The sequence below is a fragment of the Ambystoma mexicanum genome, chromosome 2q, assembly GCF_040938575.1.
Source record: "Ambystoma mexicanum isolate Mex_15411 chromosome 2q, UKY_AmexF1_1, whole genome shotgun sequence".
Lineage (NCBI taxonomy): Eukaryota > Metazoa > Chordata > Amphibia > Caudata > Ambystomatidae > Ambystoma > Ambystoma mexicanum.
Window position 1 is genome coordinate 449743477 of NC_090924.1, and position 144179 is coordinate 449887655.

General features: G+C 43.5%; 1 protein-coding gene across 2 annotated transcripts; it reads left to right on the plus strand.

Annotated features, from left to right (window-relative positions):
- The first annotated feature begins 23469 nt into the window (after positions 1 to 23469).
- LOC138569505 (myosin-4-like) lies at positions 23470 to 96623 on the plus strand. Of its 2 annotated transcripts, none has more exons than XM_069647539.1 (40): positions 23470 to 23602; positions 33764 to 33979; positions 34090 to 34233; positions 39739 to 39895; positions 39989 to 40016; positions 40102 to 40219; positions 40311 to 40403; positions 40575 to 40638; positions 40722 to 40820; positions 41959 to 42062; positions 42156 to 42294; positions 45535 to 45653; positions 45775 to 45924; positions 46009 to 46179; positions 46261 to 46567; positions 46666 to 46742; positions 47100 to 47187; positions 47284 to 47401; positions 49212 to 49335; positions 49420 to 49556; positions 49641 to 49896; positions 49983 to 50225; positions 53425 to 53601; positions 56310 to 56455; positions 57262 to 57352; positions 57454 to 57843; positions 57930 to 58056; positions 61903 to 62021; positions 63996 to 64192; positions 64285 to 64468; positions 65311 to 65476; positions 66751 to 66875; positions 66972 to 67280; positions 67382 to 67585; positions 67681 to 67806; positions 82005 to 82175; positions 82271 to 82375; positions 82612 to 82707; positions 83500 to 83634; positions 96481 to 96623. In XM_069647539.1, the coding sequence occupies exons 2-40, from the start codon at positions 33779 to 33781 to the stop codon at positions 96499 to 96501; spliced, it is 5826 nt and encodes a 1941-aa protein (XP_069503640.1). In that variant the 5' UTR covers positions 23470 to 23602; positions 33764 to 33778; the 3' UTR covers positions 96502 to 96623. The 2 variants fall into 2 exon arrangements, with proteins under 2 accessions (XP_069503640.1, XP_069503639.1); XM_069647538.1 differs by lacking the exon at positions 96481 to 96623 and adding an exon at positions 87591 to 87677.
- Positions 96624 to 144179: the final 47556 nt, after the last annotated feature.

A 144179-nucleotide genomic window follows, 5' to 3' on the forward strand; every position in this document is an offset into this window, starting at 1 on the left:
GATGTGTGGAGAGAGCTACATCCCACATACAAAGGTTACTCATACTTCTCATCGCCAAACTCTCTACACACGAGAATTGACTACTTGTTTGTGGCCAAGGGCTACCAAACACAAATAGAGTCGGCACAGGTAGGTCAATATCAGACCACTCACCACTGCTAATGAATTGGAAAACACGGGGGCCTAGACCGCCCCTACCGCTGTGGCGCATGGCACCAGACGCCCAAACAGATCCGGCCTTTACGGAAGAGCTGCGAGATAAAATAGAGGAATATGTGGAAAAGAACGTAGATAGTGTTGAAAGATGGGGCACAATTTGGGAGGAAATGAAAGTAGTGTTGAGGGGTGAGGCCTTTGCGGGGGCGGGGGGCATATGGAAAACACTGAGAGCTAAACTGGAGAAATTGGAAGAGGAGATAAAACACAAAGAGTCAGACACAAGGGGGACAGGTGAGGATGAGATGGAGCTAGCACGGTTGCAAGGGAACTCTCAAGAAGCATGGGGAAGGCTCTCCAAGTTTGATTACTCAGTGAAAACTGCAAAAGCACACGCCGAGGGTGATAAGCCAGGCAGACTGTTAGCATGGCTATGTAGGAGAGAACACACACGATCTCAAACCATGGAGATCAAAGACACAACAGGCACAACACATACGACACAGCAGGAAATCAATGATACTTTCAGAGAGTTCTACTCCCATCTCTAGAGCCATGACCACCAGGTGCCACAAATCGACATACTAAACACACTGGATGAAATAGGCCTTCCCAAAATAGACTCGTCACAACAGGAATTCTTAGAGGCGGAAATAACAGGGGATGATATCACAGAGGCAATATGGTCACTTGACACTAGTAAAACACCAGGAAGCGATGGACTCCCCCCAGAGTTCTATAAAACATACAAAGCAACCCTGACACCGGTGTTGCTTGAGGTTTTCCGGGAGGCATACACCAAAGGGGAGCTGCCGGAATCCATGAGGGAAACCCTAGTTATACCAATACCCAAACACGGGAAGCCAATGGATGAATGCGACTCTTACCGCCCGCTAGCGATGCTGAACTATGACTTCAAGATTCTGACCACGATACTGGCCAGGCGCCTGAACAGGATAATGGGGGACCTGATACATAGTGACCAAAATGGTTTTATACCAGGGCGCAGCACTGCGTTGAACTTACGCAGACTACAACACATTCTTGCGCAAACAGCAGCATCCCAAGAACAGTATGCCATACTCCCCCTGGACGCCACAAAGGCGTTTGACTCAATATACTGGGAATGGCTGGTGGCAACACTAAGAATTTGGATTTGGGGAGGGATTCATCCGATGGGTGCGAATACTATACACGAATCCAAAGGCTAGGGTCAAAACAGGGAGGTTAGTGTCAGCAATCTAGGACATAAATAGCAATATATCTCAGGAAGCAACACCTGGATGCTGGCATCTCGGATGGAGGAACAGGACACCTGCTGTTTTTTTACGCGGACGACGTGCTGCTGTACGTGAGAGATCCGCACCTGAATGTCCCGGTGATCCTGGACATACTTGATAACTATGCCAAAGTGACCGGGATCCATTTTAGCAAGACCAAATCCTGCATATTCCCGTAAGAGGGAGGAATGTCAGCGAACTGCCAGCGGTGGGACTCAATTGGGAGGTGGACTTGTTCAAATACTTGGGGGGTGAGCATTAGACATACACCGGAACAAATGCATGAACACAACACGGCAAAGGTGGTGCAGGGCTTCAGGAAGTCCATGAAATTCTGGTTGAAGCTGCCACTATCACTATTAGGTAGGGTATCCATTACCAAAATGATTATTCTCCCGAGGTTCTTCTACTTCTTCAACAACATGCACTGGTATGTAAGGGCATCCTTTTTCCATTCCTTGGAGGTGCTATTCCGAGAATTCTTGTGGGGCGCTAACCACCACAGACTCTCACTAGCAACCGTATATCTACCATACGACAAGGGCGGGGTGAAATTGCCAAACCTCGAGAGGTACTACCTGGCAGCTCAGCTCAGTCACGTAATTAAATGGCTGGCAAATGAGACTACCTAGGAAACAAACTTACTGCAACACCTGGTGGCTCCCATCAAACTAAAAGAAATACTGTGGGTAACACACGAGGGCCCGAAACACATTCCTCTTATGGTGACACTGGGTAGGAAGGTATGGAGGAGGACGCAAACGTTTCTGAAACTAATAAACCCCCACTCACCGGAAGTGCCAATAGCAGCAGACACATGCAAAGACAGCACAGACATGGCAGTGATGAGAAAATGGGAAGGGAAAGGGTTATAAACATGGGGAGATGTATATGAAGACGGGGTCTTCAGGGAATTCAATTCAATGCAAGAAAAAGTGGAGCTACCGAGTGGGCAATTTCTTTGGTACCGCAGAGTCTGGGAAGTAGCCAAAGAAAGATAGGAGGGATGGCCAGAGGATCCACAGGCAAACCCACTGCTGACCCTGATTTACAATTTAAACGATGGCTGGAGCCCGATTTCTCGGCTGTACAGCATGCTGATAGACACACCCAACCCTATGGGCACAGCACTGAAAGAGCAATGGGAGAAAGAACTGACTGCAGACATAACGGAGAAAGAATGGGTGAGAATACTGGGCTTTCCTAAGGCAGTGTTGAGGAACCAGCGCTTCAAGCTAATACAACTGAATGTGCTGTATCGTATATACATGACCCCGCACAGAATAGTTACGTTTAACAAGGAAGTGAGTTCACAATGCCCGTGGTGTAAAGGTGAGGACACTGACCTGCTTCACATGTTCTGGGTGTGTGTGCGTGTGCAAAGTTTCTGGGCACACATAGAGCAAGCTTGCAGGGAGGCTGGGGTAGAGAGGTATGAGTGGTCACTGAAAGAATGCCTGCTTGGTGCCTACCCCAGAATCAGCAAACACAAACATGTGGTTAGGTTTATGGATCTGGCATTCATACTAGCCAATAGAACCATTGCCATGTCCTGAAAAACTGCTGCGGGGGGCACAATATGGAAAATGCCATAAGGAATTTGAAAGGTGCGCAGAGGCAGAGACCAAGGTGTGGGTGGATGTAGCAAACAGATCGGAACATGATGGTAATGATAAGTGTGTAGCATGGAAAGCGTTGATCTGGGACATGTTTCACCCATCTGATGACAAACCCCCATGAGTGCACCAATTAAGGCAGGAATCACCCACTACGTGCCCGGTTAATCATTCCACAGAACCCAATTGACATTGGCCAACTGGAGGGCATGAAGAGTACAAAAAGGGCTAAACTCCAGACATCGAAGCGTTTGCCCCCAACCGATGTTATAAAGTAATACATGGCACGTGTAGGAAGTTGTTTGTTAGTTGTTATTTGTTGTTAACCTAAATGTACGCATGAAAAGTGGAAGTTGAATTGCACGACTGTAACTATATAAATGGCAATAAAAACATGTAAAAGAACAAGTTACTTACCAACTGGGAACGTTCTTTAGATTGGATGTTCCTCCAACGTATTCCTCATCTTAGATGTATTCCATCCAGCTTTGTTGCTTTTCGGAAATTTTTTCGGCAGAGGGCGCCGTGCGTCGATGTCGTCGAGTCGATGGTCCCTCGAAGGCCTCCGTCGAGGGTGATGTCATCGGGTGTATAAGTAGCATGCGCGGCACCCGTTGGCCTCAGTTCTGTTTTTCCCCCTTTTTTTCTTTGATCTTGTACTGTGTAGATTGTGCCGGCAGACAGGTATGAGCCTTGCGAGATTTGAGATGGAAATAACCCGGAAAGTCTACAGAGGGGTAGGCTGGGAGGGCGATGAGGAATACTTTGGAGGAACATCCAATCCAAAGAACGTTACCAGTTGGTAAGTAACTTGTTCTTCGAGTGGATTGTGTCCTCAAACGTATTCCTTATCTTAGATAGACTCCCAAAGCAGTATGGATAATTCCTCTGGAGGAGGGGGTAGATTTTTCGATACTCTTAGATGGCTGAGTATAGTACTGCTTTTCCAAAAGTTAGCTCCCTAGACTGGGAAGCATCCAGGTTATAGAATTTTGAGAAGGTGTGTAGCGAAGACCAAGTTGCTGCTTCGCAAATGGATCTTATTGGAACACCTCTTTGAAGGGCCGTGGAGGAGGCGATGCCTCTGGTGGAATGAGCCCTTAACCCTTCCAGAGGGTCTTTTTGAGCTAGTCTGTAGCATTCTGAAATGCAAAGTACGATCCAGCGTGATATTGTCTGTTTTGTCACCGATTGACCCAGTTTCCTTCCTGTGTAACCTATAAACAGCTGGTTGTCCACTCTAAGTCTGGAAAGTCTAGAGATGTAAAAGCTTACAGCTCTTTTTGGATCCAACCTGTGTAATCGTTCCTCCTCCTTTGAAGGATGGGGTGGAGGATAGAATGCGGGTAAGACAGTTTTCTGATTTAAATGAAAATCAGATATTACTTTCGGTAGAAATGATGGTTTTACCATCAACACAACTCTGTCCTTATGGAACACAGTATAGGGTGGCCCAGAAGACAGTGCCTGCGATTCGCTCACTCTTCTTGCTGATGTTAGAGCAACCAAGAAGGCTGTTTTCAACGTTAGTAATCTTAATGGACACGTGTGCATAGGCTCAAAAGGAGCACACATTAAGAATTTTAGGACTAAATTTAGATACCAGATCGGTACTTGAAATGGGTGAGGAGGAAACACATTAGTGAGTCCTTTTAAGAATTGTATTATCAAAGGAATTTTGAAGTAGGAGCATTCTTCCGATGAGCGCTTGAAAATGGAAAGCGCTGCAAGGTAACCTTTTATTGTTCCGATATTCAGACCTCTATGTGCTAGGGTCAGAATCAAAGATAATACTTCCGGAATAGAACATAGAAAAGGATCGACATTCTTTTCTCTGCACCAGTTGCAAAACTTTTTCCAACGGCAACGGTATAGAGACTTTGTTGCTGGCCTTCTTGCCGAAAGCAACACCTCCATAACGTCATCTGGAAGGTTCCAATCCCTGTATCTCAGCCTTTCAGATACCAAGCATGAAGGTTGAGCGTTTTGACCTCTGGATGGAGAACCTGACCCTCCATTTGAGAGAGAAGGTTCTCTCTCTGAAGAAGACGTACTGGAGGACAGATGGACATGTCTAGAAGGTCTGGGTATCACGTTCTTCTGGCCCAATCCGGGGCAATTAGGATCATGCGGCTCCGAAACCTTCTCAGCCTCCTGATGACCTGAGGAATGACGGGAATCGGAGGGAACGCGTACAATCGTGGGAAATTCCACTCCATCACGAACGCGTCCCCCAGGGCTCCTCTCGGGGAAAATTCCCTTGAGCAATACCTTTCGCATTTTCGGTTGATTTCGGTTGCAAACAGGTCTACTTGAGGGGTTCCCCAAAGGGCGAAGATCTCTTGAATGACTTCCTGAGCCAGTTCCCATTCATGGGATACCGTGCTCTGCCTGCTCAGAGCATCTGCCGTCATATTCTCTTCCCCGACTGGATGAATTGCCGTTAAAGAGATTCCCTCCTGAATTGCCCAATACCAGAGCTGCATTGCCTCTCTGCACAGAGGTAGTGACCCCACACCTCCTCTTTTGTTTAGGTAATGCATGGCCACTGTATTGTCCGTCATTATCATTCTTTCCCCTGACAGATGGCAGGCGCTAGTCTGATCGCCCTCAGCTCTAAAAGGTTGATATGTAGTTTGGACTCCGATGGAGACCAACGACCGTTGATTGTCAAATCGTTGGCATAAGCTCCCCACCCCATGAGCGAGGCATACATCACTACTGTGATCTCCGGCCATGGTTGCCAAAAAGGTTCTCCTTTTAGGATGTTCTCTGTACAGGTCCACCATAAAAGGTCTTGTGGGACCCTGTTCGGAATCTGAAGAAGATCCGTCATTTGACCCAAAAATTGAGACCACTGAGTCTTTAGAGCCCATTGGAGGGATCTCATCCTCAAGCATGCCTCTGTCACCAGGAAGATGCAGGATGCCATGAGGCCGAGCAACCTTAAAAAGTCGCAAGCCTGGAGATTTTGGGCATTTTGAAATTTGTAAACCATCTGAAGAATGTCTTGAGCCCTCGACTTGGGCAGCGAGCTCTTTCCCAAGGACGTGTCTAATACAGCTCCTATGCACTGAAGCTGTTGGGAAGGTGTCATCTGTGACTTCTTGAAATTGAGGGAGAAGGGCAGGTGATTTTCAGATGATCCAGTGCTCGCTCGGCAGAGCGCGCTCTGGTCAACCAATCGTCCAGGTAGGGGTAGACATGAATCCCCCCTCTCTTGAGGTGTGCTGCCACCACTACCATTAACTTGGTGAGGACCCTCGGGCAGAGGTCAACCCGAATGGCAGGGCTCGAAACTGATAATGTGAGTCGCCAACTACGAACCTCAGGTATTTTCTGTGTTTGAGATGAATCAGCACATGAAAATAAGCATCCTGGAGGTCCAATGACACCAACCAGTCCTGAAGTTGAAGGGCCTGAAGGATCTGAGAAAGGGTAACCATCTTGAACTTGTCCTTTCTGAGGAACTTGTTCAAGTTTCTTAAGTCCAAGATGGGTCTCAATCCTCCGTCCTTTTTGGGGATCAAAAAATACAGGGAGTACCATCCCTTGTTCCTCTCCGCTGCAGGTACTGGTTCTATAGCACCTTTCTCCAGCAGGGTTAAACCTTCCTGCTGTAGGAGCGGGTTTGAAGACTTCAACGGGTGTCTCCCTGGTGGATTGCTTTGAGGTTGCGTTATAAAAGGAAGGCAGTAACCATGGGCTATTATTTCTAGAGCCCAAACATCTGAAGTAATGGCTTACCATTCTTGCAGATGCTGTAACAGCCTGCCCCCTACAGGTGTTTTGTGATGCAAGTCCTCAAAGCGGTTTTGTGGCGGATGTTGCAGCCGCTGATGGCAGAGAGGCTGCAGCTGGAGCTGGTTTAGCACGTTTTCCTCGTCCACCATGAATGGCCTTTTTCTGGCCCCTTTGACTGACCATTCCTCTCGCCTTTCCATACGAGGTGTAGTAACGATAGGATCATCCCCTCCATGACTGTCCTTGCGCACTAAAAGGCTGAGGTTGCCTAATAGCAGCTCCTAAGGATTTGGCAGCTGCTTTTGAGGTCTGCAACCTTTCAAGGCTCTCGTCAGCCTTGTTGCCAAAAAGGTGAGACCCGTCAAAAGGCATGTTCAGAAGGCGGTTCTGTACGTCCGGTGCAAAACCCGACTTCCGTAACCACGCAAATCTGCGCATTACTGTGCTAGTGCTCATGGACCTGCTTACACTATCCGCAGTGTCCAATCCAGATTGAAGGGATTCCTGCATGGCTTTCTTTCCATCTCTAACGATGGCTAGGAACCGTTCCCTTTCTTCCCCTTCTGGTTTGTGCTCCGCCGCCATTGCAATGCACTCCCAAAGAGTGTACGAAAATTTTGCCAAGGCACATGTGGAGTTGGCAGATTTTAATGCCATGCTCCCGGCTGAAAATACCTTCTGTGTCCAACCATCCACACGCTTATCGTCCCTGTCTGGAGGGATAGACGGGTATGCAAGTTTGTTAGAAGCTGTGGCTGCCTGTATGACCAGACTCTCGGGAGTTGGGTGTTTGGACAGATAGCCGGGGTCGCTACTGGCCGGGCGGTATTTTGAGGTGAGGGATTTATTTACCGGAGGAATAGAATCCGGAGTTTCCCAATTCTTGGCCACCCTATTTTGCAGGGCTACATGAAAGGGTAGTACTGGGTCTTCGGTGGGACCATGGTCCAATATATCTTATAATCATCCTGAATGGATTGGGCTGATGGTCTAGCCCATCCTAAGTAATCTACTACCTTTGTCATTAATTGACATTATGATGGACTGGCATGCTCTCCTGGTTCTGGTCTGCCAAAGTCGTTTTCAGGAGATGTGTTAATGCCACTTGCATTGTGTAATTATTCCACCAAGTCCCTCATTCTGCTTTCTTCTGAAATCAAGCATTCTGGGACATTTGGGGTGCCATATTCCAGCCCAAAAGGTACATTCTCCTCATCAGATCTCTCCTGTTCCTCAAAAATTGAGGTCAGGGATTTGAAAAACTCCTTTCTGGGGAGAGGCTTGAAAACCTTCTCTGGAAGAGGAGGAGGAAGAGGTCTAGCACCTGGCTCTGAGGACAATACCGGTTTTGTAACCTTATCCTTGTCTTTTTCTGGCTTCCCTGGCTTGGCTGGAGCCTTTGGCGCCGTGGTCGTCGACAGGCTCTGCTTCGAGGGCGTCGAGGCGACCTTCGAAGATTTTTCCTTCGAGGTATGATGGGTCTCGGACGGGGTCGATGACCTCGAGCGGTCGACTCGACTCGAGCGTTTTTCACTCGGCGTCCTGGAAGGTTCCCTATCCTTCCTTTTTCGATCACCCGGGCTCGAGGACGCGCGAGTGTTGGAGAGATGATGCTCCTGGCTGGCTTCCGAAGAAGGCACGGACCGAGGCTTCGCTTTACAAACACCTCCATCATTTTGACCCTGAATGCTTCCCACTCTTCGGTAGATGAATGTTTCGTGGGGCATTTCATCTTTTTTGGAGACTCGTCTGACGACGAGGTGGAGGGAAACCTGTGGCATCGTTTCTTCGATCATTTTGAAGAAGACGACGAGTGATGGGAATCGCTACGGGACCTCGATCGATGCCTTTCGCGTCGAGGAGAATTCTCCTCACAGGATCTCGACTTGACGCTAGAGGTTTTTCGATCGGTTTTCCGACCTACCTGTAGCTTTCCTCTCCTCTCTCGCAAGGCCTTGCCCGTCATCGCCTGACACTTCGTACAGGCCTCCATGTCGTGGCCTTCTCTGAGGCACCACAAACACTCTTGATGCGGGTCCGTGATCGACATTTTTGACCCACACGATTTGCACTTTTTGAATCCCGATTTCGGGGTCGTGGTCGGCGTCGATGACGAGGACATATTTCGTTATTATATATTCTCACAGATCTCAAAGCGCTGAATGTCCGAAGCAACGTATACTGCGGAAAAACGGAACTGAGGCCAACGGGCGCCGCGCGTGCTACTTATACACCCGATGACGTCACCCTCGACAAAGGCCTTCGAGGGACCATCGACTCGACGACATCGACGCACGGTGCGCTCTGCCGAAAAAATTTCCAAAGAGCAGCAAAGCTGGATGGAATACATCTAAGATGAGGAATACGTTGGAGGACACAATCCACTCGAAATAAATCTACTGTTGCGAAGGGCGCTGCACCTTCCCTAGGATGGCCGTTACCCTCTCCTCCGAGGTGGTCACAGGCATGTGACCGTGTTGAGGCAGGCACCTAGGAACAGAGCATTCTGCGATGGCTCCATGCAGGATTTAGGATAACTAGTGGAGAATCTGAGCTCTGTCAGCAGGCGTATGGTCTCCGCTGTGTGCTGGTTCACCAGTGCATGAGAGCGGGAGCGTATGAGCCAGTCGTCCAGATAAGGGTAGACATGGATGCCCTTGTGGTGTAGATTTGCTGGTATCGGGGCCAAGCACTTTGTGAACACTCTTGGTGCCGATTTTAGGCCGAAGGGCAGGGCCTTGAACTGGTATTACCTTCCCTGGACCACAAAATGCAGGAACTTCTGATGTTTCTGCTGAATGGGGATGTGAAGGTATTCGTACTTGAGGTCCATAGTTGCCAGAAAATCCCCTTCCTCCAGCTGGTTGAGCACATGCTGCAATAAGACCATCCTGAATCTTTGGGACTTCAAGTAATTGTTGAGCCGTCTCAAGTCCAGGATTGGCCGCCAACCTCCTGTCTTCTTTCTAACCAGAAAGTATCTGGAGTCCACCCCGGAGCCCCAGAGTAGCTTAAGGACAGGTTCTATTGCTCCTTTCCATAACATGGCTTGAACCTCCTGCAACAGTTGAGGCATGTGCAGTTCTTGGCGCGCCACAGGAGGAATGCAATGTCAACTGTGGTGAAACTCCAAGGTGCGCCCGTGCTTCAGAGTGTCCAGCACCCATTTGTCCGTGGTAATGTGCTTATACTGGTCGATAAAATCTGATAGCTATCCTCCCACTGGGTGCAAAAGTGGGGGCTCAGGTTCACGGCCGGTTCAGGCCTGCTTGGGCATCTGCGTCCTAGCATGCGGACGACGACAATGCTGGCCTCTCCTGCCATAGGCCTGTGAGTGGCCCCTGTAGGCATCCTGGGTGGTGGAGTGGGAGAGCTGACAATATGAGGCAGTGCACCCCTTGGAGGACCTGGAGACCCTTCCTCTTGGGGAATGAAAGGACAATCTCCTCTGCTGCAGGGTCCGCAGGGAGCATGCCGTCTCTGTGTCAGTTTTGATAGTCTGGAGCGTCTCATCCATCGCCTTCCCAAACAGGTTATCTCTGTCAAAAGGCATGTCCACTATATTGGACTGCATGTCTGCCCGGGCCAGAAATGATCATGTTCCTCAGCCATCCTGGTGCCAAAGGGTCACAACATTACCCATCTGGAGTAACCCGAAGTCCGCTCTCTCCAGTGTCATAAAGGCCAATCCTTCCTCCCAGACATGAAGGCCTTCCTCAAGGGCTCACCTTGCTTGAAAAGAAACCCCTCTTTCTTCTTCTCCTCTGGTACCAGACTAAAGAGCTTGGATGGCCGTGTGATCATGGTGTGGAAGGAGCCAATCTTGTCCGGTGGTGACGCCCTGGTGGACTCGTCGGTCCCCAGATGCTCCCCGTCAGCAGGGACATAATCTTCAAAATCATCAGTTTGAGTAGCCGTAATGTCAGTGCCAGTGTCTATATGCAGTTGCTCTTCCTCCACTGGGTTAAGGCCCTATGGAGCGGCATAAACTGACACTTTGGCTGATGCTTCGGCCTTGATGTGCTTGGCTGACGCCTCGGGCTGGGAAGGCTTGGTCTGGTGCGACTCCTGGTCAGAGGCCTGGGAGGGGTGCAGGCCGGCCCAGTTGCAGGAGCAGCAGGCAGCCTCTGCTGAATTTCCGCAACCAAGGTGTGCAGGGTGGTCAGGATGTCAGCGACATATGTCTGGGTGCTGATAGTGGTGCAAAAGGGGCAGCTGGGAATGAAGGTGGGCTGAAACCCCTTTGAGGGACAAACAGGTGGTTAGGTTCCTTTTGCAGAGATACCTCCTGGGACATGGGGCTTTGGCCCGCCTCATGGTCAGAGTAGAAATCCTCCGTCAGCTGTTCACCCTCAGAACTACTATAGATGTAAGGAGATTTCCTCAGAGACCCCGCAGGTGCTGGGGGAGATACCCTCACAGGTCTCGGCAGGAAGTCTAAAGGAGGCAGCAACTCCCACCCCCACCCCGAGTCCTTCGGGAAGGAGGCGATGATAGGGATTTGTAAAATTGACACCGTTGCTGATGAAATAGTGGTTGGTACAGCAGACTGAGGCCGTAGAGGCAAAGCCACACCTGGTGTTGTTGTTGTCACAACTGTGGAAACAACAGTCGTCAACGAACCTTTCGACAACGAAGTATTGGTTGTCATTGACAGGGTAGTTGACGGGGTCGTCGACAAGGTGCTCACTGATGTGGTGGTCGTCGATGGAGTGGCCGTCGACGAGGAGGCCATCAATCAGGAGGTGGTCTTGGCAGACAAAGTCGTTGTCGATGAGGCTGTGGTCCTGGTAAACAAAGGCATTGTCGACGGGGTCCTTGGGACCGAAGGTGTCGAAGATGAGGGAGCCGTTGATGGGCCTCCCGCATGTCTCTCCTTCAAAGACTTGAGTTTAGAAGAGGACTTGTGTTTTGAAGGGGTGAGGAACTTCCTCGCAGAAGGCAACCCACCAGCCAGGTTTACCGCTGATGGTGCCGATGAGGGGGAGTGGCCCCTTCCCGAACTAGATCCTGCAGTAGCAGTGATCTTCGTGGGAGCAGATGCATGATGTTTCGCCTTCTTTTGGATCCTCTCAGAAGGAGCATCCTCAAAGGACCTCAACCTCTTCTTCTCAGAGGGAGAATGCTCATCAGGTCTGTCGGCCCATGATGAGGCATGACTGCGCCCAGAAGCCACATGATCCTGGTGGAGACAGTACAGGCACTTGAGGTGCCGATCTTCGACATAGACGTTCTTCAGGCCCCAAGATGCGTAGGATCTGAAGAGACTTCTCTTGCCCATGTTGGACATCGTCAAGGTGAGATATAGGCCCAATCCTGGGCCCGCTGAAACTCGCAGAGAGAGGTCCAATGATGGAAACTCGATCTTCGCTGACAACAGGTCCCTACTGTCAGTAGTTAACACGTGATGGTTGATGATGAAAAGGTCGAAGAAGACTATCATAAACTATCAAAAAAGTCACAATTCTCAAGGAGCAAATTGAAAGGACTCCCAACACTGAAAAGTGCAATAAAAATATGAAGATGGCAATCAGGGGTGGATCTTAGGAGGACGGGTGTCATTGGCTAGGAGCAGTATGACCCAAAGGACAGCGATTGGTTATAGAGGAGACAAGCAGTTTTAAAACGAAACTGCTTTCTTTTTACCGTGGATTCCCAGCCTAACGACAGGGAATAGTCATGAGAATGTGAATCCATGCAAGACCCCATGCTGGAGAAAGGTCGGGAATTATCAGTTCACGGTTAAGCCATTTGGATTAAAGAATGCCCGTGCCACGTTCCGGAGGATGGTGAACCAGGTCCTAACAGGACTGAAAGACTTTAGCGTCGCCTACTTAGAAGACGTGGCAGTATTTTCATGTTTTTATTGTTTGAAGCACCGACCAAGCACCAGGGGTGCAGTGCGCTGTACAGAGTGAGGGTAGCTGGGGAATTAGTCCTTGGTCAGGTGTTGTTGAAAGAGCCATGTTTTGAGATATTTGCAAAATTGGAGACTTTTTGGAGCATTCCGAGCTAACACCTTGTTCCAGAGGGTGGGTGCATGACAAGAGAAGGATTGTTGGCGGGTCCTCTCTTTGTGGACGAGTTGTTATTCAAGCCGCTTTGTCGATTTGCTGCGCAACAAGTATGTGCCACCAGATATGTGGAGCTTAGCCACCAGGTGCGTTGGTGCGCTACTCGTGACTGCTTTGTAGATGATACATGCAGTCTTGAACAGTATCCTGGCTTGGAGTGGAAGCCAATATAGTTTGCGTAGGATGGGGGTAATTAGGTCAAATGTTTGTGCTCCTGTTATATGTGCTGCAACATGGTGGACTGATTTTAGCCAAGTGAGCAGATGGGAGCACTGTCAGGAGTGCATTTCCCCTATCGATGTGTGAGACCACAAGGGCCTGTAAAACAGTCTGGAAGTCCTGCGGAGGGATGAAAGATTTGATTTTTCAAAGAGCAGACATTCTGAGCTAGGCTATTTGGGCTTTCTTGGCTATGTTTTTCTTAAAGGACAGATTGCTGTCAATGGAGAGGCCTAAGGATTTTGCTGAGTCTGAGAGTTGTGGATCAAATCCTTTTAGGCACATATCATTGAGCCATAGTTGGACAAGTTGTTTTTTAACAAGCGGACAGATGAGGATGAATTCAGTCTTGGATGGGTTTAGTTTGAGGTTGGTAGTTGATGTCCAGGATGGATGGTGGGTAGGTAATCGTGGAGATGAATGATGTCCTGCATGCTATTTACTCTCATGTACAACTGAATATCATCTGCGTATTGGTGGATGGCTATATTGGGATCTTTGAAGAGAGGCTCCATATAAAAGTTAAAATAGATTGGTGAGAGGATGGAGCCTTGGGGGACTCCACAGTAGACATGGAGTCAGTTAGAATGCAACGAGTTCCTCTGGACAGCCTGGTGTCTGCCTGAGAGGTAGGAGGTAAACCAATTCAGGACAGTGCCAGAGAATCCCATCCTGTCAGAGCCCTAGAGAGTATTCAGCAACACCTGGGAAGACCATATATCCCATCTGGAACAGGTGCTTCAAGCCATGGGGAAGGCTTGCTTGACTATCAAGGCGTCCAAATGCCAGATAGCGCAGGGTACTGTGACTTACTTAGGACACCAAGTGGGTGGTGGTAAGAAGCAGCCTCTCCATGCCAAAATCCAGGCGGTGAAGGATTTGTCCCCACCGCCCAGACTCAAGTGGGAGCCTTCCTAGGCATCACAAGTTATTACCAGCCTTTTTTAAGGGGTATGGGACCCTTGCCCTTCCCTTGAACGAAGTCACGCCAATGAAACTGCCAACAAAATCTACTTGGACCCCTGCCTGTCAGTCATTCCTCCAGAGCGCGAAGGATGCCTTGTGCCGGGCCCAAGTTCTAAAGATCCCGGATTCTAGGCAAGAGTTTATAATCCCGTCTGAAGGGGCAGAACAACCTTGTGCATGCCTAGTATGCGCTTCACCAAGCGAGAGTGCAACTGGACCTCCATGGAGAAGGAGGCATTTGCTGTAGTTTGGGTGGTATGCAAGTTGACACCCTACATTGTTGGGTCTCACTTCACTGTCCAAATTGATCCCAGACATCAGAGGTGGCTTATGGCCATGAAGGGAGAGAACCCTACTTTACTGCATTGGGCCATATCCCTACAGGGATTGGACATGAACATCCAGCACAAACCCGGGTGGCAGCACTCCAATGCAGATGGCCTTAGTTGATACTTTCACCAGGAGGATGAGCTAGACCCTAAGAAGTGTGAGTCTCAACCCTTCAATATTCAATAATAAAATGGTGCAGCTAATTCCATCTCTGAAAGGATAATCTGCTGCTCAGATTCCCCTTTCTTAGGGTCCATGCCAAAAGCATAGTATGTATCTGTGACCTGCTGCATCAGTATCCTGATTGGCAGCACCTGCTCTAACCGTAGCACAGAGCAGGTTCAGATGTCACTGCCCAATTCACAGCTGCACTGACAGCCACGTCTCTGCTGTGCAGGGGCTGCATTTAAGATGTGCATCCCTGTACCAAAACTACGATGATGTTAAGTAACCCATGATGGTGGCAGGATAATCTCTAGAATAAAGCTATGCCTGAGTTTATGCATGGTGCATGGTACAACTTATGATAATGACCGCGACAGCCACAGCCACAGCCACATCCTCTAGAGAGGTTTTCATAGATATCCTTTTCTCTGTCCACTCTCATGATCTCTGGACCCCCCATCTCATCTCCACTCTTTCGCCTTCCTCACACTCCTCTATTAACAGTGGCACCAAGTTGGAGTCCCCTTGGCTGGCTTTGCATCCTCTCGTTGCTTTGTTAATGTCTATCACACTGGCATCATTCTGGTTCAGGGTCCACAACCAAACCTCCTTCTCTTTAATCGCATCTTGCCTTCTTTCATTAACTTCCTTCTTTAGCCTGCATCTCCCCCTTCTACTCTCTCTCTCACCCTCATCTGAATGATGTATCACGCCCCTGTACCCCGCCTCAGAAAACCTTGAAAAGCACTGACCACCTCCACCTCGAGACTCTTAACGCCCGTTCAGCCAATAAACACTCCTCTGACATCTGTCTCCTTCTTGAAGACATTGACCTGGACATTCTCACTCTTACTGAGACTTGGTTCAATGCCAGCTCAGTCCATGCCTTTGACTCCCTCCTTCCTGATGGCTTCAAGACATCTCCAAGCCTCAACTTCACAGCACTGGTGGGGGGGTTGCCTTAATCTTCCCTGAGTGGGTTGCTGCTTCCATTTTACCTACCCAGACCTATTCCTGTTTTGGAAGCCTGGTTTGCAAGTTGGTCTCCTGCCCCGCCTCTAGCGTGACCATTACTACCATCTACCGGCCTCCAGGCGCAACCTCCCTATTCCTCTCTGAATGAGCTGACATCTGCTCTTCTTTACTTTCTTCCACCTCTAACCTCCTCCTCCTGGGTGATTTCAACATTCAGATGTACTCCCCTGGCTCTGAATCCACTCTATTCACTGACCTCTGCTCCTCGCTTTCCCTCTCCATTCTCCCTTCTGGGCCACGCAGCTGGACACACTCTAGATGCCCTCATACATTCTGACCTCTCTCTCCCCCACCATTCGTCACCCCTCTCTCCTGGGCAGACCCCTCTCTTGGCTCCTCCCATCTGGGTCCCATTGGCCCCCTGACCGCCTCCCAACAGTCACTCCAACTTCATTCACTAACACCCGCTCGATCAAACGAGTGACTGCGGCTGCATTCGCCTCCACCTTCACCCCTCCTCATCCCCCTACCTCTAACTCTACCTTTGACTCTGCCCTCAGCAACCTCCATCATTTCATCACCAACACTCTTGACATTCTTGCCCCTGTCATGAGGATCCATCTGAAACCTGCCTCAAAGTGCAACACTTGATACGACACCAAACTTGCAGCCCTGAAACAAAAGTGCCGGGCAGCAAAATGGAAGTGGCTAACCTCAGGCTCATCTTCTGACAAACTGGCCTGCTGCCTGCTGCATAGATAATATAGGCTTGCCAGCCCTGCAAAGAAGAGAGCCCACATTCAGACACGGGTCTCATGCGCATCCAATAACTCGGCTGAACTTTTCAAAATCTGCAGGGATCTAGCCAACCCCTCCGCAGTCTCCTCCTCCTCCCCTTCTCCTTCCCAGGCCCTCTGCAATGCACTAGACACTTTGCCACCAAAACTCAGGATATTCTGTCCACCCTTTCTACACTCCCTCATAACCCATCCCACCCCCCTCAACCTCTCCTTCCTCTTTCTCCTCCTTCTCTCCTGTCACACCTAAGGAAGATACTTGTCTGTCCATGAAGGTCTCTTCTAAACAGGTCTCCCCTTGCTCATCCAGGACCATCAAGGATAACATTGGGTCTCTTGCCCCTGCTCTTGCTGTTTTCTGAAGTCACTCTTTAATCACTGGATCTTTCCCCTCCCACCTTAAGTACTCCTTTGTGCGTCCACTCCTGAAAATTCCTTCCTCTGACCCTACCTGCTCTGCCAGCTATTGCCTATCTCTATTACCCCCTTCCTGGGGAAGCTACTTGAGAAGCTGGTCTTGCCCCAACTTAACTCTCACGCGGAACTTGTTGGTGGCCTCCACGACCATCAATCTGGATTCCGAGCATCCAGAGGCATGGAAACTGCTTTTATGAACATCTGTGAAGAACTACTCACATATCTGGACTCCAACTCCCCAGCTGTCCTCATCCTTCTCGATCTCTCCTCTGATTTGGCACAGTTAACCATTCCATACTCATACAAAGGCTCCACGATACACTTGGTATCTCAGAACGGGCATTGGATTGGCTGTCGTCTTTCCTCACTAACCGCTCTTGCCAAGTCATCCTGGGCCCCTTCTCCGCTCCCACTTCCATCTCCTCCTGTGGTGTCCCCCAGGGCTCTATACTCTCCCCCTGGCTCTTTAACATCTACCTTGCTCTCATTGCACGCCTCATCTCCACTTTCTCCTCCAACTTCCAGTGTTACACAGACAACACTCAGCTCTTCTTCAGACTCCCTGCTGATCCTCTTGCATCCTCCATCATCCCTGACTGCCTATCTGCCATCCAGTCCTGGTGTGCCTCCAATGATCTCTGCCTCAACACCTTTAAAATTGAGATTGTTCCCATTGGAACCACTGCTCCCTGCTTCTTACCCTCACTCTGGCCTTCCTCCTTGGGCTATCCCCCTGCACCTTCAACTGAAGCCAGAAACCTTGGAGTCATCTTCGACTCTTCTCTCTTCTTCCTCCCTCACACTCAGGACATTTCCAAGAAGTCCAACTATCAGCTCTTCCTTCTAAAAGGACTTCGACCTTTTCTCACTTTCCCTCAGGGGCTCAATGTGACTCAAGCCCTGGTTCTCTCTAGACTTGACTATGTAACAGCCTCCTACTGAATGTGCCTTCTTCCACTCTGTAACCACTTCAGCTTATCCAGTATAGGGCAGCAAGACTTATCCTTGGCTTTAAGCCCAGGGACTGTATCTCTCCTGTACTAAAAAGTCTTTACTGGCTCCCGGTTGCTGCACGGATTATATTGAAATCCCTCTGCATCACCCACAAGGCTGTCTCGGCCAAAGGACCACACTATCTTCAACTTTATCTCACTAAATACTCTCCCTCTAGACCACTCCTCTGGCACCAACTGTTTGTGCGTAAAGCGTTTTGTTAAACAGAGGGCAGCGGGTCGCTCACTTTCCTCTGCAGGCTCCCTCCTTTGGAATAGCACCCCTCTCCCTGCGCCTTGAGCAGGATCTTCTCAAATTCCAGAAGCTCCTCAAGACTTTCCTCTTTTCCTCCTTCTTCCCTCCTTCTCTCCTCTGTTAATACCACAGTTGCTGAATCGGTGTCCTTGGCCCTTATGCATCTTCAGAGCCTTGACCTACCACACCAATTCTTCCCAGCTCCTGTCTATCCATAGCACTTGCATCTGCACACCCTCCGCTCTGGAGACTCGCACTTATACCTCCCGCGGCACAGGCCGTGTAGCACTCAACATTCATAGCACTTTGTCCATGGCTCACCCTCGAGTTCGGACTCCCCAGTACTTACCCCCTCCTCCCTCTTCCTTTCTGCACTTGCATGTTCTGAATACTCACAAGCCATAGTAGGTTTGTCCCTCTCCCTCTTCCCCCTCTTCTCTTAAAATTGTGTTGTAATGTACTTCCCACACACCCTCCCTGCACTGTGGGTGCTTTGAAACAGTATATTCTTATTGTATAAGCACCCAAAACGCAAACAATAAATAATAAAATCCCAATTGATATTGCACATGTGTCAGCTCTGCTGTGGAAGGTGATGTGTAGTCAGGTCAGGTGGGTATAGCCATAGGAACCTGGAGGGCCGGGTCTAATCTTTCTGAGGGCCGGTAACCCACTCTGCCAGATATAGCTGCACAGCAGGCAGCTGTTCTGGGTCCGGGCATCAAAGGAGTACACCTGTTCAAGAGGAGTAGTGTCACACCACGGCACTGCATCTCTGAAGGCCGTTGTCCCTAGTGAGAAGGGAAGGGAGCATGATTATGATAGGCAGAAGGGCTCTGGCTAATGGAAGGAGACTTCCACATTTTGGTTTTCACTGTCTCTCTTTTTCCTGTCCCCCCCACTACCTCTGGAGCAAAGCACTTTGGGTGTGACATCAGAAGGGAAGAGTCCACTCCGTTCAAGAGCAGGGATTGGACCACTAAAGCACGCTAGCTTTGCTCTGAAGAACTCACTGGACTTCCTTTGGGAAAGTTGCAAATTCCAAAGCCTTCAGCCCGAAGTGAAGAAGGAACTGTCCAAGACAGAAGGAAGATCTGCCAGGGCAAATTGAGAGTTACCTTTTGCTGTGCACCAAAACCAGCCAAATCTGCACCTGAATCTCCTAGAGCTGGGAGAGCAGACCCTGAAGGCAACCATCCTGTCCTTGAGTCCCCCTGAGTGGGCCTCAGAGCAACCGTAAGGCCTGACCAGCCAAAGCTCCCTGTTCTACCAAACCAGTCGCTCCATGTTCACCCCAACTGGAACAAGAGGGAAGTTGTCGGCCCTGGCTGTTGCATTCCACCACCACTTCAAACTTGGTTGTGCTTTTAAACCAGCTCGACACTGCATAGTGTCTTAGTCAAAGCTCTGCCAAAGCTGAAGCGACTGCTCGACACCGGGACACAAACCAAATGACTGGAGAGTCACATGATGACTCTATCCAGGGGTTACAACCACGGCTCGACCCAGCTAGCCCTTGAAGTGTCGCCCCTTTGAGAAGCACATCAATGCACCCAAGATCACTAAATCGATGGCCTTCGCCCATTGATCAAACAGCTGGAGCCTCACTCTTTGACCCCTCATGTCAGAAAAAAATGATCCAGCAAAGAAATACCCCGAGCAGCTCGTAATGGTCCTGTCACTCTGACACAGAGAAAAGCACTTACGATTGCAACACACGTATGCATAGTGGGGGTTATCACGTGGGGAGCAGCACATGCGTGCTGGAGCCATATCTACTCTCTTTGTAGGTGCTGCTCTGCATGAAACACTGGTCCCCTCACCCTAGGACAAATTACCCATAAACCTTTAGGGAAGTGGATGGGATGCAGGAGTACAAGAAGTGAGGCAACCATTGGGGGAGTTCCCAGGTAGGAAAATGCAGCAGTATACATGAGTAGCAGGTCTCTAAAATGTTAAAGAAAGCAGTTTTTAAGAGGGGATTTCTGGCCTGAACTCGGGGTGGCATTTTCCAAGACATGATGAAAAAGGAGAGCGAAGCAATAAGTATTTTGCTAATGCAGTCTCATGTTATAGTTTACAGGCGATTCTACAAGGCCTTCAATTAAATCATCAGATTGAAAAGGTAAACATTGGCTATTGGGTCTTATGCAGAGATTCTAGCTTCTGTTCAATAAATCGGATTCCTTGTTATACTGATTTATAATGTTCAGTCCCGCTATCATTTTTCGTGAGTTAACTTTTCAACTATTTTGTTTTTCTGTTAGCCCACTTTTTTACCCTTCATTACTAACCTTCCAACCCTGAACCGGCATCCCTATTGTTATGTCTTTTGCAATCAAGACTCACACTGGCCCTCATTACGACCCTGGCGGAAAGGGGTTTACGCCGGCGTAAAGCATGGCGTACCTTTCCGCCTGACTACGAGTTCCCGTAGCGCCATGGTGCTTTTTTCGCCTGCTTTTTCCAGGCGGAAAAATCCATGGCGCTACGGGACTTGTTGTTAATTACGCCACCGTAATTTACGGTGGCGTAATTAACGCCTTCCCCACTCCCATTATACCCTATGGGGCAAAAATGGGAATGGGGAAGGGTAAATGGGGATTGGGGACTTACCGCCCCGCCAAGGTCGGAATGGGGCGGTAAGTCCGCCAACCACCATGGCGGAGTTGGCAGCTTAGCGCCATGGACCATGGTGCAAATTGCACCATGGTTCTCCGCCAGGGTCGTAATGAGGGCCACTGTCATTACACGTCTCTTTTAAACAGGGCCATCCATCCAACACGAAGGATAATGCCCTTTTCATCAGAGTTTAAATCAAGGGCCATCCGCCCAACACAGAGGACCCCCTCCCCTTTTTTCTCTTCATTACTCATATCAAGCAACCAAGGATGAGTTGGCAAACCACACCTTTTGTAATGGATCCCATTATTATTTTAACTCACCTCGTTCTATATCTTACCTTCTCCTAGATACACCAATGTTTCCATCCATTATGAAAATGTGTGCTAAAGTTATAACACCAGAACTACATTCATGTACAGTATCCGCTTTCAATCCCTCCCGATGAGCCACTTCACAGTGGTGAAACACGCATAGAGGCATTGAGGAAAAACATTATTTTTAGAGGAATCAAAAACTAACCTGTTTTGAGAAATTCAGGAAAACTATCTCTCGAGGAATTGATGAAAATCATCTTTTGAGGAATCGATTAGAACATCTTTTCTATTGAGGAATTGTGATGAAACTATAATTTTCTTTTTTCTTTTTTGCAACTGGTTCTATAGAAGGATCCCTTATATTCTGTTGTTGGCAACAAGTATACAATAAACCAGCAAGTCACCTCTGAGTTGTTACTCTAAGAAATCTGCCACACACCCAATAAGGTATCTCTAACTGGAGCAGCAACCTTGCCCCACAACCATTCACTTTCCTTTTTATACATTATGAAGGAATTATACATCCTGATATTACCTCAAATATACAAAGGCGGGTTTAGCAGAGCTTTTCCATAAAAAAAGTTAAGAACGAGACACAAAGGATGCAATGCAGAGAAAACTATTGTGAGACAAGAGATACAAGTTTAAGGTCGCCATTGGTCGCTAGCTAGCACAGCAGCAAGACTGTGGGTACGTTCAGTGCATACGAGGTGCAGCAATAAAACATTTTCTGAAGCTAGTAAAGCAGCCTTCTACTCTCCCGTGGCGCCGAGACACGCTAAGGAGCTTGGCATCTGGTTTGGAATAGCCACGTTTAATTACCCTAGCTATTTATAGGGTTAATACAAATGTAGCTGTGTTGGGTTCCATTCCGCTATTCAGGCTACGATGACTTGATTGCCTTAAGCGGAATGGCAAGCCAAGTGCTGAATCAGCAGCTGTTTTCCTATATAAGAGCGGAGGAAGGCCATTTGGCCTCAGGGTTTCGGTAAGTATTTCAACTGTAGATACCCTGCTGATGTTATCTACTGCATGCGGAATACGTTATCTGTCTTTCTCATGTATGCGCTTTCATAGTTTGTTTGCTCCATTTCACTTTCATTACATTGATGTCTTCCAATAATTTGGCATAAAGACTTTCTGTAATCGATCCATTTACAGCATCGCTGCATCTTGTGTCTGTCCAACAATTACATCGTGTACATTGTGTTGGCTTTTAACGGACTCCAAATAAGCAGCACTAATTAAAGTGGATACTGTAGTGGGCAGTAATACTGTAGTCAAAAACTGGGGTTCTCCCATCGCCGTGTGCTATCTCAAAAAAATGATATAGCTGAGACAAGTGCGATTTCTTTTTTAGCCTGGAGATACTTTCTATCTATGGCATTACAGACAGTCAAATGCAAAAATAAGATAGTTGTTAAATTTAACATTGGGCAATCCACACAACACTCACTGCACAGAGTACTCTTTCGGGAGGATAGCTCAGAGGCAAGGCACTCCTCATGGAATCAAGATGATGTGGAGTGATCCGGGGATACGCGCTTAGAAACCTCTGGGTATTAAGAGAGTTATAAATGAACCATTACAATTACAATTTGCAACACGGGCATTTGTGGAAGTGACGTCACATTAAGCACTGTAATTTTTGATACAATGGCAGAATGTCGCTACAGGCACGAATCCAATTATAGAAAACATCCATAAGGCAACGTGCTTTCGTTATGCAAAGTCACGGTCAGCAGAAGCTTTGCGGGCCTGTTTCAAAAGGATGTGCCCACGCCACGGAAAACCCACTTACAAACGTTAACATAAGAAATGCATCGATCTGGTGTAGTTTAAGGTTTTCCTGTTCATAAAGGGCACTGGGCAACTGGTAAATATGTTTTTGGGACACACACAGTTTCCGTTGGTGCATTTTTGTGTTCGGGAGCACATATCTTTGCACGCAACCAATATATAATATAGGGAACTGGGAGGAGGAATTGAGCGCAACAGGGGTAAAGCCCTCTGGCTGGAGAGGCAGCTGCGGGTGCATGCATTGCAATGCAATGGGGAGTATGATTTCTAGTGCAAGTTCCAGTGGGTGATTGCCCTGGTGTTATCGTTAAGGTTGCATAACACGTGGCGCGCGCGCCTCGAACTTTAGTCATGTCTCACTGCCTCACGCCGAAGAGCTGACAGCTGGGTAAAGCATGTCTGTGATTCTCGATCATCGCCTTTTGTAGACGTCGGTCCCATGTTTAAAGTGACACAGCCTTTGGCTTGTGACCACTGATGCCTGCCTAGGGAATACGTGCATGCCAGCGGCCCCAGCTTGGTGCTTTATTCTGAGGCCAAATCCTAGATAACGCACAGCTGGTCACCTTGTATTGATGGCGTAACTCTGCCTGCTTGCGTCTAACGATGTGTGAACACATATGCAGGCGCCATCAAACGCAGCTTCCCCATCTCCAGCCGCACCTGCTGTGTCCTGCCCCAAAGCGAGTCTATTTATGATTTCATTGCTCAGTGCATTCATGCCTTTTTTACAGGGGAGTCTATTTATGTTTTTATTGCTTAACGCATTTCTTATTTTTTACAGGGGTCTCCATTTACGTTGTTGTGGCTTAACACATTTCCTTTCTGTTCACAGGGGACTGGGGAACACGTATCGTAAGCGGAGGGTGTTGCAAGGTAAGCAGCCTCATCCCAAACAGCAGCCGCCCCATGAAACGATGCATCTATATGAGTAGCCCCCAGTGGCTGCAGATCAGCCCACCCATCCCTGCTGCCTTGGGTCCCCCTAGCTCTGAAGCAGGCCTGTGGGGTTAAGAGCGCACAGTCTCACAGATCCCCCATTCACCCGGATTCCTTATCTGCTCAGATGCTCAAGGCCATGGCTGGGGGGGGGGCAATCTGCGGGGAGGCCCTCAGTGGCCATCTTTCAGTTGTACGCAGGGAGCCAGAATAAAAGTGAACGCAGCCAAGTTGCCAGTATACACAGCTCTTTACAACAAGCATTGAGGTATTTGCGGGTGGCAGTGGAGCGGGATGCACGAAGGAGCAGCTAGGTGCAGAGAGCGTTTATAGTTTTGTAGGGCAATTGCAGTGTTTTCGGGAAAGTTTGTTTTATGTTTGCTTTACTTATGTTGCTTCTATGTATTTCTGTAGTGTAAGATAACGTGTCAATCAGGACAAGTAACGAGAACCCAATGACAAGCACACAGAACATCAGTGTAGACCAGGGATCTGCAACCTTTGGCTCTCCAGATGTTTTGGACCACTTGTATCATCCCTAATCAGCATAGTCAATAAGCAGATATCATGGGCATTGTTGCCCGAAACATCTGGAGAGCGAAAGGTTGCAGACCCCTGGTGTAGCTAGGATGCATTTAAACCCCCTTCCAGCAAACCACTCTGATGCTGCCACTAAGGGCATGCAGTGGAAAAATCATACAATAAAATACATGAAGACGAACCTTAGGGCAGGCGCTCATAACTTCCGGGCAGGCGTTCACAGCACCAGGGCAGGCACTGAGAACATCGGGTCAGACACTCAGAACATTAGGGCAGGAACATTAGTGTTGGCTTTTGTATCGTGGTGAATCATGGAGGGGCCTGTGGGCAGAGGGTGGGTAAAAAGAGAGACCACGCAGAGCAACACAGAGGAGCGTGCAGAGAGGAAAAATAGTACTGCAGCGCATGGCAGATAGAGAAAGAGATACCTCTCAATGAAAGGCTAGTAGGGCTGGGAAAAGGCATTCGCATGTCAGGCCAGGAGGTACTCTGGCTCTGCCTTTCACTCTTTTCAAGGCAATAAAGGAGTATTATGATTGTTAACCAGCAAGTAGAGCTGGGTCAGAGTCAGCCTCATGTCAGGTGGGTCATACTCTACCTTTCGTCATTCTAAAGGCCGTAAAATGAGGTGGATTATTGGGATGTGCCATTTGAGGCTAGTACCTCCAGCCGAGCACATGATGTGTCTCACTCAGCCTTTCATCATTTTAAGGGTGGGACATACCATTGTTGAGAGAAATATTTTATAAGGTGAAATCAAACTGCTATCTGCGAAAGGTCGGAAGGTTTGGAGCAGACTTAGGGCCTGATTTACAAAAACGTTTTCCGATTAGCTTGGACAGAATCCAAATTACAACATCTTACTGCCTGTTTAACCAACGCTTGTTGTCCAACTGAGAACCAAGTCTTCGAGCCATACACCACATTCCTGAACATTTTCATAGAACATTCCAATAGAGGGCCGCGACCCTCCTTCTCTCATAAACATACCTATGATCAGGAAGTTAGGAACATTTAAACTATTTGTAGAAGGGAGCAGAGATGCGTGTTGCAAGGGGCCTCAGTAGACAAAGTCCTTATGCTAAGAAAGATCTAGACAAAATATAGAAACTGGTCCAGAATGCATTTAGCAAAAAAGACACCACTGGATGGAGAAGCCATGCTTTCTGCATAAGCATCTAAATCTAGTGCTCAGATTTGGCAACTGCTAAGAACCGGCACAAATACCATGGCACTCCCGACGATGACTAATTCAGTTAGCGAACAAACCTGGATCACACACTATACTGACCTATTTGCTGAGGGAACCACTTCAACACCCATTCCCCTTTCCTCCTCGTACGATCTTCAAATATTAACCTTCAATCATAATGACATTATGTTTATGTTGGAAATTAAAAAACAGAGCACCTCTAGGGCTCACGGCCCAGGTGGTCTATATACCCTCATGTTAAAATCCCATTCAGACCACTGGGCGTCCACATTACTGCAAATATTTCACCAGATTTTGCTCAAAGGTTCTATCCCCTCGTCGTGGAAACAGTCAATTATAATCCCCATTTTCAAGAAGGGAGACAGGGACATGCCTGCAAATTACAGGCCGATAGCTCTCCTAGACATCCCAGGCAAGATTTCTGCCCGGGTAATCCTTAAACATCTTTCAAAATGGCTTTGTACCACTTCCCAATTAGATATTCATCAATCCGGATATGTCCCGGGTTTGGGCACTTCAGTCAACTTATTACTCTGTCTGCCATAAAGAAACATGTATCTCTCTCTGCCCAACCGGTTTACCTTGCCTTTACAGATTTCAAACAGGCTTTTGATTCGGTACGTAGAGCTCTTCTGTGGGACAAATTAACCAAGACTGAGTGTCCCTCTTACATTCTGAATTTGATATTTCATCTCTATTCAAACACCTCAATTCGAGTCAAACTGAATCAAGAAGCCCTCCTCTCTAAACCTATTCCCGCCTTTCGCAGCCTTAAACAAGGCTGCACTCTAGCTTCTGTTCTCTTCAATTTCTTCACCACTGAGTTGGAGCCCCACATGAATAAAACTATTTAATTTCCCCCTAAAATTGGTAAGCTCCCCATATCATGGCTGTTGTATGCGGATGACTTAGTAATTTTAGATAAAACACCAATAGACCTACAAAGGAAATTGGCCTCCCTTGAGTCCTATGCAGCAGCTAACTCTCTTTCAATCAACATCAGCAAATCCAATAGTCTCATAATGTCTACGACTAAACTAAATAAAAACACATTTTTCAAATGGAGTATGAATGCTCATCCTCTGGTAATTTTGCAGTGATATAAGTATTTGGGGTTGGTGCGACCTCCAATGTCCATGACATCCCATAGAAACTATAAACCAGACATAAGATTCTTCAACGGAAATATGGCAAATTTTCTTCAAAGCACAACATTAACTTCTACAAGCAGAGCAGTTCCCATTGTCACTTATGGAGATAAAGCCAAACTTTTAGAATACCATGCCAAGTGTGATCTATTAGAAGGTCACTACTGGAGAAAGGCACTTTAACATCAAGCTTCCCAATCCAAGTGGTACGTTATGAATTGGGCTTGCTATCATTAAAAATCATTGTATTCTGGCATACCGTAGCTCTTTACAGAAAATGTCTTCTTTATTCATGTGCCCCCTATAGCTTAGTGCCTGACATAGCTCAGACTCTCGCAGATCAATCTGACCAGTCTTTAAGCGCATTGGAAGAACCAATGCCTTCTGATAATGGCTCAGGTAGACAATGATGAACCTCTTTTAATAGCCAATCCAAACCGAGCCAAGCTCAAACTCTGGCTCTATGATTAGCAAATTACCTGGGCAGAGTGTACATGCTTCAGACTGGTCAGAATATATGTAGATTTTGCCATAATACTAAGGAACCAGAAACATTACAACACTTAATCGTCCTATGTCCAAGCCTTGCAAAAATAAGAAAGACATTTTTCTACAAATACTTTGCAAACTTAAGAATACTTGTGCCAGTGTATATGTTGAAAATAATTTTTAATGGTCGATATATTTCATTAAATTTAGCAATAGTAAATGATCCATTACATCTTGGAATTTTACCCTCCATCCCCATGAAAGCAGCCATATCTTAAATCAAATGATGCACTTCAAGGCAGTCTGAATTTTAACACTAACTGATGAACTGGTGTGGTGCGCAATGCCATGTTTTTATCAAGTTGTTATATGTTTTACATTTGAATATTGAATCATTGCTTGAAAATGTGTTATTCCAATCAGTTTTATTATGTTTGCATTGAATTTTCAACAACAACAATATAAAACAATACATTTAAAAAAAGGTTTTTAGAGTGGCGCAATCCCTAGGTGGTGACACTTAAATTGCTCTGTGGTACGTGTCCTTGTCCCCAAAAACACAGAAAATTGTGCTTTTTTGAAGTGTAAACGCAGAGGTCTGCCTCCCTGAAAACCTAACAAAGGTTTTTTTTTGCATACTGAATGTTGGCACTAACCATGGCTTTGAAGTGTGATGGTAAAAGCAGAGCTGGTCGTCACAGGCCCGGTCATTCCCTAAGTTGATTTGATGTCTTATCGATTCTTATTATTTGGCTGGGGCAGACATAAGTGTGAAATAGAGAGTGCTAATGACGGCTTTCCCTGACAAGTCAGAGCTCACTGGACATTAGCATTCCAAAGCCCCTCATTCTGTGTATTCTCCACAGTAAATGCCTGCATTCCATAAGCCTGAAATAGTGTAATGCATGCACACTTGCACATTTTATTCAAAAGATTATTGTGTGAAACAATTATGTGAGGTGAAGACAAGTAGGGCAATACATGGAGATGTCTGGTTGTCTTGTGCAGGCAAGAGATTTTCAAGAATCAGGGTGTTGATTTTGGGAGAAAGGGGTGTTTCAAATGAATGTTGAAAACAAGGAAAGGGGATGTTTTATAAAAATGGGGCCGACCATGGGTACAACATTTTACTGAGAGTGCCACCACTGGGAGCAATCCCATTGTAAAATGCTGTGTAAATCAGGCCCCCAGTCATTGGACAGGGGTGCCTGATTCACCCTATCATGTTTCCATGTGTGATATCATGAGTAAGCACCATTGATGTGGATTATATTAAATGGTAGGTGTTATAGCGGACCAATACCTTTGAAAGCTCTGTGTGGCTCGGGAAGAGCCACCCACATTGTCTATCATTCTCTCCTCCTGGAGCTGATGACATAATCAGAGGGTTATCGTGCCAATGTAGAAATGGTCCTCTTGTCTGATTCTTTGTTTGCAAAGTTGTACAGCCTGTGCCAAGTGCCACAATACCCAGGGGGAGGCTGCCAGGGCCCTGTGTCCCTCAGAATCAGACTGGAGAGGATGCAGGCAGAGTGAGCAGGGGACTGGTATTATGGAAATGGTCACGCCTTCTTATGCTACTGCATATTCTGGTCACACGTGTAGTAGCTCTCCACCCCCTTCAATCCTCCACAACATGAGGCGAGTCTCTGCCAGTTTGCGTACACTCATCGATCTTGTCCCATATGCCTACTAATGACTAGCTTCTTACATTATGCCTACCTTGAATTTGTATTTGTCTTGTCTGCTACCACCTATTTTGACCAGTCAGCCTGTGTGCGATTTATGTATCTTATCCTGTCGGCAACTATCTAATTTGACATGCAGCCTGTGCACTGCACATGAACCTTATGTTTTGCACATGTCTGTCTGCACATCTAATGGAGCCCCCTGCAACAAGATGGGAGGCTTTGCCAGTCTGCATGCACACACCTATTTTGTCTCTTATGCTTGTCTGCACGCCTGATGTAACCCCCCACACCCTGAGGTGATGCGTTGCCAGTCTGCCCACATACACAAATTCTGACTCTAACCGTTATGCGTTTTCTAGCACTTCATTAAATGTACCATGCACTTTCTGTAACTAGCACTGAAATGCCTCAGGGTTTTGTGCGCTGACATAAATGCAAACATTTAAAAAAATTAAAAAATTAAAGGGGCTTCTCAAATTCGACCCCCGCTAATACTGATGGTTATAGTTCAAACAGGACCAGATTTCCATGTTGCTAGTTTGAAGCAGTTGACTTTCTTTCCTGATCCGATATTCAATTTATCAGCAATGTATAGGGAGACAAAGAGAGATGAGAAGTAAGGTTCCAATTGAAAGCAAGCATTGGTAATGCTAATAGTTTTGGCGTTTACTGCTGTTCTTTGTATTTTGCATTCATAGGCACCAGGGTGCAAGAAGTAAAGTGCAGAGTTTCAAAGCAGGATGTGATAAGGAGTGTAGGTGTGCAAAACAATGAGAAGGGGAATAGAGCAAGGGAGGAAGCCATTGATAGAGGGAGCCATCGAAGATGAGCAAGAAGAACTATGTGTGAGAAAGAGTGAGAGTGAGGGGGTAAAAAATAAAGTGAGAGTATAAGAGGACGGATGAGAGGGCATAGATAGAAGGGCTAAGGTGGGTGGGGGAATGGAAGGGGTAGAGTGGGTGGGTGCGGGAATAAGAAGGTAGGGTGGGTGGTGGGATAGAGAGAGTGGGGGTAGGGTGGGTGGGGTCAGAGAGAGTGGGGGTTGTGTGGGTGGGGGTGGAAAGAGTGCAGGTATGGTGGGTGGGGGTAGAGAAAGTGTGGGTAGAGTGGGTGGGTGGTGTAAAGAGAGAGGGGGTTGGGTGGGTGGGGGCAGAGAGAGTGGGGGAAGGGTGGGTGTTGGTAGATAGAGTGGGGGAAGGGTCGTTGGGGGCAGAGAGAGTTGGTGTGCAGTGAGAGTGTAGGGGTACAGAGTGTGGGGGTAAGGTGGGGGTGGGTATAGAGCATGTGGGGGTAGGGTGGGGTTAGAAAGAGTGGGGTAGAGTGGATGGGGATCGAGTGTGGGGTTTGGGTGGGGGGGTAGAGAGAGTGTGGGTAGAGTGGTATGGTGGGTGGGGTTATAGAGAGAGTATGGGTAGGATGGGTGGGGGTAGAGAGAGTGTGGGTGGGGTAGAGAGATTGGGGGAGGGTGGGTGTATGGTGGTAGAGTGTGGCGGAAGGGTGGGTAGGGGTGGCTGGTGGGGGTAGAGAGAGTGGGGGTGGGTGTAGAGAGAGTGGGGGAAGGGTGGGTGTGGGTAGATAGAGTGGGGGAAGGGTCGTTGGGGGCAGAGAGAGTTGGTGTGCAGTGAGTGTGTAGGGGTGCAGAGTGTGGGGGTAAGGTGGGGGTGGGTATAGAGCATGTGGGGGTAGGGTGGGGTTAGAAAGAGTGGGGTAGAGGGGATGGGGATCGAGAGTGGGGTTTGGGTGGGTGGGGGTAGAGAGAATGTGGGTAGCGTGGTATAGTGGGTGGGGTTATAGAGAGAGTATGGGTAGGATGGGTGGGGGTAGAGAGAGTGTGGGTGGGATAGAGAGAGTGGGGGAGGGTGGGTGTATGGTGGTAGAGAGTGGCGGAAGGGTGGGTAGGGGTGGCTGGTGGGGGTTAGAGAGAGTGGGGTGGGTGTAGAGAGAGTGGGGAAGGGTGGGTGGATTGTGTTAGAGAGAGTGGGAGTAGGGTGGGTGGGGGTAGAGAAAGTGGGGGCAAGGGATGGATGAGTGGGTGGGGGAGAGTGTGTGTGGAGAGGCTGAGTGGCAGTAGTTGGTTGGGAGAAGGAAACATGAACAACAACATAGCCTCTGGAGGACTTGTCAAATTTAACCCAAAATAACCCAAACAGAACCCAACCATCATATGAAATGGGGGGGGGGTTGCTGGGGGGTAGAGAGCAGGAGTGGGCTGGGTGAGGGTAGAGAGAATGGGGGTGTGTTAGAGAGAGTGGGTATGGGGTGGTGGTAGTAAAGAGGTAGCCTTGAGAATAATAAGAAAAAGATTGCTGCCAAAAGTAACCAAAAAATAGCCCAATTGTATGCAAAATAGCTCAAAATAGCCCAATAACTAAGGCAAATCACTACACAGCTGGGAAATGGAAAGCACATCCGACTTTCTTCTTACAAAACTGCTGATTGGAGCAAATCTTGTTAGGGAGCTCCTTATTGGGTAGTACGGCGGAGGAGTTTGGAAAAAGACATTTTAGTAAGTTGGCCATTTTGTGCCACGGCATTGCTGGTTGCTATGCCAACCAGATATTCTCAGTTCAAAACCCAATTTCCCTAGCTCTCTCTCTTTTGTAACAATGGTTATGGCAAATTTGTAGCTTGCACCACAATAATTCGGCAAAACCAAAAATGAGGGGACTTACACCTAGGGAACAAGAGAAGACAACAATTATGTTAGAAATCTTTTATAAAGTGCAAAGTCACCACAGTAGTAGCTTCACAGGGGAGAGGCTCGTCTAGGTGTTGGCATATTGTGCCCACACAAGGGGTATCCAGAATATGGTCTATGGAGGACAAGGAAAAAAGAAAAGAGAGTGTAAGGGGGAGGAGGGTGTTCATTTGGGTACTGGGTTAGATTAACAGCAAGGGCCTGATTTACAAAGCGTTATTCAATGGGATTTTCTCATTTAAATAAACTCCTTTGTAAATCAGGGCCTGAGAGTTTTATAGTTAGAGGTGTAGAGATGAGGGGAAGGGTAATGCTTGTGGGGATTCTGGATGCATGTTGACTCAAGGGATGTGTTAAAGAGAACATGCAGAATTAAGCGAGCTAGTTGTATTCTGTCTGTACTGTTGAGGTTTTATAATGAAGACAGTTTCCACCTAATAATCACATGCGTACTAGGAGTGTGGTTGTGTGATGGGCTTGAGATGTGCTCAAGCAGACCCATGTAAGCTGATTTATTTGGGTTCGCAAATACAGATTCTAGAACACAATCCAGAATATTAATTTAAAGGCTGCCTCAGTTTACATTCTGAGAGCAGCACAGCCAAGTTTAGGCTGTGTAAAAGGAGTATGTTGAAGGAAACATCAACAATGGAAGAAGGGATATATATATATATATAGAACACAGCTTACACCCCATGCCGCTGGCCCATAAGAATGTAAGACAAAGAAAGGGCGGCCTGCAGAAGTCAAATAGATACATTTTGAGGACTTGCCTAAATCTAACATGATTGTGATGTTCCCCTGCTCTCGAGGCAGGCTATCCTACAAACGCAGGGGGCCTGATTTGCAAAGCGATTTTCAATCAGATTTTCACACTGAAAAACGCTTTTCAAAATCAGGCCCTTAGAAATAAAGGAGTAGGAGCATCAGGCCATTTGTCCCGATTACAAAACATTAAAATAGTGATAAGAGTCGGACTCCCTCTATGTAGGCTTTGGAAGAGGAAGGAAAACCAAAAGAGCAAAGAAAATTAAAGAGGGCCATAATTTACACTGGTTGTAGTGCTTTGATCAGACATTCCCAGGCCCCACTTTTCTTAAAACAAGACTTTATCAGGCAGTGGTACTGAAGCGCCACTAGATGCTAAATTAAAAGGAGAAAGACGGGACTTGGATTAGGCAAGAGGAACCGGAATATGCCAGCAAAACGGTCAGATAGGATTTCTGCAAACAGCATGATGTTAAATAGTTTCTATTTTCGAAAGACACCAGTATTTTTACGTGCTAGTAACATTTTATTGTTTATTAGCCAGTGAAATGATGCACGAACATAATTAGAAAACAGTTCCATGACACTTATTACCAGGAGGATAGCTCAGGGGCAACAAAATGTTTGTCTTGGAAGCAAGACCACACAGAGAAACACAGCTTTGAATCCCCGTCCCGTGCTTAGAGACTGGTCTCTGGTATTAAGAGCGTTATAAAAGATTAAATAACAAAAACATGATTGGAGCAGACAACACATAGAATCTAGCGCGTCCTGCGTGTGTGAGAAACAGGAGTTTGCAAGGCATTCTCCAGATGCAGGTTTATGATTTATGTCTAGAAGCATATTGCTTCCTCTCTGCAGTGTGAGCTCGGAGGGGATTCTGCACTTGCCTGCATCCAGTCTTAGTTAAGTCAATAGGAGACACTCGGCCTCATTTACAAACCGTTTTTCCCAATGAAAAAAAACCTTTGTGAATCAGGCTCACGGACTGCACATCCAGTTAGTTGGCTTAGAAGGTGATCGTGTGCAAGCATGTTATCTCAAACTAAAAAGGTAGTATAAAAAATGAACAATATTATGGTCGAATTTTAGAACTAGCGTTAATGAATATGACAGTGGTGCTACAACACACTACCACACATTTAAAGAATCCCCTCCATTTAACACTGCAGCGGATGAAAATGTGTTGTGGCCTGAGTGGCCAAATGAATGCAAGAATTAATTGGGCCTGATTTACAAAAGCATTTTACAGTGGCACAATCCATTTTCACACTACAACATCATGGGCCTGATTCACAAACATGTTTTAACATGGGAAAGTCCTGTTGAAATTCTTTTTGTAAATCAGGCCCACCACCACAAAAGCAGGTTGGACAAATCAATGATTATAAGTAGCGAAACATCTTGAAGTGGACTATAATCATTTTCATGTATGTAAATTTAGATTTTACCAACGTAAACCAGCAATATAGATTATGTTTGTTTTTATAAATGACTCAATGACGACTTGAGTTGCTTTGTAATTACATAAAAACTATTTTGCATTCCTAGTGATACTCTGAAACCATGGGGGACTCAGAAATGGCAGTGTTTGGGGAGGCAGCGCAGTATTTGCGCAAGACTGACAAAGAGCGGCTTGAAGCCCAGAACAGGCCATTTGATGCCAAGAACACTTGTTACGTGGATGACGAAAAAGAGCTCTACGTGAAAGGAACCGTCACGGCCCGAGAGGGTGGCAAAGTCACCGTCAAGACCGACGATGGAAGGGTAATGAGCATATCACATGAACAATAATTGAAAAATGTATATATCATGATACACTCACACGACTCTGCCAGTCCCCACAGTAAACCTTTCCTATCTTTGCTCCTTTTCAGACTGTAACAGTGAAAGATACTCAGGTCTACCCTCAGAATCCTCCCAAGTACGATAAGATTGAAGACATGGTCATAATGACCCATCTGAATGAAGCCTCTGTGCTGTATAATCTCGCTGAGCGATACGCGGCCTGGATGATCTATGTAAGTACTGCATGCCTTGAACCAAAGACTGAAGGAGCAAAGAGGTTAGGTGGCCACATGTGCTCTCCACCAGGACCACCATATGACCGAATTCGGCTAACTTAGCAAACAATTATGCGCAGTGTAACTTCCTCTTTAGAAGCTGACTGTAACATCAATGATGATCGGCGCTTTGGCGTGAGGTGCTTTATAAATCAATAAATACAAATACAAATGATGCAGTACCTCTTCTAGAGTCACGCGAATATACCACATAGTATTAGAATGCCAAACATACTAGCAAAGTAAAAGCACCTATTCATAGAACTGTTAGCAAGAGTTCCCACGTTATCCCTATATATTGTCCCGAGAAGGGTCTCGTCTCAGACCAGTGGCTACCATGGTATCCAACGCTGGCAACAAATCGATCTTGGATTCTCCCCTGCAGATAGAAAGACACCCAAGTGTCACACAAAATAATAAGGGTAAGTAGTAAATATGAGCCAGTATAGTCCTGAAAAAAGACAAAAGTCTAATAATAAAGAATGACTCGGTAACAAGATTGCATTCCAAGGGATATTTTCACACCAAACATAAAGTGCTGATATTGCTTTTGATGGGAAGTCATGCAGTAAGGGGCACAAATATAATTTAAAATAACAAGTACTTTCACTAGCGTGCTATCACACAATAACTAGTCACTCACCTGAAAATCAAACCATGTAATGGGTGGTCATAACTGAGCATGATCACACCGTAGCATTGCAGTTTGATTTTGATGTCTACATACAGAAGTTTGCATATGGAGCAGCATATATACACTATTTTGCATGAACAGGGAAGACAAGACGTAGTTAAGTACAGGGAGTCCAAACAAATAGAAAAACTGGGACACAGGCAATTTTATGATAAGTGGAAAGGTGTTTAAGGTGATATACTAAACGGAGCATCCGTGAACATTGTCACATGTTTCCGGCTGGCTTCCAGTCAAGGACATGATGAACTTCAAGATCTCATCCTTCGATCACTGGTGCTTTTCGAACAATGCCCTCTACTACCTGATAAACAGAATCTCGAGGTGCAAACCAACTAGGCCACAATGCACGGCCTACAAACACTGCCTCGTCACCCCCAGATTCAACCGCATAAGAGGAGGGGGGGCAGCTTCCCAACCCGTACCCCCGCACTCTGGAACAAGCCCCTGACCACCTTTGTGATGAACCCTCCTATGGCTGCCTCAGAAAGAAGATGAAAACTCACCTCTTCAACTAAGACTCCTTGCATACCCCCTTGTGTCCGTTCCACTACCCCCTTAACCAGCGCCCAGATGCCATCGGGCTTGGTGCGCTCTTATAAATGCCCAAATTAAATAAATAAATGTTAATGTTAAAGATATTTGTATCACACACTATCAACACCGGAGTGGTCCCCAGGTGCTCTGGCGGATCTGAAAAGAAAGGTGTGAAAAAGTGGGGGAGTGGGTGGGTTAGCAGGGTATAGTGGGGATAGGAAAGTGAGAGTTGTGATTTCCTGTTGGCAGCTTCAGTTCGGTTTGCACCGTTCGCTGACCTTAAGTGTGGTTTTTGGGTCAGTGCGACTTGCGATGTGCTGTTGTGAGGGGTTATGTGTTGTTAGTCTGTTGTAGTGTGGTGAAGTGCGTGCGTATTGCTGTGCACAGATGTGGTTGTGTGAGTTTCTGTATGGGAAGCGTATGCGGAAAGTTGAGGTTTTAGAGTTGGGTTAGCAGGTTTTCCTTACCTCTTTGTCTTTGAGTTTCTGTGCTTAGCATCTATGATTATCCTGTGTGTTTGGTGTGGTAGTTTGTCCACTTAGTTGGTGGGCATGTTGAGGAGTGGCAGTTTTCCTCTGTGTTACTCTAGTGGTATGTCTACCTGGCCGATGCTGGCGTGTTCCCCGGCCTGGGTTGGGGATGATTGTGATAGAGGGTTCTGGTCACTCCTGCCTATCCCTTGGGGGGTCCTTACCTACCTAAGTCTCCTCTGTAGACATGGGTTGCTGGGGGGTCCTTCACCCGCCCTCTGGTTAGGGATGATTAAGTTAGGGCCATGGATTACTCCTTAAGGTTCTTGTTTCCCGTTGGGTGCATGCTCCCTAGTCATTTCCTTCTGGTTCTGAAGCAAAGAGCCAAGTTTTGAGTAGTTTCCTGAATTCCAAAGGATCCCTTTTGTTAAAAATGTTTTTGGTAGGTCATTCCAGGTTATTGCTGCCAGGTGAGAAAAAGATGATCCTCCGAATGTTCTTTTATTGTAGGCTTTGGGTTCCAAGCGAATATCGTTGCTTGATATGAGTGGTCCTGTTGGTCGGTTATTTTCTTATTTAGGAACTCTACTCTTTGTCCGTCAATTGTTCTGTGCTGTAATAGGAGTTAAAACCTTCATTAAAGAAATCTGAAGGGCTGCAGTGCCATGAACATTCTACCCTGTGTGTTAATAAATCATACTGCCCCTCACCATCAATGTAGGCACAATACATTTTGAAACAGGGCAATAACTTACAATGCATTGCAAAGGCATTATAAGCTGCTGTAAAGGGGCACAGATGCTTTGGGTTTTGACATTGTCCCAGATTACCATTATATCATGACATAGGACCTGATTATGACCCTGGCGGTCTGGGAACTATGGTACCGGTAAGCATGCCGGTACCGCATTTCCCGGACCGCCATACTACGTGTTGTGGTCACGGCTGCCTGTCAGCCCGCCAGGTTTTTCCTGGCAGGCTGACAGGCACCCAAGAGCACAGCACGTCGGATGCACCGGCACAACTCTGAATGTGCCGGTGCATCCGCGTCCCCATTCCCATTCAGTCCTATGGGGCGGAATGGGGATGAGGAGGACCTTGATTCCGGCACCCGAAAATGGGCAATTACCCGGTCTGCCTAACTCGGCTTGACCCGGTTCTTGCCCATTCACGGGTGCCGGAAAAAATGCAAATCCGGCGCCAGCCGTGCCTGCTTTACAGGCCGGCTACCGCCACGGTTGTAATGAGGCCCATAGACATTATAAATCTGTCCACATTTGATACATTTTCCCCTGCAGCACATATCACTTCATTTGATTACACAATGTGTGTGTGTGTGGCCATCAGAAAGGCGTTACTCTTATTTCACACTTATCAGAAGACAGTACACTGAAAAGTACATTGAAACTATCCATTGGAACCAAATAAAAGCAGCGGGAAAGCCAAAAGGTCTGGCGTTTATATGTAGAGGGATAGATTGTTTTGTAAAGTTCCCAAAGGACAAATAAAGATTATCCTCTACATTTGCAGACCAATAGGCCTTGCCAATTTGTGTCATTATAGACACAACATCAATGTGAACGGTCAATCATTACATTTCATAATGTATTCCAAACTGATATGGTCCCATTTACTGTGTAGCCTTGTTTGTGTTGAGTAGTTGGAAAACGGTGTGAGAATAAACATGGTAAACCTAAGTCTGACAATGTTCAAATTATAGCTACCTCTCCCTCTTCCTATAACTCTCTCCTTCTCCCCCACTCTCTCTGTATACATATATATACATTCATATATGTTCCTGATTAACAACAGTTTTTTCAATGGGTGTTTCCCATTCAAAAACACTTTTTTTAAAATCTGGCCCATATATATTTAGAGAGAGTGCAGCTTTGTAAAACATCTTGCAAAAATTAAGCTCTATAAGCAAACATGTTCTCCTATAAAATAATGCAAACATTATTTAACCATAGTGTATTCTGGCAGTTTATGTTACTTTAGTCATTAACTACACTATCAGTGGCAGCCAAAGACAAATAAAACGCAAAGCCAATAACGCACAGTGTAGAAATTGCAATGTAGAACAAAGGTGAAAAATAGCAATGTACCAAGCAGCATAACTAACCACAAGAGTTATTAATAGTTAAGGCAGCTCAACATTGAAAAGACAACTATGTATCAAGCACCATGCAAACAAAAAAGCTCTTACAAGTAATATTCTACAGCTCTCTACCCAACCTAAAGAGTTGCACTATTGTCTGCAAAAAGGTTGTCACTATAACATTTTACCCTAGAGCTCTGTGCAATATTTTAAGAAATAGATGCATCAATACAACAATAGCAACAAAATACATAATGCCAGCAGCAGCATGAAAATGAGAACAACTACTTTTTAGACATTACACCACAGTGGGAAAAGAGGAGACCTGATTAGAGACACGATTAGAAGTTCAGTAGAGTAGGGATAAACCAATATGTGGTGAAAGACATTCCATACTTTAGGGGCCACTAAAATAAAAGAATGTGAAATGAGAGGTGAATGAGAGGTGAAGTAGAAAGTAGAAGATGAATAGAGAATACAAAGAGAAGCAGAATGTGAATCACCCAGATATGCACATTTTGCTCACTGTTGCAGGTAGATTCTCTGTTCAGCACAATTTACATCAAAACATACTTATTTCCGAACAGTCCTTGATGTTTAAAGATCACTCAATGCTCTCAGTAGGGCAGAATCAAAGCTTCCAACCAACATGAGAGCAGGTGCGGGATAGGGCGGTCGTGAAGACAGAAAAACTGTAGAACTAAGAACTGTAGTACTAAGAAGGAAACTGTATCATGGGGTTGCATAAAACATATAAGCAGAGGAACAAAATCACTTTAAAGTTTCTAAAGGTTATTTAGAAAGTAGTGTTATTTTGGTGTCAACAAAGAAAACTATAAAAAATGCAACAACTGAGGAGTTTATCATGAAATGTAAATTTGCTATTGGTAAATGAAATCACAAGAAATACTAAAACAGTCAATGGTAAAAGAATTCAGCCATAAAGAGGCTTACTAGTAATGGTCTGATACAATCGTCTTCAAACTGTGAGACTAGCCACTCGAGTGGGGATGGCAGAAGGATGTCTGGGGGTTGCAAGACTCTATTAAATAGGAGAGTTGCAGCTGCCTTAATGAGAACACATTAGCAGTTCCAGTATTTGGCGGCCACATTATGCGTTTTACTCAATTGGGGCTCAGCATAAAATGAGTGGCGAGGACTGTAACCCAAATGAATACCAAAAAACAATACTTTGATAGCAGTTATTGATCCCTCTCTGGTGAGTATTGGAATGGCAAGCTAAGTGAAGTACTTCAAATCTGACCACAACGTTAATTCACTATTTAATATTGACAGAAAGGTTGCACCACAAAACATCAAATATAATCAATACTACTGATCTAGGGTCCCCGTATTCTGATTTGCCTAATGCATCATGTTACTGTTTTTCTAGCATTGTTTGCATTATTGTTATTTACAATTTCTCATTACTGCCTTAAACTTTCCATTATCATATTTGATGTGGTTGTTTTGCCCTTGTGTCCATTCTAAATTGTGTAAGATTTGCCCAATACATGCTGGCAAGGTTTTCTTTCAAGGTAAACAGAGATCAAGAGTAGTTAACTTTGCAACCATGTTTGTCATGTTAACAATTATAGATCATATATCGACTATAACAGAACAGATAAAGGACAGCAACGTGTCTTAACAAATGCCTTTCATTTCAGACATACTCTGGTCTTTTCTGTGCCACTGTTAATCCCTACAAGTGGCTGCCAGTGTACAATCCCGAGGTGGTCAATGCCTACAGAGGCAAGAAGCGCCAGGAGGCCCCACCTCACATCTTCTCCATTTCTGACAATGCCTATCAGTTCATGTTGACAGGTAAAGTGACTCCCTTTTGTAAAATAATAGTTAGTAAAGACGTTAAAATACCATTAAATAACCCTGTTATATAAAACACTTTTCTCTCCTTAGATCGTGAAAATCAGTCTGTCCTGATTACGTAAGTACAAATCTTTCAATAGAGTGTCCTTGAGTATTCTAAGTCTGTTGTTCAAGAATATTAATTGTGTTCTCTACAACTGTAGTGGCGAATCTGGAGCCGGAAAGACTGTGAACACCAAGCGTGTCATCCAGTACTTTGCAACAATTGCAGTGGCTGGTGATAAGAAAAAGGACTCCCCAGCCATGTCCAACAAGCTGCAGGTTTGTTAATTCTGCATGTTTTAACATTGTGTAGTTTTCACAGAATTCTGTGTGAAACCAGTACATTCACAGATAACTCTGCCACTTCTAGGGAACTCTGGAGGATCAAATCATCCAGGCCAACCCTCTGCTGGAAGCCTTCGGTAATGCCAAGACTGTGAGGAATGACAACTCATCCCGTTTTGTAAGTCTTTTGACTCCATGGGCCTGATTCACAGAGCATTTTCAAATGGTATTATGCCATTATAAAACGCTTCTGTGAATCAGACCCTATATGTGTTCTTTAGTGTGTAATACATATTAATCAACACTTGGTTTAAACCTGAATTCACTGTTGGTTCTGTTCACACTTTAGGGTAAATTTATCAGAATCCATTTTGGAACCACAGGGAAACTGGCTTCTGCAGATATTGAAACATGTAAGAAATACCTGTAAATACCTTAGTAAATGTTCTTAAAACACATTCTCATGTTTACACATCATAAATGGTTTATATTTCAGACCTGCTGGAAAAATCCAGAGTAACATTCCAGCTTTCAGCTGAGAGGAGCTACCACATCTTCTATCAGATCATGACCAACAAAAAGCCAGAACTTGTTGGTAAGTTTCAACTATGTCTCATGTATCTAACCACACACCCCAAAAGAGGTTACGCACAAGTAGAGGAATTATTGCATATGGAGTTCTTAAAAGAAACTATTTTATTGCTGTGATGGATACAGAGAAAGACAAATGTAGAGTTATCAACAAATGTGCTCACAAAGCAGAAAAAGGGTCACCTGGCAGATACAGCTAATGAAGTATGCATGCCCATTAGCTCCTACATTTCTTAGGCACTGCATTGTAATAGAAAATATCCTGAGTGCAGCTGATTGCATCACAATTGTTAAAGTATTAACCATCCTAACTTTGACAAAGGTTCCTGCAATTGTCAGCAACCATAGGGCCAGTCTCACAATATGTTGCGATGTGAAATATTTGGAAGACAGCGATAACAGCAGAGATATGTATATATGTACACCCCTAACATAGAAGCCGTGTATCTGTGCCTGGGACATTTTAGGATTGTACAGTAAAGTCCAAACAACAAAGATGTTGCAGAACATCCTATTTTCCTCCCAATGGGAAGAAGATTCCTATATGTAGCAACCGATTGTAATACTAGCATCCTACTAGTTCCTCCAGAAATGTGAAGGAAAAGGGTGGGGAATGGAGAGGAACTTAATAGGACAGAAGTGTGTCAACACTTTAGATGAAGGTTCCAAACGGTCTTATGAATATTTTCCCCACACTTTTCCTCAGTGTAGGAATTTGCTTAATACAAATAGGGATTCATCATGTACTGGCATATTTTGATTTCAGATGAATTTTGCATAGTTAAATACATACTCAGCCAATGCTAAATACAGAACCCAATAGATTATTTATTTAAAAACACTTAGTAAAAGAAAACAAGCTTGTTGTTTATTCTTCTTCCTTTCATCAGAATATCTTCATGAAAAGTAGCAGATGCACACAAAGCAATAGTTTGATTTTAATTTGGAAAATATAAAGTTCTGAATCAACATTTGAGGAACACCACCTTTCATTACTGAGCTTCTCATAGATTCATATCAAGTTGTTTGACTGAAGTACAACGCATGAATTTGTTTTATTGTGTATTTTACGTCATTCATATAATTTGACGAGGACTATTGTAGCATTCTACAGATACTAACTGGATGGCATTGTTTCACAGAAATGCTTCTCATTACCACCAACCCGTATGACTTCCCATCCATCAGCCAGGGGGAGATTGTGGTTAAGAGTATCGATGACGTAGAGGAGCTTTTGGCTACTGATGTAAGTTATATGATGAAGTTCAAACATCTTTATAACAAAAAGGAACTGTCAGTTTAGCTAACGTAACCTTCAATTCCACCTCTTGCTTGACAGGGTGCCATTGATATTCTGGGGTTCAATGCAGATGAAAAGATCGGCATCTACAAGATGACCGGTGCAGTGATGCACCACGGAAACATGAAATTCAAACAGAAACAGCGTGAAGAACAGGCCGAGCCCGATGGCACAGACGGTGAGACTTACAAGACAACTATTGGGCATTATGTCATAAGAGTAAAAACAGGGGTTTACATTTCAAAAGGAGCAAATGCAATGAGGCTAAAACAAACAAGTACAAAGCATTGAAAAAACCAAAAGGGGTAAAACTACAGGTGAAGAGGACACTGAGGGCACAGTATAAAAATGAATGGGCATATAATACTTTATACACTAGAAATGAATAAGTAATTTACTGAAATTCATTATTTTACTGTAAGTGCAATGGGATCAGGGAACATTACCACACATACACAGTATAAATTATTCATTTTCATTACATTTCACATACGTAATAAAACACTATAATGTAAACAAAGAACACACATACTAACTGCAGGCACTCTTGACAAGGGACATTTTTGCTATACTAGCTGGCAATGCTATGTTATGCCCTCTTATATTTTGTTGTGTTTTGTCATGTTGCTCCGTACAAGGCTGACCCGCTTTGATGCAGCCAAAAGCTGACCAGGTACACTTCACAAAACACCAATATACATACATAAATGGTACACATGAGTGGCAGTCAGTTCATGAAAAGTTTCATGATGCCCAAAGTTGAGCTGCACAGTAAGCTACACTTCACATCCCCTGTTGGAACTAAGATCCCCATGCTGCCCTCATTTAACAGAACAAGGTAACTGCAACCCAAGTTGAGAAGGGTAGACAAGCTGGTTTATGCAGATTAACTACCAGAAGTACCGAGCCCCAGAACAAGAGGAATCCTGCCTCCCATACCGACAGGACTACGACCATCCCCATAAAGTTCCTACAAGGCCTCCAGAACTTCCATGAAGCTTGGTTCAGAGCTGTGCTCTCACAGAAGTCATAGTTCAAAACCCACTCTCATTTGAAAAAGTGCTTACAGTTCCCTCCAGCCTTCCTGTCCATAGGACAGGCCGTTCGTGGCCTAGGTATATGAGTAGAAGGGGTTTTCAGTCCTGTTCCCTTGTGCATGGTTTTAACATTCCCAAACTCACAATGACACCCTGGCAATGTGGAAGCTTCAAAGCTTGACATCCGCTGAGCCAAGGACGTGTTCCCAGCCGTAAAGCATTTCACACAAAAGAGTGCCAGATAGACTCCACACAGAAGGACCGACATCCGTCCAATCTCTCCCTTCCTACTCTGTTGGTCTCCATCTTCATTCGCCTTGAATAGAGTCCATTCTTTACTTGGCAATTCTTAGTCAATGGACTTTGCAGTCCCAGAACTACCATTCTTGAGTTTGTTTTCTGGGAGGAATAAAATATACTACCTGGCAATAAAAGATGACATGCTTCAAAGGGGTTGTTTGATCTCATTTTGAATCCATCACAGGGCCATACACTTCACTTTGCAAGGTTCTATATGAAACCGACACTCAAGTAAATTCTCCCTTTTCGAGAGGCATCTTTGAACTTACTCTTAATTTTATGTGCAATTCTTTCTCGTTCCAGGCTTGTTTGTGCATATTGCACCCAAACCTCCACAAACATTAGCCCTCTCTATTCTACCAACTAGCTCACGTGGTTCTCTATTCGTCCTGGGCTACTCCCTTTTTCTCTTCCTCCACTACCTCCCCACTTACCTTTCCTCACAGAATGCCATCTGGAAACCTTGGCTGATAGCACAATATGCCACATTTCGGACAAGCCTAGGTGCTCTAAGACTACTTAAGTTGTGATTTCTTCATAGCACAAAATTACATTAAAAGTAAACTAACAAATAATGCTGCCTTTAAGTATATTGTTTGTACATGTGGTTAATTTGGTGACCAAATCTAGATTTAATGTACGGTTTGTCAACCACTTCACATCGAAAGACTCTTGAACCAGCTATCCCACCTCGTATATTTCGTTTTTTGCTAAGTTCTAGGAAGTTTGTTCTTAAACATTGGTCACTCAATTACACAAATAAGCTGTATTTTATATTGAGGCATAATACAACTATGCAAGTTAAATCTGCAATGATGGTTGGTAATATAATTGTGAATTACCATTAAATAGATTGTGCCAGTATAGACTCATGTTGCAACCAACATAACAATGTCAGGTATAGAAAACACTTAACGTATGTTATTACAGCAATCATTGCCTAACTAATAACAGTTTACTTTGACAATATCAATTTGTGCACCTTTCAGCAGACAACGCACCTAACTCACAAACAAAATAACGCGAGAAGGCCAGTATAAAAATACACACCAATAATAACTAGGGAGGTGGCTTGACAAATAATGGTAGTCTTGCAGGTAGACCGTACTCAGATTTTTGACAATATCTCATAGCAGCTCAAAACCTGAGCTGTGGTGGGAATGCAGAGAGGTTGTATGATGTTGCTGATATAAAGGCACACGTTTCTATCACATTGCCATCCCTTCTCTTTAGTGTAACTCATGCTAAGATTATTGAGCCTCTCGTTAAAATTCACGTGATTTACACAATGCTTAATTTTGACAGTGCGCATATAATGTCTCAATATGTCTTTACCATTCTCAAGAGACAGACACTAAAACTGTGCTCAACATCCCAAACAAAGTCACACCAACTATATTGAGAGTTTTGCTTAAACCTGTTTTCCTGCTGACAATACCCATGGCTAAGACTATGCATCCACGCCCCACCATAACTCTTTCTATAGTTCTTCGCACATGATACCAAAAAATGCCTTTCTGTTTTGGTGCAAGGGTATTTAATCTTACGAGTACCCATCCTTAAACATATGAACAATGGGTCAGGCTCAGCAGGTGCAACACAACTACATTGTTCATTTTATAGATGCATTTTACTAATTTTATTTGGTGTGGATATATAATGATATTGATATGATGATGCAATATTAATCAAATCAGTGAAATTCCTCTATTCTCTAATTGCTACTTTTGGTTAAAACTTTTATTTCAAGGAGATTTTGTATCATGTCACTTGTCCGCTTAATGAAAGTCTTGTATCAGTGGCCGCATAATTAACTATTGGTGGTAAGTGAAAAGTTAATCAATCCAAATATCGCTCTAGAAAAAATACTTTTATTGCGATCGGATCCAGGCACCAATTCTAGCAGATCTTGGTCTTGGGCTACATCAGTCTTTCAGAATCCTGGCCTGAATATACTGCTAGGTACAAAAAGTGTCTGAATGTTAAAAAAGTAACAAGGTTGATGAAAAGTAAAGCTGTAAGTATGAAACATTATTAATACTGCATTGCATCTTCCTAAAAAACTATTTATTTGTTTTCAGTTGCTGACAAAATCGCGTATCTAATGGGTCTGAACTCAGCTGACTTGCTTAAAGCACTATGCTACCCACGAGTGAAGGTCGGGAATGAATATGTTACAAAGGGGCAAACTGTCCAGCAGGTAAATTTATATTGCTTTAGTTCATATAATTCCAAAAATAAAACCCATATAAACATTAACATATGCACATGAAGGCATGCACAGTACTATCCCGTCATAACTGTAATCTTTTCTCCACCAGGTGTATAACTCCATTGGTGCCCTCTCCAAGTCTATATATGAGAAGCTCTTCTTGTGGATGGTGATTCGTATCAATCAACAGCTGGACACCAAACAAGCCCGACAGTACTACATTGGTGTCCTGGATATTGCCGGCTTTGAGATCTTTGATGTAAGTTTAAGATATTATATACAGCACTGCAATATCATGGAGATATAATGATTATACCAAATATCAAAATAATGTTGTTTTTAGTTCAACAGCTTAGAGCAGCTGTGCATCAACTTTACCAATGAGAAACTGCAACAGTTCTTTAACCACCACATGTTTGTCCTGGAACAAGAGGAATACAAGAAGGAAGGCATTGACTGGGAGTTCATTGACTTCGGGATGGATCTAGCTGCTTGCATTGAGCTTATTGAGAAGGTGGGCCACTTGAGAATGGGTAGTGGAGTAAATATCCTTCAGTGCAATAGCCAAGATTAATAGATATTGTTTATATTTTAGCCCATGGGGATCTTCTCCATCCTTGAAGAGGAGTGCATGTTCCCCAAGTCCACAGACACCTCCTTCAAGAACAAGCTGTACGACCAGCATCTGGGCAAGTGTAAGTGCTTTGAGAAACCGAAGCCAGGCAAAGGAAAGGCTGAAGCTCATTTCTCCCTGGTGCACTATGCCGGCACTGTGGATTACAACATCTCTGGCTGGCTGGAGAAGAATAAGGATCCATTGAATGACTCTGTAATTCAGCTGTATCAGAAATCCTCTGTGAAACTGCTGTCTATGCTTTACAGTGCTACTGCTGCTGAAGCAGGTAAATACAACCATGCACTATACTGTATCTCCAATTTCTTCTGTCATTTATAAAAGCAGTTTTTTTAAACAATATGTGTTTCGGCTTTCACGTGACAGAGGCTGCTGCTTCTGCTGGGAAGGGTGGAAAAAAGAAGAAGGGTGGATCCTTCCAGACGGTGTCTGCTTTGTTCAGAGTAAGTTTTACTGAGTAAAATAAACCATGAGAAGGCGGCAGGCTAGTACAATAAATAACATTAAGACTTTTTTGAATAGACAGTTTGGGAATTTATTTGCAAGTTTTCACAACGAGTGAGTAAACAGGTAAGTGAATGAGTAGAGACTAACAAAGATGAGGAATCCGTAGGAGGACATGATCAATTGTAAGTGAATTAGGTATGTAGCATTTAGCAAAAATGGACCGTTGAAGGAAGAAATACAGGTGGGAAGAAGTTAAAGAAAGCAACATAACAACAACAGAGAGTATAAGGGCAGGGAGTACAGCTCTTCACTCCGAATTTCTTAAAATAAATTGATTTTTTTCACAACTATAGGAAAATTTGGGCAAGCTGATGACTAACCTGAGGAGCACCCATCCTCACTTTGTACGGTGCCTGATTCCAAATGAGACGAAAACTCCAGGTAGAACACTTCTAAAATGCTTAAACCCCTATACAAATCATCTGCTGAGTTTCCTTAAAATAATGTTTTGAACTAATTATGATACTTTACTGATAGGTGTCATGGACAACCATCTACTGATCCACCAGTTGAGATGTAATGGTGTGTTAGAGGGCATTAGAATTTGCAGAAAGGGATTCCCAAGCAGGATCCTCTATGGCGACTTCAAACAGAGGTAAGCAGCAACTGGTACAAAAGGAGGGCAACATTTGTTTTTAAAGAATAATACAATTGCAGGTGTCAAGAGTTCAAGTCTGCAGTATTCTATGTATGGCAGCCAGTGGAGGTTGCTTCTTTTACTGTTGCTAAGAAACATCTTGAATGAGACCAACATATGCAACAATCTGTTTGCAAAATCTTTGAGACCGCTCTGGTGGGATTCATCTAAGGGTCTGTAATCAACCTCCAAGTGTTACGAATTGGATGAAAGGGAACACCTCATTGACATATTTCCAAGTTTTGTTTATTCATATATCTCCATAGAATTTTGTTTATAGATTGGCATGTTTTTCGAAATACATCAAACACTTCTCCCGTTGAGGAAAAATGCCCAAGTTCCAAGTCCAAAGAGTGCCTGCCTTTGTTTTAGGTTGATCAGCTACACTCTGTAGCATAACATACAATTGTCTGGGTATATCACATATCATGTTACTAGCTTTTGAAGATGAGTGTCAGAATGGCAGAAGTGTCGACAATAGAGATGGTATAGGATTGTAAATTCAAATAAAAGAATACCCTCTCAAAAACAGACATTTAAATGGAAAAATGACCAAAGCCCGGCTGAGAATGGTAAATGGAATAGAATACAGATGCATCTTATGTTATGTCAAACAATGCAACACTTGTAAATCAAGCTCATCACTCAAGCCCAGTGGCTTAGAAAGCAAATGAGTATCTAATCTAGCCTACAGGCCTGCACCTACTTGAAAAGTAAGAAACATGTGTAATTCCATACTCGAATATTACTTTTAATTATTATGAGACTGCGAGCAAAACACATTGGTTGATTAAATGTGATTTGAAAACACATTTCAAGTAAAAATAACGTTTGATAGGTGACTATTTCTTCTGTCCTCATTATAAGAAATGCATGTGCCAGCGTGTCTGAATTATAATAGCTGGATGAATTTTGTTGTATTAGTCGGCATAGGGAGCAAAGGCAGACACTCAATCCAGGAACCCATGCTTTGCTGGCTTCCTTAAACAGTATAACATGTCTCCTACTCTTGGGCTATGCTGCATCGCTCATCTGCCCTGCATCTGTGCCTGTTGATGTCATATCAATTGTTACCAAATACAGGCTGGTTTATCATTCACTAGACTTCCATTCAATACTGAATGTGCAGCAAAAGCCCCATGGTTGAGGGCAATCTCATCCATATAATGAGGAAATGTAGGCTAATTCAACAATTTTGTGATGAGGTGTTGCCAGTATAGATCCCACTGTTCAATGGCACCTTTAAAAATGCCATTCTCTTTGCATTCTATAGGACCTACAAAGTTTTGACAGATACACAAACATCACAACTACTGTGGTACTGGGGTTAGCTAACTGCCTATGCTGCACAAAACAGTGACATAGAAAAGAACAGTGGTTTAGTAGTAAACAATCGATACTTGGCTTTACGTTACAGGCCCACTACATATACTACAGCTGTTCAGAGAAATGTCTTAAGGTTTTGTGTTTCATTGATAGATACCTTTCAGATATTGTATGTAGAAAACTGTATCGATCGAAAAAACGTTTATAAAGAATTTACCAAATTTGCAACCTAATCCTTTGTAGTAGTCCCTATTAACCTAATATTATTAACCTAATATATAAAAAAATCAATATTCGTCAAAATGCATTTCCTGTTTCTTGGTTTGAGAATTTCATGCAATGTATTCAGATAAGGATCAATTCAAATTTGCTCACAGCCTTACATTTAAAGTCGTCAATGTCTGTTCAAGTTAGATTGATCCTGATTGTTTGTGTGTTTAAGATACAAGGTTCTCAATGCAAGTGCTATTCCTGAAGGACAGTTTATTGACAGCAAAAAGGCTTGTGAGAAGCTGCTGGGATCCATTGATGTTGATCATACTCAGTACAGATTTGGACACACAAAGGTATTTAAAAATCTAGCAGTGAAAAAGAGAAGGTTTTCATCATAGGGAAAACAATTTATGAATGTTTCAACTTCTTTGTTGAAGGTGTTCTTCAAAGCTGGTCTCCTGGGTACACTAGAAGAGATGAGAGATGAAAAGCTGGCAGAGCTCATCACCCGCACTCAGGCTGCTTGCAGGGGTTTCCTCATGAGAGTAGAATTCAAGAGGATGATGGAAAGAAGGTAACGTATTTACCCAATATACAGAGAATTAACACATTTAAAAGCCTATTTGGCTTAGTGATTCTGTACTTATATCTTCAACAGAGAAGCCATATATTCTATCCAGTACAATATCCGATCATTCATGAATGTCAAAACCTGGCCATGGATGAAGCTTTACTTTAAAATTAAACCTCTTCTGCAAAGTGCTGAAACGGAAAAAGAGATGGCGAACATGAAGGATGAATTTGAAAAGACAAAGGAAGCTCTGGCAAAATCTGAGGCAAGAAAGAAGGAACTAGAGGAGAAAATGGTTTCCCTCCTTCAGGAGAAGAATGATCTTGCACTACAGGTTCAATCGGTAAGAGAATAGCTAGAGAATATAAAAAACTTACATAGCTTTAGATGTATACAACTAAACAAATGCCATTGTTATAATTTTATTAGGAAAGTGAAAACATAGCAGATGCAGAGGAAAGATGTGAAGGGCTCATCAAAAATAAAATTCAGCTGGAATCTAAAGTGAAGGAGCTGACAGAAAGACTTGAAGATGAGGAGGAAAGTAACGCTGAGCTGACGGCCAAGAAGAGGAAATTGGAGGATGAATGCTCTGAGCTGAAGAAAGATATTGATGACCTTGAGCTCACTCTAGCCAAAGTAGAGAAGGAAAAGCATGCCACAGAAAACAAGGTAACAACATGATGAATATGAATATTTAATACAAAACCCTAATTAGGACATCTGCAAGACAGAAAGTAACTTTACGATGTTAATGATATAAAATTAATTGCAGTTATTTATTATGTATTTACTGATCCTGGATGAAAGATGAGCAGTTGGATCTTACACTGCTTTTACTATACATAAGCAGCCGTAGCCTGAACTATTTAATTACTTCCTTTTAATTGTCCCATTTTATCAGATCACTTCGATGGTAATATTTCTTTGTCAGATGTTGTAGTATTAGTGGGCTTTCTAGCCCTTACGTAAATTTCTCCTGATCTCGTGTTTTGTTTAAACTACATTTTTCTGTGTGCTCTCACATTGTGGTTGTGATTGAAGCACTTTATCACGCCAGAGAGGCTCAAAAGACTCTCAACAGCGAAAGGCACTGACATAAAGCCTGTTTGAAACTATTTGAGGCTGAGTTCAAGAGTTTAGTGAATGGCATTGCCGCTTTGACTCTATGTTTAGCACCTATAGCTCGTGGTTTCAGGGGGTATGTTCATTTTTAATTATGAGTTCTCTTTTCAGCCTGACCTATTCATTGATTTAGGTTTTTGAAACGGTTCTGCTTTCTGTTTCTTGTACCCCTATTCTCTTATTTATGAAATATCTTTCAAAACAGGAGAACTCCTTGTTCTTAATCTACCTACTGGGTCTTCTTTGTGGGAACAGTTTTAATCATCAATAGGTGTAGGATTGTCCGGCAAGTCCCTGGTTGTTCTAATCTTCCCCTTTGCCCTTCTCCATCTTTAATATGTGCTCTAATCAATGCGAGGTCTGTGGAGTGTAACAGCAATACTCTACCTGACTTGATCACTGATGATGCCCTTGATAACTTTTTGATCACCGACTCTTGGTTTTCAGATGATTAAAAAAAACACTGATTATCTCATTAATTTCCTTAATCACGAAGAATGTTGCGGGAGGAGGTTTAGCCACTATTTTCAAAAGTATGCTTGCTCCCAGTTTCTAATTTTGCTTTGCTAGCCTGAGATACCATCTTCCAGATTTGCTGAGTGAAGTTGTTGCTTTCAGCTACTCTGACCATTAAAGCTATCCTTTGCTATTGCCCACCTAGTAATGATTCCACCTTTCTTGGTAGGTTTATTGATTATTTGATAAGCTCTGCTTTAGGCAAACGTCTATGATTTTAGATGATACTATGCCAGTTTTCTTCCCTGTTTGCACATGAAGTCCTGCTCTGAATATATTGAGGACTGCTAGGCTGTCTTTACCTCAGCTAATTCTAAAAAATCTCTTACATCTTGACAAAAAGAGTTAGAAAAAAGTGAGAACTGGGCAGAAACCTACAAACGCTTTCCCTCTAGCTAATTGTAAAGCAGCCATACAGAATCATAAGAAGGTCATTTTTAAAGGTAAGCGTTAATTAAGATAGTAGATACTATTCTTTCTTCTTGTCACATCAACAACTTGGTCTTTTCCTCTCAGAGTAAGTACATTATTTCAACTCTTTCCTTTGTGACAAGATCTTAGATATTCAACAAGAGATCTTCATCAAACACATTTTTCATATTGCCATTACTGGGCTATCATGTCTTCCATTGCTGTTCGTTTGTTCGAGTATCGACCCGTCCTAGTTGGAGAGGTTGTACCTTATCTCTCTTCCTAGGCTCCATCTGGTGCGACTTATAATGTTCTGCCTGCATATGTGACCTTTTCCCGCTCTGATACATTTTCCCCTTATGTGACTAAATTCATGAATCTCTCCTTTTTCATAAGGCCTGGTTCCTGCTGCTCTTATGGAATCTGGCATTAACCTGTTTGAGGAAACGCAATCTTGGTCCTTCTATTTTTAATAACTTTCGCTGCATAGCTGGTCTCCCCTTGGCTCTTCAAGAGCTTGGAAAAAATTGTGGCTGTTCAACTTCAACATCACGTTGAACAAAGCAAACCTCTTAGTCCTCTTCAATTTTGTTTTGGCCTTTACATAGCACTAAGTCACACTTATAATGGTATACGATTATATCCTTTCAAATGCTGATAGGCACATGACCCTTTTTGTCAGGGTGGACTTATTGGCAGGTTTTGAAGCAGTTCATCATGCTATTCTTCACTCCGATCTGTCTGAAGTGGCTGGAGCCTCAGCGCATGCCATGACTTGGTTTCAATCAAGTCTCACCAACAGAACTCAGCAAGTCATCATGAGGCACATTCCATGTGGAGTTACAAAGGGTTCTCCCATTTCTCTGCTTCTTTTTAATATTGACGTTAGGCAGCTGTTTGCACTCCTAAAAAAACAGTCTTCAGTTTTATTCCTACGCCTATGATCCCCATGTGTACATAAGAATCTGCTCTCCCTTAGATCTATCCCCTCTCCCAGATGATGTTGAATAACCAATAGCTGTTAAAATCCGTTAAAACTGAATTTATTTTTCTTGGCCCTAAACATCATCTTCTTTTGGACACTTGGAGTTCTAATTCAGGTTATGCCAACTCAGTAAAAAACGTGGGAGTTTACCAGGAGGCCAATTTGAGCATTAATAAAAATATTTCGAGGTTGTTAAATCTTCTTAGATTAGGCTGCTGCAACAGCAGAGGCTTCACCTTTTTCTCTTCCAACCTGACCTGGCCTTGGTAACTGCTGCTCTTTTCAACATTGTGGAGTGTCAGTTGGAAAGCCTACAATTCGTTCAAAATGCAGCAGTTCATTTGATTTACAATTTCCCTAAGCTTACTTCTGTCTATACTGCATATCAAGCTCTTCACTGGCTTTTGCTTCAACAGCGAGTTCAGTTTAAGATTCTTTGTTTAATCTATAAATTACTATATGGCTTAGCTCGTTCTCATTTAGCTGATAGGATGTCCCTTCATTTTCCCTCACACAGGCTTTGATCTTTCAATGGTCTCTTGTTTTAGGTCTCTAAATCGAAGTGTATCACAAGAGGTGAAAGTTTTTTTACAGTGGGGCCCTCGGTTGTGGAACGCCTCCCCTTATAACATTCAAGCTCTTTTTAAATTGGCTGACTTTTCATAAAGCACTTAAGACATTTATTTTCTACTTACCCCTTTTGTCAAGTGTGTCTTACTGTTTACTACCCTGCAACCAGATGCAGTGTATTCTGTTAGATTTCCGTGTGATCTGTGCGTTTATAAATATCATATCACCTTCATGTACATATACTTTTTTATTTGACATTTTCAGGTTAAAAACCTGACAGAAGAAATGGCGGTTCTTGATGAAAACATCTCAAAGGTGTCTAAGGAGAAGAAAGCACTTCAGGAGTCTCATCAGCAAACCCTGGATGACCTTCAAGCAGAAGAAGACAAAGTCAGCTCTCTGACTAAAGCCAAAACTAAGCTGGAACAGCAAGTTGATGATGTAAGTATCTAAATCATAATAGGATGGCATCTGACACAAGATTTTTTTTTTTAAATCACTGTCTTTTTGAGAAAGACACATGCTTAATAAGGTTAAGAAATAATGTCACCTTTTTACAAAACATCATGATTTGAAATGCAAAGATTACTTCAAATCTGGTTTAGAATAAATAATGCTATTGAACTGTAGAAGGCATAATACATTAAGATTGCTTTGAAATTATTTTGTGCGGTAATATGAAACAGGATCAATCATAGATTAGACAGAAAGAGCTGTTGCTGTCAAACTGAGAGGTATTCCTATGTAGGAAGGGTCCATAGAACCACTTGATCACTATAGAATGCATGTCTTCTCAGCTGAGAAAGCCCATAGTTCACTGATCAATCAAAGTGATGTTACGACCACCAAAGAGATACTTTTAAACAAAACTAATAGAACAGCTGGGGAAGCTATAGGCTTAAAGGAACTATGAGCCATCACCGCAAGAGCAAACTTAGAAATTCACTGTTCCATGTCATTTCATCGCGGGATTTTTTTTGCATTTTTTTCTACCACGAATTTAAAGAAAAAAACCCATCAAATGTTTTTTTTTGGGGAAAGGGGCTTCCCCCCAAATCCTAATTCCCTTTCAGTTTTTATCTATTCCCAAACACATCTCATATATAATTTTCTAACCGCCCCAAAAAAAATCAGATGTTTTTTTTCGTTAAAAAATTCACCATAAATAACCCCGCGAAAAAACATCCCGCGATGAAAGGACGTTGTACCAAAAATCACAGAGGATTAGGACATTACCAGGAACATTAAGGCAGAGGAACCTATCAAAGTGCTTCTTGACAACCAGGTGCGTCAATGAAAAATATTATTACTCAGAATTCCTGTCAGCTCCAATAGACAACAAGTAGGTCCTATAGGATTGTATCTTAAAGCCAGTACTGCAAAACAAAAGAGGTGATTGCTGGAAGGTTTAAACCTCTGGCAACCCTGCGGACCATCGTTCTTCAGCCTGCCAAGTCACTACAGAAATGGGAAAGACCATATGCAATTCAGGCTTGCTCGGACCCACAAAGGGGCAGTCCAGCCCAAACTGCTAGGTCACATCCCTTCTACATGAGACCACAAGCAACACCAGACATGTTTCTTCATCATCATTGAGGTGTAGCTTGCGTCTCTATGCTCATTAAGCTCAAGACCCATGTCTGGGCATAGCCGTCTAACTCTGGATGACAAAGCAAAACAAAGCACCTCTCACATGCCCATGCCCTTGCTCAAACCTGACTGCTTCTATGTACAACATTAAATATGTAAATATGTAAGCAATTTATTAACTATATGTATATATGTACAGTCCACGCAATGTAATGTTATGCCTCTTATTCATGTGTGTCTTATCCTGCAACCAAGTTTTAACGTAATCTTACCTTCCTGTTCTCTGTTGTGCCCTGTTACCCCTGGGTTTTTTGCACCATACTAAATAAATAAACAAACAAACAAACAAACAAACAAACAAAAGAGGTGATGTATGGAAGGTTTAGAATGCCAGTGGTTAAGATTAATTTTAAACCTTCCAACTATCATCCCTTTGGTTTTGTTTTATATTTTCTTTCTTCATTTCCCTATAATGGCCATTTGATGGGGTGAATGTTTTCCAAAAGTTAGATTATCACAGAAACACAGTACTGCACTGTTTTCACAAGAAGACCAGTCTGTTCCTTAGAAAAATGATCTATCTGACTTTCTGAAAACCTTCACCTTCCATCAGGCATATGCAGGAAATCTTTTCAGAAATCACATTAAAATGTATTTCTCATACAGATGATTCACAGAGGATACATGTTTATGTATGATGGGAGGACTCTGGATGCAAATCCTAGTGCCCCACAATCTGGCTCACCTTCCAAATGTACATTTTGTTTTGTACCTGACACTCAGATAGGCATTGACACTCAAGTAGGGTCCTGCTGACACCAAAATGCCATCTGTCACCATGCACATGGGCGTTTGAAGTGCATTTCATGTGACCGAGCTTACATTGTCTGTCACCTGAAATTGCTATTTTACATCTCCTCTGCTTTAGTGGTGGAAATGTGAGACAGAATGTAAACCATGGTGATTTGAATGAGTGTTTCTATTTACGACACACCAAGACAGATGGCGGTCTGAGTAGACCCCGGACTCCCCTGTGCATGGCCTGTGCCCGTTGAGGTCATGTGCAGGGGAAGTTCATTCCTGAGCCTATCCACCTGATCATCAAGGATGTGCTTTGGAATGGACAAGCTCATTCTGCGGCATTTCCCTAATTGTAGGCTTTTTGTTAAAGTCAAAGTGGACATTCAAAAGGATTTGTGCATTCAGTGATTAACTCTGTTCGCTCCTAAAACAACATGTATCCTATTTTCCAATTTACCTGAGCAGTTGGCTCATATGATATTGCTCCGTGAACCGAATATTTCATGTTCTTGCTGATACATTGTGAATATTTATCACAAGAAGGAAACTATGATTTGAAGTACATATACTGAAAATAACAGGAACACGTGCTGTGCAGAAACAGGTATTTTACAAATAAAAGTGTTTTATCATTGTTAAATCATCTTAAATAAAAGTTTATTCACTTTCTTGAAAACCTCTAATCTGAGATGTAAGCGCACAGATGATTGGCAGTAATAACCTAGCACTTTTCGTCATGTTGTTGTTAAAATACACAGCTGGAAGGCTCCCTGGAACAGGAGAAAAAACTTCGGATGGACCTTGAGAGATCCAAGAGGAAGCTTGAAGGTGACCTCAAGCTGTCCCAGGAAACCGTGATGGACCTTGAAAATGATAAACAGCAAAGCGAAGAAAAGTTGAAGAAGTGAGTGTTTCAATTAAGAATAAAAATAACTTAATTCCTTGAGAGTTTGCTTCCCAGTATCACTTTCAATAATTCCTTTATCTTGTAACTACAGCAAGATCTGTTTATTTTAACAGACTGTGATATATTTTAAAGTAATACAGTATGCGAAAGACAATTAGGCATGATGTGCTGCATCAATCAGACAAATTTAAATGCGTCAAATATTATTTACAAATTTAATAAGAGGAAACACTGTTAAAAGCATTGGAGATTAGCCTGACAAAACCAATGATGGTGAAACACATGCACGTGCACCAATTGGTTTGTATCGGCATGTAATTGATGTGCATTAACCTATAATCAGTTTTAAAATGTGCAATTAATATGTGATGTATTTGAATTTGTCTGATTGACCAGTGCATCAGGTCTAATTGACTTTCATATACTGTACAATTCATGGGCTATTGGGTGCCTAACAGCCTTCACTTAGGTGTTTATAGCAGGACTTAAAGGTAATTGATCAATTGGTATTAATGGACAGAAAGCTACTAGGAGGCTAGTCGCACTGTTTACACATCCCCCTTTGTAGATCACAATATTTTAAAGTAAGCATCATCATTTATGAAACCTTTTAAGGCTAGTGTGCTCCTTTTTAAAACATTAGACACATATAATTGTTTCATTTGGAAACGACTCTTCTTTTCTGTACAACACAGTCATAACCAAAAGTCCTGACCACTAAGCTAGTTGACCTATTTTCTCAGAGCGATTTACAATTGTTGCAGTATCACTATCATTCTAAAACAAATTTTAAAAACATTTAGGAAAGACTTTGAATTTAGTCAAGTGCAGAGCAAAATTGAAGACGAGCAGTCTCTGGGGGCTCAGCTACAGAAGAAAATCAAAGAGCTTCAGGTAACAATTTGAGTATCTGGTTTTCAACTTGAACTTCTGCATTAATAACGCATCATAAAGTTAGAATTTAAAATTAACATTTACAGAAATTAATCTTGTAGGCTCGCATTGAAGAGCTGGAGGAGGAAATCGAAGCAGAGCGTGCAGCTCGGGCAAAGGTTGAGAAACAGAGGTCCGATCTCTCCAGGGAACTGGAAGAAATAAGTGAAAGACTGGAAGAAGCTGGTGGAGCCACTTCAGCCCAGATTGAAATGAACAAGAAGCGTGAAGCAGAGTTCCAGAAAATTAGGCGAGACCTGGAAGAGTCCACTCTCCAGCATGAAGCTACCGCTGCCGCCCTGCGTAAGAAGCATGCCGACAGCGTCGCAGAACTTGGGGAACAGATTGATAACCTGCAGCGGGTCAAACAGAAGCTGGAGAAAGAGAAGAGCGAATTCAAGATGGAAATAGATGATCTCGCCAGCAATATGGAGAATGTTTCAAAATCAAAGGTAAGGGAATGCAAAATGTTGTACTCATCAGAAATCGTATTTCTCCTGTTTATTCTCAAGCTTATGCTGTCACCCTTACCTTAAAGTCTAACCTGGAAAAGTTGAGCCGCTTACTGGAAGACCAACTCAGTGAGGTTAAATCAAAGGATGAAGAACATCAGCGACTTATAAATGATCTCAGCACACAGAAGGCCCGCTTCCAGACTGAAAACGGTAAATCTTTTTCTTCAAATGTTTTAAATGACAAACTGTACATATGCATGATTGGCAAAATTCTGTTACAATCTATGGCACTATTTCAGAAACAATCCTATCTTTGCCTTAAACATAATGGAACGAATCACATAATCCTTTATTTTCCATCCAGTAGAAACAGTTGTTAAATGTATATAGTGTCTTTTCACCTAGTTATTTTTTGAAAGATAAAACAAGGTTGCATTAAATTGGCAATAACGTTGATGAGTAAATAAGTGGCAGGATAAAAGTTGAAAAATAGGCACGTACTGTATGATGAAAGTGAGCTTGCAGTCAAACTGGAAAGATAACATATAGAGATGACATGGCACTGCATGTCCCGTTCAAATCGACACAAGAGGTAGTTGAAACTGATGGAAGGATGGCTATATTGAGAGGGCTGGTGGAGAGCAGGGAGGTATGCATAGTAAATACGTATGCCCCCAACCAAAACACAGCAGCATACTTTAGAGCCTGTGTACCAATCTTAGTATGTGTATAGGGAGAAATATGTTGAGAGGCAGCACGCGGGGGGAGATAAGACAGGCCGCCTTTTGGCCTGGCTATACAAAAGCGAGACCCCTAGGCCTCCGATTAGGACCATCATTAGGGAGGACGGGGATGAGGTGACCACGCAAGAGGGGGTTAACAAAGAATTTGTGGAATATTACAGAGTGCTGTACGGAGATGACGAGATGGGTGACCAACGCAAGATAATTGAAACGTTAGAAGACATAGGGCTGCCCAAGATAAGTGAAGAAGAGAGGGAGGAGTTAGATGAGCCAATCACGTTGGAGGAGTTAGAGGAGGTTGTGAAGCAGTTGCCTACCTGTAAGACCCCAGGAGCAGATGGGTTCCCCAGCGAATTCTATAAAGTATACAGAGAGGAAATCCTTCCCCCAATGCTAGACATGCTTAATGAAGCGTTTGAGATAGGACGGTTGCCTGAGTCACTCAGAGAGGCGATCATAATACTGCTGCCCAAGCCCAATAAGCCGGAGCATAGATGTGATTCCTACAGGCCTTTGTCGATGCTAAATCAGGACAGCAAGATTCTCACGGCTGTCCTAGCGAATCGATTGCAGAAAGTGATTGGTAGACTCATACATCCTGATCAAACGGGTTATGTCCCAAACAGGAACATAACACACAACCATAGGCGACTTCACCGGGTGGTTGACTGGGGTAGTAAGAACGAGGGTGAGGTGGCGATAGTGTCTCTAGATGCAGTTAAAGCTTTTGATTCGGTCAAGTGGTCATGGCTATTGGGTGCTTTGGAAGGGTATGGAATGGGGCCGGGCTACATCAGGTGGGCTAGGATGTTATATAGTGAGCCACTTGCCAGGGTCTGTACTGGAGCGGTGATGTCCGAGAGATGGCAACTTGGTAGAGGCACCAGACAAGGGTGCCCCTGGTCCCCGATGCTTTACATCTTAGCCCTGGAGCCTCTGGCAATATGCCTTAGGGCACAGTATGATGCAATAGGCATTGAGGTAGGAGGGGAACGACACTTGATATCCTTGTACGCAGATGATTCGTTACTGTACTTGCAATACCCAGAAGAAAATCTCGTATACATACTTGAAGTGATGGAAAGGTATGCAGAGTTGTCGGGCATATCGGTGAACCCCCAAAAGTCTGTCATATTCCCGCTAGGTGGCTATAAGGGGACCCCTGTAGATAGACTACTGGTGCTACAGGTACCATGGGCAACTAGCTCTTTTCGTTACTTGGGCGTAGAGGTATATCACACGGTGGAAGAAGAACACAGACATAACACGGAAGTAGCCGTCGAGAAAATTAGGAACAGCATGCAGTTCTGGGCAAGATTGCCCTTCGCGATGATGGGGCGGGGGGCTATACTTAAGATGATAGTTCTGCCCAGGCTCCTGCATTACTTTAGTAATATCCCATACATAATACCTAAGAAGTTTTTCAGTAAATTGAACAGCATGTGTAGGGATTTCCTGTGGCATGGTACCCGAAATAGAGTGGCGTTTTGGAAACTGCAGAACTTTTATGAAAAAGGAGGTATTAGACTGCCTCATTTTGAGGCTTATTATTTAGCGGGACAGTTACAATATGTGGCTAAGTGGCTTTCTGATGAAGTGACCCCTGAGCACAGGGTGCTTGGACAGGACTGCGCCCCGTTTTATTTGAAAGAGATGATTTGGCTGTCTGAAACCGAAATGAGGGGGCGTCCTGCGATGTTGAGGCTTGGATGGAAAATTTGGCGTAGGGCTTGTCGTTTGATGGAAGTCCCATGCCCGTGCCTCCCGCAGATACCTCTGGTTGCTTTGACAGGAGGGGATAATCAACTGAGAGTGATTTTTAGAACCTACTGGGAATCAGTGGGGCTGGCAACGCTAGGTGATGTTTGGCAAGAGGGATCCATTAAGGAGTTCATAGAACTCAACGAAGAGGCGGGGCTACACACGGGCCAATATGTCACGTACATTAGGTTGGTGCGGATGATTAAGAACACCTGGCCAGAGACAGTTTTGATAGAAGAACCAGATGCAGTTTTGGGAGCAATATACGATATATCCGAAGGAGGGCATGAGATCTCAGGACTGTATGAGATGGTGATGGCTAAGGCGGGGAAAGATTTGACACATCTGAGACTGGACTGGGAGGCCGAAGTGGGGGCCCCGATAGAGGATGTGGTGTGGGAGCGTGCCCTGGGCTACCACAAAAAAGTTTCTAGAAATGCCAGATTAAAACAAATACAGCTGTATGTAATGCACAGGGCATACATGACCCCTTTGAGGATATCTAAGTTCCGAAACGCTGGAAGACAAGTGTGTCCTAAATGTAACCTGGAGAACGTTGACATGACACATATGTTTTGGTCGTGCCCGATCATAAGGTGTTTTTGGGGAGAAGTGGCGCAGAAACTGGCTGATGAAGGGGTTACTCTTGTCACAGATACAGCCTGGGCCTGCTTACTGGGCGGGTTTCCTATGCCACGGAAACTTAAGCATATTGAGAAACTGAGAAATCTGGCGTATGTGCTTGCGAAACGTAGGATCGCCATGGGGTGGAAGAAATGCCACAAACCCAGGGTGGATGTATGGTGGAAGGACTTGCAGAAATGGGCGGAGGCTGAAACAGTGGCATGGCAAGAAGCGGGCTGATGAGGGGGAGGCGGGCACCCTGTTGGCTTGGAAAACGCTAATAGCAGAATTGTTTGGAGTAATATCAGATCCAACTGACTCCGAAGAGAACGAAACCCAGCAGCATGTGCCAAACATTGAATGAGATTGAGAAATAGGCTCACGGGGGGCGGGAGGGGTAGTGGGAGCAGTGATTAAGATAATTTGATGTGTAGTGGATCTATTATGATTATGCTGCTTGTTTGGTTTTTGTTGTTTTGTTTGCATAAAATTAATAAAAGAAATTTAAAAAAAAATACATATAGAGATGACAGGCAAAGGGAGCAAGACGGTTCTAGGACCATAGAGCTGGAAATGTAAAGAAATCATCATGTTTTGTCATCAACATCATAAGGGAACCGTGGGTAAGAGGTGGGTGGTGCAGCATAGGAATGGCAATAAAACACATTAAAAATGGAGGAACAAAGATGGAAAATGCTGTTACATGAAAAGATTCCCAAATCCGGGTGAGGTAAAACCTGATTTTCATTACAATACTAAATCAGATTTATTTTTTTTAAAGTATTACGTTTAGTCAATGTTAAAACAAGTTTATATGTTAAAATAATGTGATATCACACTAACAGCTTTCATTGATGCACTCAAGTAGAATGTCCACATTTCGGAAAATATACCAAAATTACTTAACATACACATATTTTCCTATAAGGTGAGCTCTCGCGTCAGGTGGAAGAAAAAGAATCTCTAATTTCGCAATTGACTAGAGGAAAACAAGCTTTTACTCAGCAGACAGAGGAACTAAAGAGGCAGCTTGAAGAGGAAACAAAGGTAAAATGAATGACTGTTTTTGGCTTTATCTTATGCAGTGAGTGTATGAATGCACATATAATACAAGCAAGGTTTGGACTATACATTTTAAAGGATGGGTTCAAAGCCTGACATACAACACTGCAGCGTAAATATTTCCATCTTAATTTAGTGAGAACACTTCAATAAAGAATATTCAACAGCAATAAAAACATATCCAAAAAGGCACCTTTGTGTTAGACTGCACAATCTTGGGACCCTAAAAGCAGTTGAACTATACAAGCAATGTATTCCAAGCCATTCAAACATAAAAAGCGACTTGGTTTAATGCAGAATATTTGCATTAGATGTATAGATCATCGTGAAGCCCCATTCATTATAAACTATAAAATAGACTTGGAAAAACGATCATATTACATGTTATTGGGACAGTGCTTTGTAGGCGATGTAGTTAGTATTGCTTTGGAAAGTCATTTGGACACGGAACAATTTGTTAAAATACAAAAATATAACAATAAAAATAAAATTAAGAGTTTTGATAGCTCTTCAAGATTCTAAAGGCAGAGCTTCTTGATTTACAAAGGCGCAATCCCATTGGCAAACGCTTTGTAAATCAGGCACTGGGTCTCAAAATCTTTTAAGGATTCATAGAAGGGAAGGGCCCAAAACCTTTAGTAAGCATGCTACAAATAATCAAACTATTAAGTGTCCTTTGCAATCTGTTTCTACTTCTCCACTGAAATTGAATTTAAAATTACTAAAGTCAATGAACATATAACTGAGTCTGAATGTATACAAATGTGTACAAATTCGTAAAACAAGACCTAGAACAACAGGTGCTTTAAATTTAGCTTAACAAAATATTCCATTACTTTAACAAGGATTGTAACTTGTATCACTATTACAAAAAATACCAAAACACCTGTTTAACAAGGTGTCATTTAAAGAGGAGATGCACTTTTAAACTTACAATATTCTACCAGTTGGCACTATTCTAGTTTTTTCATGACTGCTGAATTCACTACAACAGCACAGCAGTGGTCTGCGGATCAACCGGGGATTAACCCCTGGCCAATATGCAAACCTGTGATGCAAATTCAGAAGCATTTACATTGGACCTTAAGAATTAAAATAAAGACCCTACTATACATGTATGCAGCGCCAAATTGGAAACTAAGAGTAATTATGCAGTTTTCAAAATGATATCACCCTCCTGCAAGTTGGGACAAGAAGTGATGGCAGTTGATTTGGACACAGACATCCTTTATTTGCAACATTTGTAAAAAGAGATCTTTCTGAGGATGGCCTGTTTTTTCTAAAAGCAATGGGAACTCTAGGATGAAAGGAGTTGGGACCTTCTCTACAAAAGAATGCACTGAGAAGGGTCTAGTGAGTATACGTTCAATAAATGGCAGCCTGATCATGATTGTGATACATAGGAGGTTCAAAACAAATGTAAATTAACTCGTGATCAGTCTGATTAAATAGATAGTATCCAAAAGTTATTGAAATAGATAACAAGAAGAAACTGTTGAAGCACTGGTTGTGTGTTGTCATTTTAATGTTTTGTAAGTCTTATACTATGTAGTTCTCTGTTCATCATTTCATGAATTGCTTGGATATCTTTGTGTCATTAGCATGTGTTCTTATTTTGTAGAAAGTCTGTAAGTCATATAAGTTTGTACTATTTTGTCAGTCATCTACTGACATACTTTAAAATGAATGAACAATGTTATTGTTTAGTTGTGCAAAATGCCATTTTAATATCAATTTAATGATTACATCTCTAAAGATATCTATATATCTCTATATATATATGATATACTTTGTAATATTTTAATATGTATAAATGTTAAACTTAGGATAAATGCTTGTATAATTTACCAATATTCTCGATATTCTGCCAAGCATGTGTGGTATATATAAATATGAGTTATAATATTACATAGAGTGTGAACATGCATCTGGTTGATCTATGTCACATTCTGCGTACAGGCCAAGAATGCGCTGGCACATGCCTTGCAATCTGCCCGACATGATTGTGATTTGCTCCGTGAGCAATATGAGGAGGAACAGGAAGCCAAGGCAGAGCTCCAGCGTGCTATGTCCAAAGCCAATGGGGAAGTTGCTCAATGGAGGACCAAGTATGAAACAGATGCCATTCAGCGCACCGAGGAACTGGAAGAGGCCAAGTACGTCATGCTCAATAAATGATATGAACACTGCTGATTTAATTGTAGATGTATGAAAATAATTAGATTCAATATTTGTTCAATAATAACAGGAAAAAGCTTGCTCAAAGACTGCAGGATGCTGAAGAACAGGTGGAGGCTGTCAATTCCAAGTGTGCTTCACTGGAAAAGACCAAGCAGAGGCTACAAGCTGAAGTGGAGGACCTCATGATTGATGTTGAACGAGCCAACAGTGCTGCAGCATCCCTTGACAAAAAGCAGAGGAACTTTGATAAGGTAAACTTGGAAAACACTTTGAATCAAAGACTTTAACAATATTGCATCTACGTTTTTAGTTTTTCACCTATTTGGTGCTAAGTAACTTCCACAAATCTCCCGAATTTCGACGTCTTCGAACAAGTTACATTCTTCAAAATTTGAGTAGGTTTGAGCTACAAATATTTGCACTGATTTCACATTTGAACTTGTTCTTAAAGAGAAAACCAAGGCCATGTTTAGGGAAGTTGTGTGCTGTGTTTTGGCAGCTTGATAGCACCTGTTCTGGTATGCCACTGCATTCGGGTGAGAGAGATGCCGTAGACATCTGTGTGCACTTGTAGGTCACAGATTCGAGTGCACAAAAGGATGGCTTAGCCCTGAACACTTGTGAAATGAGCACCAATGAGTAGGGAAACAATACAGGGGGCCTGATTTACAAAAGCATTTTTCAATGGCAAAATTCCATTGAACGCCCCTTTGTAAATCAGACCCAATATGTGGTGTGTGTGCGCTATATATCAATAAATCCTTCCTGCTACTCATTCCACTTTAAGCACACAAAAGAAAAGATTTTTGTTTTTCTATGCCACTTACAGTATTAAAAGCATGCACCTATACAGCGCAAAGACATTAGGTGTGAATAGTTTGATATATTTTTAAAGATACCAGGCTTGAGTAACATATGATAACAACCCAACAGCAAATACGCAATTAATAATGTAGTTATTTATTCACTAAAATGGTGTTCAGGTTTGGCAGCACACCTTTAAAATATCAGAAGCGGGTTTAGCCGAGAACAGGTGAGGATTGAGGCTCAGTATTTGCACAGTTAAACTCATTAAATTATTGCTTCTTAACAGGTCCTGGCAGAATGGAAACAAAAGTATGAGGAAGCTCAAGCTGAGCTAGATGCAGCACAGAAGGATGCCCGTTCCTTGAGCACTGAGATCTTCAAGATGAAGAATGCATATGAGGAGTCACTGGACCATCTTGAAACTTTGAAACGTGAAAACAAGAACCTGCAACGTAAGTTTTTACCGAAACAAGTTTGGCTTCATGTATTGATGTTTAAACATGCTCTACAGAATGATCATGTGAAATTAATTCAATGTCATTATAATAGTTCCATGCTGTACACAATGAATTGAAAATGTTTTCAGTATGATTACAAATAACACACATTTTTTTCTGCAGTTTTTTTTAACGCCTTTACTCCTTTCCTGCACATTATTTTCCTTCTTTATCATTAATCATTGGTTAATGAATACATTTTATCAAGAAATATTGCCAACACATTTTTGGCAAACAATTCTACCACTTTTTTAAGGCATATGTAATGATTAATTTGGTCAAAAAGGAAATAAATCAATCATTATCACACTGATGTGTAAGATGTTAGAATTTACCAAACATCAACGTCCAACCCAATTGTGACACATCAAAATTATTTCATTTTAAAAAGAGCTGATCAAATGTTTTCAGGAAATCCATTTTCTGTTACATAAAACATGTTATTGAGATTACATCATTCCGTACATATTTGTTAAAAAATGTGTTACTCTCATTTTTGTGAAAATCATTCCTGTAGACATTTGTTTAATGAAAAGTGTTAATTAAACAATAATTAATGAAAAAGATGGACAGAGCAGTTCAAAGAAGCAATACAAAACCCTAAAAATTCATTTGTAAACTTACTTGAAACAGTTTCAATTAATTGGAGCGCAACTATTATCATCAACTTACTTTATTTTGGCTAGTTAGCCATAAAAGTATCAAAACACATTTACAATGAAATTCAGCTTCCTTAAACTACATCATTATTAAAAGTCTATATCATGTTAAATACAGATTCCCCAGGGCGTTCGACCCACAGCGCTTTGAGATCATACCAATGGTATATAAGGCACTATACAAATGCACAATATTATAACATAACATAACATATACACGATAATCAGTGTGTTTTAATATTATATTAATGCTGGATTCATTGTGCATGCTTTTGCTGTCATTCATTTAGTGAGTCACCCTTCACCTTCAAATATGTTTCTGTGTAGCATTGCTTTAGATATTAGAAATCTCTTCTTTCCACTTTGAATTATATTGTATGGATGATCTACAACAAGGACACTACTTGACATGATGATGGATTTACCAATGTAAAGCAACACTTAATCCATTTTAACCGGGTCTTGAAATGCAGATTCTATTTTTCAGGTGCACGTATTATGAAATTAAACTCCAGACAATTAAATTATTGCAGATAACTTCCTTACTATTTATATATTTTTCACATACAGAGGAGATCTCAGATCTTACAGAACAGATTGGCGAAACAGGAAAGTCTATTCATGAGTTGGAAAAAGCAAAAAAACAGATTGAACAAGAAAAGGGTGAATTCCAAGCTGCATTGGAGGAAGCTGAAGTATGTTAAGAAAACACTTTCTCAAAAGCACAGCAAATCATAAATAATGATTCTTTTTAGTTTGTCTATAAATAACGTATTAATGTTTCATAAAAGGGATCACTAGAACATGAAGAAGCCAAGATCCTGCGCATCCAGCTGGAGCTGAACCAAGTCAAGTCTGAGGTAGACAGAAAAATTGCGGAAAAAGATGAGGAAATTGAACAGCTGAAGAGGAACAACCAGAGAGCTGTGGATTCACTTCAAGGTACATTAGATTCTGAAATCAGGAGCAGGAATGATGCTCTGAGGCTGAAGAAGAAAATGGAAGGAGATCTAAATGAAATAGAGATTCAACTCAGCCATGCCAACCGCCAAGCTGCAGAAGCACAGAAGCACCTTAAAAATGTGCAAGGGCAACTCAAGGTACTGTTATCCAAACTATTTTATAGTGAACTTCTACATATCACCCATGTTTTTAGTTGCAAGACACTATACTCTTACAAGCTTTTCTCTTTTCTGAAAAGGATGCCCAACTTCATCTTGATGATGCTACTCGAGGACAAGATGACTTAAAAGAACAGGTGGCTGTCATCGAAAGAAGAAACAATTTGCAGCAGGCTGAACTTGAAGAAATGAGGGCCGCCCTTGAACAGACAGAAAGATCACATAAAGTTGCAGAGCATGAACTTCTTGATGCAAGTGAACGTCTACAGCTTCTGCATTCTCAGGTAAAGTTCTTTTTTTTAGCACAATGGCCATGGTTAAAAAAGGAAAAATATCAGTTTATTACAGATATTAAAATTAAATCATTTCATTTTAAAAGAACACCAGTCTTATCAACACCAAGAAGAAGCTTGAGAGTGACAGCTCCCAACTCCAAGGTGAAGTGGAGGAAGCAATCCAAGAAGCCAGGAATGCTGAAGAGAAAGCCAAGAAGGCCATCACGGATGTAAGTATATTCTAGTTTGTAGAAGTAGATAAACAACTATAAAGTACATGTTTCCTTTCATAGATCAATTGTTTCTTCTTCCTATAGCAACTGCTGCTTTAACCCAGTTCTAAATTTAATTCATCACATTACTACATCCAATCTGCTTAATTCATCCAGACTTTCTTACTCCAAAATGTAACCAATCATGACTATAACACAACTTTGCCCTGTCATTGTGTTAAAAAATATCCAACAAAAACGATTTAGGCTATGATTCTTGGACCACTTATGCTACTCTTTATTTAGTGGTGTTTCTATGTAACACCTGCCCTACTTTTTCAGGCCAGTAATGACTGTTCTTTAGAATACCCATTCAGCATTCAAGTTCAAAACATTCCTCTCCATGTTCTTTAACACCCACACCATTCCCTACTTGCAAAAGTCTAGTCTTCACGCTTCAAGTCTGCAGAGCATGTACGCGGGTGTCCGGGTCACAAAAGGTCATACACAAAAGCATGCCGTGCTGTGCCCAGGGCTTCCCGGTACGCACTCTGCAGAGCGCTGTAGGAACCGGGAACTCAGCAGCTGGAGGCCAGAGCTCAGAGGAAGTATGTGGGGGAGGAGGCAGGAGCAGGTGAAGGGATGGAAGGTGCCCCATAGCAGCCGGGAGTTCAGGGATGTAACCCCCGACAAGGAAGTGGAGAGGACTGCGCACAAAACGTTACACCGGAGGGATTACGATCCTTTGTGCTGCAATCGCGTGTGCAGCCTTTTGTGCACGGCCTAGAGGTATAGAACCAGTCTTCAGGCATTATTGCTTCTTCATCTTTGAACCTCTTTATTTTTCCTTTGCAACTGCCTGCTAAAATGTTAATATCTTTCCCACTTAGAAGCTTGCTGATGTTGCAGATCTTTCCATTGTATAAAAATAATGGAACTCTTTAAATCAGTCACTCTTTGTGGTTCATGAGTAGCTGATATTGTATGTCTTTTTCATGGAAACATTTTATGTTCTGTGTGATCTCTGGGTGATCAGGTCTTCCAGAGCTTGACCTATCAGTATATCCTAACAGTTTCATGCAGAAGTGTCTGTCAAAGTACCTTAAATTGAGTCATTATGGTTGGGTCAGAAAGTTATGTTCAATGTGGCAAAGATATTGCATATACAGCAGATCTCTAAAGAATGCACGACTTGAAAACAAAGCAGTTAATTCCTTCTGCAAATCCTTTGGATTTGGGTGGTTACTATGAGCTGAATGCAGTGTTTTTCCAGAAATCACTTTCTCTTTCTCTATGAAGTTAAGCAGATATCTTTGAAGGAAATTCCCACTCATCTATCATTACGTTTCACGTATTTGACAACAGTGCTTACATAGGCATGGTTCACAAAAGGCACCCAAGGCCATTTGGAGTAATTATTGTCAAATATGAAAGCAAACCTTGGCACAGGCTATGCACCCAAAAAGGTCCTTTAAGACGTGTGCTTTTTTTTATACAAGGAATCCCTCGAACTTGCAAGAGAGGTACACCACCATTTGTGTGTTGACTTGTGTTACTGGTTGCACATAAAAAGCGACCCATTAAAACATTGTCCACATCACTGTGCATGTTTGGCTACCAAAAATCAGTATGCACTCTTCTATTGGTTATGCTTTACTTTTAAGCTACTGATATTTGTTTAACAAAGCAGTGATTGCTCTGGCAAAGAAGTTGAAGGTACAATCTGGCAACCTTCAGTAAAGCCGCTGTGTTAACAGTTAATACTGTAACCAAGAGCTAATAAGATTGCTCTGTTGGATCCAATGTTATATGTATGCGTACCCTTTGGATACACCGAGAAACTATGCTTCATGAATGGGATGACAGTGCTTGTATTGGTATGGTTGACAATAGCTATCTTAAATCAGATTATAGACATCTTTGGCACTGACCACAGCACTCTCAAAGGGCTCATTACTCAATGGGCAATTTACATTTTTGTTGCGACACAGCACACTGAAGGTGCTTATTTGATGGACACCCCCCAATAACAATACATTCTCGGCTCTAGTTTAAGTTATGCTCCGATGCTTGTGGTGTTGATGTGGTAAAGAAATATTTGTTCTCACTGTGATGTTGATGGTACCTTCTGGTACTCTTCAACGCTGCCCATTTGTCAACAGTTAACTCTGAAGTCAAAACCCACCAAGAATTCCATTCAGCATCCAATGTGTAATTGAGCAGCCCGACTTTAAACATACTGCATTCCAAACAGCGGATAATTTAGGCCTCTTCCTACGATTCTTCTGTCACAGCGATGTTTGAAATGCTGGCATATGGGTAACTATGTTGCCTCTCCCTTTGTCATGAAGAAATACACCAAAGATTGAAATCTGACATTAAACTATTGGTGAATCTTTAGATATACAGTATTTACTTAAACATGAGATGGTCCAGCCATTGCTTCTTTATATATCTAGTACAGTAATTTACTTCAAATGCTTTGACTATATGTGAAGAGAAAATTACGTTCACTTCAATTTAGAACCACCTGAGGACTGCCCCAGAAGTGTAATTAATGGCATTGTGGTGATGATTGCTAGTTTCATGCACTAAACAAATGTAGTTTGGGTACATTGGCAGAGCCTCTTCTCAACCGACTAAAACCCTCCTCATTTGCCACTTGATATTGATTTCACACCTTTTAAAAACAAAAGATAACTCGCTGCATGCACTTTTCATGGTAACAGCAAACTCCCCCAAAAGAGGGCAGTGACTTTAGGTTCATTCAACTAAATCCTTAGCTTGAAGTAGTATCCAGACTGCCCTTTTTATTCCATGATTTTACATGAGATGTCACAGACGCTTTCAAATAACATTTCTCCTTCTTGGCCATTAACCCTATTGACTTTGACAGCTGAAGGAAAGCTCTAAGCATGTATTCATGCTCAACCATTGCATTTCCATATATTATAATATGGTCTTGGCAGAACATTGCTGTGTATTTTAATTTTGTATGTAGTACTTATGACTTCAAGGGCCCTTAAAACGTTGTCCATGACACCTTTGAAGTCTTCTGCTTCTGTGGGTAGCTTAAATTGCATTCTTTCAAATAGGAATAGTACTTCTAGTCATATAAATACCATGTATTGTCTTAACTGCAGAATTAAAATGATCTCAATATGGACATAGGATAAGTCAAATGTAGAAAAGACTACATGATCACATATCATCACTAACATCTCATATTTGGAAGGTGGTGCCTACTGGGCCCTAATGTTGCTATTGAGGTGTTTTAAGCTAGGCAAGGAGAGATTTGTCATGTCTGTGCTCTATCTCACAGGTGATAATTACCCAGGTTACTCTCTGGGATCATTAATATGCTCCCTGCATTAGCTATCCAGTTCAATCAACAATCAATGCCCTTCTCCTATTATTAGACCTGTCGGCCGCATTCGACTTAGTAGACCATTAAGTCCTCTGCAAGCACCCAACCTCAGCAGCACACTTCTCTGTCAAAGCTACTGCATGGTACGGCTGGGACAGATTAGTACTGAGGGCTATAATGCTTTAAAATATACTCTTTGCCTGTAGGCAATAGTGTTGGTTTGACACCTTGCTGTCATTATTTCAAGAATATACCTGCAGAACATAAAAGAGGCAATCATGGGATAAAGTCTAGTTTTTCCAAGGAACGTTTATTAGCAGGGATTCATCCAAGAAGTAGGCATTTCTCGGCCAATTGCCTTTCAATTTCTGTTTACTGGACTTAAAACCTTGAGTTTTCGCAACACTTCCTATCTTCCACTGTACAGTTTTCACATCAACCCTGCAGGACCATAGTATGTTGCTAAGGCTACAGTATTACAATATTGCCTTAAAATAAATATTTGTTCTTTTATTTTTAAGTTCAATGTTGTAAATTAGACTAATAAATACCTCATTCAATTCGGGCCATTATGTTTCAAAGAAAAACCTCTATGCTTTGTCCTAAAATATTTACAATATATGCCAACACACACAAATGCCTGGTACATACTTAGTGAAAACTCGCTTGAACTTGTTTTAATCAGATATCTAGCAATGATGGGTAGTGAATGCAATAACACCACAACGTTTTGTTACATGTAACAATGTTCATGTATTCTTTCAGCACATTCACCCAGCTATTACTTAAACGGAACAATATTGTATGTAAAGTCATTTTCAAAATTACATGCGTTAATTTCACTTTAATGGGCATATGTTATAAAAAAAAAAAAGGTTAAAGACAAGCCGGACCATAGCTCTTTAACGCTCGGAGTGCAATGGGAACAGTTAGTCACTGCAGGTGTAGTGTATTATGGGGTTGGCACATGGGCAGGGGCTTTTGGTTTCCCAGGGTTCGAAATCTGTGGAGACAATTATTACTGGATTCCGAATCCGGAGAAATCGTGCCCATTTCCACCATTGACTCTTGCTACTGTAGTCAGTAAGGGCCTCCTTTACAATGTCAGGAAGAACTGGTACACTCCCCATCCACTCTCACACCAGCGTGCACTCGGGAAGGATGAAAGGTCAGGGTCTAGTCTCGACAAGCTCTGCAGGACTTGTGCTGATAGCAGGACTGCATCTATTGCCTGTGTGGCATAAACCACCTCTACTAGCCTACCAATGGCATTGGTCCCCTAACAGATGACTTCTAAACCTGCACACAGATGGCGAGGGTGTATGATGACAGTTCCCTGGGACTCCTGCTGCCATCGTTTAACTCGATCGTATGGTTCGAGTTAAAATCGATCAATTTGAGTCCAATACATATTCTTTGGACAGCGGAGTACCACAAGCGGCATGCCTATCCCCCTTATTATTTAACATGTATATAAAACCTCTAAATTACTGGCTTCAGAATAATAATATCACTTCTCAAAACTACGCTGATGATACACAAGACATTTTTCGTATGTCCACTTCTAGCATTGATAAAGACCATGCGAAAATAAATAACACATTCAGCAGCATTGAACTTTGGATGGACCAAAACTGGCTCAGCCTTAATACAGGCAAAATACCCATCTGCCTGATTGCTAAGCTAAAGCAATCGGATTAAAACTCAAGGTCAATATTACATTTCTATCCTCAGTGAAAAATCCAGGTCTACTTTGACTGCCATCTGTCTATGACCTAACGCGCAAATAAATTAGTCTTTATCACCAACTACTACCCAATGATCATTAAGCAGATCAGGCCCTTCATTTCTGAGCATCACGCAGCTAGCATCGCCCACGCTGTTATTAGTTTGTTCCATCACTATGGTGACTCCCTACTACTCGGTGACCCTATTATCATTATCATTATTATTGTATTAATTGAGCACAGACCTAGTTTCGAGAAGCAACGCAGCACGTTACAGAGGCATAAAACATTACAGATGCATAACGGAGCGCTTTTGAGCGGTAACAACAGAAAGGATATACAGCAGGGGGTGGGGCACAGAGAAGGGGTACATCTGTATCAGCTGGCAGGGAGGAGAGAGGCGGGTGGCGATCAGTGAGACTGGTGGCACGAGGGGTGACGTGATGGCCTAGGTGTTGAGGAGGAGTCCCTAAATATGTTCTGAATAAAATGCAGACAAATCAAAATACTGCTGCACGTGCAGTTGTCTGCATACCTTCTAAAATGCATATTTTCCCCAATCTGAAGAAGCAAGAATTCAGTTCAAAACGCTGACAGTAGTCTTTAAGGCCCTCCAGAATACTGGTCATAAATACCTATCCTGAAAATGTCAACTGTACTCTCCCCTACAGGCAGGCCTCCAGATAAGGTGCGTATCAGGCCTTCTGATGCATGAAAATCTTGTAAATATGACAGCTTTATTATTTTCCTGTGTACATTTACATACAAGTTTAGAGCAGAGGGCAGTGCAAAGGTCAGGTTACTTGACAGAAACCAGAACGCTTTTCATTTTATCTACATGGATGTAATTCAAGCCATGGATAAAAGTCTCTGAAACAGAATATATTTCTCTGAAGCCTTTCAAACAAAGAATCTGCCCACCATTACAAAAGGAAAGGTTTCTTTCCATTCAGTTTCTGCTGCAGTGTGTACAGAAGCACTGTGCCTATTTATTTTCCTAGCATTTTAGGATTGTATAATTAATAAGATGGAAAACTAAGATGCAATTGAGAATTTATATTTTGTAGTGAAAGCAAACCAGTATTACACAATTGTTTTTTTCAGAGTTCCGGTGCTGTGTGCATAATCATGGAGAGGAAGATCATTTTTACACTTAAAATTTTATTTACACTCCAATTAAAAAAACAGTGTGTAAAATGATGACTATGCACGGTCTAGTTTACATCCATTGAACCTTGCAGTCAATGGGGTACCCTATTATAAATGGCCAGTGGCAGCAGAGTCTTTGCTCAAGGGTGAGCGTCGTAACACCAGGTGTTCTAGCCTCTCAAATCTTCAATACTACAATTAAATCATCCAAAACCCGACTCTCAAGGAAGTGCAAGCTCTATTGAAATACCAACAAATGAAAGTTACATTTGTAATTGAAATAGAAACTCAGCAAAACCTGGCCCTTTGATAATTCTGTGATTATTAAACCTCAGTCGATACTCAGTTTACCGACCTCTGAAGGATGTTAGCCAATAAGATAGCTCAGCCGGCTGAGAGCTGCAATCTGTGCATGATCTGTTGGTTGCAAGTTCGAATCCTGGCAAGACCAATTCAGCCTTTCACCCTTTCGAGGTCGATAAAGGAGTACCGACTTCGGTTTGGTGATAATTGTTATAAATATGTTCTACGTACAGCGCTTTACCAAAAGTGCTACATAAATAACCATGAAATTAGGTATATAATTTAGCGTGGAGTGCTTGCCTCTCTGCACTGTTGTATGATAAGATATATGATATGATAGGTTATTTATAACGTGCTTAATACCCAGAGGTTTCTAAGCGTGGACCCAGGGATCAAACCTCTGTTGCTCCGTGCCATCCTGCTTCCAATGCGAGCATGTTGCTGCTGAGCTATCCTCCCGAGACCAAATATCATAATATTTGCATACCATCAGGTAGTAATAGCTTCAGGAAATTAGGACTTTCATTAAACATCAAAAGACAATTTTGCTATCGAACCTCAAAACACACAATACAATACATGCTTGCTTTACTGGGTAATTGGCTAGGTTTTTGTGTTTTAAACATTTAAATATATATAGGAGAGATCAAATGGCCAGACTTTAGAGAAATAATGAAAGGTGTATTCTGACACAATGCAGAAAGCTGCCGCCTACTAATGATTTCCATACAGTTTTTGCACATTTGCACACGTTAGCACGGTGTCACATACATTTACTCTCTTGCAAAGGAGAAAAGTGATTTTTACTCTCTTAAAATGACGTTTACTCTCAAAGTTTAAAAATAGGGAGTAAAATACTCGCAGCTCAAAATCTGGAACACTGCCGACAGGCTTTTCGTTCGTCTCACAAATCACTCAGGGACGTCATTTAGGGGTCGCCAGACGTCGCAACTGCGACCTCTGAGGTCTCCCTTGTGACCTCTGTGATCTCCCTTGCGACCTCTAAAAAAATTTTTTTTAAAAAGAATTGTTATTATTATTCTTTTTTTTTTGTAATGCAAGCTCCTGGGCTGTGGCCAGCACCATGTGGCTCTTTAATTCTGGAGTGGCTGGCTTTCTTGTTCAGGCCCCTTAAAAAAAAGAAGAAAAATAAGAACAGGAGTGCGACAAGTCTAACACTTTCAGCACTGACCCTAAATAAGAAAGAATAGGAATACCAAATAATGTGTCTTTCTAGAATTCTATACAATAATTGCTAGACTCATTAAAGGTTTATTTCAGGCACACTTCAGGGGGTGAGTCACTGATTTAGTCTGTTCTTAAATGCCTCAACTCGGCCTTTCATCCTTCTGAGGTCGATAAATGAGTACCAACACAGGTTGGGTGATATTGGGTGTATATTTTTTCTATATAAAGCGCTTAAGCGTAAGTGCTATAGAATAACACATCATTATCATTTGGTCATGGACGTCTGCTTGCATTCACAGTAATTTGGTAATATGGACCTATACACACTGATCTTAACGATGCATATGGCGATCCATTCTTGTATGAAATGCATATCACATTATAGTGATATCGTAACCATATTTTCGTAGTGTACAATGCTATGTGATGCCACTTCCTGTTTTGTGAACGGGTGAAAGGTCGTGTTCCATCGCTTCCCGCGATATCACTTCGGGGTGGGGGTCAAATGACATCACTTCCTGTGATGTCATCAGGGGTCCAGGGTCATGTGATGTCACTTCCACTACCCCTGGCATTTTGGTGAAATGACGTCCCTGAACTCACTTTTGTCTGAGTGGCGCTTCAGATGTTCAAGAGCAATGGGAAGGTCGTTGCATGCAATCACTAAGCTGTAGACAGCGTTGCATTTTGATCATTGATGCATAAATAATCTTTTCATCTTCAGGAAAGGATTGAAAACCTTTTTATTTAGGTAATTTCCTCTCCTCTTTTTCTCCCTTCAGCCCCTCACCAATGGTCAGCGCTTGGACGCCCCAGCTGCAAGCGCTATACAAGTATCCATAGCATAGCATCATTTAATGAATTCATTGATTCCCATTGAATCTGTAATTTTCCTTTCAAGCATGAATTCAGCAGACATGATATTATGGTCACTAAATCAGTATATAAAATACTGAACCAATGGCACTTATTAAGCAAGTCAGGGCACTCATAAATATAATCAATGCATGAAGAAATGTCCCCTCTGCGCAAAGTGCCGGCCCGATCCAAATCCCCTACCACATTATTATTAAGTTTGATAAGATCTCACTTTTGTAAGAGAGTAGACCATATCAAACCGTTCGCATTTCCTACAGTTAGGACGTCGACATTGCCACTCCACTCATCCAGGACAACTTCAAATCGAACAGCATTAAGGTCACCAGCCAATAAAACAAAGCCTTGGTTGGGCCTCAAAAAACATTCCTCTAATATTATGGTAATGTTCTCTAAAAAGGAATCTATATTATATTTCCTAGGGTTCCAATACATATTCAAAACAAGAAACCAAAGATTACCAATGCTTGTCAACAAGTTAAATTCAATAGCTAAAAGGTTTTGATAGGAGTCCCATATTCTACCAGCCCTATGTCCTATAGAATATCTAGTTGCAATCAAAAGACCTCCCGTTGGTCGATGCAGAGGTCCCTTAATAGCATTCTCGTTAAAAACCTGGAAACCATAAATATAAATTTGGCTTTAAAGCCACGCTTCTTGAAGTAAAATAATATGATACTTCCCGAGCACATTACAAAGATCTGAGCACAGCTGTCTGGGCCCTCCAGAGTTCCGAGATCCCTTTCAAATAACACTCTCTGTTAAGGACTAAACGTGTCTAAGGGCCTCACTAGAAGGTTGCCGGTAAGCTGCCGGTAATACCGGCGGCCTACTGGCAACCTCAGCTTACCGTTTCCACCGCCCGATATTACGGACAGAACAGTAAATTCCCATTCCCATGGAGTCACAGACTCCATGGGAATGGGAACACTGAAGCAATGGTACTGTTTGTAACGGTGCCAGTGCTTCAGTGAATCATCTGCCAGTAGGGGCCTGAACTACCTGCAGGTCAGGCCTGCTGGTTGTTCACTGCCCCTACCAGTAGTCTCAGAGTATGCCGGTCCGATAAAAGTGCCAGTAACCGTTGTTACCACCACTTTTTGCCAGACCGGCATGCTCATAATGACAGCCTAAGTGTTTCTGTTTTGTGAGTTAATTAAAGCTGCAGGGAGCCAGGACCATTCCCCAGCCTTCCCCAAATAACTCTTAGAAATATTAACAGTTTGTCGATTCGTATGGGGGGCATGTGATTCTTAAGTCCTCGAGTCCTATAAGGCCCCTACTCTTATTCTCCATACGTAGATGTATCATGGACGGGCCCATGTGTTCGCCAAATTGGGTGCAATGTCATATCCTATAGACCTGAAGATTTCGGTTTGAGAAAGTAACATATCTCTTGTAACTCTCGAAGACAGTTCAAGTGACACCAAGTCCAAGAGATTATCCTCCAATAACACAATCAGTGTTATATCCTGCGAGGTAATGATTCTCAGTTTGGGAATGTCGTACACTAGTGCTAATATGTTGGATCGATGAAGTAATGTCCTAATATTATCCTGTAGTACATATTCAACAATAAGTATCAGAACCGTGGGCCTATATGTTGTATTGGGCCACTTAGGGCTAAAGGAGGATCATCTGGGTCCATCCTCTGCCCCAAATAGACTCTTATTAGCGATTGACCAGTAGGGATGTAATAATTATTTATTTCTTATACAGCACTACACACCCATAGGTCTCAGAGCACTGAAATAACAGAAGAAATTATTGTCCCACCTAGTTTTACTATCAATTTATCGACCTCGGAAGGATGAAAGGCTGAGTTGAGAACTGCCAGGATTCGAACTGCCACAGAAGATGAGCACAGATATTAGGGGCAAGCACTTAGCTCACTTTGCTATCTGACCGGCCGTCTCACTCATTTAGTGAAAGTTCCCCACTTTAATAAGATCCGCCAGGATATGTAATTTCTCTACTTGTGACAAAGTGACAGGCGTGTTTCTTTGATCTAGGCTCATATTTAAAAGTAAATTTGTCGCTGCCACTCCTTTATGAATATTAGCCCACAAAATAGGTAGAGATGTCTGGCTGTCTCGCCTCAATAACAGTTTGATGGGCTCTACCACTTATTTCCACCACCAAGGAAGGCGGAGTCACTTCCATAGGCACCTCCCGGCTCCAATTTTTTCTATTTTTGCTATTCTTCTTGTTTTTTTGGCTCTTTTGTGATTGTGAGTTATGCGTGGCCGTATGGCGCCATGCTTCTTCAATCATTAGAAATGTTACAAACCTTTGTGATGATTTTTTGTTAAGGTTCTTTTTCCTTTTTTGATTTTTGGTTTTCTTTTCTTTATGCGCTATTTTACTTTCGAAGACAGATTACCGCACAGTGGGAGAGGTAGCAGATATCAGTTTGCAAAGATCTGATATACTTTCTACAGACTCCTCAACTATAACCACTGATTCAGTTTTACTAACCTGAGGAAGCCCTGGTTCTTCCTGAGGACCGTTTAAAGGGGCTTCCAAAAGAGGTGGATATTTACCTTCTGCAATTTGGTTGGCATTATTCTCGCTTGTAAAAATCCACAATTCTTGTCTGAATAAAAGCACATCAAGGCTAGCCTGAATAGTGGTAGGAATTTGGGTATGCTGTTTAACCGCAAGTCTAATATTCTCATAAAGATTAATCATAGATGTGAGATCACGGTTCAGGGCAGAGATGGAAGTAGGGCCCAAATTCGTTATATCTCCAGGTACTACCTCTCCCATATAACTATGTCTAGATTCGAAGCAATGGAATACTTGTCGAGAAGCGAATATCCCAATCATTCTTTGAGTATTGCAGGAGTATTTGAAGGTGAAATATCCGAATGGACTATATTTATATTTAATAACTCCCCCTCACCGTCGATGATGGGATTAGAAGTCGTGGGATGCAGATCTCTGACCCTAGCCAGATCGCATACTGGGTTAATTCTCTCAACGTCATCATCAGGTATTTCCATGATGTCCGTTACAGTTTTATGAGACAAAACACGTGTGGAGGAGTTAGGCACTTGAGCGTTTTGTCCAGAAATGTCTAAAATGTTGTTCCTACACTGGGATGACATTTTGGCTGATGATGCAGAGTTATCAAGAAAAAAGGATTAATTGAGATTCTCAAAAATAACTTGGTCCGGGGGTGGGGGGCTGGCAAGTTGCATATCTTCCATCAAACATTTGCTCCGAAGATTGTACATTATAAGTAGTTTCATTTACAATATAGTCTGAAATCGGTGCAGAAATGCCCCCACCTGCCTCCAACTACTGGCAACTGCACTTGTCCACCAATGCATTCCGGGTTCGGCACTCCATGCCTCGCCGGCGTACAAGAGGAAAAACGGTGCAATAGCAAAACCACTCCCTCCAACAACACAAGCTGACTGAGAAGGGCTGCTGACATCAGCACTCGTCCTCCGATGCACTCCAAAGCAACACATAAAGAGAGCACTCATCTGGCGGACGTTGGAGCTCAACCTACGGGCCACAAGGAACATTCCACGCAGCCTAGCATTGGCACTGGCACTACCGCTTTTTCCTGTGTGGCCCGCACTTCTCATCTACACTGTTAGACCCCTGACTCCTCAAACTGGCATCTGAATATACACTCACTCTGGAGGGCCTCCTCTAACATGCCTGATGGATTTGGGTCCTCACCCTCCCAGCTGCATCCACGCCTGTATGCACTCAGGCTTGAGCACTTGCTTCTGGTGCACTTTTGAAAGAGAGCTACAACTTACACCTACTTGCAACCTCTATGCAATGTGTATACTACAATTATTGTGACCTATCTGGCTGTTTTGCATGTTTCACTAATGCAGGCTCTATTCCTCCTTGTTAATCTTTGTTCTTCATTTCCCTACGTAACCATTCATCTCTGAAAGCACGTTTTGTGTGCAATAAAAACTCTTCGGTTTTCGCCATTATACCAGTGCTGTATATGTTCTATCCTATCCTATTTTCTTTCTAGTTATCTCTTGTTTTGCACGCTTTCTCTGTAAGTTCTATGATGCATTGATTTTTGTGCTTAATTCTTTTCTCTTCCACATATATTCACTGTTTTTATGGTTCCATGTGATAATGTCCCCGCAAAAATGTCGCCATGCAAAATTTCACTGAAAAATTGCCGTTTTTTACGGAGACATTAGTACATGGAACATGCAAGGAGTGGAGGACACCCCGCAACCGCGCATCCCCTGTCCCTATATATATGGTCACCAATATAATCTCGCCACAAAGATTTACCGGTGACATTATGTACGGCGACCATATATATATAGGGACATTATTACCTGATACCGTTTTTATTGAGTGGCTTCAAACCTATCACTCTGTTTCTTCCTATAATTCGTTCTTACTTCTTACCATAGCACTCGACTCCTTCCTTAATTTCTGGTTCCAACCCCCAATTCCATTTTCTGCATTTATTTATCCTTTCTTCCTCTACCCTCTGATAATCACTATAGGTTTTCTAATTTTCCTCCCCTCTTCGACCCCCTTCATCAGATCCACCAATCTTTGCCATTATCTATCCTAACCAGATATTTTGTTTTCTCTTTGGTCTCCTTTAACATCTATTGTCTTCCACCTATTGAAACTCTTCTTACTTCGTATTACTTTCAATTGTCTTATGATCAATTTGCTCACGCTGTATTTATGTGTGCCATCTTTTTAACTCTATACACACTTTGAGGAAAGCAGTACGAAAATTCAATAAAATTACATAAAATTAAAATAAACTCATTTCGGGGGACAGCCAGAAACCACATCAATTTACTGTTGTCTGAAAAAAGCCTATTTAGCAATCTGTTTGATAGCGTAGCGTGAAACAAACAACAAACAAAGAGTGACTAACTAAGCCAAAGGACCAAATTCTAAATATTTTCGTGGAAAAAGATGAGATGTGCCACTCCTCTAAGAGACTGTCACTGTGAACAGCGCTCCCATCAGTCAGTTGGGTGCTGGGAGCCTCTCCTATATTACTCTTGATGCTAATGTATGCAAGGGGCTGGCCAGCGCAACATTTTTGCTGGCACGCATCCTGCTGAAATGTGCAGGTCACCTTTGAGAAGATGGTGAATTCTACAAGGAAAAACAGTGCATTGTCTGATTTTCATTTCTTGTAGCCCTTTCTGATATCCTGCCCCAAACTGTTTTCATCTCAACTATGGCAAAAGAAAATGAGCATCTCAGAGTCTCTTTGTTTTTCTAGTCTCTAATTAAATGAACTGAGGAGAAACTGAACATGCCATTACATTCTTCAGCCCAAACTCTTTAATCGACTATGAGTTTACAAATTCAGAACTCTCTGGTGACCTAAAACAGTTACCCACAGGCCCTGCGCTGCAAACTAAATGAAAGAAACGGTACTCAGTGCCCATGAATTGAGGTTTTCCATATACATTTCACCTTATTTAATATGCTTCGTGACATGATGAAAGACAAAAGAGCATTGCAGGTCAGTATGGGGATTCATTTCATTGATACATTTATTTGCGTGCTTTCTTTGTGGCTTGCACTCACATCTCAACTGCTATAAAAACATTGATTATTGTATTCATGTTAAGGCTGCTATGATGGCTGAAGAGCTCAAGAAAGAACAAGATACAAGTTCCCATCTTGAGAGAATGAAGAAGAACTTAGAACAGACTGTGAAGGACCTGCAGCATCGCCTGGATGAAGCTGAGCAGCTTGCAATGAAGGGAGGAAAGAAGCAGCTCCAGAAACTGGAGAGTAGGGTGAGTTTACTTCTGAGGATTCGCACTAAGAGGGCTTGGACGGTGTACATCATTAATATGACATTACCATTACACTGCATTTAATTACCCAACAGGTACACGAACTGGAAAATGAACTTGAATGTGAACAGAAACGTGGAGTTGAAGCTATTAAAGGAGTTCGCAAGTACGAGAGAAAGGTTAAAGAGCTAACATACCAGGTGACTGAATTCTTCTTGGATTTATGTGTTAATTTACAACACATACATACATTGTTCTGTTCAAAGGGCTAATGAACTGTTAACATAATTAATATATTGTTTAATTAATGAGTAGAAAAATGAAATTATACATGTTGTGCCTACTTATGAATTTTTTTGAATAATTACAGTGCAATAATTTGAACTATCAGCATGACATTGCAATTTAAAACTTGTTCATGAATGTTCTTTTGCAGTCTGAGGAAGATAAGAAGAATGTTCTGAGACTTCAGGATCTGGCAGACAAATTGCAACTGAAAGTTAAAGCCTACAAGAGACAAGCAGAGGAAACTGTACGTAAAATTACCAAATGTCAACAAATGCTGTAAGCAAATAATTTTATGCAGCCTCAATTTTACCTTGAAACTATTAAATAGTTATTTTAGTCAAAGAATCCACTTGCTTAATTCACAAAATGTTGGCTATATGTGAGAACCTAAAAGCACCTATTCAACTATCAGGCATTGCTTCAATTAAATGGGTTACCATGAAATTCTGCCACTTCTGTCAGAGAGAGATTATGGTCTCCCCTTCGCTCACTCAGTTCTTTGGTGAGGGGGCCCACTGAATGATCCACCTACTTGCAACAAGCAGAGATCTCCCAGGGCAACCACTTGGACTTGGAGGGTGTAATCACCTAATTAATTCTTCAATGCTGCACTTGTCTATGTGTGCAGTGATAGAAATGTGGGGTGTTGGATGAACAGGGCCAATCCCTAACATATCTGGCAACTACCGCCACCAATAAAACACTGTCACTCCTTCCACGTCCTAATCCCCCTCATCAGAATCTAACAATTGTAATTGTTATTGAAGGATAACCTTCTAAAATCCCTTCTCCTGAACACAATAACAACCTTGTATCTCCCCAATATTCTTTACACCTACGTATGAGTCCCTACAGATCTTTTGGGATATTTACCATCACCTGTCATTCTGCCACACCTTTAAGATCTGAATAATAGTGACAACGTAAAACCCACTGTTTCATCTACACATTTCTGACATATTGTTCTTTAGAGTTGTTTCTCTGTCATCATTTTATTCCTCCAAATGTACATTGTATCATTGTTTTCTTTTACCAGGAAGAGCAAGCCAATTCACACCTGTCACGATTCAGGAAAACACAGCACGAGCTAGAAGAAGCCCAGGAAAGAGCTGACATTGCAGAATCACAAGTAAATAAACTCAGGACCAAAAGTCGTGATATTGGAAGCAAGGTGAGATACTCTAGAAACTATTCTTTCCATCTCCTGGTGCATTACCTTGTCCCAAACAAAGTATTTATGCAAAAAATATGAGCAAAGACAAGTCTTTCTTTGTCTTGAAGTATGTGGCTTCTTTTTTATAAACTCATCATTTAGAGCCATTAAAGGTTCCACAGGAAAACCCAGCTGTGGAAATGCTTTGTGTGTTTGTGGTATGGCAATCAGTGGATGTATTTATGTTTGTCAAATTAGACTGACTTCGTTCAAATTGTACAATCTGAAGATGTCAACAGCAGTGGAGAACAAACATACACTATGCTTGCATTTTCACAACTGATCAGACCTCCAGTTGTATTAAGGTTCATCGCTCGTTTCACGCACAAATATTCCACATCACTACCTCTGGGACCTTGTCTCTCTCTCACTCTTTCATAATCTGAAAAGTCACTAACAGCATCATGTAATATAACAAGTGGTCTTCCTCTAGTGATATTTCAAATTCTCTGTTGCTGTACACAAAAGATGAATAATTCGATACTAACCTCAATCTTTTTCGCTAACACTTCACTGATTATCCAAGCCACTGTGGTCCAGGAGATGTTTACCTTTGAGACCCCACTAAGATGTGCACATCATCCGAATTCTCCTTATAGCATCTCTGACATTCGATTGTAGCCAGTTTTTCCATCTAATTCCCTTTCTTGGGGGGTGTAGTAAAGACTACAGACTTTCAGATAGTGCTGCCATTCCACATGTGCTTGGGGCATCATGGTGTGCAGTGTTATTAGTAATTCCTCCTATAGCTTTGTGTCTTTTTCATCTCTTAAATGATTTCTTCAGATCAGATAATTTGGGGCACTGCTGTCTCTTCTTGTGTACAATTCAGAATTTTTAATAAAGAGGATTGATGTTTTAGCTTCCGCCTTGTGCATCTAAAGCCTTTCGATAAATTGGTGGATCTGAATTAATTTAAGTACTCAAACTTGAGACTATCCCCTTCAGCAAAAACTCAAACCTGGCCATACAATTTCTTACCACAAATTCTTTAATTTTTGGTTTTCATTGAAAAAGTGATTGGATGAGATAAACTGTCTGAAAGATTATCTGGATTTATGGGGCATTTTCAGAGTTCATGATTTGTAGACAAAAAAGGACATTTTGGATTCTTGCGATTTCTACCATTGAGCTCACAAAGGCCTGAACAGTATTTAGCCCAACAGTTCTGTAGAATTTAGGATGCACTATTAGATACATGGGTTTCCACAGGTATTCGTACAGTTTTCAGTTGCAACATTCTATGGCATTCTTCACTCTTCCAACTTGTTTACTGTATAGCGCTCTTAATCATAATAGCCCCACCGAACTATAGAAGGAACACAAAGAAACCGGGTGTGCTAAGGCACTGCGGCAAGTAACAATGGTAAGAGCACAGCTTAACACACTAACAACAAGTAAGGCCTAAGCCACATTTATGAGAGCCAAACATCGCTTCTTTGTGTGTGGTAACAGAAGTTGCACAGTTTTAGCACAACAGTTGCATGAGCAAAGAAACAAAACATCTATACCCCTTATAAAGAAAGACAATGAATCAGTGGTAGGGACAGAGAAGAACAAGCACAAAGTATTTCAAGAATTAGTTTCTACCCTTTGCGCAGAAGATGAATATTCGGCTGAGCAGCAGGGGGCATACTTGGCAAAGGAAACCTTAAAAAAACGAACAAAAAAGAGGCTCCATACACCTCACAATGTCGATAAAGAAAGTCTCAGAAGCACTTAAGAGGCTCACGGTAAACAAACGACCTGGACCTGATGGCCTTATAGCAACGTTTAATACAAATATCTACTCAATATTGACACCTAGGTTAGTAGAGCTATTTAACCAAATCAGGGATACTGGGATGTTCTCACCGGGAATGATGGAATAGAACATTACTGTTATTCCCAAACCAGGAAAGGACACTCAATGATGTGCTTCATTCACACCAATCGCATTGATTAACACAGATGCAAGATTATATACAAGGATTTTTCGCTAAGGTCATTCTAAATAGAAATACCTTTGACAATATAAAAAGGTCCTTCACACAACCCGTAAGACCCAACGATACAAACTGGAGGCAATTCTCTTGGCAGTAGATGCCGAGAAGGCTTTCAATCGAGTAGACTCGAGAAAGTGTTGGAAAGATTTGGGTTTGGCCCAAAAATGATCACAATGATATTAGCCAAAGCCCAAGCCGCAAAGCCAGATTTAACAGGGTACTTTCTGGAGATTTCAAGTTGGAAAAGGGAACAAAACAGGGTTGTCTCTGTTCCCGCTTTTATTCGTGCTGTCTACAGGACTTCTTTCAGTGTACATAAGAGAGACGAGGCAGATGATGAGGTGCTGATGATGATGGAGGGACTTTTGTTCTGGAGGAGAGAGATAAACGTAAAGCCAGAAACTCTGGATAGCCTAACATGTCCAAATCACATATTCTGAACCTAACGCTGAACTAATACTCACAGTTAAAGTAGAGATTTTAGAGCAAAGGTAATCTTTTCATTGGGTGAAGAAATATGTTAAATACCATTAACCTAACTACTAAACTCTTGCCATGTTTTAACGGTAACTACCCCAGAATGCTGAATTCTATTTAGCAAGACTTAGGCAAATGGGAATAATTGTACAATACATTGATAGGCCACATTGCAGTGTTGAAAACGATCATTATCCCTAAACTACGTCATCTTTGTTAGGCCCTCCCCATGGCTATACCTAGGAACCCACTAATACATATTCAAAATATTTTTTTCGAATATATTTGAGGAGGGAAACATACACAAGTTAACCCAAAGACTCTGTTAAGACCTAGAGAGCAGGGGGTATGGGTATTCCGGTTGTGGGAAGCTATTTCAAAGCTGCCCTGCTAAGAGTTTTGGGAGAATGGACCCAATAAGAATTTGGGGAACCATGGCTCTTTATGGAGCAAGCTGTTGCTGTAAAACACATTTGGAAGCAACCATGGCTACATGCCAGAGATAGTGTGAAACCAACACACTAATATCACTTTGACATACGTGGAATGAAGACACAAAGATCCGGGGGTCGGCACATTTCCATCGCCCTTCACACCGCTATACGGGAACATCAGTTTCACTCCGCCGTTACAAGAAAAGGCCATAGGCCTTGAAACAGGGTAGGTGTACTCAAATTGGGAAGATGTTTGAGGGAGGAAGGAATAAGGATTGTGAGAAATGCAAAGCAGATTTTGGAGTATGGGAGTTTGACCATCTGGAATACTTCCAGTTGCATCAATGGCTAATGCACCCTTCTAATAAATCTAACGTCCATCCAGAGCTTACACCTATGGAAAGCATTATACCGGGAGCACCGTACTGGAGGGGACTGATATCAGCAATATTTAAGGAACTAATGAAGCTTAAATATATAGAGCAATTGGGGAACATACACGCCTGGGAAAGAGATTTTAATGTGCAATGGGAGGGGGAGGAATGCATGGTGATTTGTACAAGGATACCAAAATCTTCACCCAGTCTACACATTTTAGATGTACAGTACAAGCCGGTGCTATAGAGCCCCAAATATGCTATATGAGATATCTCACAGCAATAGTCCAATGTGCTAGAAAGGATGTGGTGGTACAGGTTCTCTTTTACATGCCCAGTGAGAATGCCCAACCTTAAGAGACTTTTAGCTCGAAATAACACCTGAAACATGTGATATTGTTCAACACGACATGCTGGATAATTTGGGGTTTGGCATATGGGGATTGCAGAGCAAATACTAAGATGAATGTAACAGGAAAGTGCAAGACTATGGAGAAAACCTGACACATCAACAAAGGTCCTATTGCTATAAAATGTTTGGGATATGTTTGTTATGGGACATGATTCATATATGCTGGAAGATGAAATGCCACTGTTTTATAGTAGATGGTCGACATTTCTTTTATTTTGGGTAATTACAGAGGTCAAAAGTAGCTTTGGGAAGCAACAGAGCACTTAATATGTTTGACGTTTCTGGCAAGTCTGGGGCATAGAACAAAATGAAAGAATCCTGGGAGGAAATCTTGCCACATTTGGACAATACGCTGAGGCTATTGGGACACTGCCTCCAAATCCTTCCACTCTGGCTATAACCAGTAAGCCTGTTTTTTATTGTAATCGGAATGGCAGGCACTGCCCTTAATGTTTAAGTTTTGTGTTGCATATATGTTCACTCACGCATTGTGTTTTCTGCCATTTAAGTCCCTCTTTGCCCCTTAAGTGTGTCTCTTATAATAATATACATTTCATATCTAATATCTTAATGGTTCCATAAAAGATGTACTTCTCAAACAATTCCTGGTCCCAATGATAGTCCACGTGAAAGATTTTAGATATTTATGCATTTGTATAAGAGTTTCTCAAATATGGCTTTCTTGTCGGTGTAATCGTATTTTATTTTGCTATTCCTAACATTTTAGGATTTCTGTACAGACTTGCTTTTCTCATATTCACACCCCTTGCTGATGTGCTTTGGAGTTGTGTTTACCAACTCCCAGTTTTATGCATCCCACACTCTGTTCTTCATAAGGCAAGCACCCGGTTCATTCCCTGGCATATACTCCCTTTGTTGTTGTCCCTCACACCCCACGGATTCATTTTAAAGTTGTAGGAGAGTATTTAAATATTCTACTGTGGTATGCCTCTTTGGGATATATGCATCCTATGTCATGCATGATGTTCAGGCCCCTTTTTCACCATATTCTCTGTCTGCCTTTGATTCTTATCCGTCTTGAAGCAAACGAGAAAGGTGAAGCCCTCAGCCAGGTGATATAGTTCACCAGTACCTTTCAGGGCTTTTTTCCTATCTGGTTTTCTACAGGTGGGAAAGCTGTGAGTCCTCTGTACTTCGTGTTTCAAATTAATAGCCTCCTCTCCTCTCATAATAGTGCTCTTCGCACTTGAGGTTTTCTGTCATTTCACTTCCTTATGGAAGAAACCAATTACAGCCTTTTCTCACCTGATCCAGCCAGAGCAAAGGTCTTGCTCATTTCTACCTATCTCCTGCACACTCACAGTCCAGTGCTCAGTTGCCCTCTTTTCACTTTCCTCTAAATGTTTTATCCTATCCTTAACTTTAACTAGATTTAGCTTCAATTTAGTCACTGCATCTCATAGCTTTTTAAAGCATTGCTCTGATCTGTCAAATTTCTCAGTCCTTTCTTCTCTTGCATATCTCAGAAATTCCTTAACCCCATTTTCCTCATTAGCTGGCATCTTAATTTTTCCCGGTTGAATTGCACCTTGGTTGGAATCACTGTTTTGTAATACATCATGCCCCACTGTTAGGTTCTCTGTTTTTTTAGTTGTATTCTGTAGAACCTTCTATCTTTTCTCCTTTTGCTTCTAAATTTAGAGTAGACTATTTTGCCTGACTTTCACCACCCCACCTCATCTACTCCCTCACTGACTCATCTTGTTGCTGTCTTCTGTCAGTAATCTTCCTTTTCTCATTTATCACTTGAATCAGCCGTCAGTGTCCTCCTTACCTCTACACTGTCCTCATACAGGCATCTCCTTCCTCTCCTCCTTGATGTACTGAAGCTGGATGGTTTAATTGTTCTCTACTGCTGTTATAGAGGCTAACAGGATGCATTCAATTATTGGTATCAAACCTACAATTTCTTTTTTGTGGTGTTAATTTTCCTCATATTTTTCAGAAAGGTGTTTGGGGGAAATGGTTCCTCTCCTGCATGCCCCTCTGTCACTGTCCGGCATCCACACCTCCAGTGTCCTGGCCTTCTTTTTGCTATTAAATAGCCTGATTATGTCTTAGAAATGTGTCCTCACTCCTTGAATTTATTAGGATGTCTGCTTCTGCCTGTTGTGTGAAATTAATGCATTTAGAGTAATGCAGTGTTTTCCTACAAAATCAGGTATAGAGTAATGCCACGTTGGTTTCTTTGCTCAGTCAGTCCTGCCCCTTTCACTATAATGCATTAATCCGAGTTCTCTACCAAACAAGTATCTACATCACCTTTACTTTTACTCATTATCCATTTTATATATGTAGCAATTTATCTGGACAGGAATTCGTTTTGAGAGGTACTCCCAGTTGTAAGCCCAGAGAAGTACAGAGACTATATCCACCCCTCAATCAGTTTGCGCCTGCGGGCCCCTGTACCCACCTATCTTTCTATGGATGTATTAATCAAGGGATCTACTAGTTCCCTTATTACTGACTATTCTGCACAAGCAGCAAGGACTGTTCCCAGATCACCATTCCAAATCCCAACTTCTACCACTAGGCAAGGGCTTCTCTGGTTGTTTGGACCCATCATGTAACTAACCTTTGTTGGTGAAGGCTTCTTCTCAAAGTCATGCTCTTTTATAGCCTCTGAGGAGCTACCACTTCTCTGATGCAACGAGGCTTCAGGTCCCAGTTAATACTGTAGTTCACCCAGAACTTTTAAGTCCAGAGTTACTTCAATGAAACTAATCTGCGTACAGCCCTTTGACTTTCTACCATAGTTAACGCTCTTTTTTTCTCGACTGGACCTGTCATTCTCACATTCCTTCCATTTAGAGAGAACACGTTTTTGAGTTAGGCTTTAAACTGACCCATTGTTGCTTTCACAAAGCCAAGCAAAATGAATATGAGACTGAAACATATACATTATAGTTTTAAGCAATGCAGATTCATTGGGATGAGAACAACTCTTTGATCTCCTGGTGCAACACAATGGTTCTCAACCTGACATCAGGTCCAAGAAGTACCTTTCAGTTTTCAGTCACTCACAGTCTATGGTATTGAGTCCATGCAATGCTTTTGTGGTTCCTTGCTTCTTCACATTGGTCCTTCTGCTTCTCCTCCTTGCTTTGCAGATTTTAAGTAGACTCTTCCACCTAAGTCCCTTACTGCAAGTTAGGCATAGGTAGCAGCAAAGGAGAAGGCTGAGTACTTCCATGCAAAGCCCCAGAGATTACACCAGGGGCTGGGCCACTTCGGCTGGTGCAAGGGCTGTGCTTGTTATTGTACCTCTTATCTCTATTTGGGGACCAGACTGCTTCCCAAAACCCTGCTTTCCTCTGACTACTCAATGAGATGATCTCAAGGCTAAAGTGTCCTTCTGTACTTCTCTCTTTTCCTCTCCACTGTACTCCATTCTCGTCTTCTGTATCAGCTTCTCGATGCTTCGTCACATGCTTGTTCCCCCGTCCCTCCTCAGTACCCTTTACTGAGGCTTGTTGATTTGCCTACTCCTTCTCTCTCTCTGGTACAGCCCTTCCTTGGCCGTATCTCCCCACTTCTCTCCCTCTGAGGTCTTCTCCAACGTGATCCACTGCTCTCTGTCTCTTTCGGTCCTAAACCTCCTAGTCTTTCTCTTGCACCTTACTCTCTTCCTCGGTTGTCACCTGCTTTCTACTGTCTTTCTTCTCCTTCTACTCTCCTCCGTCCCCTTGATGTTCCTCAATGCCTTAATTGCCAACTACACCTTAGTTATCATATCCTCTCTGCTCTACCGCCGTCTTCTGTGTGGCTACCTTCTATGATATCCGGCACCACCTTCTTTTCCATCTGATTTGGTCCTGATGCACTCCTCCACTCTCTCCAGATACCCACACTCCTGAAACCACTTGTGCCATTTATAGGGGATTGGCCATGCCACCAGCGATTGCTTTGCTGAACTACATTCAGGTGTGTATGGTTTTATGTCTCAAAGATCAACGTTGGTGACTTCCCTACCATTCTGCTGCCTCTGCTCCATTACATAGAACCGTGGTGTGAGAATTCATAGAGGCTGGTCGCTATATTGTAAATCTTTCTCTGTACATGCCGAGTAGGTGACTGTTGAAGTGCAGTTACATGCTCCATGGTTCCATCTAAGTGCTCATTTGTGGACAGTGCTCTCTAATTTGAGGAATTCCTGCACAGCATAGACCACACATATGCGTGTGCGCGACACACACACACACACACACACACACACACACACACACTCAGTTTTTATCTCACTGCTCTTCAGCCTCTTCAGTCCCTGTTCCCTTAGAACTAGCTACCTGTCAATTTTAAACTCCTAAATCTGGGATCACTTGACCAAGGGAGGGATTTTTGTTTTAAGGTCACACTTCTATTATGAGTTAAGGGTTTTGGGTCTAGATTTGGGGCATCAAGGCCTGGCAATACCTCAGAGGTGTGCTGGGGTAAAACCAAGGGTTCATCTCCTCACTGTCCCCAGGTCCAGCATTGCTTAACAGGCAGCACCACAAGACAACCCTGGATATACCACTCTTCACCCCGAATGTCAGACAGGGGACTACAAACTACACTCTTATAATTCAGTTAGTGTGACTTCATGAATTTAAGTCCGGAGTGAGAGAAGGGAACGGAAGGCAAAAGAATACCAGGAAAAGAGGGGTGCAGATACATGGAGGAATCTCATCAGAAACTATTTGTGTCAATAACCCCCTCTTCCATACAGCCTGTTACAGCTAAGCAGGTGTCAAGCTCCTTCCTACCTAACCCTTCTGAGATGCTCAAAGAAATCCTATGCCTAATGTAATCAACATCAGAACTCTGCAGTGTTTGAGGATATCAGAGTTACTCTGTCTCATTCTCTCAATGCATCAGTTTAGTATGAGGCAGATACACAGGAGACCCGGAGCTGGTGGTTCAGCTTCATGCCGCATTTGAGCTGTCCCATGACCAACATTTTTGGAGTGTCCTCTACTTCCAACCTCCAGCAATAATGTCTGTTAACTTCCTGTGGTTCCAAAATCACTGCTTCCTGCTGCCTGCTTTATTGCAGCTTCATATCTGTATCGTGCGCTGCCTTTCAGATCCTCCATCTTCCTTAGCCATACTGCACCACATTTTGCGAAGGGATTGGGAGGTGACAGCGATCAGCTCTACTACACAGTCACTATCTTTCATCTAAGAAAAATCTCAAGTATGTTGCTTGTAATGTGAGCCTCTTTTTCATTTGATATATGCTGAAAATCAATACAAAGATTCTTTCAATAAAAGATTAAATATATAAGGGCTTATTGTGATGGAATGCGATCTGTGAGGGCATACTAGCCTTTTTTGATATTTGACATAAAATGATGCTGGCAATTCTATCCCTGAGAGTGAGATTTGCTAATCAGACCACACTTTCATAATGCTCAAGGTTCAAAAGTATGGTGCAAACATGTAGCTCTATTGAGCCTGTCCACTGACACCCCTCAGCTTCTGCCATGTAGTTTGGCAACATGGCAGTAACAGAGTACCATGTGCATACCTACAACAGACTGATGGAACCCAAATTTCAACAGCTAGGGACTGCCTTAACCACAGGCAGCCCTGATCCAAATAATATAATTGTGCCAGGACCTGGTGGGAGATTAATAACTAAGTATAAGTCATGTCTAGTTTTGGCATAGTGGTCTCTCACAATCTACAGTTATAATGGCCAAAACCCATTTGTGTATTTCTTTTGTAAGCTAGGTTTCTAGTGACTCCTTCTGCCAGGGCCTTCTGTGTATTCACTGTATAGGACTGAGTTTCACCCAAACAGACCATTTGAGTTCATCCAAGCAAAGCCTTTGCTCTCCCTGGGAAAGACGTGTCACCTTCCAGGAGAACAGTATCTGACTTACAGTGGGCAATAGAGAGGACCTATGGCAGGCTATCCCAGCGAGAGGGAAGTCACACAAGGGTGGTAATTACTAGAGACTCTTTGATGCAAGGCAGACAGGAGAGTGGGCAGAATTAACGTAGTCAGAAGAGAAGTTACAGTTATGGGATGGGTTTGAGACTGACATCATCAGTAAAATAAACTAATCACAGCAGCCCAGATTGGAACCTTACAGAAGGCTTGGACGTGACAGATTGATTATATAAGGGGGTAAAACCCCCTTTTTAGGCAATACGTGGTTATTTATTATCCCACAGAAAAGACAGCAGAGTTTTTTGAACCGTGATCAGGAAGGCCTTGGGGAGTACAATAGGAAGAGATTGGAAAAGGAAAAGGAGTTGTGGCAAGATGTTAATTTTAATCGCTGTGAATTTACCTGCCCAGCAGAGGTTTAGTTTTCCCCATCTGTCCAGGTCTTGTTGGATCACTGACCACAGTGCTTTATAGTTAGACTGATATAACTCTTGGGGGTTCCTCGTAATCAGTATACCTAAGTATCTAATGCCTTTTTGCGCAGCTTGGAGGCCCCATGTCTGTGGGAGTTGTGCACGTGATGGGTCAGGGTCCCCTTTCCCCGCTTGTATACATTCTAATCATGGAGCCGCTGGCTCAAAACATTAGGCGAAACTCAAAATTTAGAGGGCTCCTCCGACATGGGGTAGAATACAAATTAGCGTTGTTTGCGGACGATGTTCTGGTCTATGTCTCCCATCCCGAACACTCAATTCCAGCACTCCTGCAGGACATAGAGGAATATGGGGCGCAATCTGGGTTCTGCATAAACAGGAATAAAAACCCCTTTCAAATCATATTTGGACTGCAGAAGATGAAGGATTTCGCCTGGTATAGTCTGCCCATGGTTCTCTTCCATGGAGGTGAACATAAAAGACCCTTCCATCACTCATCCCAGAGGAACATTCGAGGTGAACTGCTGTGTGAACAGGGCTTGCTCGCTGACGGAACACTGGAACCAGGATCCTGCTCACTTGGGTGAAAGGCCCTGCAAGTGATCTCTCTCTGGCAGCATTCATGGCTGGGAAGGGCAGAACAAGGACTAACGTTATCCCTGGAAACCGCACCTCAATCTGCTTTTGAGCTGACTTGACCGCTTTCAAGTAGTTTTCGAGCTGTTGCAGGCCTCCCGGAGCTGATTGTGAAACTCACTGCTTTTTGATCCGATTTGAGCCGTTGAGCTGTTGAGGCACTGACCTGACTACTGCCTGCCGGTACACCAGCAGCTTTCGTGCCGATCACTCCTGAATTACTGCATCACATTGTTGAACCTTGTCGACCGCTTAGCTACGCAGCCCTGGAAATTACCTGCCTGCTTTTCACCTGATTTAAGCCAATAACAGTTGCTGTTCCCCATCGTGTGGCTGGACCCTCCTGAATTGACTCGACCATCTCAAAGCACTCGATTAATTGGAAACAATCGACTTAACACAGACTCCACCTATTGTTAAGGACCTAGAAGCCAGTCTCAATGGTGCCAAGACTCCAGAACAAGCCTTAAATGTATTTTTAGTGGTTCTGGCCCACATTTAAGAACACCACTCCTTACCTTTTTAAAGACATCTTCATTGGGCTTGGATATTGCTGCTGAAGATATTGCCTGTCTCCCCCTCTTCACACATACAGTGACTTTTTCATCTTAAAGTCTGCATAGCATATTCTGTGTCGTCTCTTGCGGGAGAGGGGATCATAGTGTTTTTCCTTTTTCTGAGTATATTTTTTGTTTAATTAAAGTCTCCTATTTTTATAGAACCTCGGTTGGACATTCAATTATTTTGGGAAGACAGCACTATTGTTGTTTGGTAGCCTTTCTGCTAGCTCACATCGCTCCTGAAGATTATAGCCTGCCCTCGGTCGAATTACCACAAGAGGAAAAGGAGATATATCTGTCAGGCTGTGCCTGTTTTACCTTTATGGATGGAACTGCTGCTGGTTTAGTATTCATGTGGGGATCAGTAGGTGGTTTAAACAACACTCAGCCCTGCACTTCTGTACAGCAGTAGTCTGTCAAACTTGTTTTCCCCAAAGTGTTAATTGCACGGAGGGGACTGCCAACATTTGCACTTCTGTGCTATAGAGCCTCCTCCCAGCAATATTATACATTAGTGAGAGACAGCATAAAGAATGTGTTAAAATAGGCAAAATCACTGCAGCACTTTTTTGCACTACGTTTTGCATGGATTTCTATGCAATATGACTGCTTTTACCTATTGCTAAACATAGGCAGATTTCATAGGAATCCATTGGTTTTTACACATTTTGTGCAGCCTTAGCAGCAATCCACATGGATAATGTATATGTATATCCTGTTCTATGCCTCCACTGTGCCTGCAGAAATGATGTAAACCCCCAGGATCGGAGAATAAGGTATTGAGACAGGCTTTACATGTTAATGCCTGTCCTTAGTACCCCTTTTCTCTATCTGGGGAACTCGAATATTAAGACAAGTGTTATAATTGCCTGGAATATACAGTTCCAACATTTTTTATTTAATCAAAAGGATTATGCTGTTTGGCAAAATCAGTATAGTTCAACTAAGACACCAACAGTGACAAATAATATATTGTTCGTTGTTACATTTTCGTAACTATTCAATGATTATCCATTGATTAGATGCTCTCTCTAAATGTTCATATACTTTTCTTCCAATGGTGCTTTGGTTCTGCCTCACATGCTATTTCGTTTTAATCTACTTCCAACATGCCACGTTATTGGTTCAAGGAAGGGAGATGTAAAAAGCCAGTGGGTATTTCGGTTTTGTAAAGAAGGGAAAGTTGTTGAAACCCTCAACTGTATTAAGAAGATTTGTCTTTACAAAATGTGTGAATAAGGACATTATGATTGCAATGAAAACCTTTGCAAGATTGATTTTGGGAAATCAAATGTCATTGATTATGGCGATTTATCCGTTTTTTAAACATTTATAATGGATGCTGGCATCAGGAGGGTACATTTTTATGTGAAATGTGTGTTTTTAGTTTTATTTGATATGCATATTCCTATTTACTGTTTTTATATACCTTTCCTTCTTTTTCGAACATAGATGTGTAAGGGTTGATACAAACCAGATCGTATTTTACAAAATTAAATGAAAAAAAGAAATATTCCCATATGAAATCAGCCAAGGATGGAAGTGTTCCTCCATTTTATTCAATGTTTGAAAATATACTTTATTTTTCAGGAAGGAGACAGCGAAGAATGAACATGCAGCAATCAATGAATGAGAAAGGAAGTTGAGATTTTTCAAAATGTAATTCTTTGCGACCTTTCGTGTTTATGAGGTTGAATGAATGTCTACTTAAAAAATAAATGCTTCAAAAGGAACCATGTCTTCTTCTTTTGGTCTTTTGACATCGTAGCTCACAGCCAGCACACTGTACGTCGTGTCCTTATAACATAATTTGCAGCAAAAACCTTTTACTTGTTTTGCCTTCACAAACTTTAGCAATAGTAGGCATCATTTAACTAAGGATGGATACAATGCAGACACTTTTTCTCCCGAACATGAATGCACGCTCTAGCGAGAGGGGACCAGAATGTGCCCATCTCCGATCCCTATTTTGATCAAGAGTACAAGAAAAAGCCACACATTCCCCTGCACTTATTTAGAGATGGTGCAGGGGACTGCACAATTACAGAAGGGTTATATCTGAACATTCTGTGCAGTTTCTTTAAACAGGGAAAACAGCTATATCAGTTCCAGCAGCATTTGTACACCTCAATCAGAGAGGCTTTGGGGAATTTTTCACATCTCTAAAGGCAATTGGGGGTTGCCATCCATGATAAAATAGTGTTGGCGGCTAGAGACACAAATTCATTCAAAGGGGCAGAACATCACACTTTTTGCGTTGGTCCATGGTACTTGAGAAATGAGGAGGTCATCTTTGTGAATTAGGTAACCTACACATTTGTCAGAATCAAGCAAGCATAAAATATGCACTCTTCTACACTTTTTTCTTTGGAAACTGGCTTTAATGTATTTCAGATGGCACGCGACCTATTTATTTGCCTTTGAATTTTTTTGGGTTTCTCACAGTTAAGCCCATCATGGAAATGCTTGTTATGGGTAGAGGGCCTTTGTCATCTGTAAAATCCTAGGGCTGGAGCTTAAACGTACACAAATTCATTATATAAACGTGTATACATCTCTCTCTCTCTCTCTCTTTCTCTCTCTCTCACTGTCTCTCTCTCTCTCTCTCTCTATATATATGTATATATATATATATATATATATATATATATATATATATATATATATATATACTTATATATGAGAAAAAGTTCATAAATTGAGTATTAAGTATCATAGAAAACCCAAAAAATGTATGACTAACACATACAATGAATTTGGCTGAAATTTTGCAGACAAAATTGTACTTACAGCCCCACACAGTGGACATATTTCGAAAGATCTGTTAAAAAATAAAGAAATTATTAAGAAAAAAAATACGCAATTTCAACCTAGTCCCCATTCATTGTCCCAGAGAGTGAAAAGTCAAATTCTTGCTCTAGTGCACAGCGGAAACCACTGGATGGAATTGGAACAGGTATGAAACAACTTGGCCACAAAGCGTTGACACGATTTCCGAGGGGGAGAGGTCTGGGGTTATTGCATCCATAAATATTTGACAGAGAAGGGGGGTGCCCCTTCCAAAATGATAGTGATGGTGCTTTGCAGTAGAGAGGCTGACAGCATTTTCTAAAATAGCAGCCATGTTTTCCCAAAGTTCTATTGCTAATAACTTTTTACTTGCTAGTTGAATTTGGATGAAATTCTCAAAACAAGTATTGTGTCAAACCTCACCCTACCCCCCCAAACTGCAAATTTCGGGAACAATACGTTATAAAATAAAAATGTTATTAAGAAAACAAAACAACACAGTTTCACAGTTTTCAGGCCATTCATTTTCCCACAGAGAAAAGGTGCAGTTTTTGAACAGCCGTAGCGCGAAAACCGCTGGGCAGATTTGAACCAAATAAGAAACAACTTGGACAAAAAGGATTGATTTAAATGTCTTGACTGATTTGGGGTAAATCCATAACGTAGCTTTTAAAATATTTTGCAGAGAACGGGGCACCCCGCCTCCTTATTACCTTTATATGGACCGTGGTGCTTTTTACTGTATACCTAAATTTCACTGAATACAATTTTACCTAATGAATGAGAAATGACCAAATTTATATGACTGAAAATGGTAGGTAAAGTGGTATATGCATAGTGCATAATAGGTGGGGTAAGGGTATAAGTTAGGGTAGGGAGAGGTGAGGAAGGTCTGTGGGGGGTCTCCCCCCGCATTACAAAAAAAAGTAGAAAAAGTGAAAGGTTAATTTCGTTTTTCGGTGAAATAGATTCAGTCAAATCTCCATTACGCAAAATATTTTCCAAGAAATCACAGAGATCCATTTTTACAGCAAGGCTAATAACCTTTGACTTCCTGGATGGATTTAGATGAAATGTTCCAAATAAACAGTTTATCAAGAACCCAACTAAACTGGACATTTAGGAAACCATTAGTTAGAAAATCAGTGATGTCATTGATGATGCCATTTGTGATGTCATCTTTGATGTCCTTCGTGTTAGTCTTAGCAGTGCATGGCCGTGACGCAAGTTATGGTTGCATAGCTTACCATAACTGTCAAATTTCTTTTGTTTTTTTCAATTTTACCTTGTAACCATAAAGTCCCTTTAACAAAGTCTTTTCAATGAATTTCATAGGTTTTTTTCATAAGTGAAAATGTTTCATGATGTTACAGCACTGTATATAAGCTATTAATAATTTCTCCTTTAACATATATGAAAGGACTATAAACCTCCTTTAATAAACATCTTTTTTGCAGGGCATACTGATGTATATCATTTTCAGCAGCACATTCTGGGGATGCAAGTCATGGTTGAATTGCCTAGGGCATGAGGCTCGCCATGACCCAAGCCCCACCAAACCACCCCCGTTACCCAGTGCCCTTAGCCTGCATCTGGTCCAGTGTCCACTATACCCCCATAATGTGACCAATGGCCAGTGCTCATGGCTTGCAGCCATGGTCAGTGTCCACAATCCATGGGGCATGGGCATCGGCCATCTCGCAGGCCCCAAAAAGCAAATCCGAGCAGACGTTTGACTTAGCTGAGGGCCATGCCCACTGCCAAGGCACCAAAGTTATACCACTGTTTTTTGTACATGCATTTTGACACTCTGGAAAAAATAACACACAAGACAGGTTTGCAACAGCATGCTTTCAGGTCTTTGCTGATGCTCCACGTGCAAGTTTGCTGCAAACCCGTCCTGCACTTCAGGCTGTATCCGCAAGCAAAATCTATTTTCCCATTCAAGCTCATCCGAATTCGAAAATGTTACCACATAGCCAGTCCCTGCTGGCAATGGCCACTTTAACCCCATTGCTTGTCCCTTTTGGCCATGGCCAGTAGCCATATTGCTCAGGGCCATGCCTTAATAATCTTGCCACTGTCCATGGCCACAGGCTATGCCTCAGGCACAAAAGTTATATCACTATTTTTTGTACCTACATTTTGACACTTTTCAAAAAATAAAACACAGGACAGATTTGCAAAAGCATACTTTCGGGTCCTTGCCAATGCCCCTTGCACAGGTTTGTTGCAAATCTATCCAGCACTACGGCTGTAGTTGCAAGCAGATTTTTTTTCCCATTCAAGTCTATCCTGATTTTGAAACTTTTGTGAACCCATACAATTTAGCCCCCTCTTGACAAAATCACTGCACAACCATTTAAAGTTGGGTCTTTAATCATTTTGCATACATTTGTGCAGATCTGTAAAAACAGTACCAAAGTTATAAGCCATCTAAAAATGTTGGGACCTCCCCTCAAAATTTGCCCCCTCTTGGCGAAATAGCACCAAACCTTGCAACAACATTCAATATTGGGTCTATATTGTTATTGTGAAAGTTATAAGCCATCTAATAACTACTTTTCACTGACCCTGTAATGCACACATGTTCATTGATGTCCTCGAACATTTGTCAAGTTTGTGAACATCACAGAAATTTCCCCGAACACCTGAGATGTTTGCAGATATAGGAGAAGAAAAAAACACCCGATTTCTGACTGTTTCTGGATATATCCCATCCCATCCTCATCACCCTTTTCCTCCCTAGATATTGTTTCATTTGTCTGATAAGTGTAATGTTGTGTTGTTTTTAATAAGTTTTTACTGTGATGTTTGTGGGCTACTTGCGTGGTTCACAAATCCAACATGGTGTCCGTTTCAAAGGTTTTGACACATCTAATTTCTCAATCGATCAATCATTGGCCATTTCAGATGTACATGAACATTACACGCAGAGGCATTGCTAGGGAGGGACTGGAGGTGATAAAGCCAAAGATGTCTTAGTTACTTACCTGTAACTGTATTTCTCCAACATTGGTATCTTTCATAGATTCACATGCTTGAATATTCCCCGTCGTCAGACTGGGAATCCTCTGTGATAAAAATAATTACTAAAACATTTTTTTAATATACACACATTGCTAGGTAGCAATGAATGTACATAGCCCATTATGGCCTATGCGCCATTCTATTGTGTAGTCCCTCCACCTCCCTTTGGTCCTTTATGGCCCCAACCAATGAGGTGGCAGGGCTTAAGCTCTGCCCCCGGCAGCCATCTTCAGATTTTGAACCGTGGAGACTACAATATGATGGATGCTGAGCATAGGAGCAGCTTCTCAGGGGAATCTATGGAAGATACCAATGCTGGAGAAATGCAGTTATAGGTAAATAACTAAGACTTCACCAGCATTGGATCTTTCATAGATTCAGATGCTTGAATAGAATGCCAAGCAGTTAAAACATGCCACCATCATATACATGTATGCATAAATACAGAAAAAACATCTTTCTGATCAAACCTTTATCATGCAGCAACACAACGGTTACATACTCCGGGAAAGGTGGGAATAGGAGGCTGGTCCTATCTTATGCAAAGAGATGGCAGAGCACTGCCTGTCCAACTGCAGTTTCTTTGTTGGTATCTTCAGCCAGGCAGTAGTGTTTCACGAACGTGTGCAGAGTGCTCCATGTGGCGGCCCTGCATATGTCCTTGAAGGCCACCCCTGCGTGGAATGCTGTTGACGCCGCCCTCCCTCTGGTGGAGTGCGCTGATGGCGGTCTAGTTAGAGGGTCGCCTTTCATCTGATGGCAGTGGGTGATGCAGGACGAAACCCAGCGCGCAAGACTTTGTTTAGAGATGTTTTGGCCCTTGGTACGGCCAGAGAAAGCAATGAACAGTCGGTTTGAGGAGCGGAACTCCTTGGTTCTCTGCAAGTAAAACTTCAAAACTCTCGCAACGTCCAGAGAGTGTAATGTTCTTTCTGCTTCAGAAGCGTGATTCTGGAGAAAAGTTGGCAAAACAATGTGCTCAGTGAGTGTTTTCTCCGACAGCACCTTGGGAAGGAACTTAGGATGTGGTCTTAAGATGACGCGGTCCTTCTGGAACAAAGTAAACAGAGGTTCAGACGACAAAGCTTGCAACTCACTGATCCCTCTGGCTGATGTGATGGCTATCAAAAAGGCAGTTTTCCAAGACAAGAACTTCACTTCGCATCTGTGTATGGGTTCGAAGGGAGCTTCCATGAGGGCTGTCAAGACGGTGTTCAGGCTCCAGTTTGGAACTGGCGTGGGCGTAGGAGGATAAGTACTCATCAGCCCTTTCAGAAAGACTTTAACCGCCGGCAAAGAGAGCAAGGATTGCATCTCCGGAGTTGTTGTGTACACCACTATGACTGACAGATGGACCTTGGTGGAGGACAATGAAAGCCCTGTTGTAGCTAGGCACAATATGTAGGGTAGAACTAGGTCAACCAAAACAGTGAGAGGATCAAGGGCAGATCTCTCGCATCACTTGGAAAATCGAGTCCACTTCCTGGTGTAGGTGACTCGTGTCAACGGGTCTCTCGCGGCCCTAATGATATCCCAACATTCTGATGGTAGCTTAAGATTCATCAGTTTACCCTGCTCAGGAACCATGCCTTGAGAGATAGGCTCCTCGGGTCGTGATGGAGGACCTTGCGGTTCTGTTGCGTCAACAGATATTAATGTGCCTTGAGGCGAATCGGGGGCCGTTGGGGTAGATGCTTCAGACTTGTCGTGCCCAATCCGGCGCAATTAGGAACATTGAACAATTCTGTTCCTTCAGTCTGCGTAGTACCCTCGCAATGAGGGGAATGGGGGGAAAGGCATAGAGGAACTTTCCCGTCCAAGCCACTGAGAAAGCGTCTCCCATTGATTGATACTCTGGGTACCTCGAGGCGAACCTTCGGCACTTCTTGTTGTCCTTGGTGGCAAAAAGATCGATCTGCAGATGGCCCCATAAGGCAAAAATCCATTGGGTTTCCTTTTCGTCCAGCTCCCACTTGTGAGACAACGTGTATTCTCTGCTTAGTTTGTCCGCTAGGACATTGTCCACTCCTGAAAGATGCTCTGCCTTGATCTGCACTCCGTGGTGCACTCCGTGGTGCAAGGCCCATGCCCATAGCTGTTGGGATTCTTGTGACAGGATCTCTGATCTCGTGCCTCCCTGCTTGTTTGTGTAGTGCATGGAGGTTGTGTTTTCTGTCTGGACTGTAAGTACCTGTCCAGCTACCAGAGGCAGGAAAGCTTTCAGCGCCCACCTTATGGCCCTGAGCTCTAACTCATTGATGTGGAGTTGGAACTCTTGTGCCGACCAAGTGCCCTTGGTTTCGAGGTCCACAAGGTGAGCGCCCCAGCCTGATAATGACGCGTCCGTCCTGAGCAGAAGGATCGATGTCGGTGCTTGAAATGGCATCCCTTGTGGAAGATTCTGCAGAACATTCCACCATCGAAGAGCCTTGTGTAACGTCGATGGAATCTCGACGACGTCCTCCCAATATCCAAGAGTTTGTTTCCATCGGTGTTCCAGGGCCTCCTGAACCGGTCTCATGCGACGCCTGCAATTTGGTATGAGGAATATGCACGAGAACATCATGCCCAGAAGGGATTTGTAAGAGCGTACAGATGTTGTCTCTCTCTCCAGGAAGCACAAGGTTGAGCGTAGAATCACTGCTACCCTTTCTGCCGATGGTCTCACCCTGGGAATGCTGGTATCGAACTCGGTGCCCAGGAAGAGAACTGTCTTGCTGGGAATGGGGCAGGACTTTGCATTGTTTATGGAGAAACCTAGCTCTTTTAGGAGGTTGATAGTCCTTAAAACTGCTCAGTGAGCCCTTGCGGCGGAACATGCTTTTATTAACCAGTCGTCCAAGTATGGGAAGACTTCCGTTCCTGTCCTCCTGAGTTTTGCAGCTAACGGTGCCAAGCATTTTGTGAAAACTCTCGGTGCCGATTTCAGCCTGAACGGGAGCGCTCAAAAATGAAAATTAAACTCTCCCACCATGAACCTGAGGAACTGCCTGTGAGATGGATGGATCAGTATATGGAAGTATGCATCCTCCAAGTCTAAAGTGGCCAAGAAGTCGTGCTTGTTTAACCAAGGAAGCACTCCTTGCAATGCTACCATTTTGAATGTTATGCATTTGATATATTTGTTGAGTGCCCTCAGGTCCAAGATGGGTCTCCATTGACCGTTTTTCTTTTTGATGAGGAAGAAGCGGGAGTAGAAACCCTTGCCTCTCTGGGGGTACGGCACCGGCTCTACCACTGCTTTCTGGAGCAGTTTTTGAACTTCGGACATGACCTGCCTTAACATATGCACCCTGCGTGAAGTTGGAGGCAGGGAAGGAGGCTGGTCTAGAAATTCTATGGTGTGACCCCCTGCAACACCCATTTGTCCGATGTAATTGACTGCCAGCGTTGGAAGAACTGGCATACCCTTCCCCCCACCGGGGTGTGACGTTGAGGGGAATCGGATAGTCAGTTTTGTTTGCTTTGTGACTTCTCCTGGGCAGAGCCACGCCTGCCTCAAAGGGAGTATCTGTTGGAGGATTGATACTTGTTCTCTTGGTACTTGCTAGCCTGCGCCTTCTGACCATAAGAGGAGCGGCCGTACCATCTGTATTTAGAAGATGAGCCTCTAAAGGGGCGAAAAGACCAAAGGTCCTTATCCTTGCCCTTTAAAGAACTGATGGCTCGGGCTGTGTCCGTGTCTGATTTAATTCCCTTCAGGTGGTCGTCTATTTTCTTTCTGAAGAGCTCTTGTCCATCAAACGGCACGTCCAATGCATGCACTTGGACTTCAGGCCTGAAATTGGTAGCCTTCATCCAGGCCTGTCTGAGTACTGTGCCATGGGCCATCTGTCTGAAGCCTGATTCGGCCACATCAATCGCTGCGTCGATCATATGATCCGAGGTTACTTCACTATCAGCGATTATCGATCTAGCCTCTTCCTGGAGTCTGGTGGTAACTGCTTAGCCAATTTGGACGAGCAGAACCAAAGCTCGCGATCAAATCTCGCAGTCATGGCCAGTGCATTACCCGCTCTGATGGTAAGCGACGCAGAAGCTCCTGCCCATGGCTTCTAGCTTACATCCGTCCTCGTCCGGTGGTGCTGACAGTGGTGAAGAGTGATTGGCAAGCTTCTTCCTAGCTGCAACTGTGATGACCGAGTGCGGTTTTGTGTGACCTCTCAGACAAAGCAGTGCAGACTCGGGTGCTTTATATTTCTTCTCTGGTCTGGACACCAGAGCCGGAGTAGATAAGGGCGTAGACAAGATCTTGGATCCGGACTCCCAGATGGTGTCAAGGAGAGGAATGGTGTTCACCGTCCTCCTGCGTTTGTCCCTATGCTCATAAAGCACCGATTTCTTTTCCTCTGATGTAACCTGAATTTTGAACAATTCTACAGCCTTGCCTATTATGGTGTGGAAAGAAACCATATCATCCGGAGGTGAAGCATCGTCTGGGGAATCTCTCTTCCTGGGCTTCTCGACTATGTACTCATCCCACTCACTGGCTGCGTCAGGCAGCTGTGTAATCTCACCTTCTCCTGGATCAGAGAATTCTCTAAAGGGATCCTCCTGCGAATCTGAGACTGAAATGGAGAACGGCGCCATTCTTGGATCCCTATCCGGAGATCGAGGTCTATGCGATGATGGTGATTATGGGACCCTTGTCGGTGAAGCACTGTGGGTCCTGCTCCTAGATCTACGAGCAGGCTCAGGTGATCGTGCTCTCTTTTGAGGTCTACTCCCGTGAGGTGGACTTCTTAATGTGCCTGGAATTGGAGACGTGTCTCTCCGACGGGTGTCCGGTTCTATGGAATCAGCCGGTCTGCTCTGCTCCCTTTGACGCCTATAGAACTCATCCATGATCCTCTGTATGGGCAACATCAGTATCGGGGCATGAGGATAGTCGGCCTCTTCTGTAGAAGGCTGCCAAGGGGGACTGTGTTGCTTAGGAGAAGGACAAGGTTGTTCTTCCACCATTTCTGCATCTGATATTTCCTCCTGGAGAAGTACATCAGGAAGCTCTGCCATGTCCACCAAAGGAGAAACTTGTGCTACCATTGGTTCAGCAGCTTCAGCAGCCTCAAGGAAACTGTCCTCAATGACAAGTGTCACCTTGGCGTGAGCGGGAGGTGCTTCAGGCTCCAATTCCTCCGTAGATGCAGGAACTTGCGGTGTCGCCGACGGTGTCGTGGTCGATGGTACCTTTGTCGACGAGCGTCCCGCCGATGGTAGTTCCATTGTGGAATGCTTTTTGCCCGTCGACGAGTGTTTCGTCGACAAATGTGTTTTGGATGGTCGCTCCCCCGTGGACGAGTGCTCTGTGGACGAGCGTTTTGTGGACAAGTGCCTCGTGGTCGAATGGTGTGTTTCCTTCGTCAACGGCTGTTTCGTGGATGATAAATCCGATGACGAGGATTTTGCCATAGACGATGTCTTATGTGTAATCGTCATCGATGAGGGTTTCGTCGACGGTGTGGCTGACGACGGATCTTTATCCTTCCCATCGCTCGTGGACGGTTTCCCCGTCGACGAATGCCCTCCCTGGTTTTTTGCAAACTCCTCCTTACCTTTGGAGGTAGATTTTGCTGCTGAATGTGACTTCTTCTGGCTCGTGGAGTCCAGTGGAGGTAGAAAGGGTATTAACTCCAGCTTCCTCTTACTTTTGGCAATGGGAGAGGAACACCTTTCCACTGAAGGGGAGATAGAATCTCAAGGGCTACACCCAAAAGGCTAGCTAGCCCTGAGTCACAACAGTCCCGAAATTAGCATAGCCCCAGATCTTTTCCAGACCTGTCAACACCCCTGGTTACATGGCTTCCTGATTGACTTAGCGGCGTCCTCAGACACCAAATCAGGAAGTAAGTTTGCAGACCGAATGGAGATATCACAATTTTTTTTGCCCTAATTTCTGCCCATTTAAAAATAAACTTCCAGAAGGATTGGTACCAAAATGCCAAATCATACTTTCGGGACCAGACCACCACTCCTCATGCAAGTTTGGTGCAAATACGTTCAGTGGTTTGGGCTGTAAGTGCGAGCAAAAACAATTTCCATGCATGTCTAGCTGGATTTCTAAAGTTTTGGGAACCCCCTGTAACTCTGCCCGTTGACGAAACCGCACAAAACTTTGCAAAATAATTCAGAGTTGTCTGTATACTTTTTTTGCAAAGTTTGTGTGGATACGTCGAACTACGTCTAAGGTATAAGCCTGCTCTTCCTATGGGTTGAGCAACTTAACCACTACCACAGACCCTGTAATATATATATTAACTTAAAAGCCATAAAATGCTTATGCTTTGTACGGATTCAGAGCAGATGATTTATTCGCTGTGGAATAAAGATGTCAGCGCATTTTGGGCTACTATAAAAGCCCCTGGCGTTCAGGCCACTTTACAGGCTAAGCCAATTGAAGCTAAGGTTTGGATTGACCATTTTACAAATTTTTATGGAGGGGTGTGTCCCAACAATTGTTTGGTGTATAGTGAGGACAATGAAAGTTGGGGCTTACAATTCACTTTTGAGACAATCAGGGAGCTTATTAAACACTGTAAATCGGTGTGTTGTCAAATTCAACTTTTAAATCAAATCTGTAGGCGAGGGTTCTTTTGCATCTTTTTCAGAACATCTCGGCGACGCAATTTATTCCGGTCAACTGAAGGCAACCACTAATTGTGGGGATTTTTAAAAAGGGTGACCGAAAGGACCCCAACAACTACTGCCCCATTGTTGTTGAATTGCATAACCCATTTATTGCTGACCCATTTCCCTGTTCGCTCAACGGACAGAAGTGTCATTGGCTTGCGGTACGGCATGCTGTCAGAGAGCTTTGGACGCGGCCAGTGGGTGGCTGGAGGGAAGCGTGCTGTGCGTCAAAATTTATTGGCTAATGCCGCCATGGTGTATCGGAGGACAGTGCGCCGGCAGAAGGGTCTGGAAAATATAAACTGTACTCCATGTGTTGGCGGCAAGAAGGGAGGGAAACGGTGGGGGAGTGAGAAGTAGTTCATTTGACAAATGTAAATAGGTGGAAGAAGACGGAGGAGTGCCTGCAGTATTTGTGCGCATTGCGCCATTTCAACATGCCGCCATGGTGTATCGGAGGACAGTGCGCCGGCAGAAGGGTCTGGAAAATATAAACTGTACTCCATGTGTTGGCGGCAAGAAGGGAGGGAAACGGTGGGGGAGTGAGAAGTAGTTCATTTGACAAATGTAAATAGGTGGAAGAAGACGGAGGAGTGCCTGCAGTATTTGTGCGCATTGCGCCATTTTGCGGGTACCTAGACAGGCGACTACTTTGTGTGGTGATTGGAGGCAGCTGTCGTAACGGCCCGATAGCTTGTGCCATGACCTGTTTGCGGTGACCTCTTTCCGTGGTGAGTGGTGGCAGGTGCATTTCAGAAGGGGGTGAATTGCACATGACATATATTGGGTGGGAGCGGGGGTGGCTGTGCTCTGCAGATGGATTGCAGTTGTTGGGCACATGGTGGCATGCATGGGTGCATGAAGTAGCGGTGGGTCTGTTGAAGGATTAGACTATTGGGTGCATGGCACTCAAGAGCCTAGGACTTCAGCACACCCACCGCAAAGCCCACCCACCAGAGCAATGCATGTCTGACTCTGCATCCAGTGGAGGGTGGTGCTTGCATAGTCTGGTGTGTGCAGATTGGTTGGAGTAGGGCCAATGTTGCAAACAGTATGTGGGTAGGTTGGCAGTGACACTGTACTTTGTGAATGGAAGTGGGTACGCCCGTAGTATGTAAATGAAAGTGCACAGGGGTGCAGGAGACAGTGTTTTCTGTCTACATTATGATAACTGTTGCAATTTTTTGCTGCATAGCTCCATGGCGGTGTGCATGTTGGGTAGGAGTGCTGGTGGCAGTGGTGTGTATGTGGATTTTCGTAATTGGTGATATGGTGACATGCATGGTGGCGTTACATTGCGGTGGGTGTGTTCAAGGCCTAGACTATTTGGTGCATTGGGGCTTGAGCACACCCACGGCAGTAATGCATTTTTGACTCTGCATCAGTTAGATGGTGGTGACTTGTACAAAATAGTTGTGGAGCACATTTCAGACGCAATACAGCAGCAAAAGTGAGCAGCCATGCGTGTATGTTTGGTTTCGCAGGTGAGGTCACTGTTAGAACATGGTCAAGTTTTGCGTGTGTGGTTGGAGATGGTGCAGTGAAAAGTCACGCAGTGTGGGCACTGGGTGCAGTGTTTGCATACTGTCAGTATGGAAGAGGGTATGGTTGAAGTGCAGCTTATATGGGCTTGGATAGTGTGCTGTGTGCAGATTGCTTGGAGTAGGGGCAATGTTGTGAACATTTTGTGGTTAGGTTGGCAGTGACACAATACTTTCTGAGTGGAAGTGGGCAAGACCATAGTATGTGAGTGAAAGGGCGTAGGGGAGCCAGAGACAGTGTAATGTTTTTAGATTATTGTAACTGTTGCATTTTACGCTGTATAGCTCTATTGCGGTGCAGAGGTTAGGTAGGAGTGCTGATGCCAGTAGTGCATATATGCATAGTGGTAGTTGTTGACATGCTGACATGCATGGTTGCATTATTGTGCGGGTAATGTGTGCAAGCAGCAAACCCACTGCAGCAATGCAGGTTTGACATTGCATCAGGCTGGTGATTTTTGGAGAATGGGTGTGGAGCACATTGTAGACGTGCTACAGCAGCACACGTGAGTTGAAAAGCATGTATTGTGCGTTCCATGGTTGTGGTGATAGTTGCAACATGCTACAGTATTTGGTGTACGGCAGGAGATGGTGCAGTGAGAAGTTGTGCAGTGTGTGCACAGGGTACAGTGTTTATGTAATGTGAGTATGGAAGAGGGTGTGGTTGAAGTGCAGCTTATATGTGCTTGGTTACTCTGCTGTGTGCAGATTTATTGAAGAAGGCCCAATGTTGTGAAGATGCTGTGCTTAGGTTGCCAGTGACACAATACTTTGTGAATGGCAGTGGGTAGGGGTGGTGCAGGTTGTGGTATGTTTGTGGATTCGGCTAATTGTACCACGCTTTCGTGAATGGGTGTTTTATGGTGTGGGGGAGTTGGGGAGAAGTGCTGCTACGTACGTTACGTTTGTGCATAATGTTAGCTGCCCACATGGTTGCATGCATGGATCCATAGTGGTGGGTGTAGGCAAGGGCTGCACTGTTGTGTGAATGTCCAAAGGTGGGGTGGCTGTGCCTCAGGATCATTGTGGATGCTGCAATCGTGCATTCTTTAGCAGAGGTTTCTGGTGAAGGGGCTTTGGAATCAAACGGAACGTGCACTGAGAGTATTTAACGGTAAATATGGAGTGGTGTACAGAAATGATAGTGTGCAATGCAGAGGTTTTGTATGTGATTGCTGCATGCGTGTTTGAGCATTTGACAGCACCCAATGAGGGAGTGCTGCAAAAATGCCTGTGCAAAGGGAAGAAGTATTGTGTCTGCTTTACTGGCCCGTGGCCCTCACGGCCACATCCTGTCATTATGAGCATGGTGGCCATGGAAATGGAATTGTGGGAAATAGGCAATTAGGTGTTTAGGGTGTGGTTGACAGGAAGGGGCGGCACCATTTCTTCTCAATACTGTGTCGTGAGGTTGGTCGAGATGGAGAGACGCACAGTGCTTATCGTAGGTGATACCTTTGTGCTCCATCTACACAGCGGTTGTGTGCAAAGAGGCTTTGCTGGCAATTTCAGGTTGGAAGGAGTGGGCATTTCTGGGGCTGTCCGGGTAACTGCAGTTTCGGCGGGATGGTTCACCTTTGCAGATATGTGGGCTCCGCCACGAACGTTGACTTTGTCGTGGTGCACTATGGAAGTCTACATTTGGGTTACATGTCATGTGGACGTTTAATCCGTCACCTGAAGAGGTTGCTGAACGCAGTGATGCAGATTTTTCCCCAGCCAGAGATCGGAAGGTGTGTTATAAACAGAAGCATGTGTGAATTTATGCAGACTGCTGGCATGTTTGTCACCCATTATGAGATCATGAGGTCGCAAAATATGCAGTGGTTCCACAGAAATGGCATTTATTTGAGCGCCATTGGCAATGCCGTTTTCTTTTACACTGTGCAAGAAGCATTGACCAGAATGTGGTAAAAATGTGAGGAGAGGCAAACAGAAAAACAGATAAAGAGAAAAAACAAAAAAGCTGCTCGCACGCACATAAAAAAACAAATAAAAAAATTTAAAAAAATGTTATACATCTACGCTGGAAGACCCGATCCCCTACTCAGCTTTATATTGATTCCCCCGCCACCCCTCCTCACTATGACGAAAAGGTAGCAGATTCCACAGTACTTTCAGGATTACACGTGCCACATCCTGAGTGGCCATGTGGATGGAGAAAATCCAGCCACTGTAAGGTGCTTGCCATTGCTCCGTAATAAATGGGACATTATGCTTCTCTACTATTGTTTACTGCAGCACCTATGCAGTTAGTAGACAAACTTCAGTTTGCTTACTACATTGTAGTGACGTTCTCGTCTTGGTACTTTCTAGTCCATACTCTCTGAAAACACAGAGTTGTTAAAGGGAAGTTATGGTTAAGTTACGCTACTAAAAAAACTATAGCCTTTACTGAAAACACTGTGCTAAAGCAACGTTCTGTTTACAGTGCCCTACTAAAAACTTATACAATTCAATGACTAAAAACATTATTAAAGTGATGTTATGGTTCAGTTGCACTACTAAAAAACCTATGAAACTCAATGGAAAAACGTTGTTACAAGGACGTTATGGTTACAGGTAAAACCGAAACCCCCCCAGAAATTCACCAGTTATGGTAAGATATGCAACCATAACTCGCGCTACTACTGTGCACTGCAAGGACTAACACCCATAACCTTAAAGAAAACATCACAAATGTCAAAAATGTGCTTTTCCCCCTTTAAATTTAGAGCACGCAGATGCGCGGCTGTGGGCGAAACCACGCACAGTTGACTCCGCCCAACAGTGCCTCACCTCTGTCCCTTTTGTAGGATCAGACACGAGACGCCCCATATTCACAACTTTCTATTAAGGGGTATGGTGGGTGGGTCATATGGAGGTAAGGGGACTATGGACTAGTAGTACTTCAGTTACTACTGTAAGCAACTTTTTATTACTCCTATATCCCGTCCCTTTCCTCCATACTGCATGGGCGATTACAACGCACCATTTAAACTGTGAGGAGGCTGAAATCTAAGTGCCTAGGAGCTGTTAGGAATCAGATTTTTCGGCACCACCTGACCAAATGCTGCATCTGACCTAGCACTGATATCTAGGCAGTAATGTTTACAGAAGACAGATGGGGATGCCAGGGTTGCCTCTTTGCTAATTACATCCCACAGCACGTGCCTCTGGTATGCCACAGCCATGGTTTTAGCCCTTACCACATGGCCATGGATTCCTGTTGGTGGGGCCTTGTTTTGAATTTTACAGGCTTCCATAATAGCAGTTACAATCCACATAGTGATTGGAAGGAGGGGGCATTTTGAACCCCCCCACTATTCATACACTTCCAGAGTAGGCCCAGCCACGGCTGCTTTGGGTTCCGGGGACTGGCCCTGGAGCACTCGTGCGGGAATACCCATAGGAACTGTGACCCCCTTGTAACACCCCTCATAATAGTGTGAGGCCGGAAGTGAATAAGACTTAATTTTGTACATTTCTGACTCCATTTTACAATGTTAAAACAGTTTTGAAGTTTTCACTCAAATCTGCAGCTCTCCCCGTTAGGTGCGTACAGCAAGCAAGTTCCCCCCCACCTCCTCCCCTGTGCCGTCTCCACGACTGCTCGGTTCCCATGAGAAGGCTGGCTGCGACAATGCAACAAAATCCACACTGTATCTTTTGCCTTCCGTCCCACCTTACTAACCCAGATGCAGCCCAGAGCAGGGGCCAGAGCAAAAGCTATTTGTCTCTATAAACCTGCCCCACACCCCGCAGACCCTGCCCATAAAAACATAATCCCCATGCCCCCTGGAGCAGAACCAACAGTTAAAGAAAAACATCATTGAGTCATGCGTCTTCAATATGAATAGAGTCAATGCACTTTTTGTATGCGAAATCGTATAAACCTAATGGTGGGGTAATGGGTCCAGGAATTAACAATACAAATGCATACGCGTGTATAATTAGAAGTCCCTATGCCAACCTGCCACGACAAAAGCATGATACATGTTAATTTGTAATGCAGAAATGTTCATAGTAATTGTCTGTAACAGTCCAACACACAACTAAATGTAAAACTGTACACACCCGCATCACGCTACCTCACTTTTTATAGGTTCAGGTGTAAATATATGTGTAATATCCTGTGAACACAACATAGAAGTTACTCACTTTCAGTAAGCCACACTTCCAGTTTACAATGAACCCACAGGCCCTAAGCTGCAACCTGCCTTTCCTGTACGTAAATGAATGCCAAATCAAAGATATGTTTTATTTCTTGGTGTATTCTTTCCCTTCTGTTATAATGAGAGTGTCTAGTTAAATGGAAAATATAGTGTGTTACAAACCAGTATGACTTAAGTGAAACACAGCAAGCCACGTGCAAAAATTCTGCATGTGAAATTGTGTTTCAAAGGCCCTAATTTACTTTTTGCAACATGGAACCAAATTGCAAGAAGGCCTTGAGTCTCTCCAGTCTACTGGGTGTCAAAAGAGATTAACAAAGAGTTAGTGATGTTTGGACATTCAATCACTGAACCACCACGAGGAAATGTATGTCTATAATGATATGCACCTTTTTGTGACCTGGTCTTTTCAACCATCTATTCTGAAACCCCTTTGTTGTTATCAAGTGGACACCTCCGACCATACAACGACCCCATGAGCTCAACCCCTTAGCCAGTATATTTAGAATTGGTTAAACAAGGGAAGCATCACATTTGGTGGAAGACAGTTTATTCATGACTAGTAATAAATAACCTACCTTTGAACCCTGTTTTCACAAGTGCTCAGATACAGGCCTTTCCTCTGGACAAACAGATCAGAGTTCTGAATTAATGAGAGTGCATGGCCAAAAGGGCAAATGTCACGTGGCTAGGATGTCAAAGGATACATAAAAGACAACGTGGAATACCAGACTGATGAGCCCAGCTGACCGAGTGACCCTGGACACCACGTCATCTCATCATGTGCCCTCAGGCCAATCGGCCGCCTCTGACCCTATATCACCTTTAGGTGCCTGCCCTTAGTGTCCAATCCCAATCTCTCTTGTGCCCCCTAGACCTTCCCACGATGATAACGTTTTTTGTGAATATAACCAAAATGTAACATGTTTTCTGCAGAGCGGAATCGGCGTGAGCAGAGTAGATTCTCCTTGCCCTTATTTTAGATTAAAAAAAACCTTTACTATCACACTCACTTGGTCTCATTCCCTCCTGGGATGTGTTCTTATTGACTCTGTTGGGTGATTTACCTGCATTATTGGGGGTCTCTCACCTTCAATAGCTATGAAGGATTTGGATGCATGGGAGCCAGGAGAAGGACATCTGAAAGTGACAAAAATAGCGTACTCTGTCTCAGAAGAACCTTAGCATCCTAAATACATCTATACAATGTAGAACTTTATCTGCCAGAACAACTTGGCTTCCAGAAAGGCTGTTCGACAGTACAAGCCATCTGGGCACTTCAGGTGTTGACAGCCGATGATTGTAGCGAGACAGATGGTGCGCCTTACCTCTGTTTCATAAACTACTTGGCTGCTTTCGACTCTGTAGTCCGAGAACGTCTTTGGAGTAAATTAGCTGCTTCGTGCACTGATTCTCAGTTACTTTACTTAATCTGCCCTCTATATACGGAAACAGCAGTCCTAATGCAATTTTTCCAAGATGGATTGGTTACGCCACCGGTAGCATCTAATATAGGTCTTAAGCAAGGGTGCTTTTAGCACCCCTACTTTTTAACCTATATGTAACTGATATGGGGCTTGCACTTGCCCACTGCCTTAATTTTCCCTCTCATCTAGGAGGCAATTCGACCACGTGGATCGGTTACGTGGATACCACAGTGATCTTAGATCAGAGGAGGTTGGGCTTGCAACACTCACTGAACGCCCTCTCACAGTACGCAAAGAATAACAACATGAAAATCAACCTCCAAAAAACAAAAAACCTGTGAAATACAATTCGTGGATTGATGCGGTCAAGTTAGAAAGGGTTAGCTCTTATTTATATCTGGGCTGCCCATTCCCTGGGACCCCTTTTACGATGGATTACAGGAGGTTGGTGTCAATGAAAGTGTTACGCAAATGGCAGGTCCTGTATTGGTAGAGTAGGGTGTGAATCGGTGGAATGCTATCTGGAGGTTTACTCCAAATCGGCCATTCCTAGCCTATTGTTTGGGTAACTGCTCCTGGTGTTAGTTCTGCTTGGTTGAACAGGTTTGAGGGGAAATCCCAGAAATCTATGTTGGGATTACCCAAAACTATTTTGGTAGAGGCCATAAGAATGAAGCTGGGGGTGCTTTTGCTTGCTACATTATGGAGGCTGAAATGCACCAAGCTCCTAATTAATATTCTTGCAGCAAAGCTCAGCCCATCTTTAAACACCCAATTGGCACTATTGGAAGCACACAGGTCCTATAGACCAGGCACTCTGGCTAATTTGCACCTGACACATGTTGTTACCAAGCATTTGGCGGATATTGGTCTCCTAATTGAGGAAATGGCTACTCCGGGCCCTTTCTTGGTTGAGTTAAGTAAAGAATCTTAAAAATTGGATCGGGTGATGACTTTGATGTTCTCTCAGATCGTAAGAACCATGCTGAGCATCTTAGAAAGGGCGCGCTTGCTACAAGCCTGGCAGTTATATTTGCGATTGCATACTATGCCAGTTCGGGAGATCATTGGGGCGTGGACCCAGGACCCAGGTGAATTGCAGACATGTTGCATCTGTAGAATCAAGGTGGAGTCCTGCAGGAACATTCTTACAGGGTGCACCGGGTTAAATGTGCAATATGATAAGGCTTATGGTAGGCTTTGTGCAGCACATGGGGGCTACAAATCGGACCAATTCTGGGCCACAGTATTTTCCGATTAACCTCTGACTGTTATTGCCACTGCTCAACATGTCTTCAACATGTCTGGGAAATTGCCAGGACTAGAATGAACTTGACAGTTCCTCCATCCAGCATGCCACATATTTGAAGTATGCCGTTACTCCTTATCCCTTTGTTAATCTATTTATTCAGATTACAACAAATATTAACTGTTAATGGGTTTCAATTGATTTGAAAGAACTTATGAGGGATGTGTTATTATGTCTCTTATTTCATTGATGAAATGTATTTTGTTATTCATTTTTATTTTACTTGTGTAATTATGAATTATTTAATATTGTATGCAAAAGGCTTTAATTAGCTAAACGCATGACATTAAAAAATATGAACAAATACATAATTAAATGTGAACTTTTTTTCCCCTCCAAAATAATTCTCAGTTTGAGAACTGAGAGAATACTGTGGGGAAGAAGAAGGACATGCTGTCATGAGATCTAGATTCATGAACGATATCTATGGGCCTCATTACGAGGCTGGCGGTAAGGGGTTAACGGCACCGGTAAGGATGCCGGTGCCGTTAACCCCCTAACGCTGCATTCCGAGGTCCCTTAGCGGATCCCACTAAGGCCAGCTGGTTTTACCAGCCGCCCTTAGCGGGAACCGCTAAGGGACAAGGGAACTAATAACGGGCCCGCTATTTGCGGGCCCTTCATTAGCTCCTTCCCCATTCCCATTGAGCCCTATGGGGGCTCGAATGGGAATAGGGAATGGTTTTCATAATGGGGGACATACAGGGTCCTCCAAGGTTGGAATGACCCGGTAAGTCCCCATCCCGGCTACCCGGACCTGGACACGACTTTGGAGGCAGCCATGGTGCTAATAGCACCATGGCTGCCTCCAAACTCGTAATGAGGCCCTATGTCTTTGACTATTGAGATCGAGAATTAACAGGAAAGTTATGAATACACTTTAGGCCTGACTTACAAAAGGCATTTTTGAATGGGCAAGTGCCATTCAAAAATGCTTTGTAAATTAGGCCCTGTGTGAATCGAGAATTCATAATGTTGCAAATTATTAGATGATACTGAGACGAGGAAGAGTACATTAAACAACAATGCAGTTCAAGACCCATGTCACCCAATAAAATAAAAACTGCATCTTAATCTGTCAAATAACTATTTTAAGTGAAGGGAAAATGTAAACACGATCAAAAACATTGATAATTGCACTCTCTTTTAGAAAAAGTTCAATAAAAACATAGAACAAAAGGACTATTTTCCTTAGCGATTCACAGATACAAAAAAACTGCAAACAGATTGTTCTAAGGGCACGTACACAATATGAAATTGAAGAGTTGATTGGTTCATAGACACACATCGAAAATCACATATATATACTGCAGAAATCCTTCCATTTCCTCATTGCTTAGGAGACAAATTCAGGTAGAAACAGTGAACACTTTACCAAATTTGCTCACTGACACTATTTCAACCTTTTCCCCTTCATGTTTTATATTCGTTTCACGTTTTTAATCACCTTTTTAACGATGTTTTGATCCTTTTCCTTTTCTTTTCATTTTTTTTCTTTTTCTTTTGGATTATTTCCTGGAGATGGCGACGCAACAACACAAGGCACCCCAAGGCACTCTCCGGCGATGAAGAGATCGATCTTGTCACTGTCCCTGAAGATCCGGAAGACATCGAGTGGGTAGAGCAGCCAGCTCCATCCAAGAAATAGCACTGTAGGAGCTTCACACCTTCCCTGTGCTGGCAAAACTTTAAGGTACCTAAAGACACTCCACTATCACGTCGAGGAGGGACAGTGTATAATATGCAGCAAGGTCCAAAGGAGAGGATTTCCCACGGTTCCTGCACAAAGCCTGTGCTCCATGGCGTTCATCAACCACCTCGTCCATTATCACTTGCGGCAACTGATTGATTGCGTCAGGAGCAGGGGTTAGCAACAGGCAATCAGCCTTGGTTGCAATGCCCTGCAACCCAATGCTGGACCTGTAACGCCACAGGTGGAAGCAGAACCATCATCACCAGCTGTGTCATCAGCTGGGACTCTCCCATAGACTTCATCTGGTGTCAATGTTGGGAGTGTCGCCTTTGCAGTCCCAGAGTTGGACCCTCCACGACAATGCAGGTTCCCAGTAGGCAGAATTCTAACCTGCAGGAAGGCAATAGTACTAGTTGCAACAACTTTGGAAGCTTTTAAGAATGCCTGGGTGGAGCATGGGCAACATTTAATATTAAACACCACAGCAATGGGATAACCCAAGTGGTAGCCGCCCCCGCCCAAGTTAAAGGCCCAAATAAGTGAAGAGTCCCTTAACTGAGGCAGCAGTACTGTTACCGGCAGTCTCAGCCCGCTGCTACAGATTATTTTGCAAGGTCCTATTTGTTTTTTAATTGAACCCCATACAATGATGCAGATGCTAAGGGTGTTTAATTGGGTGACAAAAACACACCTACCTGGCGGGGTGAACAAACACACCTACCTTGCGGCGCATCTCAGCACCACATACTAGTTCCTAAATCCCTTTTCTCTGTTGATGAACATGAAAAATCATCAACAGGGAAAATGGACTTCAGAAAGTACGGCATGGCACGGCACATCACAACAGTGCAAGGCCATATATTTTTTCAATTGAACACCCTTAGCACCATGCATTTGTTACGGGTCGGGCCCCTTTCCAGCTAAGTAATTTCTGCCTTGATCCTGTGGATGATGAAACTGTACTGAGAGCTTTGGACGGCCTTAAATCGGCCTCACCATGTGATGCCGTCCCGCTTCGGATTCTTAAAGCACTCCCGCAAAGGACGATCCCTTTATTTACAAACACCCTTCAATATTCCTTTGCCAAAGGGATTTGCCAGGAGGCTACTAACTATCGCCCCATCTCTCTTCTCCCTGCTATCATGAAACTGATGGAGGCAGTGATCACGCCTCAGTTTTCGAGATTTTTAGAAAACAACCACTGTTTACATCCTTTTCAGTCTGGATTCCGTCCCACTATGTGTACTGAATCGGTTATGATAGCGCTATTGGATGACCAAGCTCATTGCCAGGACCTTGGAGAGTCAGGAGTTCTCATTCTCCTTGATCTCTCTGTGGCTTTCAATACGGCGGATGATCTCACTTTGCTAACCCGACTAGAGCAAGCAGGGGTGGCTGGCTCCCTATTGGCCTGGTTTGGGTCATTCCTTGAAGGGCGGTCTCAGACCATTTCCTTTCAGAGCTGTCTGGGACCCACCATGGGTTTGACTTGTGGGGTTTTGCAGGGCTCGGACCTCTCCCCCCTTCTCTGTATGTCCGTCTCCTTGACGGTCTCATTGCTGATTGTGGAGTCCTCCTCTAGACTTATGCTGATGACATACATCTAGTGTTTCGGCTGGACTCCCCTCAGAATGACCGTCCAGGACTGTCTTGACAAGATCAGTAAATGGATGGCAGCCAACTGGCTAAAATTAAATGGCAACAAAACAGAGGTGCTGGTGTTCTGCCCACAAAGGGCTAATAATCTCTGGAACACCCAATATTGGCCTGATTCTTCGGGCCCATGCCCTACTGCCTGTGCATCGGTAAAAAGCCTGGGGGTGAAGCTACTCCCGAATGGCTCAAGAGAATGACAGATCTCGGCAATCTGCAGTACAGGGTTCGGGAAGCTCAAAACTTTGAGGAAAGTTCTCCCCCCTGCTCCCTCCTGCTGGTCGTACTATGGTGGTTACTTCTACCATAATGGGGTCTCTGGACTACAGTAATGGTATCTACCTAGGGCAACCAAAATACCAAATTCAGCAGAAGCACATTCAGCAGCCAGATTGGTGCTAACCGCACCCTGGATGACTCCGTCTACGGAGGTTTTGCAGCATCTCCATTGGCTTCCAGTGGCAGCAAGGATAGATTTTAAGACGCTATGCGTCACTCACCGGGCCGTGTATAATACTGGTCAAGAATATCTCAATAAAAACATTGAACGATACTGTCCATCTAGAAACCTACGCTCGGCATCCCACCAGCATCTAAAAGTAAAGAGGTACCAGAGGGCCCGGCTAGGGGGCCGATCTTTCTCAGTTCTGGCTCTGAGACTGTGGAATTTACTTCCCCCTTCAATACGAGCCATTGAAGGCCACTTTTCTTTTCATAGGGGTCTGAAAACACAGCTGTTCTGATCGGTCCTACATCTTACTGTATCTTGTGTTTCCTGCTGTACTGCCTCCCTTATCGGCTAAACGCCTTTGGGCATTAGTTCGCGCTCTACAAGTGTTAAATGAATGAATAAATACAAAAGTCTATTTAATTCTGAGAAAAAAAACACTGCAAGTTACTTTTTTAAAATTGGATGCCCTTAGCACTGTGCAGGTACCTAGGGTGTTTAATTAGAGAAAGAAAACACACATACCTAGCAGCACAATTCAGCACCATGCCCTGCTTCCTAAAATCCATTTTCTCTGTTGATGACCCTGACATTGTCAACTAAGAAACAGACTTCAGAAATTATGGAACAGCACAACACCGCACAACAATGTCATATTTTGTTTTTTTTATTGAACACCCTTAGCAACAACACATTTACCTTGTGACAGACCTCTGTTCCTGAAATCCATTTTCTCTTTTAATGGAGGTGACATCATCAACAAGTAAACGGACTTCAGAAAATACAGCACAGCACAACGCCACACTGCAAAGTCATATTTATTATTTATTAAGCACCTCTAGCACAATGCAGATGCTTAGTATGTTTAATTAGAAAAAAATTAGAATTACCTTGCGGCACCCTTTGGCGCCCCATACTACTTCCTAAAATCTAACTTTCTCTGTTTATGACCGTGACATCATCAACAAAGAAACAGACATCGGAAAGTATCGCACAGCACAACGCCATACCGCAAGAACATATATTGTTTTATTAAACACCCTGAGCACCATGCAGAGAATATAGCCCACGTTCCAAGCATCCTGATTGGCTAGCACTCCTTCCGCGAACAGAATGAAACGTAGTGACTGCACCACTTCCCAGTCCTCCCAAACTCTTTCTCATATAAATATAAACATATCAAAGTTAACCCAACACCATCAACTGCTAATATACAAATGTACAGTCTGAGTCAAGAATCACAGTTCTCAAACCAATACATCTTTTACTTTTGGAAATAAACTTCACCTCTTTTACATTGTATACTTTTCGTAAGTCACGTAGAGCAAATTGAGAAATCATGGGAAACAGTACAAATGTATCTCTATGCCCACTGCCTCTTTCCCAAGACTAACAACACTACTCTACCTCCTTTATAACCCGCAGGTCCACCCTTCAAACAAATCAAACATTAAAGAATCCTAAAAGCAACATTTGAAACGTCTGTACCAATCACGACTTTGAGTGCCGCTCCGTAGAGAACACTGGATCGAGAAGCACCTTTTTCACATTGTATACTCGTTAGTTACGTCTAAAAAATCAAGAAATCATGCAAAATAGTATCTATTTATCTCCGTGCACACTGCCTCTATCCCAAAGCTGAGAACACTAATCAACCTCCTTTATATCCCTCACATACTCCTTCAAACAAATCACACTTAAACAAACCCTAAAATCAACTTTTGCAACTTCTGTACATATCTCGAATTCGAGAACCGTTCTGAAGAGAACACTGAATCGAGAAATATTCCTTCACATCACGTGTAAACCTCACCCAATCAAAACAAAACAGAATGTAACCACGGCTCGGCCATGAACGTGTCTCAGTGACGCACTTTATATTCACAAAACAAAGTTCAATAAAACAGTTCTCAATATCAATGCAGGAACGTGAGACATTAAATCGCCTTAATAAAACCCCATTACACATTTTAAATTCATTTGGAAAGCATTTTTTTTTAATTATATTTTTTTAAATCCTAAATTTACTTGAAATACTCATCTTCCCATCACTAGCAACCATACTGATTACCACATCTCAATGTATTGTAGTTTACAAGTATTTGCTCTTTATTTTCCCTGCTTGTGCCGCTTCTCGATCTCGGCAAAATGGTTGGGGGAAAATAAATGATACTAACCCCAAGCCCCAAACCTTCACCAGTCATCCTTCCTCACCCTGCCCACATGCCTCCCAGCCCTCAACTCCCTAATGTCCACCCTTTATATCAGTTTAGGACAATTTTCAATGTTCATTCGGAACTTGATTCTCCAATTACATAATGGCTGCCTTTCAAAACTGAAAAAGGTTTCCAAAAGCAATGCATCATAGGAGATATAACTATCGTTTTGGCTACAGTGGCACCCCACTCTGCACCAAATTAAAAAAAACACTGGATGAAATTGCAGCAAAAAAAGAAACAATTTCCTACGAATGCTTCGTGGCCGACTTGTTTGTTATTTGGCGGAAATCGGTCTAGCGGTTTGGGCTGTGCACGTGAATAAACATTTAACATTTTCCAAATGGGAAAATTAATGGAAAAGTGAAAAGCACCCCCCTTTTTGACACTTTATAGCTTTTGAACCGTAAAACGGATCTGCATGAAACTCTCCATTCCTGGGGAGCGTGGGCTCTCAGATAGAAATGTCCAACTCTGTGCTGATTCGTTCTATGGATCAAAAGCTATTAACCATAGAATCTCCGCTTTTCCTATGGATGATAGGTTTAACCTTAACTATAGGGCGGCTATAATATATATATTTATATTACAGGGTCTGCGGTAGCGGCCCTATTGTTATGGTTAAGTTGCTCAACTCATAGAAAGAGCCCTTTTTGGGTGGCTTATAACTTTGCCCCCCAGACGAATCCTCACTGAACTTTGCAAAATAATAATATGGCCCTCTCTGAATGATCTTGTGAAGTTTGTTGTGTTTTTGTCCAGGGGGGCAAAGTTATAGGGGGGGTCCCAAAATGTGTGGAAATGCTCATAGACGCAATGGAAAAAATTGTTTGCTCGCGCCTACAGCCCAAACCGCTGGATGGATTTTCACCAAATTTGCGCCAGGAGTGGTGGCTTGGTCCCGAAAGCGTGCTTTTGGAAATCTGGTGTAAATCCGTCCAGTAGTTTATTAAAATATGGCAAAAAAAGTAGGTAAAAAAAATGTTTGATATCTGGGTTGGGTCGTTGGACCCATTTCCTGATGCGGAGTCCGCGGATGTCTCTGGACCAATCAGGGGACAGCTTGGTGTCCGTGGACATCATACGCAAACACTGATTGGTCGGTTAAAAATGTGAGCAGTGTCAAAACTTTGAAACGGACGCCATTTTGGATTCGCGGACAGGGCCAGTAGTCCGCGGACATCGTTGTTAAAACATATTAAAAAGCACAACATTGCACTTGTCAAACAAATGAAACTATCTCTGGGGAGTTGAGGGGTGATGAGGATGGGATAGGATATGGCGGTTTTTCTTCTACGATGTCCACAAACATCTAAGGAGACCTTCCTGTGATTTTCGCGAACATCTCAGATGTTCAGGGACATCGATGCATATTTCTGCATTACAGGGTCAGTGAAAAGCAGTTTTTGGATGGCTTACAACTTTGGCACCACTCAATGAAACTGCATGGAACTATGCAATATCATTTTAGCCCTGACCCTCAATGGTTATGTAAAGTTAGGTGCTGTTTCACCGAGAGGGGGCAAAATGAGCAGGGGTCCCAAAATATTTGAAAGGCTTAGAAATTTAGTGCCGTTTGACGAATCTGCACAAAAGTTTGCAAAAGACATTTTAGACCCAGCTATTCATGTTTTTGCAAAGTTTTGTGGGATTTTGTCAAGAGGGGGCAAAAGTAGAGGGGGGTCTCAACATTTTTAGATGGCTTATAACTTTGTTGCCGTAATTACAAATCTGCATAAAGGTTTTCAGAAAGATTGTAGACCCAACCTTGAATGTTTGTGCGTAGTCTGAATGGATTTTGTCAAGTGGGAGCTACATTTTATAACAATGTTTTGTATGTACATTTTGACACTTTTCAAAAAATAAAACATGGACGGATTTGCAGAAAACTTGTGCAAGGAGCATTGGCAAGGACACAAAAGCATGGTTTTCCAAATGTTCCTGTGTTTTATTTTTTGAAAAGTGTCATAATGTAGGTACAAAAATTGTGATATACCTTTGGTGACTTAGGTATAGATTGTGGCCATGGGCAGTGGCCAGATGGTCCATGGACAATCTCGCCACTGGTCATGACCACGAGGGACCGGCAATGGGGTTAAAGTGGGCATGGCCACCAGGGACCGGCTATATGGTAAAGCTTTTTAAAATCGGGATGGGTTTGAATGGAGAAAGAAAATTCTGCTTGTGGCTACAGCCCGAAGTGCTGGTCAGGATTGCAGCAACCATTTGCGAGGAGCATCAGCAAGGACCTCAAAGCATGGCTTTGCAAATCTGTCCTGTGTTTTATTTTTTCTAAAGTGTCATAATGTAAGTACAAGAATTATGGGCAATGGGCCTGGCCCTGAGCAAGGACAACTGTGTACTCTAACTTGCTTATTGGGGCGTGCGCCATGGGAATGGAAACAAATATTCTGCTTGCGGCTACAGCCTGAAGTGCTGGACAGGATTACAACAAACCTGCGTGAGGAGCATCAGCAAGGACCTGAAAGCATGTTTTAGCAAATCTGTCTTGTGTTTTATTATTTTTCCAAAGTGTCAAAATGTAAGTATAAAAAATAATGATATAATTTTGGTGCATGGACAGTGGGCCTGGCCCTCGGCAAGGACGAATTACTACTCCGATTTACTTATTGGGGCATGTGGGATGGCCAAAACCCTAGGTTTAAATGAGAAAATAAATTCTGCTTGCGGCTGCAGCCCGAAGTGCTGGACGTGATTGCCCAAACTTGCGTGAGGAGCATCAGCAAGGACCTGAAAGCATGCTTTTGCAAATCTGTCCTCTGTTTAACTTTTTTGAAAGTGTTGAAAATGAAGTACACAAAATAGTAAAAAAACTTTGCTGCCTGGGCAGTGGGCCCTGTCTACTCTGGTTTGACTATTGGGGAATGCAGCATGGCCGAAGCCCATGCCCCATGGATTGTGGAGACTGGCCATGTCTGCAAGCCATGAGCACTGGTCATTGGTCACATTATGAGGGTATAGTAGACACTGAACTAGGATGCAGGATAGGTGCAGTGTATAATGGTGGTGGTTTGGTGGGGCTGGGATCATGGTTGAGCCTCATGCCCTAGGCAATTCAACCATGACTTGCATCCCCAGAATGCGCTGTTGATAATGGCACACATCAATAGGTATCACTACATATTATCCCCACCAAAAATATCGCTGCATATAGTCGCCTGGAGCGGCCATAGGCGATATTTTTGGGGGGGGTCATTTTTGGGGGTTTTAGGAGCAGGGGTTGGAGGGGTGTCCCCCGCTCCTTTAATAATAATGCAGGGGTTGCAGACGTGTCCCCCTTAGGTTCCATGCCTTAATATTGGCGCAAAAATATGGCAATATTTTTGTATGGCAATATTTTTGCGGGGATATTAACACATGGAATCCATCAGTATGCATCGCAAAAAATTAGGGATGTACCGAATAGCATATTTAGTTTTCGGCCGAATACCGAATAGTTTGTCAACTATTCGGCCGAAACCGAATATGAAGCCAAATAGTTGCTTTATTTAATAAATCATGTTGCAAACTTCAAAAAACACACTTATTAAAAAAACAAATAAAGCACCATTTTAAATGCATTCTATACTTTTATTTCTCTTCATTGTACTTAATGTAGCGTCTTTATTTAAAGTATAAAAGCCAGAAATAAAGCAGATTTAACCAAAATGGAGGGACCAAATGTACAGACGATTGTTGCATATTCAGTGCCAGTTAAAGTAGGAGTCTTCACAAATGCAAAACGACTGCCTTTGTGAATCAGATGCATTACATTCTCTATCCAGTTGCAAAGTCGATGCAGTCGAGTTTCGAAACTCCTTTTCAGCTCACATAGAAATGTATAAAATGGTTCATGTCGGCTCATGCAGGACACAAGTCAAGAGGAAATGTGAAATGCGTACACTCCATCTCATAACTATTCACCCCACCCAAACAAATGTTGCTCACTTTTCACTTATCCTAGCCACTCTTTCTCGCCAATACACAAACATATGCAATTTATACTTCCTGATAAAATATCAGATAATGTTAAACTCAGGGATCAAGTCCTTAAAAAAGAAAAGGCGGGACTATGACGTACGCAATGAGAAGTGACATGACAGGAACTGAAAGTATCTATGCACATTTCTTTCAGTTTGTTTTTTCCAACTGAAAAAAGTGCATTCGCCAAAAGAAAAGATGTTCCTATGTTGTTGCAGGCTAAATATAAAAGATGAGCACCTTTTTTGTCTAAGAATATAACAAAACATGCCCTAAAGAGCAGATTACAATATAAGATATTTTTCAGCTGTTTGATAGAAATTTGTCTGGTCTAATTCTACTCAGTTTTGCAAACTGAAGTCTATATTTGCCTTTCTGAGTTCATGTTGGATTGTATTCAAATAAGAACGTCAAAGTATTCGGCAAGAGCCGAATAGCAAGAAACTATTCGGCCGGCGCAGAATAGCTTTTTTTCAGCCAGAATTCGGCCGAATATTTACTCGAAGCCGAAGTTCGGTACACCCCTACAAAAAATATTTCTTAAAGGAGGTTTACAGTTTTTTCATATATGTTAAAAGAGGAATTATTAATAACTTATATACAGTAATGTATAAAAACCTATGAAATTCACAGAAAAATCTTTGTTAAAGAGACGTTATGGTTAAGCTGCAATAATAAAACCTATCAAATTCAGTGAAAAAACTTTGTTAAAGGGACACTATGGTTAAGTTGCCCTAATGAAAACCTATGAAATTCAGTGAAAAAAACGTTGTTAAAGGGACGTTATGGTTACAAATAAAACGCAAACCTCCAGAAATTCTCCAGTTATGGTAAGCTAAGTAACCATATCTCGCACCACCACTGTGCACTGCCAATACTAACACCCAGGACATCAAAGATAATATCACAAATGTCATTGATGACATCACTGATGGCATCACATATGAAATTAATTTTGATGAAAAGTCCCTACAAGGGGTTGTGTTCATAATTCCGGTAACAAGATGTCAAGGGAGATCAGGAAACCTATCATGAACTACTTAATGTACTCATCTAAACAAAACATTATGGGCCCGATTCATAGAATTAAATAGCGCTGTAAAATGGGCGCAAGCGTGCAAAACGCGCACAAGCGCCTGTTTTTTGATTCATGGAACACATATCGCGTGGCTTACCGGAGACTTGCGCTGAATCCGTGCGGGTCTAACACGTCACTGCGACACCATGAATGCCTTGCGCGAGACGCCCAGCGAAGGCGCATACCGTTTAGAGCAGTCACTTAAAAAGGGGGCGGAACGCATGGAATGGGGAACAACAAGCGTAAATGTGGGCGTTACGTGGTAAGTACCACAGTAAAATACTTGCAACGCCCACACACGCTCTAACAACATGTATTCATGGAATTGAAGAGGGCTCTCCTGCACGCTGAAAAAGATGTGCTAATCTGGAAACATGTCCACCAAGGGAAAGCAGGCGTAAGCGTCACTGCGCATCAAAAACAATCCATAAAAAGTGCGCGTGAACACAAACACGCGTATACAGCTACGATGAATGTCCCATTTTTCGCAGTGATCGCGGGACACAGCAGGAGGAGGAGGATAGCCATGGCACGCATTTTTCTACCCAAGACCAGCCTGTTTGTGATGCCTGATGACCAGGTCTATGGCAGGTATAGGTTTCCACCCCATATCATATTAGACCTGGTCACAGAGTGGGAAGATGACCTCACATCACCCACCCTGTGCTCCCAAGCACTGAGCCCCTTGGAAATGGTGCTCAATGTACTGCATTTTTTGGCCACTGGGTCATTTCAGCGAGCAACTGCCATTGTCGGGGGCATTTCACAGGCCACACAGTCAAGCTGCCTACACCAGTGTTGGCAATCATGACTTCACGCCCCTCAGTCCACAGGCACATATACATGCCCAGAACACCCAAAGAAAGGCAGGCCGTGATTCAGGACTTTTACGGTGTGGTGCACTTCCCTAAATTGCTTGGTGCCATCGATTGCACACATATGGCCCTACGTCAACCTAGGGCCACAGAGCACATCTATAGCAATCACAAGCACTGGCATTCCATAAACATGCAAGTTGTATGTCATGCCAAGGGAATCATCACCTCTGTATATGCCAACTATCCGGGGTCCACCCATGATAGTTTCATATTCAGAATGTCACCCCTACAGCGGGCCCTGGAAGCTGGGAGGCATGGCAACACATGGCTCATTGTTGAGTGCAAATGCCCCTGCAAATGCATGCATGTCTCACACAGACAAAACCACTCCACTGACAACCCATCTCACCTCTACAGGGGACAGTGCCTACCCTCTGAGCACCTACATGATGACGCCAATACGGAACGCCACCACACCACCCCTGGTCAGATACAACGCAGCCCATATTGCAACTAGGGGCATAGTGGAACGCACAATTGGAGTGCTAAAGTCACACTTCAGCTCCCTTGACCACTCAGGTGGTGAGCTACTATATGTGCCACCAGTAGTGTGCAAGATCATTGTGGCAGCATGTGTCCTGCACAATGTTGCAACACGGCGTTGCATACTGGTGAACATGGTGGTGCCCCCACATCCCCAACCACATGCACGGCGGCTGCACATGGGAGGGGAAAGGCCATGTGGCGAGGCTGCCCGTACCCAGCTTGTGGCACCATTTTTCCCCTAAAATCCAACCCCTGCACACAGGCCTGGCACATTCCAGGTGACAATCGATGATGACAAAGGGACAATAATCTGTCCCAACCTTAACACCCTAAGAATGTGTTCTCGGAAGTGCTGCATTGTGTGCATCCCTTAGTACTAAAAGTATCTCAATCTGGTGTGCACAAAAGGAACACATGGAAGATGGAGTATGCCAGAAACGGCATGACAAAGTACACATCTAAATGCCGGTATATCACCTAAAGTCTCCCACACTTCATATGACCTGCTTGACACACCATGCCATGGCATGTAATGTCTAAAAAGAGAAATAAATGGCCATCGCATAACACTACTGTCACAAAGCGTGCACCGATCAACTTAAAAAGTCCACACATAACTCACTCATCAATATAATCATGTACACAGGAACATCAATTGGCCAGTACAACAAATCAAAAACACAGGACCCAAGAGTTAATCTGTCTGACCGTGACCATACCCAAATGCACATGTGCCTCAATGTGTCGTGACTTGCACATGCCACCCTTTTAAATTCCACCCTTCTAAATTCATGTGACACTGCTAACCAAAGGGAGTCAGGGAAGGGCATACAGCATGAAGGTGTAAGAGGATTCAATTCAACACTACAGCTAAGTCAATGCCTAGTCTGGGATACTGAATGGAAACCCTTATTGATATATCTTTATGTCCAGTTCATGCGTTCTGGATGACTACCCCTATATAACACCCCTCTCTTGGAATCCTCCTGACCCCACTGAGCCAAGAAGTAGTTCTGTTTTGCAAGTTAAAGGTTTATTTGAGAATTTAGACAATGTATATATATATCACGCTTTATAATAAATTAATAATTGAATATCACACTTAATCTGATCAGTAATCAATAATGGATAGTCTGGCACTAGCACACTTCTTTATAATCAATGATGAGTGGTTATAGGATGGATAAGATAGCAACAATACTTTATGGTTTCAAATGGATGCAAGGTGGAATGAAAATGCAGTACAGAAAATACTCAATATGATTTCAACAAAACAATGTAATCACTTTTCTCTGGCAATTCCCTCCCCCCTTTTAAGCAATGCAAGGAAATGGAAGGAAAGCACACAGTTCTCAGAAATGCAATCAAATGTAATTCAGTTCACCCCAGCAAGCTTAGACTACAGAAGTTAGAAACACAGGCCCAAAATGCTTTTATATGTGCTGGCAATGAAGTGAAAAATACGCTAAAATGCTTTTAATTCCCTCTAGGAGGTTCAGGGTGAGTGGTATCAAGTTAATATTAGTCCAGGCTCACTTTAGCAAGGATCTAGGGTGTAACTAGCAGGTTAAACAAATTTTTGGCAACTGAAAGCAAGAAAACTTCTGTTTTCACACGTGGAGAAATTTGCAAATCGCGGTAAATTCGCGAGTGCGTTTTCCGCGATTGCAGCAAAAGTATCGGGACTAGCACTATCGCAGTAGGACAGCCTAGGATCTCAGCTTCCAGATGAAAGTTACTGCAAGTCTCTAGCACAAACGGTCACGGAGATATGAGCGATTAAATAAAGGTCGTTTTTCAGATTTGAAATTTTAAAGTTCAAAAAGACAAGTGACAGCTAGCAACTAGAAAATGGCAGGTGACAGCTAGGAGGCAGTTCTACTTAGATTAAAATAGCTTGAATTATTTAATTTTAACTAAGAGATTGGTTCTGCACAGTTCTGCTAGGTACTCACACTATATTCTTGAATTAGAATGGGCCTCGCCACGAATCTGGTCAGGTTTTAGACTGCACTCTGTTCTCTGCACTTCACAGTGATCTGGGTCAGCTCTCTCTCTAGCCTCTCTGGATTCTGGAGATTGATGGATTTGAAGTCTGGATCTCTGGATGTGGTATGGTCCGGCAGAGCGCGTTGCAGCAAATGGATTTGAAGGTCCCTATCTGTCCTGTCTGTCTGCTTTTATGTGTTTTTAAAATGGGTGTGTGTGCAGCATCACTAGACCCTACCCCACTACACTTGCCATTGGCCCAATTCTCCCCTCTCCCATGATTGGGGAAGGAACTGTGAGTCAGAGTGATGCTGTAGGTTTTATGGGTCAGAGGATCCTCCCCTGTCAAATTGCACACAATCTATATTTGATAAAAAAAAACATATTTGCACAGGTACACATTTGTTTAAAATTACACGCACCCATCACATATCACAGGAGGTGTACCCTGTCCAAATCTGCTCTTCCTGGGAGCTTGCATTCAAAAATGGCGACATTTGCACTTTTTAACTGGTTTCGCAATATCGGACATTAACCCAAATTTACACACATGTGCGCAAGGAGTATGGACATTAGTTGATGAAGTGTCAGATTTTTCACATGCACACATTTTGAGTAATATCCTCTTTTCCGCTAAAACCCCCCTGAACATACCACCGGGTCCTAACACGTCTTAAAATGTGGGCAGAAAAATCACAAGAATTATGGTATCATTTAAATAATTTTCACAAGTCCGCTCTATGAATGATCCATCTTTTTCTAAAACCATATTCTGGCTTCAGGGGTGTGTCTTTTCAGGTCACATGGTACAGAAACCAGTCTTTCCAGTTTCTGCCAAGCTCAGAGACCCTGCCCCTCCCAGTTTCTGCCAAGAGGAAGCTGTTTTACGACATCTGCAATAAACCATCTGCCTGGGTGAAGGGGGTTGCATTGTTCAGAGCTCCTGTATTCTGTGGGGGCTCCCCTTAATTCAATTATCAGAGAGATGGCATATCCTTAGTGTGGCCAACAGGAAACAGCCAGGCCTGGGAAGTTACTTGTGAATCAAGTTTCACTCCTGATGGGGGTAGTTGCCAGGCAAAATTGGAATCTCTTTAGGCCAGTTTTTAGCCACATGTCATTTCTGTTACCCAGTTTTCTGCATTCAAATAACTAACAATTTTTTACATATGCAGCTAGAATGCTGATTCTAAGTTTAAAACTATGCCATTTAAACAATTGCAGCCTATGTGACACTCAAAAGTAGGTCACTCATTTCTTTTGAACATTTAGATTTTTAGTGTCTTTCAGTCCAAATTTACTTAAACTGCTGAAATCCACAGCTCAGCCAGTCTTGTTATAAACCTTCAAGTCACTTCAGAATATAACTTTTCATCCTCTTTCCAGATTTTGTATGCCCACAATACTTTATTCTGCCAGATGTCCGCTGGTGTTCAGTGAGATTTTTGGATGTGTTGCAAATAGGCATTTTGAGCTGGCATTCAGAGAAACAAAAGGTGATTTTAAAGTGCGGTTTTTCCTTTGGCACACATTTCACTCATGGCACCCCGGCCCATCCTGCTTGCATTGGTGGGTGGCAAGTTAGGCAACCATTTTAGTGTGCACAACTGCGCTGTTTTCATAGATTCTGGCGCACATGTGGGCTTTTTCGGCCATCTTGGATTTCCTAAGCCCACAGCACCAAATGTTGTAGCATAATAGTCCAAACGTGGGTCAGAACACCCAACAAACCCCCCCGCCTGACGGCACTTGGATTGAGTCGAGGGGATGTCGGGTGCATAAGGGTTTTGACCCACGCCCTGGTATGTCCGCATAATCTTCTTCCAATTCTGCAAATGGCACAGTTCAGCATCTTTTCCTCCATCCGGTACTGATCGATCGGTTCTCCTCGCCGGTCCTGATGGGAATATTGGGCGGTACACCGGGCCCCTTGCGTCTCTGCTCCCGGTCTCCGGATCGTCCTCCTTGTCCCGTCTCCAGGTTTTCTTTCTCCTAGGACGACAAAGGAAGAGCGGCAATACCTATTCATAGACATTTTTCCACCACTGTTGAGATAGTGGGGCAGCATATGCATTTCATCATAACGAAACATTAAATTCTTATTTTGAAAAAAAAAACAGTATAACTAAGAGACAGTTTCATGCAAATCACAATATTTTAGAGACTAGATGTGGTATGTTTATGGTTGGAACTGAATTAGTCTGAGACAGTACCCGCTAGGATTCCAGAGGATTCCTCCAGTTGTTGCAGAGTGTGCCTGGGATGGCAACATTTCAACTGGTTTATGTGGACCCACTTGTCTTCCCCCTCTGCCAAACCGCCTTTGGGGATGCGGATCTTGTAGGCCACAGGGGAGATCTTGTCGATGATCTCAAAGGGTCCCTTCCATGTAGGCAAGAATTTCCGCTGCTTTGCCTGGTTTCTTTGGAAGTTGTATAGATAGACCCGGCTGGGAGACATTCCACCCCCTTGGTAAACAAGCATGTCACAGTCAACATGTACTTATTCCCCCTAGCAGAGCGAATCACAGGGCCTACAAAGTCGATTTGCAAATCTGACCATGGCAGTGTCATCCCCCTCTTTTGGAGAGGCGCACGGTGCGTGAGGGATGATGGCTGAAATTGTGCACACACAAGACACCCCTTCAAGTATTGGTCGAGGTCCTGCCCCATGTATGGCCAGTATGCAACCTCTCTTAAGATTTCCAATGTTGTGTGAAACCCCCTATGACCGGCGGTGGCCGCATCATGGGCGTGACATCAGGCTTCGGAATGAGGTAGGAACCACCCACTGATCGTGGCCCGCTTTGGATTTCCTTACCAGCAAACCGTCTTGGATTCGGAACATTTTTGGACATTTCATCAACACTCTTAGGTCCTCTTTCCCAATGTAATCGGTATCCGTCAGGGGAAAGTTCTCAGGGTCCTCAAGGTGTTGGTAAAATTTACCAATTATTGGATCCCCCTTCTGAGCTGTAATTAAATCAGCATCAGGGGTCTCCTTACTCCATTGTGCAATTGAAAGGTCATTGTGAGCATTTGTCTGGGACCTAGTGATAGCAGTGACCTGGATTTCCCCCAACAGGGTCTGAAACTCAATTAGATCCCCTTGGATGGCCCCGGTTTTGGCCAGCTGATCAGCTAAGTCGTTTCCAGTTTTGTCTGGTCCCTCTACTTTGGAATGACCCTTGATCTTTTTCCAATAGATGGTCATCTCATTCGAGGTGACCAGATCATCAATGTTTTGGATCAACTTCCCATGTTTCAAGGGTTTGTTGTTAGCACATAACATGCCTCTGGTTTTCAAATTAACCAGGTGCTCCACGAACCCGTTCCGTACATAATCCGAATCTGTGATTATGACCAGTTCGTGGAGTTGATGCTGGACAGCAGTGAGGATGGCCTGATGCACAGCCATCAATTCTGCCACCTGACTACTTCGGGGACCAATTTTGTATCCAGCGGAGGGTTCTGGGAACTCCTTCACCCATGCATTCCCTACGCCAGCCACCAGTTCTTTCTCCCCGTTGTTGTCAACATGGTAAGAGCATCCATCCACATAGACAGTGGGCATTCCCTCACACTTGTCCTCTTCAAAGACTTTGTGTGGGGAATTAAGGTATGCCTCCATGTTGTCCTTGATTTTTAGACTTTCGTCCTCGAGACAGTTTTCTCTGGCACAATCATGCAAGTCAGCCAGAACTTGCGCAAGGGGACTCTTCTTGTTTTGGCCATATCTGACCTCCACAGGAAAGCCTTGCATTGACAGAATCCAGGAAGTAATTCGGGAATTACTCACATTTCCGGCCCGGATTCTGTCACTTTGGAGATATTGCAGAGGCTGGTGTGGAGTCTCCACTATGATGTGTTCCCCCTGGATGAACGGGCGGTAATTCTTCAATGCCCACACCGTTGCCAGGAGTGCCTTCTCACAATCGTTGAATTTTTCCTCCACAGAGGATAAAGTTTTTCTCGCATAGGAGATTACTTTATTGACCTTGTCATGCCTTTGGTATAATACTGCCGTCAAGCACGTATTAGAGAACCCCGTCTCCAGGAAGAACTCCTTGTTTCTGACAGGGTAAGCTAGGCAAGGCGCTTGTGAGAGGCTTCTTTTGAGTTGTCTTACTGCCTCGGCTTGTTCTGGACCCCATTCCCACTTGACCCCCCCCTTCAGGAGATGAATCAGGGGTCTGGTGATCTCTGCGTAGCCCTCAATGAACTTTCTGCTGTAATTAGTCAGTCCAAGGAGGCTCCTTAGTTCCCGCAGAGTTGTGGGGTCTTTCAGTTTCTGAAGTGCTTCCACTTTCTTTTCCTGGGGACAGAGACCCTGAGGAGTAATCTCATGCCCCAAGAAATTAACACGGGTTCTACACCACTGTGCTTTCTGAAAGGAAAGTTTCGCTGCGGCGGCCCTCAACTGCGTCAGAACATAACAGATCTCCGCTATGTGTTCCTCCACAGATGAACTTTTGATGAGGACATCATCTACATAAGCCAGGTTACCCCTCGCACCCAGGTCGGGCATGGCCTTATGTAGGAAAATATTGAACTCATTACCGGAGTTAAGGTATCCGAAGGGAGTCCGGGTCCATGTGTACTGCTGGCCCCCAAAGGTAAAAGCCAGCTTGTATTGGTCCTCCCTACTGACAGGCACAGTCCAGTATCCATTGGTCAGGTCTATTGCAGTGAATACCTGTGACCCCTGGATCTGGGCCAGCCCTTGGTCAATGTAGGGCAGAGGCCATCGGGAAGTATGGACCCGTTTGTTGAGCTCCCTAAGGTCAGCACAGAGTCTCCACTGGCCGTTTGGCTTCAATATTCCCAGCACCGGATTATTGAAGGTGCTGTGAACTGGACGGATTATTCCCCGGGACTCAAGGTTCTTAATTATTTCAGTAAGGGACTCCATTGATGCGAGAGGCAAGCAATATTGCTTCACAAACACAGGAGTCATGCCAGGGTCTGTGGGGATTGTTGTTGTGTGGATGTCGGTGCGACCACAGTCATATGAGTCTACCGCAAAGAGATCTTGGAAATCCAAGAAAACTTGTTTCAACTTTTGCTTTTGTTCCAGAGTCACACAGGCATCAGCTAGGTTGACTCTCTCTTCCACCATCTGCCTGAAGCCTGGAAAGACTTCTGGTTTGGCTATTTCAGTGGCCTCCTCCAGCTGGGTGGAGAAGTCCCTGGTCAGAGTGCTGATTTGGACTGGAGGCTTCAGGTGGGAAAGGCAGCCCTCATGGACTTGGAAAATCACCTCATCCCTCCTGAAGTCACAAGTCACATCTTCCTTACCATAGGGGCAGGAAGTGTACACCAGGAAGTTCCCCCCATGCCGGGTAAAAATCCTGTCTGGTGTCGTATTGTCATCACTGTCACTGTCAACGCAGTCCTTGGGGATTGGCCCTAACAGTTCATGACCTAAATCTATGGAAAAATGTCGGTCATCAACCGCCATTCCAATAATGGTGCCTGCGGCTAGAGTAATACTATTTAAGTCGCTGTTATCCACCTCTATTAGAATGGTGTCATGTTCTATGTTGACTAATGGTGTTGGGTTTACCCCTAACCCTTGCTGTTGGAGAGAAGCGTTTAGATGTATGTAAGCATCAGGGTTTTGCAAATATTGTCCTCTTTTAACTTTCACTTCCAGGGAGAATTGTCGGGTCCTTTCTGGGATGGTGACTTCCTCTTTGATCTGGATTTCAACTGCATAAGGTAGCAATTGAGCTGACCTAAATGCTTTTTCTAGATCATCAAAGCCCATGGGATTATCCGCTAATCGGGACCAAGCTTTGAAGTTTATTAGGTCCAAACTAATGGCAAAGCGATTGAGAATGTCACTGCCTAAGTAAAAGGCGGCAGAGACGTCTCGCACGACCCAACAATTATGGACTATGCTCTTGTTGCCAATGGAGATTTTGAGCATACACCTGCTTGGCAGGAGATGTTTGGAATTAGGTGCTTCCAGGTCCATTTCCCATTTGTCTATCAGTTTGAATGTGGAAATGGCTGGATCTTTTGGGAGTTGGCGGAACATGGCTTCGCTGATGAAGCTCTTACCGTTGTTCACGCACACTCGAGCGAGAACAGAGTCCTTCCCATCATTTAACTGCACAGGGATGAACAACTGCTCTCCAATTTGCTGAATATCAGCCAGGCTCTGAGCTGATTTCACATCTTTCTGGACTATTGGAGTAGTAATATCTGATTGTGGATTTGTAAAGAATTTCAGAGTGTTTCCTTCCAGCGTGGAGTACCACTTTAAACTGGAAGGAAGGTTGATTTTCAGAAATAGAGAGGACCCCCCATCACCATTCTGTTGTCCTACTGCTATTACTGTCACGTCTGGAATTTGGCTATTCTGGAAGTGAAATTCTACTTGGTCAGGTTTTTGTTCAACCATGTGGCAGGTGCCGTTTAAACTAACATGGTTAACACTCTGTTTTAATTTTAGTGGTCGGCTAGTCTGGGTCCAGAGGACCTTGTTTACGCAATCTATTAGGGGTGACAACCTTCTCAGGAGGTCATTCCCTAGTAAACAAGGGGTGCCCTCTGGAGTCACAACTATGACTGGGTGTTTCAACTTGTGTCGCCCAATTTTAATGTCCAAGTCTGCCGTCCCCTCGACGGGAATTTCCTTCCCGTCAAAGTTCTGGAGTTGTCCAGGAAGTGAGGTGAGAGGAATTTGGTAATTCTCTCCCCTTCCTGCATTCAGTTCGTCAAAGGCCCTTCTGGACAGAAGGGTAGCTTGAGATCCAGTGTCCACCAGTGCCAAAATTGTACCCTGCCCCTGTACTTGTACCGGGGCATAGTATCTTCCCTCCTTCTCCTCAAGGGGGCACAGATAATGCACATTTTTGGACAACTGGTGGGCTAACTTTCTGGTTTTGGACATCGCTAGCGAAGAGATTTGGGCAGAATTCTGTGGAGAGCCTTGGGAATCTGAAAGAAAAAGTTGGCAACTGGAGATCAGAGCCATTGTGGGTTCCCCTGGCTCCGGTTCCGGGCCGCCCCCCCCTTTTTGGAGGCAGTCACCAGGATGGGTTTGAACCAGGGGATTTTGGTATTGTTGGTTCTGGGATAAGATAGTGGGTGGCGGTAGCTCAGTCTCCACATCTCCCCAGTCTATATTGGAATCTTTTGGGACCCATTTTTCCTTGGGAGGAGTTCCCCCATCTCTGAAGGAGAAGATCCTTTTCCCAGGATCTACTGAGGATCCCTCTCCCTCAAATTGGAAGATCTGTACCTCCTCCTCAAACTGAGTCTGTTTGGGTCTTTTGTTTCTCCTACCCCCCCTCTGCTCCTTAGGAGGCAGACTTTCAGGGGCAAGAGATTTTGTTTCCGGTTCCTGGGTTTCCAGGGGCTGTTTACAAGTGAGGAAGGAAGCTTCCTCCAAGGCTTTACACCCCCCTTCCCCTTGTGCCTCCTCCCTGGGAACCGGTGAGTTATCGGGGTGCTGCCCCCGTCATTGTTCTGGAGCACCAGGTCCAGAGTTGGGTGCGTTCTGCGCCGGCATGCCGATCTGAGGGTTCTGCTGAGCCCTCAGTATTTGACCCAGATCCCGTGCCATATTTTGGACCTGGCGCTCTAACTGGGAAACCCGCTCAGGCTGATACGGGGCCCTGTTTTCTCCCCTGGGCTGATCCCGGGAAGGGTAGCTATCCCTTCTTTGGTAGTACCCCTGGTTGGGAAGATTTGGAGACCCCTCCGCCCTTGGCCTCCCCTCTCCCGGATTCGGTTGTCTGGGCTCAGGGAATTGGGGAAAGAAGGGTGGAGGATTTTGGGGCTGGAAATTGGGTGGATACCTGGGGAAGAAGTTCTGCCCAGGGTTTGGTGAGTTTCTGCCCTCCGGTGGGAAGTTAGGAGGAAAGTTCCCTGGGTTAGGTGCTTGGCTGGATCCCCCCCCTTGGGCTGGAGGAGTCCACACATAACCCAGGATGGGTCTGTTTCCCTTGTAACGGGGACTTACATAATCAGGAGAGCGAGGGACCCCATTTGTGGGGCTGCCTCCCTGGCTCCCTGTCTGTGACTGGCCCGAGGACCTTCTGGGCCTAGCATTATTAGGTGCAGGTAGGTTTTTAGGCCCCCCCCATCTCCAACTCTAAAACGGGGGTGACCTTTACCTCTGCCACCTTGGCAGCAGCAGGGGTGTTGTTGGCTTTGGGGTTTTTCTGGGCATTACTTTTGCTATCTACCGGTTTCTGCACCTCGTAGATGGGGGTGGCTTGTTCAATGACCCATTCTAAAGATCTTTTCTCATGAAAATCTCTCACGAGCTGGGTCATTATGTATTTGGGCAAGGCATGAAAAAACGTATTAATAAATTCTCTGCTGTCCGTGCGCACCCTTCTTGTGGTCTGTGCAAAAGTACGCTTTAACTCCTGCACAAATTCTTGTGGGGCCTGATCCTCCCCACATTGTAAATTGTAGGCTGCCTTGCGAGCCTCTTGAGGATTTCTATGAGTAGAAACATGTTTCAGGATGGCCGCCTTATAGGTGGACCATCTTAAATGATTTTGGTCCTCCAGCCCCGCAAAGAAACTGGAGTATTCCGGGGAGAAGGTCCACTTTACATATTGAATACAGCTTTGGCTGTCCTTCAAATGGAAAGTCTCCATCATTTGCTCAAACAGCTCTAAGTGCTCCCAAACAGAATACTTGGCATTCTTATGATACGGCGTGATGACGCTCCTGATTGCCTTAATCTGCTTTAAGGGGTCCTTAAGCAAGGCCCTTTTTGTTTTATTGGCCCTTTTGGTCCGGGTAACCCTGGTCCATTCATCTTCTGACTCAGAGGCACTGCTCCCAGAGGTTCCCGTCTGTTCTTCCAGGTTTTCCCGGATTCTGCGAGCCTGGGAATGGCTGGCAGAATGTGGGGACCTGGTCTCCTGTGTCCTGTACCGCTCAGAGGAGTCTTCAGATCCCTCCTTGCTGCCAGGATTTGATGGGTACCCCCCCACTGACCTAACTGGGCAGAGGTTTTCAGGATGCCCTTAATGGGCCTACTCTCCTGGGGTTCCCCACTAAATTGCACTGTGCTTGGGTGCCCATACCCGGATGCCCGCCCCTCCATTCCTGGGTGGTACTGGCCTATGAGCCCCATGCTTCTGGCTGGATAGTAATCTGCCATCCCTGTGGCCCTGTGCTCATGTGCGCCAGGGGACATGGGGGTGGCAGAGTCCAGGGACTGAGAGAGATAAAGGCCTCTGGTACTAGGGCTCCTGAGGTCATGCTCAGGAGTTTCCCTTTCCCAGCGAACTTGGTCTCTATCCGCCCCTGCTCCCTGTTGCAATGCAAGATCCTGCGCCTTCAGTTCCTCAGTTAAGGCCTTACTAGACTCTATCAGTCTCTCCTGCATCGCTACCTGTTGTTGGAGCCTATCATTGTGCTGGCAGAGAGCCTCATTCTCTTTCTGTGTTTCCTGATTGGTCCTGGAGCACTGGGCCAGTCTTTGCTGCAGGAGGGTTACCTCCTGAGCTGTGTCCCTATTGGCCTGCTCCTGTCTTGCCAGAGCCTCCTCCACCCTCCTGGTGTGCTCTAGCAAGTCCTGGTGTTCTTTTTGGAGGTCATCCAGTCCCTGGTGGGCCAGGTGATTTTCTTCTGTTTTTCTTTTTAAATGGCAGACTTCCTGGCCTAAGGCGTCTCTTTCCTGGCTAAGAGCCTGCATTTGTGCCGCCAGGTCGTCCCTCTGCCTTTGAAAGGCACCAGCTTTATGGCGTTCTTCATCAAACTCTGCCTGGGTATCCAGGTCTTTCAAAATCAGCTTGTTGCTCTCTGCCTTCACTCTATCTAGATGACTTTGCAGGGTGGCTACCTGCTCTGTGCATGCCCTGTTAAAGTCTAATTGTTGCTCCAGCTTTTTCTGGCTCTGCAGTAGAGAGTCCAAACCTTCTTGGTACTCCTTCTGCAAGGCCAGAAATCTGGTATCCTGGTCAGCCTTTTCCTGTTGCAGGATGTCCATATCCCTCTTTATTTTAATGATGTGCTGTCTACTCTCATTTTCTGACTCCTGGCTCCCCTGCAGCCTCTGCTCAGAAGAGACCAGGTCAGATTGGACCTTCTCTAACGCCATCTGTCGCTTATTCGCCAGATCTTGGCTTTCAGTACATTTATCCTGCATGTCTCCCATATATAGGTACAGGTATGCGGCTATCCTAACCATCTTGTCTTGTTCATCCTTAGCTTTAGGAGCCATGTATAGTTCACTCAGGGCCACACGTAGGGGACCCTGATCTCCCCATATATCTGACCCTGTTTCAGTGACCTGTTGCGTGATGGCCTGCAACCAGACCATGCGGTCCTGGTGAGTCCACTCACCTCTCACAAATAACTTATGTAAGAAGTGCTCTCTGGCTATTTTCATGTCTACTAAGGTCGTCATTCTAGAGATTGGTCTCTGTCCTGACTTACAGAAATTAGTATTTTATTTTTGCAAAACAGACCTTTTTCTTAGGGCGTTCCTTTGAGGAGTGCTTTACAGCGTAACACAGCGTGGTGATCCGACCGGATATGTGTATCTGGTCAGCTGGCACACTGTATTAATCTGCACAAGTGATAGATCTAATCCAAATGTCCGGCACGAGCCCCCAATTTGTAAGAGGATTCAATTCAACACTACAGCTAAGTCAATGCCTAGTCTGGGATACTGAATGGAAACCCTTATTGATATATCTTTATGTCCAGTTCATGCGTTCTGGATGACTACCCCTATATAACACCCCTCTCTTGGAATCCTCCTGACCCCACTGAGCCAAGAAGTAGTTCTGTTTTGCAAGTTAAAGGTTTATTTGAGAATTTAGACAATGTATATATATATCACGCTTTATAATAAATTAATAATTGAATATCACACTTAATCTGATCAGTAATCAATAATGGATAGTCTGGCACTAGCACACTTCTTTATAATCAATGATGAGTGGTTATAGGATGGATAAGATAGCAACAATACTTTATGGTTTCAAATGGATGCAAGGTGGAATGAAAATGCAGTACAGAAAATACTCAATATGATTTCAACAAAACAATGTAATCACTTTTCTCTGGCAATTCCCTCCCCCCTTTTAGGCAATGCAAGGAAATGGAAGGAAAGCACACAGTTCTCAGAAATGCAATCAAATGTAATTCAGTTCACCCCAGCAAGCTTAGACTACAGAAGTTTGAAACACAGGCCCAAAATGCTTTTATATGTGCTGGCAATGAAGTGAAAAATACGCTAAAATGCTTTTAATTTCCTCTAGGAGGTTCAGGGTGAGTGGTATCAAGTTAATATTAGTCCAGGCTCACTTTAGCAAGGATCTAGGGTGTAACTAGCAGGTTAAACGAATTTTTGGCAACTGAAAGCAAGAAAACCTCTGTTTTCACACGTGGAGAAATTTGCAAATCGTGGTAAATTTGTGAGTGCGTTTTCCGCGATTGCGGCAAAAGTATCCGGACTAGCACTATCGTTTTGGGGTCCTAGGACAGCCTAGGATCTCAGCTTCCAGATGAAAGTTACTGCAAGTCTCTAGCATAAACGGTCACGGAAATATGAGCGATTAAATAAAGGTCGTTTTTCAGATTTGAAATTTTAAAGTTCAAAAAGACAAGTGACAGCTAGCAACTAGAAAATGGCAGGTGACAGCTAGGAGGCAGTTCTACTTAGATTAAAATAGCTTGAATTATATTATTTTAACTAAGAGATTGGTTCTGCACAGTTCTGCTAGGTACTCACACTATATTCTTGAATTAGAATGGGCCTCGCCACGAATCTGGTCAGGTTTTAGACTGGACTCTGGTCTCTGCACTTCACAGTGATCTGGGTCAGCTCTCTCTCTAGCCTCTCTGGATTCTGGAGATTGATGGATTTGAAGTCTGGATCTCTGGATGTGGTATGGTCCGGCAGAGCGCGTTGCAGCAAATGGATTTGAAGGTCCCTATCTGTCCTGTCTGTCTGCTTTTATGTGTTTTTAAAATGGGTGTGTGTGCAGCATCACTAGACCCTACCCCTCTACACTTGCCATTGGCCCAATTCTCCTCTCTCCCATGATTGGGGAAGGAACTGTGAGTCAGAGTGATGCTGTAGGTTTTATGGGTCAGAGGATCCTCCCCTGTCAAATTGCACACAATCTATATTTGATAAAAAAAAACATATTTGCACAGGTACACATTTGTTTAAAATTACACGCACCCATCACATATCACAGGAGGTGTACCCTGTCCAAATCTGCTCTTCCTGGGAGCTTGCATTCAAAAATGGCGACATTTGCACTTTTTAACTGGTTTCGCAATATCGGACATTAACCCAAATTTACACACATGTGCGCAAGGAGTATGGACATTAGTTGATGAAGTGTCAGATTTTTCACATGCACATATTTTGAGTAATATCCTCTTTTCCGCTAAAACCCCCCTGAACATACCACCGGGTCCTAACACGTCTTAAAATGTGGACAGAAAAATCACAAGAATTATGGTATCATTTAAATCATTTTCACAAGTCCGCTCTATGAATGATCCATCTTTTTCTAAAACCATATTCTGGCTTCAGGGGTGTGTCTTTTCAGGTCACATGGTACAGAAACCAGCCTTTCCAGTTTCTGCCAAGCTCAGAGACCCTGCCCCTCCCAGTTTCTGCCAAGAGGAAGCTGTTTTACGACATCTGCAATAAACCATCTGCCTGGGTGAAGGGGGTTGCATTGTTCAGAGCTCCTGTATTCTGTGGGGGCTCCCCTTAATTCAATTATCAGAGAGACGGCATATCCTTAGTCAGCAGGAAACAGCCAGGCCTGGGAAGTTACTTGTGAATCAAGTTCCACTCCTGATGGGGGTAGTTGCCAGGCAAAATTGGAATCTCTTTAAGCCAGTTTTTAGCCACATGTCATTTCTGTTCCCCAGTTTTCTGCATTCAAATAACTAACAATTTTTTACATATGCAGCTAGAATGCTGATTCTAAGTTTAAAACTATGACATTTAAACAATTGCAGCCTATGTGACACTCAAAAGTAGGTCACTCATTTCTTTTAAACATTTAGATTTTTAGTGTCTTTCAGTCCAAATTTACTTAAACTGCTGAAATCCACAGCTCAGCCAGTCTTGTTATAAACCTTCAAGTCACTTCAGAATATAACTTTTCATCCTCTTTCCAGATTTTGTATGCCCACAATACTTTATTCTGCCAGATGTCCGCTGGTGTTCAGTGAGATTTTTGGATGTGTTGCAAATAGGCATTTTGAGCTGGCATTCAGAGAAACAAAAGGTGATTTTAAAGTGCGGTTTTTCCTTTGGAAAACATTTCACTCATGGCACCCCGGCCCATCCTGCTTGCATTGGTGGGTGGCAAGTTAGGCAACCATTTTAGTGTGCACAACTGCGCGGTTTTCATAGATTCTGGCGCACATGTGGGCTTTTTCGGCCATCTTGGATTTCCTAAGCCCACAGCACCAAATGTTGTAGCATAATAGTCCAAACGTGGGTCAGAACACCCAACAAAGGCTAACAACAATTGAGACAGTCAAGGCAATTCATGAAGATGGAACATGAACAAAGGATGCATCTCAATGTACGAACATAAAATGATGGCAACCATGCACTGGACAAACAATCATGAATCCCACTTGGGGTATATACACTTGATACTGCCCACAGATAGAATGGAAGCCCAATGCCACTGTGTCAGTTACTTTCAGAAGCGGCACTCCTAGCAAGCCCATGGAACTGGCCAACAGGAGTGTCATATGTGTCTGGACCCAAGGCACAAACACCAACACGAGACAAGCCTCTATGTGACCAGCTGGAACCTACAGTGGATGCCTGCGGCTGCCACACAAAGCAACACACTGACACATAAATGCACAATAGACACAAAACTAATAAAAACAATTCAAAAATGCCTATAGGGGACCTGAGGGGGTAGGGGCCTTGCAGGAATGAGGAGGTGCAGGGTGCACGTCAACAACCACATGTGTGGATGTCAAAAAAGAACCCTCCATAGGTTAATGGGGC

Coding starts and splice junctions, on each gene's coding strand:
- LOC138569505 (XM_069647538.1), top strand. CDS start 33,779: ATGGGGGACTCAGAAATGGCAGTGTTTGGGGAGGCAGCGCAGTATTTG. Junction 40,220..40,310: donor CCATGTCCAACAAGCTGCAG/GTTTGTTAATTC, acceptor TGCCACTTCTAG/GGAACTCTGGAGGATCAAAT. Junction 45,654..45,774: donor AGGGGCAAACTGTCCAGCAG/GTAAATTTATAT, acceptor TTTCTCCACCAG/GTGTATAACTCCATTGGTGC.